General features: G+C 40.1%; 1 protein-coding gene across 5 annotated transcripts; it reads right to left on the bottom strand.

Annotated features, from left to right (window-relative positions):
* Positions 1–5,298: 5,298 nt before the first annotated feature.
* RBM33 (RNA binding motif protein 33) lies at positions 5,299–110,256 on the bottom strand. Of its 5 annotated transcripts, none has more exons than XM_076331925.1 (19): positions 110,043–110,256; positions 100,070–100,148; positions 94,858–94,906; positions 92,983–93,059; positions 90,762–91,062; positions 88,388–88,498; positions 81,792–81,963; positions 74,421–74,629; positions 72,319–72,475; positions 66,953–67,011; positions 49,573–49,732; positions 48,369–48,700; positions 47,268–47,540; positions 46,167–46,454; positions 37,901–38,551; positions 23,626–23,835; positions 22,013–22,201; positions 9,551–9,639; positions 5,299–9,354 (listed from the first exon to the last, which is right to left on the bottom strand). In XM_076331925.1, exons 1-19 carry the CDS (start codon positions 110,068–110,070, stop codon positions 9,306–9,308), a joined length of 3,483 nt encoding a protein of 1,160 aa, XP_076188040.1. In that variant the 5' UTR covers positions 110,071–110,256; the 3' UTR covers positions 5,299–9,305. The 5 variants fall into 5 exon arrangements, with proteins under 5 accessions (XP_076188040.1, XP_076188039.1, XP_076188037.1 ...); XM_076331924.1 differs by having other exon boundaries at positions 23,626–23,832; positions 72,319–72,628; XM_076331922.1 differs by having other exon boundaries at positions 72,319–72,628.
* Between the last annotated feature and the right edge of the window lie 33,923 nt (positions 110,257–144,179).

The raw sequence follows: 144,179 nt of genomic DNA on the forward strand, positions 1-144,179 counted from the left end.
TACAGGAATATCTAAGTTTTAGAAGACACAGCCTAATTTGTTAGTGACCCAAGAAAACAGGATTGGAAAAGGCTGCTGGGGCTATTTAGTCCATCCTCTCGCTGTTGTCTTAAAATCCTTCTCATGGGAGTAGAATCCTCTCATCAGTAACTCAGTGAAAAATGGTTGTTAATTAGCTAACAAGTAGTGGAATACGGGACTAGAATCAGAAGAAATGGAAATGCTCAGCTCCCAAGTCCTTTCCGAAGCATCCCTAATGCCGCCCGCATCTCCACAGAACGATTTTCCTGCGTCAGCATCTTTACTTTTTCACCAGTTGAAGGCGTTCCTTCCCCTGGGACTTTTTCAAAACATCACGGATGGGTGAAAATATTTAATGTATATTCAGCAGTTACCAGAATTGACATTTGAAACCAAGGAGCAGTGGCACCGTGTGACCAGTCAATTCTCATTGAACCCATCTAAGGATGTTTTCTGTTGCTTAAGCCCTGGTCTTTGAAAGGCTGAACGCGTAGAGCAAAAGCAGAGAAAATCTTTGACAGCTGAACCATTCAAAAAACCTCCCTAAAATAAATATTCAGAAAGGGGTTTCTACTTAGGGCAGTAGGGAGGTGGTTGATTAGGTTGCTACTTTGAAGTCCAGCGCTAAATCTTCATACTACACGTACACATACTACTAGTTCAATTCTGGAAGTGCCTGACTCATCCATCCTAAAAAGGCAGTCATCTTTTTTCTCATAGTTCACCACATCTGTAGATCAGCTATCTGCAATTAATTCACTGCTCTTCCTCTTTTCCCAGTGACTCTTACAGCAAAAATCCTTATTTATTAATACCAGAGTGCATGCTCTTGCACTTTGCAAGATTAAATTTAATCTCACCTCTATTATTCTCTGTATTAGCTCATCCAATTCCTCTAAGATGCTCCGATCCTCCTCCTCATCTGAGCCCTCCCTCAAGCGTCTCCCAACACGCTCGGTGAGCACACTCCAACTCTTCCTGCCCAGATCATTACAAATTAATTAAGGTCAATCAAGACCAATTTTTGAAGCACTCCACTAGGCATCTCAGAATTTGATTTTAAAGGTTTATTTGTACCTCCCTTGGTCACTCCCTTTCCATCCCTTCAATAACTAGTTTTGAGCCCCATTGATTTCCTCCATCACTTTGCAGTTGTCAGCCTTCCAATTCTCAAAAATCTCATTCTCTTAAACATTTTACCAGTTCATCAGCTGGAGATTTTAACTTCGAAAGACCACGTGGACTTTTATGCCCGATCCTAACCTGTGGTCTCAAAAAGGGAGATTGTTTTTCCCCCGTGCTGTGCGATGGGTTAACCTGTTCAGTTTATTGCAAGAGTGGATGTTGTGCTCAGTAGCGCATCAACTTCGCTAAAACACAACTCGTGCCCCAAGACTGCAGATCAACAGAGGCAGGGAAAGAAGGTACAAAGAAGCAAGGAGTCATCAAACCATCAGGTTTGGGTTTTGAAGGTTTTTGGTGAGGTGTACTTTTGTTTGGAGCTTTTTGTGAAGGAGGAGATGTGGAAGAGGTGACGCTGCAGTCAGATGGATATTTACAGCATGCTCCTTTTGTTAACTCAAAACAAAATCACAAATTGAAAACTAAGTTGGAACTTTGTCAGCAAAGATGGTTATTCTTACATTGCTCACTATAAAAATTGCTGTATCAGAGGCATTTTTTTTACCTCAGTGAGCTTTCTAAGGTCACTGTGTTGCTGGTCGCTAGTATGTCCTCTATCAGGGTACAAGCAGAAATGGACAACTTGGAGTATCATCAGTCTGCCCCAAGGTAACAATGTTCTCTTGAGATCTACCCCCAGTAATGATCTGACATGCTACTAATGCTTCACTGAAGATGTACGTGCTGGATCACAGGTAGCCACTTCAAGTGATACCAGGGCAAAAGTGGGATTTTTTACATTTAACTTTGTGAATAATTTTAACAAACTATTAAAAAACCCTACAAAGTGCAAGGCAGCCAATTCTGACCTTTTTTCTTGATACATAATATGCCAGTGGAATTAGCCTTCGTTTGTGTTGATATAATTGTGTTCAGAATATAATTGATGGTGACCATACTGAGCTTGCTGAGAGCTCCCCTTTATGCCATAAATTAAGACAGGCAATATTTGAAAGTAGAGATCTTTTATTAGACATGTCAGTACGGCTGAAAAGAAGCAGAAAAGCTTTTACACTTACAAGTTTTCCTCCTATATCTATGTTAGGAGATCCTTGTTAGCCTCCAGACCCTTTGAACCAGCCACACAAGCACAAGCCCCTTTTACCATCACCTATCCTCAGTCACTTCTTTTTCCATCTGGGGCACCTTTGCACAGCTCAAAGAACCCCATCTACGATGCCGATGTAAAAGTAGGGGCCTAGAGATGCTACCATAATAAAAATGGTAAAATAATACGGTATGTGAAGCTTTTTCTGACAAGTTTGATGTTCAAGTTGCACATCAAGCAACAACAGAGGAAGCATGATGAAGATCAAGTTTTATTGACATATTTTAGGTACAATAAATATATTTACATGTTGACATTTTTAAACATGGAATTACATGTAAAAAACTTGTACATGAGATCATCTTTGTGTTTCCATTTTTACATTCACTTAAATAGGTACGACAGAAAGATCTCTTATGCAAGCGGAGGATTTGGTATAGTTCAGTTTTACATTCAAGAAACTAGTAGCAAACACCTTGTGTAGATGATGCTGTAGAAAACATGAGGCAGACGAACTCCCAGTGGAGTCAGTATGATACAGTCGGCTGTTGAATTTATATCCTGAACTGCTAATAAACAAACTCTGTAATCCAGATTAGAGCAATACATTTGAAGTGATTCTCAAAACACCCAAACATATACAGTGTTTAAGACTTTACAGGTTAGGAAGGATCACATTCAGTAATAGTAATAGGAGGTAGAATCGTGTCGACAGTGTTCGTATTTCTACGTGGCAATAAAAAAAAGTGCTATTACTATCACTGAATTCAAGAACAGAACTCCTGAAAAAGTGAAAAGGATAAAGGAGTTGTTAATCCCGTTTCGCCTGGCTTGCCACAAATGCTAGAGCATGTAAACAAAATGTTTTAATTCTCCAACATGGGTAAAACTGCAAAGCAAAACTGTTAAGTGATGCTTCTCCAGTGCCTTGGGATGGGCAGCATCTCCTAAGGTGTGATACCTGTAAAAGCAACCTCAACTTTATGTACCAAAGTCTGCAAAGACAAGTACAGTACGATGTGCTTTCAGGGTGGGAGATCTAGGGTTCAGGTATCCTCAAAAGAGCTGTAAGAACAGAAAATAGAGCAAAAGACTGAATGCAATGCACTCAGATAGGGAAAAGTCCGGAGAGATGAAGAGAGAGTAAAAAGAGCAGGAACGTAACAAGGATACAAAAATCCTTGTGGGAATAGAAAAATGGGGGCAAATGAGATGGAAATGAGGTAAAGCGTAGGGCAGAGGCAAAGGGCACCACAGGAAAAAAGGAAGGTGACTTATTCTAAGGGCACTTTCTATCAATAAAAATTGTATGCAATGGTACGGAAGATAAGCTGTGAATAAATGAGAGTTAGCACCTTGGTTTTGCTGTATCTGTAAGTGAAAATGTGTACTAATTAGAAGTTAAACCGTTGAAAGATGTTTCCCCATCTGAAAAAGAAATCCTGCAAAAAAATGGTTTTGTTACTATATAAATAGAAATAAAACTGTAAGGTTCCAAAGTCAGCCTGACAGACACTAGGAAAAAAATACAGTGCATATTAAAAACCATTAGATGCATACAAAGAAAATCCTGAACCACTGAACGAACATAACATTAATACAGCAGTTTTACATTGTGATCTTCCAAGTGACTACACCCAACATTGCAATACAGCTACATTTAACTGTACACAGGTTCCTTCACAAAAATAGTCTTAATCTGTAATACCATTTAAAATTATTTAGATGGTAAAAATCGCTTAACCTGAGTGCTGTTACATTAAAGAAAAGCAGTGTAACCTGTTGAAAAACAGTGTCTATATAAAGCCCCTATAAAGCCCATTTCCAGTTAGTTAGAAAAATCAGTGCATCCAACCAAGAAATGAGAAAGCAACACAGGCACCTAAAAGACTCAGTGAGATTAACTTCCCCCTTGAGGTTTTCTTTAGTGCAATAAGGACGATACTTTCCACCAAAATAAGCACAGAAGTAGAAAACAGAGGTGTGTTTGGTTTTTTTTTTTTAATAAAAAACCCCCAACCCTGCAAAAAGCAGCGTTATAAAGAACAAAATGATCCTTCCCAACCATATTATACCAGAAGATGGTATACGTAAGGATCCAATATGAATCAGTGTTTTTGTACACAAGACCCTGTGCTCATGTGTATAATAAGTCATTTCCAAGATTAAAAATCAGGTTACAAAAAAACCTTACATAAAATCCTTAGGATTTGATACTAATTGAAGATAAAATACTTTCAAGTATTACGTTTATGAATTAATTGGAGGTTAAGGCATGATTTAAGGTAACATTGAAACAAAAGCCCTATGTTACCCTAAATGACCTTTATAATATAGCTAACTTTCTGCAACCTGTTCAGTGTTTGTTTTCCTTCACGTTTAATTTCTCATCCAACATGCTGCTAAAAAAAATAAAAGCACAAAAAATAATTAAAAAAAAAGGTTTGTGTCTCTCTGAACAAAAATGCCTTTTTGACAATGAACAGGTGAAGCCAGATTTCTACCTTCGAGTATCATCACTCACGTAACAAACACTACGTGAAGGACAGGAACACAATACTACGCCAGAGAACAAATCCAGGATATCTCCCGAGTTAGACAAAAAAACAGGCAAAAAAACCCCCCAAAACCCCAAGAAATGAAACCCCACACCCTCCGCCCACCCTCTCACCCCAGCTAGAAGGGCAACGCACCCACACACACATACAGACACGCAGTTACTGTGTGTAACGGTAGGAAGCGCCTACAGCAGCTTCCAGGAAAATTGCACAATTTCAAGCTAAACAGATAAAAGATACTATGTTTGAAAAAATATAAAAAATTCAGCACGAAGTAGAAGTTTTTTTCTTATTCCAAGTAGCTAGATAATGTTAAGAAAAAACGATGAAGACCCTCAAGGTTTTTCTGAAATAATCTACAGTTTTCTTAAAAAAAAATCTCTCATCTATATCCTTGCAGTGGAAACCTAACATCAAAGAACTAAAATGCTCAGTCTGCTTGGCATTTTAATGGCTAGAAGGACTTTTTTTTTTTTTTTTACACAGAAATTTGGAAATCTGAAGTGAATCTTCAGATTTAAACTGGGGAATACACTAGGTATCGGAAGATACTTTACAGAGGGGGTGCCAGTATTTACTCTTCTTTCCCAAAGTCATACTGGAGACGTATGTGGGCCAAGAACAATATCCCTGTCTAAATTTATTCTCTACCACTACTTAGAGATAAACATTTGCATGGCAGCTCCTCCAGCTACGAAGATGCTACGGACCTGTCCTCCTCCTGCCTAGCACCAATTATACCGAGCTTTTTGAACACTGCACATCGTTGCATCATACAGTATATGTGCCACATCAGTTGCTAACATTGTGATGAACCAACGTGTTACACGACCAACTTGAATTACGTGTAAAACCAAAATATCCCAAACTTTTGAGAACAATATTACACGACAGACCTAATTTGTACTGGTACAGCACAATGGAACAAACCTAGAAACCCCATGCCTTGGTCTGACAGTGCACTGTATTTCCCCTCAAAAGTTAAAGGACAGAGGTTTTTTTTTTTTTTAATAAAAAAAAAGTAGAACATTCTACTAAAATACCACAGATCATATGGCCAATCCAATCTTTTAGTCAAGGCAAAATATGATTAGTTATAAAGTGAATTCTCCAGTGCTACAAGATGAAAACAAAATAATTTGGGGGAAAAAAGTTGGCTCCATATAATCACCTACTGGAGTTGCCTATTAAAATCATTATAAAATTATGGTAATAAAAACTGTGAACAAATAATACACAGATCAGGATATATGTATTGACTTACTAGCATCTTTATAAAAATTTGAAGATATACACAAAAACACATCAACATTTATGGAACTGTATCCATTAAACTTAGATAAGACAACACAAAAAACTAACAAGTAGCTAAGATGTGGTTGACTGTAAGCATTTTGAGTAACATTTTAATTTTAAAAGGTCAATATTTACATATTACATTAAATGCCTTTTTTTTTTTTGCATTTTGCATCGTATTTTGAATGCATGATAAAGAAAGAACAAGATAATGGTTGCAACAGATCTTCCAAGAAAGTTAACTTAAGATGCTCAGATTTAACTATGTGCTGAAAGAGAACATGGCAAGAACACGTCCGTCTAGCTTTACCTCTACTTCCTTTGGGTTTTTTTGGGAGGAGACAACAAATGGATCTAGAAGAGCTGTATCATCCAAACTGATCATTGCCAAGAGATCCACTTTTAAGTTAGGATTTGAGAACTAACAAAACACAAACATTTTAACAAACGGCTCACCTAATTGCTACTTTTGCTACTGAGTTTAAGATATTAGAGAGATATGGTGACAACAAAGGGTGTGAGTATGTATGTATGTGTATAATAAAATGCATATAGACATACATACATATAGTAAGTTTACATATAGTCAGATACCCAGGTACTGCAATAAGCAGCTAAAATCACCACCAGCGATCCGCCCGTACTCTGTCTATGCACAAGCAATAATCTACTGCAACTGCCATTAAAGAGGATGCATCTAGTCATTAAACAGGCATTGCTTACATTGCCTCCTACATTTAAACAGATCTGAGGCGATTTCATGTCTTTATTCCAAAGCCACACGTTTGTCTCAAAAATTTTTTTTAAAAAACCCAACTGAATAAAAATTGTTAAAACTTAAGTTGGCTGAACCTCAGCCTCTTTGGGATGGATTCAAAACCCAAAGCAGGAGCGTTTCTACAAACTTCTTTGACTTTTGAATCAAACCCATATTCTTAGGCTCCAAGAAACCCTCTAACCCCAATAACGTTTGCTTCTGACAGGACAGCTGATCAACTGCAGATGTTCCTACTGCTGAACTCAGCTGCTGGCCTGTCTGGCATTTGCATCTAACCCAGATTTCCAGACACGCACTATTATCGCTCCACGCCGAGATGCCTTCCCATCCTTCTCATTGCGGAGAAGCTGCTCCCTAACAGTGGGATGAATAACTGTTTAATGACTTGTGTTAAAGGTAAGCGTTTATTTCTTAAAAATAAAAATTACATAACCTGAGGAGGCAGCGTAGGGGTCCTACTGCTCACGGTGTGAGGAGTTAAACAGCACGTGGCAGAGCCAGTCACTGCGATCAGCTCGCAAGAGTCTTCGGGGTCGGCTCCCACTGGGCACTTCCTACCTGCGGCTCATTCTCTGTCCTGCGCTTGGGTCTTACCCTGAAGCACTAATAGCGCTTTATGTATAGTAATTGTGCTGGATATTATTAAGTATTATGCATAAATGGGGAACTAACACAGAAGGGTGTAAAACTCACTTCCATGCAAAAATTCTCATGATGTTACTGTGTCTCGTCACTAAGTTGTAAATGGGCTTAGAGTATTCTTTACATTTTTTCCCAGTGCAATATTTCCAAAGTACCACATTATTCTCTATTATTTCAATGAACAAAGAGCTGTTCTATCTAGAAGACTTTTGACAGTATTTATTATTCAACCATTATTTTTGGTAACTTCTACTTAATTGAAAATCTGGACCAAAACTGTTAAGAAAGCCAGTTAAGTCTTTGACTTGGTTACCAGTAAATCTTCAAAAAAAAAAAAATCTGTGCTACTATAAACTTGCTTAGTTCATCCTTCCACGCTTGGCATGCCTATTTTGGACCCCATTCACAGCTGCTGCATTACATACCAATAGTGTTCTTCTGCGGTCACTCAGGTAACAAACCTATACGGTTTCTGTAAGTCCACCCATTCAAATTGTAGGTGGAGTGCTTAAGAGTACTCCTAAAATAAAGGATGAAGCAAAAGCTCACAGTCTAAAAACTAAGGAAGTGTTCATAAAAACTGGAGTCCAATATAAAGATGACATTTTAATAAGTTTATTCATAAGTAACTGAAAAAATTGTTCCTTTGGCAACACCATCTAGATGGTTCTAACCAAAAGGAAACATTATGGATTTTACTTTGAATAACATATAAGGTCCTTAATGTTTGCACGTTATTTTTGGGAACTGCCACGTTCACCAGCAGATTCACAATGTCCTAATAGACCTGTATTTATCGGGAACAACACATCAAACCAAGTCCTTTCAGTTATGGGTTTCTGATGGTTCAGCATTAATCACAAAATAAATCTCAAAGAAAAAAAACTAATCAAAATAAAGCATAAGGCAATCATGAAACGCTAGCCCAAAAGAACTATTAGGAATGCGTCACTCTTCCTGTGTAACATTTTCGAAGTGAGCCACTAAATATTTCTTTTTCCTTGTATCTGGCAACGTCATTTAAAACAACCTAGTTACAACTTGGAGTTCACTACCCCACGATGCTACTGAAGGGCAAAGATCCTTGTTTTTAAAAACCAAGGGAAAATACAGCAATGTTATTCCTACACAGGGTTTTATGGAATAAGTGGAGTTGGAAGGAGAAGATGGAAGTCTGTGTCGGAATAGAAAAACGCAAAGACAGACTTAACATATTTACAAAGATCAAAACTACAATTTTCCAGTGTCACCTCCAAAGCTTCTCAGCATACCGCTATTCAGTGAAGTAGACCACGTTTAAATCTATGCAAGAATACCTTCTGTGCTTTCAGATATACAACATAACTAATGTGTTTTGTTTAGAAAAGTGAGTTTTCATTCAAATACCTCGCACTGAAGATAAGAGCAACCATTATCAAATATTCTTTGCTATGAAGAAAGTTTTTAAATCTTTCAATGTAAACGTTCTCCCTCAAGTCACTGTGGTCACACAGTAGGATCTTGAAGAACAGTGTCTACATGCATTGAAAGCATTTTGAAAAAAAAAAAAATCTGTAGTTCCACGTGGTTACAACAGAACGTGAACAAACCGAACAGAAATTCCACCTTTGCAGAGCCTCTCAAGTTCAGCTCTTCCGGAGGACATCTTGCTGCTTTCTGTAGTTCAACATAGCAATTAAAGACTAAGCTGAAAGGTTTCACGACCCGATGGTTTTGCCACTGTGTCTTGTGTAGCTCCACAGTACGCTTCTGTTAGTGTCAGGGTTTCTCTCAGCAGACATCACTCAACTATCAGTGCCACGTTTATGTGGGACAGATCTATCATGTGCCTGTTAAAAGTTAAAAGAAATTTAAACCTGGTACTCAAAGTGATTCTAGGGGTGGAAAACAGACAAAGAGGTTCTATGAAGGTCACTAATAGACAGACGCTTGATTGGCTTAAGAGAAACACTGAGCAGAGGAGACTGATTTAATCTTTTGAAGGGAGGGAAGGAACCGAGGCGGCAGCAGCGCTTAATTATTTACCTGTGGAATTTCTGTTGAAATGCTAAAGCATGTGCTGGCTCCTTAAATTTTGCTATGGCTTTCCGTTGTTGAGGAAGCATCTGTAAACTCTGCAGAGACAAAAAGCCAAAATACATTTTTAGTATTCACTTAAAGATCCCTTTAAAGTAATTTTGCATCAAACCCATTGAAATCTTGTCATATTTCTTTTCTCAGAAACACTTATTGGTGTCCAGGGAATGGAAAGAGACTTCTGAGACTGCAGTCAAGGACCCAGCTGAAGGCGTTTGAGCTGGTGCATTAAGCAACTGTATTAAACAGGAAAACCCAGACCATCACTGGTTAAGCAAAGGCAACAGCTCTTCAATTCAATCCATGCAGATGAACCAATCCCTGCAGCCAAACTCCCACCAACTGAATGAGAAACATTCAACTGGGCAGAGCTCAACTTCACACACAAGCGCCTGGGAGTCATTCACCTGATGTACATTAAAGGATCAGGGCTTTCCACAGGTTAAACAGGACAGAAACAGGAAAAAAGTGTTAGGTTTTGATTGCTAGACTGGATATCCTCACACTATTTTAACAAAAACAAGTGGCTAACTTTTGACAGACACCAACAACCACATGACCCTGGTGAGGCGGCTTAGGTTACCACTTCCAAGTCCTCCTAGTAATGGTAAACCTTGCAACACACATCTACCCAGACAAGTCCGTAGGATATGTGCTTCCCATATCATGAGAGCAACATTTCACAATGCTGTAACTATCAAAAAAACCCTGTGTAGTATTGAGGTCTCCAAAACTATAGCATGCCTCAGCCAGGGCTTTGGAGAACTCATGTCCTTGCTCCCTGTTGCAGCAGAAAAAGTCCAGGCAACGCCAAGATGATCCCAGAGAGCTGTCCTGTGATTCCAGTATCTCACAGCAGGTTTTGGATGTTTAATGGCCTATGCTGCAGCACATTAAAGACAGAATTGTTCTGATTCAGCATCCAGTTTCCAGTTGTTCTTATGGCTTTGGATGCAAAATTAAAGAATTCCTAATGTCCCTCTTCTCTGTGCGTAAGTTTCTACATAAAGCAAATCCAATTTCATACTGAGCTTTATTTTTTTTTATATATATATATATATATGTACACACACACACATATATATAGGAACCTTAAAACTTTTCTAGATTTCATTATAACCTTCTGGTGGTTACGTATAAACGTAATTCTCTGCTCCTGCACCTCGCCTGGAACTCAGCAGCATCCCCCCACGTTTGGATGATTCCAGCACTGATGGTCAGTCTCCAGGATTTTAAATTTCACCTGCAAAAACTCTGTATCATCGTCTAGACTATTAAAAAAAGGCACTACATATCTTTACACAAACAACTATTCCTTGGGAAACTACGTACAACCCCACTCATTGACACATTTTAAGGGTGACATACTTTGAGATCTCTCAGTGAAAGAATTTTTAATTCAACTAATGTGTTCCCTGTTCATTCAATCTAATGCATTTTAAGCAAGATGTCAAATGCCTAGATGAAATTTGCTATTAAAATTGCCTACTTATATCTTTTGAACAGGTAAGACTCTCATTGATAAGATGCTTATTTAACAAGAGCCATGGCACCTTATAGTCATATTTCTTCATTTCTAAGCCTGACAATTCAGCTTGAGGCTCTTCCTGTAACTTACTTATCTGTGATTTTCAAGTCATTAATTTTGGCAGTAGCTACCTTGCACCTTCTTGTAATTGACAGGAACTTCCCTCTTGCCAGGAAAACCACAGAAGTTTAATATTTCCGTCACTCCTGTGATTTCAAAGTGAAAGCTGAGGAAAAGTTAAAGGATTCAGCAAACTTGATAAACTTCAGTGGGTTATTTGCACTGTATAGTTTTTGGAAAGCTGCTACAAGGGAAAGGTTTAGCTAAGTCACTTAGTTTCTGACCTGGTAGGAATGGGATTTACCTTTAAAAAAACAAAACACTTGGCACATGATTTTTGTTGGTTGTTTTTTTTTTTTAATCGGGTTAAAGCACATTTTACCAACAAGAATACAGTCACACTGCACAAAGTACCAATAAAAGACCTTGAACAAAGCTCAGTTCTCCTGGAGGTTATCTGCTGGAGTGGGTGAAGGAGGTGCTGAAGTTTGTGTTCTCCTCCCTGACTGATGTCTCTTTATTATGATTTATACAACTGTATCTAATACACATTCTTTTGACACCACTTTTCTGGCTAGAAAAGGACTAAAGACTAAGTAAGTCCTAGTACTAAGGACTAAGTTTTGAAGACTAAGAATTAATCACAGCCATTAAATAATGAGATTCAGAAACAGGAGACTTGTAAGAGTTAAAAAAAAATCTCTGAATTGCAATTAAAAAAAAAGAAATCAAGAGAAGTAAATCTGGCTCTTTTGTTCCTTTCAAAGAACTTGAAACTTTTAATATGAGAAAAACCTGTTTGAATCACTGGAAGGACAAATATTTCAGAGAACAGTGGGACAAGAGGAGTGGGAAAAGAACCCCAGAGACACATCCCTTCGGCTGTACCCTGCACGTCCTGCTGTCACCTGCTTCTCTCCCCTCTCCTGAACCATTTCCAGCCCTCCTGCAGACAACTGATCCTCACAACAACGTCAGGTCTCGCTCAACTACCGCAGGAGCTTCTCCCAATGCTTTATGCTCCAGACCCCTGTTGTGATCAATTGGAGAAGCTGCATTTAGTGACTTTTTCCACAATAATTGAGCTATTATTGTATTAATATTCTTGAGATGCACAAAAGGAAAATGTGGTTTTGCGGTTTATACACCAATAGTGATAAATTATTAAGAAGCTGCTCGGTAATTAGCATATACAAAAATTGACTAAAGGAAGACATTCTGGTATAGTGCAGACTTATTAGCGAAATTAGGCAAAGTATCTAAATCTTACAGACAACTTATTTATACTTTCATATGAATTAATAAAGTTAATTGACTGACTAGTTTGGATATTATGTCACAGCCTGTTCTTACCGCCTTATTTTCCAAAACAAAAAAAATGCAATCAAAACACTAAATATATTTTAATTTTAATACTCAATTGCTTTGGCAACACAAGGCATCAATTCTTGGGTAAGTCCATTAAAAAAAAATCTTTACCAGATTTAATTTCACTTGTCAATACAGACAACAGTGGAAACAAAAAGCCAATCCATCTGATCCTTCACTGAACTGCCTAAACATCACCCATTACACAGCCCAGGAGCAAGGCAGTAACTTCTAGCATCAGGGTCTTCTCAACTTCTCAGCAGTTACACATGCCCATGCTTTAACAAGAGAGAGAATTAAGGACTGCAAAACAAAAGGATAAACTAATGCTACACAAACGATACTTCTCCAGTTGGAAACTGTCCAAAAAATTTTAATTCAAATGGTTTTAATACAAATTCTCAGCCTCCACTTGTAACAAGAAGAAAAAGACAATTACTAAACTAAGTTTGACAATATGACCACCATGGCCTGATATACCACCGCAAATATCTTTGCTGACAAAGACTTTTAATATCTCAACATAAATCGTGATCTACATTGTGTTTTCAAACAAATCCTCGTCTATCATGCCTTGCAAGTATGAACATTATTCATCCTGCTAACAAAGATCTCTTGAAAATTTATGTTCTGATTTTGGGACAGTATCTACTTACTTGCATTACTATTTAAACCCCAAGTTTTATGCTTAACAACATTGATTGCCAGGCACAGAACAAGTAGGTACGATTTTGCCAGAGTGTGTAGGTCCTGAGCTGCTGCTATCCCCCCCTGAGCAGACGGGTGATCGGCCGGGCATACAAACTAGTGTTCCACGTCAGTGGAAACCTGAAGTTAAATAACTGCATACTCATCCTACTGGATTATTTCTGTCCCCTTGAATTCGGGACCATATGCAGTTTAGAGCTGATCCTGCATTTAGATGATGTTAACAGTGACAGTCTGAAGAAAACATTTTTTTGTGTAACCTGTGGAATTTTATTAGCTCAAAATGTTGTTCAAGGTATTATCTTAAAGACTTACTTCACCAGCTTCTGCTTTTGTTGATTCCAAATACACGTGCTAGGAAAATATATACAAAATTAATTGATTTTGCATATCTTAATCATGCTACCTTGCTAGTTTAACACACTTAAATTTTTTCACCTTTTTTGAATAATTTGGCAGCCATTTTTTTCAGTGATAACATTCAGTATTTCTAGCATCCATAACATTCTCCGATAGTTTGAGTGCTCGCACATTCACTACAAGGTGATCTTGAAAGAACCTCCTAGAAAGCTATTATTTTTAATCATGCTCTTTCACCAATCAGACTATCCACTGTATTAGTCAGCTTACTTGTAAAGAATACTTTAGTAAGTTTCCAGAATTATTGGTACCACTGTCTAATGTATTTCATTAATGTAAAAACCCATACATGTGCAAGCATTCACCTTTCATTTTTGAAGTAAAACCTCAAGTACTGCATTAGCTATCGTAGAGCTTGCACAAAAATAGATGCTCATCTATAATGTTTTCAGTATTATTTTTGTTTCCCCACAATATATCTACCTTGTATTTCCAACACAATACTGTACATCAGGATAGATTTAAACTTTCGTGATTTCTTTCCATACTGCTTAACTACTTCTGGAGAAGATGTTATAACAAGTTAAACAAAAGTTTCACTGAACAAAAGCTCTTCTTGCATGATTCTCTATATAACTAAATCAACTAATGTAGTATTTGTACATTTTTGTCTATTGACCTTGTTTACTTTTGAAGTTAATGACATTTATTTGAAATTACTACATGTTCAGAGATGAGGCTTTTTTTAGTTAATACTTAATATCATGAAGAGACACTACATGATTTTAAAGGAAGCAGTTAAGTCTTATTTTTGGACTACCGACCTCAATGGCTGCTAAAACTTCCATGTGAAGCATGAAATTATAGATGTCTCTCCTACAAATCACCATATGAGAAGCCTTGAAGCAAGAGCCGACTATAACAGCAAGAAGCTGGGAAGATCATTGCCAAAGTAAGGTGAGAAAAAACACAGATCGGGGGGGGATCCTCAGTGTGTGACAATTAGTAGGAAGCACAACAATTTTTAACCCTGATGAAAATACTTCTGCTCGACAATCTTTAATATGGGCAAGATTTACAAAATTCTAGTTTGCTCAGAAAAGGTTTTGCCCATCATTTGAACCAACGAAGACAAATGGACCTACAGCAAGTCTCTGCAAAAATATCAGTCCCTCATGACAAGTGCTAACCCTCCTGGAACACCGCATTTCCAAAAATGCCACAAGGATTGCTATAGGCGACCGTGCCAGTGACTGGTTCCAGGTTCAAGTCCTTAACAGCTAGCGCTATGGCTGACAACTGAGTACCATAACACAAATGTCTTGCATACTGTTGGTGGTAAGTTGTTTTTTTTTCCTTACAAAATCCTTCTGGTTTATACTTTAAGGCTTGAGTAATACCCTACTAAATGCATAACTATATGTTAGACACAGACACATTCGAATCTATGTTAAATCCTTTCAATAATGGTCAGATACAGTAAGTACCACAGATTAACAGCGTTTCTGAAAAAGTAATTCTGTGTGTTGGTTTTAGACCTGAGGTAGTATCAAAAATAAGCTAAGAGCATTGGACAGGTCTTCATATAGTACTAATGACAGCTGTCCTCTCATTTTCAAAGAACACGTAATACTAAAGTAATCCTTAGTCTTACAATCTCCGTTAGAATGATAAACATGTGAGTCTATCTTTCCCAAAGTACCATGCCTCATAAGGAATTTGATCTGAATTTAGTATTATCCAGTTACCTACTGATTTTGAAAGGCTGGTCAGGGGAGGCAGGGAATGGCCAGCCATGCAGCACTGCCTCTGGAGACGAGCTGGTTCTACCAAGCATCACTTGACTTCCCATTTAACGGGAGGACAGTCACGTTTCCTCCGCAGGAGGTTTCCCTGTTGCCACACTGTGCCCCACTAGAATCTCCTTCTATCGTGAATTCCTAAACTGAAATATCACAATCCTTCCAAATGCCACAGCTCTGAGAAAACAACTTCATTCACATCTTCTCTTAAAGTTGACCAAGTCAGACGCTCACCAGAGGATGAAAACCCCTTCCTGGATCTGCTCAGGTGTAAAGGATTGACAATACACACAATAGCTTCCAGGGGATTTCAAATGACTGCTTACTTTATGGATTCGGGCGTACAGATCTACCGTACAGCACTTCCCGAGATCAACCTGAGATCAGATATTCTGGGCATGTTCCCATTTGACTCTGGAGAAGAGAGATTACCTTCTGACACATTCCCAGCATTAAAAATAAAAAAAATGGTTTAGGCTGAGCAGCAGTATTTTATATGGAAAGGATTTAGGTAGCATAGAGCTCATACTGATCTTGATTATCTCCTTTTTCTGCCTCCTTAGGCACTGCTGTGAGAAGATGTAGATCTTGTGTTGAATGAAATATGCAATAAAACCAATATTTCATGATCACTCATGCTTTTGATTGAGAGTTCGCTTACAACTGTTTTAAAACACCCTATTTAATTCACCAACTTAAAAAAAATCAGCAGCTCTGGCTTTTTCTGCAACTGAACTACTACCAGTGACTAAAGCACGAATATCATAAAAGGACCATTCCCTCTGCAGACGTTTCTTTAAGCCTGCAGACCTACACTGCCCTCAAATTTCTCCTTTACACATGGTCTGTAATTAAATCTACACTTTTACAGTATCAGTGAAAATAATATTGAAATAGCCTGTATGATAATAATAGCACAATAATCTCTAGCTAAACTTCACTGCAAAACAAAGAGCCTTGAGACAAGCAGCAGGACATCCATGAGTAGAAAGCAAGAGATCTCTGGCAGAAAGCAAACATCTTTGACACCAAAACTCTCAGAGGTTACACAGAGAGGAAGAAGTTAAAAGGGAGGTAACAGAGCATTGGGAGATGAAACCAAGCAGGCAAGAGTGAGACTGGAGCAAGCACTCATTTCAATTATAGGAGACACACGGGAAATAAAGGTTTCCTCCTTTACTTAATTTCTTTCACTGAAGCAAATGGATTACCTAGTAGACTGTACATTCAGTTCATCAGTGAGTTTGGGACTAGGAGTGGCAATCCATACGAAACTGCTAAAAAAGGGTCTAGGCAAAAAGAAAGTGTAAACTTTCCTAACCAACATCATCTCCAGTGTGTGATCCAACCTGCTCTGCAACAAGTCAAATAGCAGCACAGCAGGCACTTTCTAAAAAGAAAGATCGGATTCTATTTATTCTTCCCTCCCATCAATAAATGCAGACAGATTTTTATTATCGTCACAGTCTCCTGACACCTGAAGCATCTTTCCTGGGAGCAGCACTTCCTAGCCATTACCAACAGGAATAGAGGCTGGGACAGAACGTATTTATTTCATCCTCAGCTGTTGCAACTGATCTCTTCCACCTTCTGTCCCTCCTTCCTGCTCTTCTGCCACCTTTGACTTCCTACTATCCGCCTTTACAAGTGCTCAGCTTTCCATCTCCATATGCAAGATGAGAAGAAGGGATCTTCTCCTATCATTGAGATGGGCGTCTCTAGCTCACATACTGCTCCACAGCAGGGCTGAACTGGACAGGCTCATTACAGAGCTGCTCTTCTCTTCCCCCAGCCCCAAGGATGGAGCCGGACTGCCCATGTCTTCTCCCACAGTCGATGGAGCTGGCAAAAACTCTTGGCTGAAAATGTTTTTACAGGTAGGAAGACTACACAGGTCACCACACCAGCCCTGCGCGCTTTGTCTGCCATGTCACACGGAGAACCGCCCTGTTGATCCTGGAGGAGCACTCATGTTCTGGGCACGCTCATCATTGCCACTGATAAGCCTTTAAACTAAAAATAAATGTCGATTTTGAATACAGTGTCAGTGCAGATAGCTGCCTTTACCCTAACTGAGCACTAGGTAGCACTGTCACACTAAGAAAGTGAAGAGAAGCACATCAACATGAAAATTATATTTCCCTTCTGAGACCAGAAAAGAAAGGACTGCGTTATCAGAGTAAAATGCGTATTTGTAGAACTACTCAAAATACACCTACAATCGCAGCACTCATCACCTCTGATACACAACAGTGGAGTTTTTTTGAGATTTTCTTCCCCACCCCCCCTTTTTTTTTTTAACATCAGAATTTATGATCTTAAGTCTTCACAAAGCAATACTGAGATTTTGCACTGATGTTTTATGTTTGCAACCATTTGATGTAAGAAAATACGATTAAAGATGATGATGGAACACCACCACAGAACGATCACTCAGTGGTCAAGTTATCTGGAGATCTAGCAAATGATCCCCTCTACCTGCCACCACCCTAAAAAAAAAAAATATCTGAAGGTGGCAATAACTAGCTGAACATAAATCTCTTTAGACAGTATAGACATTAAACCCGGATTCAAGAGCACCAAAAAAACCACACTGGGTTTTTCATGACCTTTGCAACTTATTAGTAATCTACTTTAGTAAGTGGTTCTGGATGGATGTGTACGGATTGTCACTGCTCCAGCACGGTCCCCAGGAGGCTCTATTTTGGTGGTGTGCTCAGAAATCCTCTGCACTTTCCAACACTTCGAAATGCATAATTTTATTTATAGTATGTAATTATTTTAGATTCAGCACTCAGATTTTATTGCAGCTATATTATTTGTACCTGAAAGCTTATCCACTCCAGAAAGAGTCTGACAGCAAACCGTATGTTGAAAGGAAGTACTTTTCCTGCTAATTTAAATGTGTTTGAGTTGTAAAATGCAGCTATGACTAAGGGGCTGTTTCTGGAGCCCCATAGATTTTCTTCTATTCAGTATCTTGAGAATCTTAATGGTATTTTTTTTCCTCCTACGTTAATAACAGAACAGCTTTAATGAAGCAAGGATGAGAATTGAAGAGTCTTCAGTGATTAGGCAACAGAGGGTATTTCAAAGCTCATACACGGGAAAAGATAATTTTCTCCATTTCTAGTGTACGGAAGGGAAAAAATGGTAAGTTTCCAACTTCAACCGTAAAAGTCTCCCTCACCTTCTCTTATGCATGTCCAGCTATTCCCAAACCCTGACTCACAGAACCATCACCTCAATGCAAGCTGATGGTAAAGCTAGGAGCATTGGATATCAAATTGAGGGAAATTTTCAACTTCCCTTCCCAAGGTTCGTGCAAGGTAGTTGTACCTTGATAGTGATACTGATATAAAAAAACTAAAAATAAAAATCCAACCCTTTTGTACCCAGAAAAACAAAGTAATCTTTTCCTCCCCAATTCACCCTGTTGATAAACTATAGACTTTTTCCATAAATACGCTAAAACTTTCTGTTATGCCAGCGAAGATCCTCTGTCCAAGACTGAGAAAACACATGCAGGATATGCATACTGCAACAAAATCAGGAGCTAAACTATATATTTGAAAACAGGAGCTGGTGTGGGATCAATTGCTCTACAGATGCACCAGTATGGAAGGTGCAGATTAAGCAGAGTTCCTGTACCAGGTGGGACAAATGCTCGTGACCTATTCTTGTCAAAGAGCAGAGAGATCATTGGGAAGTATTTCTTCTGAGCTATGCCTCAGTGCTGTCATTCCCAAGTTCATGTCTTGACTGCAGCAGAGATTGATTCACAAGAGGCAATATTCAGATTTATCAGCTGCGTTTGCACATCCCTTTGAAGCAAGATGCTTGCTTACCATTAGAGGCCTATGTCCTACAGTTTGGGAATCTTTACCTTAAACCAGGGATTTGGTGTTGGATAATCAGCATGTATCATTTCGAGACATCATCCAGGCAGGGAAATAACTTCTTAAGTTCTGATTCAGATTTGAAAGGTCTTTTACAATAGCGAAAAATAAGCATGAGTTTGACACACATCCTCTACCCCCCGCGATAAATACAATTCAAGAAACTAACGTCTCAGAGTTCAGCTCATTAAGGAAAGTTTTGCTGAATATACTCAACAGCTAAAGACAGGATATACCACATCTTAAAGATGGAGTCAGCTACAACTGACTCACCTTCCCTTCCTCTCACTGTCTCTTGAACTCCATCTGAATCACCTAAAAATCTAGGCATCTTGCTTAATTTCTAAAAAAGCAGCTAGAATTTCTCACCTTGCTGTTTGCTCACAACAGGCATCTCCCCAAATCCCTCCTATTTCAGTTCATCAAGCTGCAACACTTCATCTTAGAAGATCAGAGCTCTGCACTACCCGAGATCTCTTTGCTCTGGTCATGGCCATTACCTGGCCTTGCTTCTCCGTTATTGTCCCCATGCGTGAAATCCCCAAAGCCCACCTGGCAAGGAACCCTTCCATTCACTGCTTGGCTCTCTTCAGTGGCTCACTTCTGCACTTCTCATTGCAAGTCACTTATACGAAATGCATTTTCAAGGAAGAATGAGGAAATAACCAAGTAGAGTACCCCTTCTCTGTCACAGCCTCCCGACCACTTCCAGTTGCAGGGGAATTTGTACAGCACTGAGCACAAACACTAGTGAAAACATTAACTTACAGCCACAAGAAAATCCACTCGTGCACTCCAGGATTTTGACCTCTTTCAAAATCCAGCACCATCTGTATAGAAGTGATTACTGTGAACAGGGACAACACAGATTTTCAAACATTTTGTTTTCAGTTCTTGCCTCACAAGGCACTTAAAATTGCTGCTGCCTCTTCCTCATTTGGTGTGTGGTACCACACTTCTGTGGTACATCACTTCTGTGGTACATCACGGTACCATGAAAAAAAAACCCCAAACCAAAGAGAGATAAATATCGCATACGGTGGTCCCAGTCTCATATTCTTCCTACAAAAGGATCACTTCTCCCCTGCATATCTCGCTATCCACACTTGTGAAACATCAGTCTCAAAGAAGCCAGGAAACTTCTAGCCTTCTACAAGTCAGATTTGAAATTCAAGTGCAGAATTACCACAAAAACCTTCTGCATCGTTAGCTAAATTCAAGCATCTCTTTCAAGTACGACTTCTAGATCTCTGATCAGGTGAAAATAGACGATGATTTAGAAACCGTAATTTCCAAAGGTACAGCTGATGCTGCTGCAAGAATGCAAGTTCTGTAGGGCACAGGGATGTATCAAATCCCACTGGAAAATTAGTTATCAATTTTTTCCTATAAGCACACCCTTCTAAATTGGTCTGTGATATTGAATTAAGAGACCAGAGTTTGGAGTTTGCTATGAAACAGCAAGGACTGAATAAATTTTTTAGCACATTCTCAATAACTTCTCTCAACTGTGAGTATTTCCTAGCAGGGTTTCTATTAATCTTCTAATATTCTCATGCAAGATTTAGCAAGTAAACACTGAATAAATGTGCTTTGGAACTGTATGAATAATTTCCTAGAGTACTACAGAACATGAAGGGACAAAGTATTTTGTGAGAGTATTTTTGCTTTCACAAACAAATTAAACCTCTCTGAATTGATGATGTAAATAATTCAGCATTATTCCATTTACTAAACTGGGAAGAACTGAGGCAGAGTGTACATCTTTAGGAGAGCAGTGTGTTTTGCAACAGAGAGATGATCCCAAAGAATTCTCACAGAATAGTTCCAATTCATGCATTGCATCTGTCAGAAAACATTGATCCTGTCAAAAGGAGCACCCAAAGCTGAAAAAAATGAAGGAAAAAATTCTCCTAATCAGTATGTTTCATTATTCATTGACTGGTATTTTCAAAGGTACTAACTGTAAGTCAGACAGGGCCTCCTAAGCCCTTCAGTGCTTTGAAAACCTCCTGTTTTCCTAAAGTCAGTTTAACTGATACATCAGTTCCAGGAGGCAGTTTACAACAGAAGCTTCAGTGTGTGCATGTTAGTTATAACCTTGCTCACAGGCCCCTCCTAAAGAGAACTTTCTAAAAAAAAAAAAAAAAAAAAAAAAAGATAAAGAAAATCCTTCAAAAGGAGACTGTTTTCATCTGAAAAGGTAAATGGTGCTACATGGCACAAAATCTCCACTGAGTAGTGGTCATTAAGTGCTCTTACCCCAGGACTGCAATGACAGGAATAGGTAAAGGTCAAAAAAAGAGGGTAGGTGCAAATCAACAATAAAACCAAGGACAGCAGCCAAAAATATATTTGCTTTGATATGATCATTTGGCTTAAACAACCTCACAGAATGGACATGCTTGTGTGGTCTAAGAAAATAGCACAGATAGTACAAGAACTCCAAAATGAAGGAGACACTTTTGCAGCAGGAACGTGATGGTTAGCAAAATCCTACCATACCTCCCATGCCGCAATATCATCACGTGCTTGTGTCTGCTACCAGGTGTAGCGTGCGTGGGTGGGGGTGCCTTCAAACATAAATTACCAATAAACATACATTGTATTTAGTGTCAGGGAATTAATTGAGCTTTCTGGAATGAAAGCCTTTTGGCACAAAAATGATAAACTGAGGTTGACCTACCTGAATGGGTCCCACTGACATCAGCAGGTTTTTCAGTTGGACATCAGTAGTTGATGAAGAAAGCCCTTCAACTGACACAATACAGGGCTGAGGTTTGCACTCCACCACTCGCAGGTTCTGTTTATTTGGCATCAAGCGTCCTCGGCCCATCTGGCCTGCTACTCCTCTGCCTCTGCCGTGCATAATGACCTGCCAACAACAAAAGTAACAGTATTTTGATTTACTTACCTAGTGCTTCTGCTCATTGCATTTGACAGATGATACAAAAGTTGGAGATTTACTTAAAGACTTGATTAAAGTACGCATTGATTTAAAACAGCTTGCTGCTGTTTGCTGATTTGAAAGGCCACTTATTAACATATTCATCCACTGCATACACAAACCTCTTTTAGAAGGATAGCAAGTTATATATTGAGTTATAGATACTGCACTGAGGCTAAAAGCCTCAGCTTTAGCACGGATCGACCAAACAGTGGAGGGTCTCAGACCAAAATCTCTAACCTAGTTTTCAACACTGATCACATTAGCAGCATGCATTCAGCTCCTGTATTTTGAGTCTGGCCAAAAACCAACCAGTGATCCCTCTCCTTTTTCTCTTCTCAACCCACAGGTAAATTTAATGTACCCACAAGACCAGCGAACTGCTTCAGCTGCCTCCAGTATCTACTGCTACCAACTCTTGGGCTGTTATCAGGATGGAGTACTCGCATATGGTAAATAAAGCAATTTTTTTCAGTTTCTTTCCCCCAAATCCTGTAGGATCTGGCACCACAGTATCCTCTGGAGCAGGAAATGTGTGGATTTAATTCTTGTAAATTAAAGGTTGAACAGTTGGAGAGAGGAAAAATAACAATGAAACAGAGTAACAAACATTAAACAGAGTTAACACTTAACATTGAGTTAACACTCAACAGGGTTTCTTGATTCCTACTTGGAAAGCCTATGGAAGGTAACAACTTTTCACACACACCCCCATCAGCAAGGAAACTTTATCCTTGCATGAAGCAGGAAGATTATAGCCAACAGTTCAAAACCAAGAAATAACTTAAAAGCCAAAATACCAGCTATTTTCAGGGAGCGTGCCAGTTTGCAAATGCAGAGAAGGCACACACCAGTGCCACCCGAATCCTCTCCCTGCCTCCTCCCAGTGCACGATCAGTACGAACATTCAGTTACAAGATCACCAACTATATTGAGCAATACCAACTTTGAGGATCGACCGAAGAGCATCCTGAAACAGTCACTGTGTGCTCCTACATATTCAGGAAACTGCTGGAATAAAAGCTTAAGCACAACTTCAGAACAACTCTTGGTTTTAAAGCCAGAAAGCACGTTGGATACCATCTCCTACAGTAGCTATTTTGGGACGCACGCATTTCCCCCGGGGAGTACTGTGCTGGCCAGAAAGTCAGCAGATGAAACCACCTGGAGGCATCTCCAGTCTGTGCTGGGTACAAACAGGCCTCTCTAGATTAAAAGCTATATATGCAATTATGCATCTCCTGGGTCATGCAGCCCTGTGCTAGCAATTGACAAACAGAATGCTGGTTATTAATAGAGCAACACAGCTAGACAGTAAAACTTCTAGCAGCAATATGCATCTAAAAAATCACCTTTTTAGGTTGATGGATTCCCTGGATGTTTTTGACTCCTTGAGGAGCTGGTGAATGGATCTGTGCCTGCTGCTGTTGTTGGTGCTGCTGCTGTTGCATTCCCTTTGTCAATGTGACCTTCCGCACTGGCTGCTGTTTCGGCTCCAGGGGTTGTTGAGGCCGCTGGGGCTGGCCCTCTGGGTGAAAAAAGCCAGCATCCTCTCCCCCCTGCTGAAATCAACAACACAACAGGCGGCTCAATGTCCAGGCACTGCAAACCCTCGCCCTGAGCAACCTCCTGCCACATCCAGCTCGCTCAGCGCACAGAAAATGCCCATCGGTTTGCCTGCTAAAGCAAACCAGCAGCCGTGGCAAGCATGTGCAAGGGCTCAGCCTGGAAATTGTGCTTCAGCCTAAAATAAATCCATGGTATCTGAAGAACAGTTTATTTTGTTCAGGCTTTATTATAATTACAGTGTTCAATAATGTCTTTTCATATACAAAGCAGCAAGGCGTTTTCACTTCTCTTTCCAAATCACTCTTCCTTCCAGGGTTACATGTGAACTATGGTGTGTGTTATTTTTTCATGACTATATATATTTTTTTTTTTAAAAGAGAGACATACACATTGCAGAAGAAGGAGCAAAGAACTGTGAAGGCTGGAAGAACCACGCAAATACTCTGCTCATCTTTAAAACTCCAATCTCTCTTTAGTTAAAAACTGGTATTTATTTTGAAGCGCCTACTTATTCTGCCAACTTCTATACCAGCAGCCTTTGAGGAAGGAGACTGCTTAAAACACTGTCCATACTTGGAACAGTTCTTACCCAAAGTTTTTGTTTGTTTGTTATATAAAGCTCTTATTATAGATATTTATAATCACAATGACAATGAAACACCACCTTAGTGCCTCTCTCATCTGATGTAGCTCTTTCCACATCTCACAGTGCAATCAAGCACAATAAAAGCATAAGCTGAAATCAGTAAGAGACAAATTATTCCCTTCCACTGCCTCTACCCAAACAGTTCAGATTTTTCTACAGACAGGTGATTCTTGATTTTGTGTCCTGCTGTCCAGATCAGATCAATCACTGAAAAACATCCCATGGAGCAAGAGACAGCAGAGCCCGACAAAAGATCAGGTACTTTTGCATCTATAAAGCACATCATATTATTGCATGGTTTCAACTGCAGTATCTATACCTTGACTGGACTCCAACCTTAGAACTCAAATACTAGTGAACATTGTATCTGCAGGGGGAAGCCTTCATCTAAGTCCCTAACCAACCTCAGGTAACCCTGCAAAAGCTCTCAAACAGGAAGCATGTCTAAAGGAAAAAAAAAAAATTATGAAAGCATCTTTATTTACATAGAGTTTTTTCACCTTTCCTTAAATATTCACAAGTCAAAACTCCTTTTGCATCTGTAACATATGTCACAAACCAGAGGGTTTCATACTAACTGGCACGTTTCTTGCAGATAAGGAGACAAAATACAAGGTTGCAGAAGGAATAGCTTTATAGTCTAAGAGCAAGATTATCTTGATTGAGAATAAAAATCATTACCTCTCTACCAGGATTAAAAAAAAGCAAAAGAAACAGCTACTGAGGACTGGTTACTAAGTCTCTTCGCTATCATTTGAAGAGAAATAGTCCGGTACAGGTGATATGTAGGACAGTCTCATGTTTGCAAGTTCACTAGTTCACAGTTCACACCCCTAAATCAAGTCCTCTGTATTATCGAGTATATGCAGGCAACAACTTCAAGACCTCAACTACTTAAATCCCAGACAAATCAGCTTCATCACCCCCTTGCACCGTCTATACTTCAAAAGCACAATCTGTCATAGGGAAAGTCTTGAAGCTCTTCCCACTTGAGGGCTTTCATCCACAGTGTCCAAAGCGAGAAAGCAATAGAAAACTGCATCTAGTTTTTCCACTTCTAATCACATACCTTTTTTTCTCTGCTAAACTGAATGGCTCTATGGCTTCACAGAAAATTTTCTATATAAACCTTTGAGAGCAGGAACTAGTGAGAAATTAAAAAGCTTTCCCTTCCGAGTCTCTCTCTTCAATTACTGCTCAAAAATATAAAAGCAACAGCTCCCCTCCTCTTCTGAAAAACCCAAATATATGCACACAAACAAAACCTTACCAGGAAACCAGCATTAAATCCTCCTTATTTTAGTATTAGTTCCAATATCAGCATCACCATAAGCCCTATGCCCTGATCAGATAATTTCTTTTATTCAACCCTACAGCAGCTGGAAGATGATGAAACTAAAAGGAACAAAAAAATTCTAGGAGGAATTTAAACGTAATAATTGGGAGTTAAAATCTAATCTCTGCTAACTGCCTGCTGTGAAAAACAACCATAAATATTTGCAACCATTTCTTTCCAAACCAAAAAGCGATCCCAGCACATAGGAAGAGCATCTGAGAGTGAAGCCCTCAGGTACAAAACACATCGAACATGCTCATTACTGAAACTTCAAAAGCAAACAATCATTTCCCATAAAAGGCTAGGATGGCCAACAACCACCTAATATTTAACTACCAAGCCCAATTATCACCAAATAAAACTGTATAAACTAAACACACAACTCTAAGAGTCAAAGGCATAGGCACACAACATTGGTTCACACTGATGAAAAATTTGACCAGGTTTGTTCCCTGCTGGGGTCTCAAATGCCACCTTTGGGCTTCACTGCTAGCATGATGCTCCTGCAAAAATCGAAAAGGTAGAAACATCTCCGGACTTTTTAATTAATTAATACATTTCAGAAATAAGAAAACCTATACAAAACAATAAAGAAAGTCCATAGGGTAAGAAAAGGGAATGGAGCAAGGCCTACTTGTTCCTGCAACAAGAAGGAAGAAAGAGCAACTGGACCAAACCCTTTCTCTATCCTACTGCTCAATACAGGCTGGGGGATGAAGGGATTGAGAGCAGCCCTGCCGAGAAGGACTTGGGGGTACTGGTGGATGAAAAGCTGGACATGAGCCAGCAATGTGCGCTCGCAGCCCAGAAGGCCAATCGTATCCTGGGGCTGCATCAAAAGCAGCATGGCCAGCAGGTGGAGGGAGGGGATTCTGCCCCTCTACTCTGCTCTGGGGAGACCCCACCTGGAGTCCTGCGTCCAGCTCTGGAGCCCTCAGCATAAGAAAGACGCGGACCTGTTGGAGCAGGTCCAGAAGAGGGCCAGGAAAGTGATCAGGGGGATGGAACACCTCTCCTCTGAAGAAAGGCTGAGAGAGTTGGGGTTGTCCAGCCTAGAGAAGAGAAGGCTTTGTGGAGACCTTATTGCAGCCTATCAGTACTTCAAGGGGGCTTCTGAAAAAGATGGCGGCAAACTTTTTAGCAGGGCCTGTTGTGACAGGACAAGGGGGAATGGCTTTAAACTAACAGGGGGGGAGATTTAGATTAGATCTAAGGAAGAAATTTTTTACACTGAGGGTGGTGAGACACTGGCACAGGTTGCCCAGAGAGGTGGTGGATGCCCCATCCCTGGAAACATTCCAGGTCAGGTTGGACGGGTCTCTGAGGAACCTAATGTAGTTGAAGATGTCCCTGCCCACGGCAGGGGGGTTGGACTAGATGACCTTTAAAGGCCCCTTCCAACCCAAACTATTCCATGATTCTATGAACATCTACTGCTTTTTGAGATGACTTGAAGAGGGGAAGCAGAGATGAACCTGCAGCACCACTTCTCAACAGAGGTCCGTAAGCGAGCGACTTGGTGCTCAAGGACTAACAGTGCTCCCTGCAATCCAGCAATACATTGTTTCCCATTACAGGTAGCCCTGGCTTCAACTGCAGACAAAATTTGGTGGTTTTCTTAAAAAAATGAAAACCAAATTTGACTCCTAGGTCACTATGTCCCTAGCAAGCAAACCAACACAGCCTCAGATAACAAATTTTAGCACCAATTCTTTTTTCACTGGTTAAAGACATGACAGTGCAAGGACAAGCACTGTCTGAGCCAAAATGAACAACCTATGTAGTAGTACTTAGTGGCAAATTAGACTCACCACCGCCATCATCCTTTAGACTTCTTCTATGCAAGACAATTAGTGGCTTCTTCAGGCACATCAATAAAGAACTAAGTCAAGCAAAACACTCACAAAGTGCTTTTAACATCTGGACTTAAAGCTATAAAACCTCAGAATGTTACTTACACACTCATATGAGAACATTAACATCTGGAGGAAAAGACGTATATTGTAAAGATAACTGTACATATGTTGACTTCTGATTTTCACTCATGAGGTATACAATAAGCTGGCACCCAGAAGGTAAATCAAAACACACAGCAAAGCTACAGGCAAGCAGGTAAGCGAACTGAAGCTGTATTGCAGAAGCTACCTAAAATGACATCTAAATCATAGAAGCTAAATTGCTAGCATCTCTTCTACTTAAAATGTCTCAGTTCTAGCTCATTTCAAATCAACTTTTGCTTTTCCTAAAGACCATTTCTGTATTGCTAATTTTTCATTAGCTTACATCACTGCCCTCCCCAAATTTAAACATGTAGCAACAGAAGGAGGTATTAAAATTTTAAGTCTTCTCTTGTCAAAATACATTTTTACCTGATTTTTTTCTTTAGCGTTTTGGGATATACAGGGCAACACTAAATTTTTCAGAGATGCATCTATTCATCGTCGTGGCCTCATAAAATCTGAGGCATGAAGTGCTGAAACCAGGCAGAATACTTCTCAGTCCACCACAGAGACCAGAGATTGATAGATACAAGCTCTGACTTTATACTGCAAATTCCCTCTAAAGTCCTCTGCAGAAAAGTGAATTTCCATTCTTTGTCTGCAAACCAATAAAGGAAGAATTGTTTTCTGTTATTGTCTACTGCTTCATTTCTATATTACAAATCATTCTGACCTTCAAGCTCTGAATTTCCAAGTTTTGTAAAAGGTCTGCCTTCCTAACAGTTCTCTTGAATGAAACTTTACCGTTATTCAGTTAATTCTGGAGTAATGAAAATGCCTTTTTTTAAGTGGCAGGAGTTCTGTTCGGGGAAAGTATAAAAACTATCTTTCAAATTTCAAGTACCACAAGATTGTTAGTGGTGCCAAAACGACAAGTTCATTTCAAATAATGTCTGCAATTAAACAAGAGATCGAGGCAAAAGGATTTGATCTACATAGTGAATGGTTTTCAAACTTCTACTGTGGAAGAGTCTGCACAGTTTGATCCGAAACTGGACTAACAAAAAAGAGAAATTATGCCATTCAACGGCCATGAATTTTAGAATTGATTCCCTGATACTTATCAAGGCTGTTTTTCAATAGTGAGACTCTCTCACTATACATATATAAATATAGTCAGCGTGGTGTTTTGAGAAACATAAAGACCATTCTATCTAATATGAGATCACAAATTCTAAAAGCAGAATTTTATGAGGCACTGCTTGAGTTTTGCAAGCTGAAGCTCTCTGCTCTATCATAATCATTATGACAGTTTTAAAATGAAGATAAAGTTTATTTGCCACCAACATTAGCAGGACAAATTTATTTATAACAAATGCTTTAAAATGTACTGATAAAAATGCCTATTGATACTGTCAGAGCTGCTTGCAATTTGACAGATCAAATCTTATTTTCATTCTTAAACCCCATGAAGGAATGGTATCACCAACTTGCATTCTGTAGTGAGCAAATTGATTAATCCCCCTCTATAGAAATCTCAACTCTTGATTACACCTATCAGACGTTAAGCAGCATTATTCTAGAGTGACAACACTTGACAAATTCCCAAACCATTTTTCTCGGCCTTTGTGGCCCTGCTAGCTTGTATTAACCCTGATGAAAAATTAATTTTCCTTATCTTCTGCTAAACCCTAAAATCCAAATCCGCCAAACTGGCAACTCTTTCTGTAAAGGTATTATGAAAACCTCTAAAAGATTAATTGCATGTCTTCAGGTGACATTAAATTAATTTCTGTACTCGTGACAGACATTTGATACTCCGTACTGAGAGGACAGATAACATTGTCAGGATACACAGAAGGACAGTGGTGCAGTGTCCCAGGGCAGCCTCTTATGAATTCTCCTTTCGATAAGGCCATACTTCACTGTCATTGGCACTGTTAGTGATCTTGCAGCCCATAGACCCCACTGCACAGGTTTCTATTAACTACGACAATGCTGTGTCTATCCATGTAATCTTTATAAAGCTAATTCAAAATCACCCAATAGTAAAGGGATGCGCATGCCGGATAAAGCACTTAAAGGAAATAAACTCTGGTTGATTTGTGTAAAAATAACAGAGAGAAGCAAAACGTTTTCATCTTTTCTTAGATACACTGTAACTCAAATTCTCTGTAGCATGATGAAGGCTTAAATCTTGCACGGAAATCTCAATCCAAAAATGTCTTGTAATTGATTTCCTTTAAGAAAGGAGAAACCCCTCATCTGTTACCAGTTTAAGTCAATATTTCTAGAAATGAGTACCTCTACAGTATCACAGTAGTTAAGAGGGAGAAAAAAACCCATCATTTAGGTTATTAAATTCATCTTCACTTCAAGGACAAGAGAAATTACTGTTCATCAGCTATATAGGTTTTCATATGTAAACTTGTATTTTACTGATACTGCGACTGACTATAGTAAAAAAGACAGACATCTACACAGACAACTGTGATCCCCATGTAACAAAGAGAAAAACAGTAAAGCAAAAACCATGTACAGCAAGAAAGACTATCATCTAATATACGAGTATTTTCTCACTACAATTATCAGAAACATACATTAAAGGCAAACCCCTAATAATTAGCTATTACTCTTCAGCTGGTGCTCCAAATGCTTTAACCACATTGATACGGCCAGTTGACAGACTGGGGACCTGGGAATAGGAAGCCTGATCACTTGCCAAATATCCAAAACCAAGTGACATGACCAGGCACTGTTTCTGAACACTTGAAGATCTGTTTTGAATCTGTCAAATGCCAATGAGAAACACCTGGAGACCTTTTTTTAAAGGCCTTCTAAGACCTTTAAAAGTCTTTTTTTAAATTCAAGAATAGCAGTACTTAAAAAGACTCCTGCTCTCCAGTCAGGCTAGAATACACTATTCTATCAATAGACAATTCATCATTAACAACTGGTTTAAGACATACTAATGGTCTACTTTGGAATCAGAGTACACACAGAAATAAGCTACACCAGACTACAGAAGTGGTAGAACAACCAAAGCATCCCCATTCACACCAGACAAAAGACACTTCTGGTGCTGGCCAGTGAATTATGGGTTATTTTTCCCAGCCTAAAACTTTTGCATGGGGCAAACTTACCTCAAACAAGAGCACCCAGACTAAGCAATAAATAAATAAAATGCAGAAACAGTTCCCTTCCTGTGATAAAAAGACACTGCTAAGCTGCTTCAGTGAGCCATGATGTGATGACTACCTTGTCTTCTGTGCCTAATGGTGTATGAAGTCAGAACAGCAAAAAGAAGGTGTCTTGTAAAGAAAAAAAAGCAGCTAATTCCATTTAATCCCATGTACTAACAGAATTCTTACCTTAAGTATCTCCTCATCTGCCTGAGAGGAGAACTAAGGCATGGAGAAGGACTGGCCAAAGAGATGTTAGAGAATCCTAGCCATTCCCGTGCTACACTAAAGTTTCACCAGGAGTGACAGAAACACAGTTGATCAGATGTCGAATCACGACTACATGTTTTTCTAGTACAACCACCCACTAGTTCATTATGAAAAATATATAAATTCTGTGCCAAAGCTACAGCAAAATCAAGGTTCTGGACTGGATGTGTGTAATACTCTCAGAAGTACCTTCATTTCTACGTTGCTGTCTGCAAAATACATAATGTAGATGTCAATAAACATGTTTTTGAGCAAAGTTTCCCAGTTCCCTTTTCAGTTGCCAGCCTCTGAGTTAACTTTTTGTACAGAGAATTTTAGTGAAGACTGGACACGCAGAGAAATCACCAAGAGAAAAGGCTCCTGTTGGAAAATATCAGCAATTCAAAACTTCTGAGAGCCCAAAGCTCCTGAAGGAGCACTTCTCAGCCAGACACCAGCTATGGCGCAGAAAGCCAGTACTGGATATCAGAAACCAGTACAACTGGAGCTTCCCTTCTTGTGTCATGGCTAGTTTTTCTAGTTCATGTTCCTTGAAGCTTAAAACTAATGGCAAGTTGAATCCCTCTGGTGTGTTCCCCTAAGCTCCTTGTACAATCTTGACATGGACAACCCACATTACCTCCCTCCCCAGCCATTTACAGTGTCAGGATTCTCCCGACTCAGAGCCACAATTCTGTACTAAAGGTCTATTCCAAGTGGTCAAACCTGAAATACCACTTAACAAAGGCATCTGTGACTTCTCAAAATATTGAATTTAAATTGGACAAATCTGCATGCTTCTCTCCTAAGTTCAGAGATTGCAATCAACTAATTTTCATTTGAAAACTAGCTCTCTCTCTTTGTAATGTACTTAAACAGTGTTACAGTTGCCTTCAGTCATTTCCCATCAGGAAACTGGGCTACTAGACACTCTGCAACACCAACATTGTATCGGTATGAATATTGCACTATAACATGACAGCAGAAAAACTCTCTTTTGAGACTTAACAAGAGCGACAAGCAATACCAAACGCCTTGCTTTCAGGATGTTGAGGAGGAAGCAGCACTCTTCTTCAACACACAATTTAAAAGTCTCCCGAGGAAAAGGAGAAACCTGTTCTGCAGTCTACAACAGGAAATACTTTATTGCACTTTAGTTCCAAGTTACCCACAGCAAAGTTAAATTCAATTTAGGTAGATATCTCTTCCCCCTTTCGAGGATTTTATTACAAACCCATAAAAAGTACTATCTGCGTCTGGTTTGGTTGTCACCCTAAGTCCCTCTAGTTGCTAAGTGTGTCCACACATGCCCTTGTATTTCATTTTCCCAGTAACCAAATATGCCCCAAACAGTACAGCATAGTCCACCTCATCACCCCCAAGCCATGAAATATTCTATAGGGACCATCCTCACTGGAGGTCTGGGAAGACAGCGTTTAATGCTCATTTTCAAATATTTCATGAAAATACTATGCCTTTTTCATAACCAGAATACCACAGGGCTTCCTGACTTCCTTTTTTGGTCTGTTTTTTTTGGGGGGGTTGTTTTTTTTTTGAGGTGGAAGAAAGAAATTCATGTCCATTTGTGAAATATTTCCAGAGTGATATCTTGCAGGGTGTGGCAGGCAGAGTCCTTTTTCAACAGCATTTACATCAGTATGGCTTCAAAGGTCTTGCCCATTTTGATACCCTTTAAATTACAAACATGGTATCTGGGCATTCAGATACCACGGTTTCTGCAGCTCCTTCAGTCCGCTCCTGATAGAATACAGACATTATCCATACCTCCTTCAAATAGCGGGATACAAAGAAACTGCAATGCCATTCAGCCTCTTAAAAAGTAATAATATGGTATGCAGCGAGAGTTCCTGTGTTGTTTCTTGCAGCTGGTAGCGCTGCAGAGCTGGGTGAAGGGCTCCCTCAAGAACTTGTCATGCAAATGCCAAAAATCTTAGTGTTTGTAATTCCTGACATATTTAGATGAAAGGCGCTACAGAGCTTTCAAGTCAAATATTTTAATTAAACTTGAACATACATATGCAAGCAGAAACAAGTACAAACATTAAGCAAAGTTGGTTGATAAGGTTACATTATCAAACAAGAATCATCTCAATCAGTATCTTTTTCCGTATTTAGAACTCCATATTTGTCTCTTGCAATTCTCAGTTACTCTAAATATGTATAAAGTTGTCTATCTTCCATTCCAATTCTCTTTCTTTTTACAATCCGAGGACATTTTTTGTGACAGGCTTTTCAAACAAAAAGAACTTGCCAAATCTTCAAGCTTTTCAGATGAAGCTTCATCTCAGGTTTTCAGGAATTATGATCACTAATAAGATACTGCTTCTAATCCAACAGGGAACACTGAGATTTTTATGTATTTTAATATATATGTATTTATGAAAAAAGCTCATTGTGCAGCTTTCCACAGAGACAAAGATTGGTGTGTTCTTGGTGTAGCATAAGAGCCAGCATTTTCAGGCCTTTGGGACAGACACACATCTCTTTGAGCATGGCAGACCGTTTTCTGGCTAGAGAGAAATCACCCAACAACAATATAAGATGACTCAATGATACAGAGATTTTAAGATATTACCATTTCCCACAGAACCTCCAACTAAATGAAAAAAACATGTTCAGCACATATTTCATATGATCTTAAGATATTTAAGGTTGTAGCTGGCAGAAATCTGTTCTTCCAGGACTAAAGACACTTCTAATATATTGGCTTAAGGAATTCAATTGCACTTGGTACTGGAACTATTTACCCACAGACTGATCAAAGAGCCCAAATGAGACCACCACAAACAGCCAAGGTGTTACAAAACATGCCCCATCAAGAGGGAGTGAAGGACGCGAGTGCTCAGAAACAGCTAAGAGAGCTTTAAACAGAGACAGCGACAAAGAGGGATATAAATTCTTTCCTATGTCTCTTGAAGTATAATACAATTAGTCATAGATTCAAAATTGCAGCAAGAAAATGTGGTTTGGTCACTAAGAAAATTCTCCTAAATGTACAGGTTAAGACACCAGAATAGATGGCCAAAGAAATCTCCAATAATGAGACTGCAGAAAAAGGTTGGTCAAATCTGTCAGGAATGCTACAGAGTTCATCCTCCCTTCAAGACCGAATAAATTATTTCTACGGCCCTTTCACCCCTATTTTCTACAATTTTCTGATCATGTTTTAAAGTGATTTATTAGGGTGTTTCTTCCCAACAAACAACACTCTACAATCTCACTGAGTTTATTCTTACGTGTCTTTAGAATTAAATTCAGGCTCCTCACCACTCCAGGCAAATCTCAGATGTTTTCTTAGTAAAATATACAAGTATGAATACTCAGCAAATATGCTAAACTCCTATATCTGGAAAGGACAGCTCTGAAGAAATGCCACACAAACCATAAAGCACACTGGATCCATCAGAAGATATTTGGGCCTCCATGAAAAAACACACCCAAAAATCAAAGTTCATTTGCTAAGCACTAAGCAGTGTCTCATTTTCCAGGAATATAACATTTAAAGGAGTAATTAAAATGGAAACTATTTACTGTACTGCCATTCCTGCATAAATTACACGAGTATCAGAAAGGGATGGGCATACCAGTATTAGGGGAGAAGGCAGGTGGCGGATTTGTTTAAAAAAAGCAGCAACAGACAAAATCATTAATGACAGTACCTAACACGTGTCACGTTGATATGCAGGCTTAGTCTGACATACAGGAAATGCTGAATCATTTTCTACTTCCCTTTTCTTTAAGTATAAGAAGCCATAAATTAAGGCATCTTATGCATCAGATAAAGTGGACAAATTAAAATATTTGTTGGAATTTAAGTAGTAAGTCTTACAATTCCATAAAAATACTTGAAAAGCAAGATCCTCTCAAGACAGAATATTGTGGAAACACATGAAAGGCCATTTTACCTTCTTAAGTAACAAGGGATAGTTCTACCTGGAGGTCAGAGATCCTCGGTAGTACTGCAGTGCCCAGCAACACAAATAAACACAGTTAGAAGCTTAGACTGGGAAAGATACTGCCCTCAAGGGAAGAAATAATTTTCTTCTGACAGTATTTGTATACCATAAATCTCACCAATACACCAAGTACATCCCCTTAACTGTTAAACAAAAAAACATCACCAGCAATGCAACAACATTTAACCCTGTTCTACAGATGGTCCTACTAAATCTAGAACAGTCCTTGCTACCAGCTCCTGTTTTAGTAGCTCAATTTGCTCTAGACAGAGTTAGTACGGGTCTGGCCTCAATCAGCTTCTTCAACTGACAGCTCTACTATCGTGCTGTACCATGGCTAGCAGGCTGAAAGAGAAGGGACTTTCCATGTCTTTACCAACATGACTCAAGAGAGTTTCAAAAAGGCATGTGCATTGTGTTTAACTGCAAGCCATCTCACTCGTACCCGGGTATTCAAAACACCTCTGCGCAAAAGAGCTCTAGAAAGGAAAAAGGGTACAAGTGATCAGGCTGAGAGAAATGGCAGGGCTGCTTAACTGCAGGATCAAGTCAGAGCACATAGATAAGAGATACCAGCCATCCCGTTGGCCAAAGTCAGGGAATTAGAGGAAGCACTATTACATGCTAAGGAGAATGGCTAGGAAAAATGAGATTTGGCTTTTGCTTTATATTTAGGGTTGAGGCAAAAGTTGTGAAAATAAATAAAGCATGTGGCAGGACTAAACACTAGAAATGAAAACTAAATGTGATTTGTGATCTTTATAGTATTCAGAGTCTACACAGCTTTTAATCCTTCTTTAAAATCCTGTCAAAATAGACAAGACTGGCCACCCTGCTGCTCAATTTTTTCTTTTTCCTTGTGTGGTCAAAGAAACAAAGTCATAGATTCAGCTTGTCACTAACTGATTAAAAATTAATCAACTATCTTGATCAGTGTTAAACAGCTAATTGCAACGGTTACTTTTATTCTTCCACAGTTGGAAGGAAAACTTAAAATCTCCATGGCAATATGAAAAAAGTAACAAAGACTACATGGAGAGAACCTGCTCCTTGCTAAAACCTTGGTATCTGAAAGTTAAGACAGACAGAGCAAATCTGCTTCTGTATACAATGAAAGAGGGGTTACACATGCATTTAATGAAGCTAATTGCTCCTCCTTACCATGAGACTTATCTGAAACAAATAATTTATGATTTTCTGAAATAGAGCATTATGATAAAAACTATTTCATTAAGAATTCTAGTTTGGGCACTGATAACCATTTGTTATGAAGAGCTGTATACAGTGGTGACTGGCACTGTTTTGTTTCACCATGTAATAAAATGTTGTGCATGACTGCTTTATTCAATTATTCATGAATAACAAACCTGTCATACCTCTTGCAGGCCACTGGGATTCCTGCAGACTTATTTATAAATAAATATTTTTAGCCCAACAGAAGCAATTTCTTTCAACTTCTTGTACTTTATTCTTCTGTACTGAAGTTACCATATCTGAGGAATTAAGACATCCTCCAAAGTCAGGTTGTTGTCAGCTCTATTTAGTCAATAACATCCTTTATGTTAATATTGTGAAAGACCACATGGTCATTATGCAATTCACAATTTTAAGTGTATTTAAGTTTTATGAGCTGTAGAAAAACATTCACAAAAAGTAGTTAAGACTTCGGCTTTTCGACTTCCTCTCCATTTCTACAGAGTAAAGCCTAGCCTCCAAGGCCTTGTTCAGTCCCTGTTACCACACTGTTCACTTCATTACAGATTACAGCAGTTCTGCAAGTTTCCCTAATTAACGCTCTGAATAATTTAAGAAGCATTTTTCCAAAAAAACCACCTCCAGTGTACCACAGCATTAAACCACATCACATCCTTCTTTCCTCCTCAGCATAAACCCAAGGACAGATTTCACACTGACAACACCATCTTGCTATGTCCCCTCATCTCAGTTTCTTCAGAGCCCTAACAAATTAACTTGTCTTTTCACTAAGACAGAAGAAATTTGGTCAAGATACTTTCTAACCAAAGCCCCAGATCTTAAATATGCACACTGCCATCAAGACCAGCATTGTGTGTCCCCCACAACACCGGTGCTCAAGGGACGCTCTGCAGATAATAGACCCCTCATCAAAAGATAAGGAAATCTCATTTAGATGCAGAAGTGAAATGGTAACGTTTGAAACCCAGTCTCTAACAGAAAACATCCCCCTCCAATATACTGCTTAAGTTAGTTTCACAACACACTTCCCAAGAAAAAAAAAAACAATCTTCCCTTGAGCACAGAAACCACACTAACACCACCACCTGCACACAACTAAATTAGGTGGCTTCAATTACCAAATAAGCAGAGCCTAGCTTCTTAACCGACCCTTAAAAGCAGCCATCCAAGTCCTTTTCTCTAATTATTGGAACTATTAACTGTAAGCAAAAGGAGCTCAGTTGAGGAGTCTTTCAGACTCAAGTTACAAAGAACTTAAAAGAAAGGAGTATTATTTCCATGTGATTTCAGTGGTAACTGCCTGGCAGTAAAGCACTGCAGCAAATACCGATTTCTGAATAACTGCTAATAACTTACAGTTCTGAAAATATAAAATACGCATTATTAGGTCTGCTAAACCTGCTACTTCCCTCGTCAGCTTAGGCCCATTTTTTATTTTGGAATTACACAGAATGAAACACACAAAAACAAACCATGACGACACACACACACAAGATGAGCCTTGGAAACTTACCCCTCCTGACAACTTAATCACCCTGACTTTGCTGCCGACATGGGGCCCATCTCCACTACCACTGTTTGTCCGCTGCATGACAGTCCTTTTCATGCCAGGTTTCAGTTCCTGGGGCCTTGCTTGTGCCGAAGCCACTCGAGCAGTCTGTGTCGTGGGCAGCGATGCTGCAGCAGGTTTTGTCTGTAATACTTTCTGCGGTGCCTGAGGCTGACTCGAAGGTACTGTCCTAGTCTGCCTCAGCTGCTTCACTGGCTTCATCTGCTGTCCTTGATACTGCATATTCGCCCCGACCTGTGGGAAATCTGTGGGTTTGGGTTGGATATTTGGAACTACCATATCTTGCTTTCTAACAAGGAGTCTGTTTTTCACATTTTGCCTGGTCTGTAAGCCAGAGTGGGGTATGTAGGGGCTGCCATTGGTGGGGAACTCAGAGGAGTCGTCTTCCTGCTGCATGTAGGACTGTTGCGTAGAAGGTTGTTGCTGCTGCTGCTGCTGCTGCTGCTGCGCAAGTCTTTCGAGTAATTCTCTCTTTCTAGCACCAGCCTGCTGTTGCCGTCTCAGCTCCTTTTGTTTCAGAATTTCTTCTCTTAGACGCTTCTGCTCTTCTATCTTCAAACGATACAATCTAGTTTCTTCATCTTCGTCTGGATACTACAAAGGAAAACACAAATGAATTTATAGAATTCTCAACAAATGCCCAGCTTGGTCAAAACAACATTAAATTGTTGGTTCAGACGTCATAAAGCTCTGAAGAGCTTTTTAAATTATCCCTGATACCAAACTAAGGCTATTAGTGGAGTATATCTGCTGGTAAGGTTTATTTGCTATTCATTACAGACAAACAGCTCAAATCTGGTTTAGGACTTAGATATACTACTTCCTAGCCGGGGGTGGGGGGGGAAGAGCTTTAATACCAGTTGAGAAATCTTACCAGAATACTAAAAATACAAAAAATAAAGTTTTACAAATTGGAACTCATTTAGAAGTTTCTAAAACCAATTAAACTATTAATATAATTCAAGATATCAAAATATGTTTCAAGTGGAAAGTAACAATACAGAGGCAACCCACTGTCACACAGGTTTTATCTTGCTCTTTTCTGACAAAGTAACAAAAGGTAGGGTGGTAAATGACCTGAAAGGGCCCTGATTAGAACTATTGATTTTTCTCACAGAATTTTCAGCCTGATCTCAAACTCATTTGTCACACAATAATTGGTTATAATGAACAGCACAAGTCAATCTCTCTGACCTTGAACTCGTGCACTCTCTTCAGAATCAAAATGTTGCCAAATGCAGTGTTGGAATATTAATGGTACATAGAGAATGCCTTTAATATTCCAGCCCTGGGCCCCTCTGAAAGTATTACACACCATCAAATAACCTTTCTAAAGATTCTTCAACTTTGGCACAATGGGTTCTTATGAAAGGCTGTATGAAATGGGCAAAAGTCAAGGAAATGCAGATTCTCATCATCCTAGAAAAGGAATCAAATTGCTCTTGTGATACAATCACATGCATTTTTCAAAATTACAAAGCATACTATTTCATTATATTATTTTTTATTTTCCAACTGTTTGAAATACGAAGTTAAAGACCTGTAGAGACTGCTTACAGATGGTAATGAGCATAATATTCTACTCAAGATGTATTAACCACCCCTAACAAAAACAGGCTCTCAAAGTAACAATACTTTGCATTTTGGTAAATTACAGCATAAAGAATGCTAAAACATTTCTCAAATACTGGGAATCCATGATGAAGTTGTTTACCTTGCAATAACTGGGTGTAAGCTTTTGTCAACACAAATGCCATTTTTGCACACACAGGACCCAAACATGCAACATTTTTTTTTTTTTTTTTTTTAATTCAAGTGCTTTTATTCCTGGTACATCCCAGAATCCTCCCCAACCCAAGGAAAAAACCAGCAGAACAGATCCAACCGTAAAGTTGGTTCACGGATATAAAAGCCCAGTAGAGTAGTATTTGTACTCATAGAATCCAGATGCACAAATCCTGAATGCTTGTTTCCTTCAGATATAACTGCACCTACTGATAGGGATTATTCCCACAGTGACTAAGAAATAGCTGCATGTCTCACACTCCAATTCCAGCCTAAACAATGGCTAAAATAAGACTTCAACAAAACTGGATTTTTTTTTTTTTTTTAAATATAGGATATAGTTCTGAGATGAGGTCTAACACTGTCCTTTTTAGGCAAATGCTTCATATAGCAAAGGGTTCTGATCTTCCTCTATACTTTTCAGACTACGATGGTGGTGATTAATGGCTAATCACTATAACAACTAGATTACAGGTCTTCATTGATAGATGGTAACAGGAACGTATTTCTACAAATTAAAATGGGCAGTAGTAGGAAACTCAAATATTTCATGTTAAATTGAAAACTGGAGATGCTGGATTGTAGTAAAAGAAAAAAGAATAAGGCCCTTACAAAATACAGTAAAAGGGTAAGATCCTTAAATATAGTTTGCATAGGATGACAAAAAAGATAAGCTCCAGATAGGAGGAAGATGTGTTGTTATGCAGATCCTGATGCAACGAATAAAATTTTCAGTTACTTTCAGAGACAGTAAATATCTCAATTACTGAATTTGTCCAAACACAAAACCTCTTCCACTGAACTTAACAGATTAGTTTATTCACTGTGCTTTAGATCAGAATATTCTACATTTTATCTAAACAGGTTTGATTGATGCCAGTGAGCCAGTACAAAATTTACCTTTGGAGGTAGCACTGTATTTTTTTTTCTTCTTTATGTTCAATTGATAGTGTCAATACCAGCAAGAATCTGCATGACACCAGTTCTTCTATCAGCTATCATTTATTATTAGGGACCTGTCCGCTCATATTATCACCTAACCAGTTCTGAAGGCCTTGGAAGATGTAGATCCCGACCCAGTAAGTACAAAACACTAAGTCAAAAGACTACATATAGCAGCACAGAAATGTGTACTTTGTGGCATGCTTAAATGAGTCTTGCCAGCAGGCAAGGAATGAACATCCTGAGGGACTCTGACCAATACGTCTGTGCAGCACGGACAGATACACCGATTTCAACTACACTAGCTTTAAACACAGAAGACAGCTGACAAACTACCAAGACATATGAAGTTAGAAGCATGCTTAGTAGAATCTTCAGGCAACTTGATCTCAAATATAATCTGAAATTTTCTTTTCAGGAACTCAACTCAATACTTAGGAAATCAGTACGGATCCTATGAAGTCAATTCCTTCTTAAAGGGTAAGCTTTGAAATCAAGGTCCAAGAGCTCTGAGGCTATATGACAACTGCAGATCAGCCCACTGACAGGCTACAGGTAGACCTAAATCCTTCATCTTCATAAGTAACTGCTACTACTGTTAAGTTCTCAGTAAAATACCCTTGCAGCTAGAGTTAGACCAAACAATATAATGACACTGTGATCATTAACAAAATATTTGAATTAGGAGTCAGGTTTAATTGGAATTAGTTGTGCAATGACCCAACAGTACGGATTCAGAATGGGCAACAAACTCCTCACTAGGCTGAAAACAAGGGCAGTTAAATCCTCTGCTGCTTAGCTTTAAGAGCATGTTGTATATACTACACTATACTGTGTGTCTGTGTGTGTATATATATATATGACCTATAGTACATATAAATGACCTGTACTATGTAATAAGCAGCTTTATCATACAGAACAGGCAAGACAGTACATCGGGTCAAGATGGAAACAGCACGCAATGCCTATTGCTAATGATTTTCATCCCATTAGTTTAATAAGCCCAGTACAGATTTCTCCAACAAGCAGTAGGACTGCCAAAAACAACAAACCAAAACAAACACACACCCAAAAAACCCAAAAAACAAACAACCCCAAAAAAAGCTACTGGGAGAAAGTAGACATCCTTCAAAGATCTCACAAAGTTCACAGCTTGTGTTTGGAAGTTTCCTGCCAAAAGCAACATTATCTGTGGGTGAAGAAGCAGAAGAACTTGAAGCAGCTTTTTTCCTAGATAAACTCTTGACACTTCACCTTTTTCTGCAGAAAACACCACAACATGAAGAAACTATATTGTATACAGCTCCTCCTTTTACAGGAGGCTACCGAGTACAAGGCCGCAAATACAAAGCAATTCCCTTGGTTTTGTGGAAGGGTTTTTTTGTTGGGTTTGGGGGTGTGGGGGGTTGTTTTTGTTTGGTGGTGGTTGTTTTTTTAGGTTTGATGGGTTTTTTTGGTTTTTTTGAAGCGGTGATTCTCATCTGTCTTTGAACAGATCTTGAACACACCGTGTTTCATTGTAGTTTGAAAGGAAGACCAAGCCTTAGCTCTAGGTTTTCTTCTCCCTTAAGGTCCAAAGAGGCTTTCACGGAAAGTGCCGAAAGAAAATGTTCAGGCTGCTTTTCCAAGTCTAACTGAAGAGCAGCAGTAAGAGAAGCAGCAGTCCTACATCATTCTCCAGGAGAACTTGGAATGACACTGTTGATCGAGGAAAAGGCAGCAAAGACATGCTCTAAAACATGCTCCAAAATTACAGTTTTCTACTGTAATTTAAGTCCTAGTATCAGTAGCTTGCTTCTCATACAGTGAATTAAAAAAACCCAACAAAAACAAACCCAACCCTTTTTAGAGGTCTGCAGGGTGTATTACTAGTTAATAGAATTAAATGCAGAGTCATAAGAATCAGATACTATAAGTGTTCTGGTTTGCTGTCAAGGAACAAAAAAGGAATCATGCAACCAGGCTCACTTGTGTCCCTCACTAGAATGGGTGCGAAGACAGAGCAATCAAAATGGTTTGATATGTGGCATACACATAAATCTATTCAGCAGGTTTATCTTTATTTTTTCAGCTGTAACATTAGAAGCAAAAGAGGCTAGAATCATTTGTCGAAAAATTCATGACAAGTCTTCATAAAAAGTAAGGCCAGATCCAAATTACATCATTTGGCTGCTTGTGTTCAAAACCACAAAGTATCTTAAATAAAGACACCTATATACACATCACACATTTCACATTACTGATGACACCAGCTCCTGAACCCCAGGAAAGTATGAGTCACCCTACAAAACACAGGTGCCGTGCATCTTGGACAAACAGGAAGAGAATTAAGAACAAGGTTACAAGTTACTTTGGGAAGCACACTGCCCTCTTGCAATCTTCCAACTGGAAAAAGACTGTGATAAGAAGAATTTTCTAAGCACAAGACAGGAGGCACCATTATCAAAATTTGGAAATCAAACCTATTTATACTAGAGAAAACTCAAATTTAGACATGTACAATTTTTCAGGTGGTTAATTTCCAAAAATATGAAAAGTATTTAGATACATTTGCTCCAACAGCAATGTAGCAACTATTTTCCATATTGCAAGTCTTTTTTAAAAAAGACAGCAACATAAAACCCAACCACCCAACTTCAAAATCTACTGGATTTGGGAGAATGGAACGTGAAGGTTTTCTTTCAGTACAGCAGGGACATTAACTGCAATGTAAGTAGTAATATCAGTACACCTATGATTATGCAGCACTCTAGTAATTTCTCTCCTGTTCTGAGCTCCAGTATGCATTTCTTCTAAAGAGATTCACATCACTTTTCTACATTCCCCCCCTTCTTTAAACTCAGAAATGCTTAATATTGCCTTAATTCCTCTTATCCTAAACTGACCTCAAGATGAGCACAATTAGGCCCACAGACATCACCCATACTTTCCAATTTCACTGACAAAATGATTTTTCAGACTGAGGATATGCAAGTTTAAATCCTGGAGAGTAACAGCTATTCTAAATGGACAAAGGCATTTAAAGTCAGTATCTTGCAGCCTCACAGGAATAGGAACACAAGCATACCATTAGTAAAGTAGAAATACAGTTTTTATCTTCTAGTCACTCAGGTTGCAAACCTTTCAAATATCTATTTTGAAGGTGAGCAAAACCTTTAATAGCCAATATTGTTATTTTCTTGATGCTTCCTGAATGATAGGGCATTCATAAATATGGCCACTGACTCTTCGGGAAGAAGGATGCAAAGAAAAAGTCTTAATAATTTTCCAGTTGAAGACACTTGCAAAATAACCTGCCCAATTCAGTTATGAGCAATACAGCTAGAAGAGATGACAGAACTTAACTCTTTCTCATCTTCATAGAAACCAAAAGAACAGGACAAAGTTAGCTAATTACAAGAAAAACACACAAAAAAGACTGGAAAACATTACAATCTGCTTAAGCAGAGAAATGTAATAATCTACATTACAACAATAGTGAAGAATATGATTAAATGCTTGGAAATGAACATTACTAGTGCAGCAATGCTGTTTGCAGAAGTGACAATAAATGGCACAGCTGAAAAGGGACAACTGCTACTACACCATTGTTTGCAGCACAAGGATCTATTTCAAGTCTGCTTTGAAAGGAGAAGGGTTCTGTGCATGCACACATTCACACACTTTTCTAGTACTTGCTAAGTGTATCTACAAAGGCTTTACTTTTATGGTTAATAATAGGAAACACTAGGAGACATCATTTTTTCCAAGGCAACTTTTTTTTTTATCCTGTTTTGCAAAAACTCACATGAAACAGATATCAAACTGTTTTCAAAGATAGCTTTGACACAGAAATAAGAAGAAAGCTTTATTTGTAAAACCAAGAACTCACACGAGTAAGATCAGTTAGTCTTATAACTACAGGTTTGTTAGGATACATTTAAAACTTAAAATAGAGAGAACAAGATGACTACTTTTTTTGGGGTTTGGGTTGGTTTTTTTTTTTTTTAATTAATTCATTTGATTAAGAGGAGTGAAAAATCTTCATTCATTTTTCTAAACACTGCCAGAGATACTTCAGAAGTAATGCCTTAATTTTCATATGACTAAACCATGAAAGAACTTTAAGATGTTTTAGATGGGGAGGCCTGTAGCTGATTTGCTTCAAAACTTACCTTACTAATGTCCTGAAAAGCAGAGGCTTCTCTAAGAGGCACTGCATTTTCTGTGATTTGGATTATTCCAAGAGACTGAATTGAAGGGGATTACTTAAGTCATTTTTTCAAAAAAGATCAAAATTAAAAGCTGAAAAGCTGAAATAAGGATTTTTTTTTTTTTTAATATTACCATTGAAAAGCAAGTGCACAGGAGGTCAAACACTGCTAGCTATGGGTTTCTTTTGTGCCTCATTTGTGAAAATTAGTTATGACCATCCCTAATTCAAGAACAAGATGAAAAAGCTAATCATGAGCAGCTTAAAGGGAAGACAGTATTATCACAATTGAAGCTTTCAACAGTTGTTGAAGAAAACCTGGTCTTTCAGACAAGATTCATGGTCAACTAAACTATATAGACTTACAGTTCTGCTCAGAATAACCTGACACTCAGAAATTATACAGGGTGCATTTAGCCATCATGTTCCTCTGGTATCTCCTGATGTTCAGGATTAACAGCACCATCAGTACAATCCTACACACTCTCTCAAACTAACAGTGCTCATGGAGAGTCTTCTCTAGCTTCCAGGAGGATCTGTGCAGGGAAACAGTCATCTGTTCACACTGCACGATCCAATGGAGCCCAAAACACTGGCATCTCATTTTTTGATTGCGCAGAGTACTAGCAGAGCTAACAGCATCATTTTCTCCAAAATGGAAAGCTTGCGAGCATCTCCTATTTTCCCTCCCGTCAAAAGGTTTCATAAAAGAGATGTTTTCCTCTTCAAGAGCAAGAAGCTCCATGGACGATGCAGCTGCAACCTCCTGCATGAGTGCTCAAGACCCTAGAGGAGACTGGGCAGCCTAAAGGAAAACAGCACGAGGAAGGCGGCTCTCTTAAATAGCCCTTTTTTTTTGAGCCGTAAAGCATCATGGGAAATGGAAGAGAAGAGGTTTGCTGACTCAGAAAGAAGTGATTACCTGAAGAAAAACCCCTGATCATAATCCTGGAAGACAAAAGTAGGCACAATAGGTATTTCAGAGGCTTGTATCACTGATGACCTTTACACAACCTCTGTGTTTTCATAGTAGGAATGACGACTCCTCCTGCAAAACAGACTCACCACAGCCCTGCCAACCTTCCAGACTTCTTTTTTTATCAATGGAGACTGGTTTTGCTATCACATTAAAGAGGAAAGTGCAACTCAGAAGGGAGGCCTCTAGTGGCACCAAAAATATTGGGTGAATAATACATTAAGTGTGCTTACAGTTCACAAGTCAGACTAGGAAAGTTTTGAAAAGGTGGGAGATTTTTTTTTGTTTGATTTAAAAAAAAAAAAAAGCCTTACCTCTGGTTCAGATTTTACTTCTGATTTTGCTTGGCCCACTGGTGTGATTGCTTTAGCTTTCATCTCAGGCCTTCCCTGTGAGTTTCCAACACCAGCTACAGACTTGGTGGCAGACATCGTGCTGGTAATGGGTTTGACCTGAGCAGCTGGGGTAGAGGTTCGCCTGTTGTTGCTCATTTCCATAGCATGTGATGGTGCTATTGGCAACTCACGCAAGTTACTATTTCTTGGAGCAGTTGACTGTAGCTGCTGATTTGGACGCTTGACAATATTTTGTGACGGTGTATTCTGAAAAGCAGAAAATTAAAAAACTGCAGACTTTCACTACAAAACAGACTAAAGCATTTCCTGTTTCACATTTTCATGATTTAGTTAAGTTGGGGGAAAAAAAGCTTTTCGAAGAGGCACAATATTTTCAATGTGAAAAGAAAAATTACAGAAATGAGAACATTTTAACAATGGTTTTATTTTTTCTTTAATTAAAAGCAAAACTATCTCATTTGTTTAACATCTTTCTCAGAAATTTGCTTCGCTGTGTGATTTATTTTCCTAATCAAAGCAATTATTTTCAACTACAGTCACATTGTCTTGAGCACTGCTTCAGACTGTTGTGCTACCCCAACCTACCGAGCAATAGAATATGCTGCACTGGAGCAAACTCACAAGACATGAGTGGCACTATCTGAACCAGAAAGCTTATTAGCAGTGGTACAGAGAGGCCTTCAAATTGAAAGACAGTGTCAGAGAACTGGGCTCCCACACAATCACAGGCTACCAACAGTTTTAAAATCTTACTAAGCAAACCTATCCTCTAAAAACCCTTTACTGCCAGTTCTTGGTCAACTGCATCATCTCTTATTGGACTTAGATCAAGAAAAACACTGAAGACTGGAGGAGAAAAGGGAAAGATACATGTGCTATTTTTGTATGCAGATTATAAAATGATCAAGGCAGAAAAGGAGCAAGAAATGGTGAAAGAAGGTGACAGAGCAGGATGGAATGAATGGGGCTGAAAAACCACACTGGTGAGTTTTGAAACTTGTGCTTACATGCCTGTTACCCATGCAGAAGTATGCAAGGCAACACTGATGTGGTACTTACATGTCTTGGCTTCATTGGACCCTGTCGCGGCTGACACTGCATCCTGTTGTTATTTGGCTGCTGCTGCGTGGCCTGCATATGAGGCCTGAACTGTGGTTGGTTCATGGGCATCAAGGGCTGTGGTGGCCCTTGGAGATGATGATGGTGTTGCTGCTGCTGCTGCTGGTGATGGTGCTGCTGCTGCTGCTGGTGATGGTGCTGCTGCTGCTGCTGGTGATGGTGCTGCTGAGGCTGAGGTTGTGGCTGAGGCTGTAATGGAGGATGCAAGGGACCCTTCACACAAAGAGAAAGATTATTTGGTTTTAGTTTCAAGGTAATAAACTCCTGAAAAGTAGTTCCAGCCTCCCAAGTCCTCAAAACATCTGTAAGCAGCTACGGACCAGGCTAAACCAAAAATACACTGAGTAAAAAACCAGACTAACAAACTGTGCAAGGTAGTTCTGCACTTAAACCTGTGTAAGTCAACAGCTGAAGTGGAAAAAGACAAATGCAAGGGTTCCTGCCCTCTGCCCCCTTTTCTAATGGCTTTTAAACTGTTTGGGTTTCGGTAGGTTTTTTTTCCCCTTTTGTTTTCCCCCCCAGCATCACCAGACTTCAGGATTTCCCCACGTTCAAAACACAGACACCATGAAAAGATCCCGCACAAAGCCCAGCGAACATGCAGGGCCTTCCCTCTGCATCGCCCTGCACGTCCCCGAAACATTTACCCACTGCAAGCAGCAACTCGGCTTCCTCCCGCTTTGCGGGAGGGCCTCCGGCTCCCCGCCGGGCTCCGCAGCTGAGCGGCAGAGGGCGCTCCCGCCCCGCCGCTGACTGACGGGGCCGGGGCCGCTGACTGACGGGGCCGGGGCCGCTCTCCCTACCTCTGCGGAGCTAAAGGAACCTAAGGAGGCAGGGCCGGGCTGCAGGCTCGCTATCGGAAATACGTTAGTGCTGGCAACCGGGGAGAAAATCAATCACTTTTTGAGGCACAACAATAAAGGGTTACAGGTCCATCTGCCTCATCCCTGTAATCTCAAATAATTCCACTTTAGTTAAGTTAGCCCTCTAAGTCTACAAGGCAGCACCGGGCCACTTCACACATTCCTTGTAGGCCCGTACCTGCATGCTGGGCTGGGTGTGTGCGGCGAGGAAGGGCTGTCCCGGAGCCTGCAGGAACTGCTGCCTCGGAGGCATGAACGGCCGTGGATTTGCTGAACCCGGCTGGTTGAAGTGGAGAATTCCCACAGGACCTTGAGGCTGCATGTTTGGCCGTACCGGCCGCTCTCTGGGAAACACCGGTTGTTGTCCCTGCTGATTAAACGCTGTCCCGGGCTGGCTGAACGGCATCGGATTTTGGGTAGGGACAGGATGCGCGCTATTGAGAAGCGGTGGAGGTGGCGGTGGTGGGGGGCTTCGCTGCTCAAACAAGTGATGGCTTGGAAACCTTGGATCTGTGGGAATCGGGAAAGTACTTAAATGATAACCTCCTTGGGACACAAACACACTTGCAAAACACAAAGCTCTATTTTGATTTGGAAAAGTAACCTGAAATTTGTAGAAAGCAAAATCGTATGAGATGTTTTAATTTTAAGAGCTACCCTCAAGGTTACATTTCTCTTGCTTCTGCCACCTGTGTATAAAAGGAATTGATGCTTGAAAGATCAGCACAACTGGTAATTTGCTGGAATCAGGAATACCTTTTAAAAATTCTACTCTAATGAAATCAATGAAGGATTCCAGGGATTAGAGTTTAAAACATGCACGAACTCACAAAATTTTGATGCCATTTGCTGAACAGATATTTAGCAAGTTTTAATGTACATTTTACACACGCACGAAATATATAATATATATGCACATTACATATGTATATGTATCTACATATATACACACACAACCTATTTTGTTTGCTATGCTGTATCATTTTAGCTAACCTTAACAGATTTCTTACCATACACATACAGTCCAGATGGTTTAAAGAGTTACTAGTGGAAGCCGAAGTGTATGCAGAGTACTAGTTATCCAAAATGCAACAAATCACAACAATTTTATTGCAACAATCACTTAGATACTAATTTTATTTTTTATCTACAAAAATACATAGATTGATGGTAGTTACAGATGGAGACATGAGATTACATCAAGGAAGGAAAAAGATACCAGACCACTGGAATTTTTGGCATGTATAGTCTGGCTACATCAAACAGGATCTTCTGGTCGTCAGGCTCTTTCAAACACTTCATGTTATGAGATACACACTTATGCTGCATACCCACTTTACAAAAAGTGGATTTGGTATGTTAATGGCAATGCAAATGCTTACCTGCTAAGAAGAAAGGATCTCTTTCCTGAGGAGGCGGAGGAGGGAGTGGTGGTGGCGGTGGCGGTGGCCCTCTCCACTGGTCCTGGATTGGCAGCCTTGGGGCTTGGGAGAAGTTGGTAGGAACTGGTCCAGGTGTGTGCTGCTGAAAGTCTGGAGGGCCCTATTTAATAAGACAGAACTGAGATTAAGACTACCATCCAGGAATTTATCTATTGTCTGCTATAACTTTTTTCTCCTAAAAACACAATTGCTTTATGAGTTATCTCCCATCATCTGTACAAATTGGCAGCCCTTACTGAGTCATTCTTTCACAAGGGAAGAGATATTAAACGCCAGTACAGTATCTTGAAATGAATTCACAATGTTTTAATAATCACTAGCACCACAGGAATCCCATTTCTTCTCAAGCTTATTGAAATCCATGCAATTATTGACCTTCTTTCCCGTTAATCCAAAAAAATCGGAATGTCTACTTCAGAAGACATTCCTGACATTTATCTTCTTAAACCATGCTATTCTTCACCATCAATTTAGTACAATGTAAGCTACAGAAGTGAAGCAGCTTTACTTAAAAAAAAAGGGGGGGGAAGGACAATTTATGGCATCCAGAAAATTAAAGAAATCATTTTTCAAAAGAAACAACAGGAGAGTAACACTTCTGCCTATTCACAACTTAGCATCTGAAGCATTATATGCAAGAGTGCAAAATTATCTTTCCTCCAGTACGTTTTTTTTTAAATGTAAAGTGAGCCTTTACATATTGCAGAAAGCAGGATGTTAATCCAAAAGCAGAACACTGCAGAAGCCACTTAATTGAGTAATTCACACTATCACAATTTTTCATTTTATATCAAAAGTTGACAAAATATGTTGGCAACCTCTGACAACTGGAAGAAGCTATGCCTCACATAAATCATTAACAAACATTTCCTTATTACGTGTGAGTAAATCAAATAAGTAATGAAAATAATCTAAGAACATCCTTGTTTTCCTCTTTACACATATTCTGAAATCAGTGGTGACATCTGTTCTGTCTACATTTGATGCTCACCTTAAAGCTTGCCATTGCTGAAGACAAGCTTCCCAAAACAGATTTCGGAGCAAACACTCCCTGCTAGACTGAAATATGGTCATCAGCAAAGGACCAAACAACCAAGTTGCAGTGGCTTATCATTTATCTGTTGAGCTGCCCTCACCAACAGTATGCGCAGTCTCGCTCTATCCTATTTGTACTGCAAAAATATTAGCATTTTAGGAAAAGAATTTCTCACACAGCAAACATGGGTATTTGCCCTGGAAACTGAAGTCTACTACCGAAGTAGCACAAGACAAAGCTGCTTCACACCCTTCTACCAGCACAATACAACTGGGATTGGCAAGGCCCAAACAAGTAGATGAGAGAGGCACTAAGGATCACAGCCATTATTAAATCTGTGGCCTTCTTGAAAACACCTGAACGGGGATATGTGATATACTAAGACCTCTCATTTGGAAGCAAGACTGTGACTACTTATTTTATGCCATTGTGCAGCCATCAACTGTAAATACTTTTTGTTCCCAGAGATTAAAGCATCTATATCCCATTGCCAGTGCTCCTAGTCAGCCAGTCTCCTGTGGGTATTTCATTTAGTGGAAAGACATTATATTATACTCAAGCATGACAGTCCTCATAACATACATACTGTTTGTAGGAGGAGCTGCTATGCTTCTGCAAGTGAACAGTTACCAATGCAAAATATTCTTGCCACCTCAGAGGAGACTAACACCTTTGAATTTCACAGGCTGTCTGCAAACAGCAGCTAGAGGAAGAGGGAGCTATTTGGGATGGAGAAAGTGACGTTTATTTGTCCCATCCAAATCGGTTCAGGTTTAGCTGAACGAGGCTGTTCAACTGCATTGCCCTTCCCCTGTGTTGAGCAGGACAGCGCTGGCTGCCTGCCAAAAGAGCAACTGAACACAAACCTTGAGGATCCTGACCCTTCGCTCCCAAAATGCACCTCTACCATCACTGCACATAGGAGCTGCCAGAGGTACTTTCAAACTAAGATTAAATGCATTCCCTCATCTTGGAAGCCTTGGTGATAAAAGCTATTTCTCAAAGCACTGCTCTTACAGCCATCCTAGGGAACACACAGCGCTTCCGCAAGCCGCACGGCCTTGAGGGAAGCACCCAGCAAACCAACTGATGTTTAGCTATCTAGTTATTAGTTTATCACTGCATAACTCATAAGGTCATTGCAACAGAGGCAGGGGAGAAACCAGTTCATCAGGGCAGTTTTCACACAAGATGGTTTTTATCTTGCATCTTATTTACTGCACGTAGTCACATGAACATATTGTACCTGGGGAGAGAAAGCCGTCTCGACAGACAGCCTGCTTTTTCCTGTTTTCTGAGAGCTTGACTTAGAAGCTCTGAAATTCTCCCTGTATTTTTCTCTAGACACAATATATGCCTACATATATCTTAGTTATTTCTAAAATAGCCAGCAGAAAACAAATTATGTGGAAACTTACTGAAACCTGGGCTAATAAAGCATAAGCATCGCATATTTGCCACCCGAGCTGAAGAACTGGCAGCAGGAATGATCTGGCTGGGCTTGTTTCCAAGCACCAAACAGCACTGCAGTGACCACAGTCTCCTCTACCTGCTTCTTCCAAACTCGATGTATTCTGCCCTGGTCAAGGTAACAGATCCTTATCAGTCTCTCCCCTCACTCCCAAACATCAGTTTTAGTGCTAGGCTACAAAATACAGGCTTAGGCCAAAAAATAAGCAGGCATCTCCACTTCTATGACCAAATTTGTAACCCAGTCTCAAGCATCTTCCCCAATACTAATTCTTTGTCCAATTAGCTTTACTGTTCTCCTGCTTGCTCTTCAGATACATTCTCTCATCCCCATCACGTCTTTCACTCTGCCCGCTGGTTCCTAATCCCACCATGGACCCAGCTTCGCAGCTCCCTGACTCCAAGCTGGTGGTCTGGTCTTGTGGCAGCCAGTCAGGAGCTCCTATTTGCCCCACCCAGACCCTGCCTTTCTTGCCTGTACACTTAGTCCAGGCAATTTCCCCTCCTTTTCCTGACAGGGAAGGAGAAGTAGAGGATCTTTTTCAACCTGTGCTCATTTACTTGTATTTTAAATAAATGGTTCTTCGTACCAGCTTTCCCTCTCCTGCCAACCCGTACCCTTGTTATGCCCAGATCTACCTCATCCCAAAGCAGCCCTGAATTGCCAATGCATGGAAAGTCCTGTTGAATTTCATACAGCTTTTATGTACTGAAACATCCTCAGTGCAGCCAAACTCAATTTTCTTCCTTGAAAAATTGAGCAATAATAAAACATTTCTAAATAACTCTCTTGGGCATTACAGTATTTTTCCACCGTTTCAATCTCGGAATGAAAGTATTCAGAAAATTTCAACAAAAATGATTCAAAATGAGGCAGGCTACCAGCACATCATCTTGGTTCAAACCACAGAAGTCTGGTAGTACTACACAACGCTGAGAGCAGCTTTATATTTCCCATCATAAGGAAACTTTAAACCCTTATGAAATAAGCTTTAGTTAAGTTTTAGAACTGAGTAATACAAGGTTATTTTAGATCTAAGAAAGAGACTATAGATTATTTACAGAAAAGTTACAGAAACCAATAACCAGCAAGATATTTTAGTGTTAAAAATATAAGCAATACTGATTTCAAGCTCCCTTCAGTACCAAAGGTGTCCATCCGGCTTAATTTAAGAAGCAAATATTTACTGTCCTCTAAATACTTTCACTGATTTTAAGACAAACTAACAGTTATCCAATTGTTATCCAAAAGCCGGTATCCAAAAATCCCAACAAATGCCCACCAAGATACATCGAGAAAATATTTTTTTGCTCTAGTTTTATTAGTGGTATATTTCATAAAAGTATATCCCACAAAACAAGTTTGGGTCAAAATCACTCCAAAACACTCCAACAAAATCAGAGCGAGAAGGACGTATTTGAAGTTTGGAACTTTTCCTATTGGCGCCTCTCTTCTCACAGTTAAGAATTCTGGGTTTTTTTCACTTTTTAAGTAAGATTCCAGTTAAACTTTGCGGCTGAGAAGTTTTTAAAGATAACAAATACTTTCCAATCCTAAAGCCAACCCTCCTTCTCCATTTTGTATCTAAAGTAACACGAAGATCCTTTTTATGTCATGCAATGAACATGAGTTGTCCCTCAATGTCAGGATTCATTAGTGCTGAAACAATGACCCTTCCCTGCCAGAGCACTTACTCCATGCACAATGGAACAGAGGGTTGGGCTTTTTGAAACCTAAGTGTTTCAAAAATGGCAAAACTACAGAAGTACGGCTGACATAAATCACACCACAGTAAAGCTGCATGCTATACAGATAATTATCACTAAGAAATATCTACTTATTTGATCACTGAACAGATTTTAACTTTACGTATATGACATTTTGAAGAAGTACTAAAATATGACTGATCACATTTCTTGGCTGATAACCAAAGGCCAATCATGCAAAATTAATTGCAAAGACATTTGTTATTTGCCAAAAAATGAATTACCAATATTTGCTTCTTAAAAAAAAAAAAAAAAAAAAAGAAATTAGTTTGATTCTCTTCCTTCTAACATCCGTGAAAAAGACCGACCTTCACTTTTTTCCTAAACTAGCTTTGCTTCTACTATCCCCAAAGAGTGAAACAAAATTCTGCCCTAAAATTACAGTAACACGGCTGGGGAGAAGCTTGTATTTTCAGATTTTACATTGCTGAGATTTTTAGTCTGAAAAAGCTTTCAAGACAATTCTAACAGGAATTTGATTGTGTGGCAGATTAATTTCACACACTACATGTGAAACTAAAACCCTAAGGTTCAACCAGAGCTACTACTTCCAGACACTAATGAACTTTTTTTTTAAAAAGAAAATATGTAAACTATGGTGGATATTTTTCTAAATTATGAGGTGCTTGTCTATTATTCTGAAATATCATTACAATTTTTTTTCAATTTAATAGGAATACACTAATACCACAACTTTTACGTATGCCAAATTCTAATTATCCTAAAAATAGTACAAAGTAATGTAACAGTTCTCCATCACTTACAAGTTTTTGAGAGTGGTTTGTTTTTTTTTTTTACTTAACAGTAGTTAAACTATAATTCTAGGAGTGGATTATTTTACCATTAGTGTTAAACTTTACATTCCGCAAGTATTTGCTGCTAATAACTCCCAAGTGGCCTCTGATATTTTGTAGAAAAGACCACACAGAGCTATTTAACTTCAAAAATTAATGAAGAGCAGGTGCAAAAGCCAGTTTTCATAATGGTCTATTTTTGATAAAATAAGCATACTGTAACATAGATGCATAATAAATCTTTATATGCACAGTAGTTACTCCCATTTTTCATGGTTTTGCTATCCGGACAGTTTCAAATTACAACCAACTATTCAGTACACACATCAACTAAGACTCCCTACAAAAAAAAAAAATTTAACTATTCACCATTATTATACCTTTTAGGAAACTTCCCTACTTAATAAATCTCACAGTCTTCAAAATACCTATTTTCAAGTTAACAGGTTTCAATCAAACAAAAGGGAGAATTGTAAATTCATATGATCAGCCAAGGCTGCAAGGTTCTACATTTCAGTCCAAGATTGGGGCCAACTGTGACCCTGGGGGAAAGGACAAAATATTTACATGCCTTTCCAGTGAGACCCCACAAGGCTGGATCACATTCATACAGGCAATGGTTTCAAAGACTGAGTTACCAAACGTCCGTATGAGAAGGACTCAGCAGAGTGTATACGGTAACTTTTTGGAAGAGTCTTCTCCCCTTCTCATTGTCATCAGATTGATTATTTTGTATCATTATTGATTTAGTATCATTATTGTTGATTATTTAGTATAATTACCAGACTGATTATTTAGTAAAAGTGCACCAAATTGCAAGGAAAGACTCCTGAACTGGAGCTTTTAGCTGGATTTAAAGCTAGTCACAAAAAGAGCACAGAATCAGAAAACAGCACAAGACCTGAAGCAGATGTACCCACCACGTCACAGTCTGTCCTAGAAGTCCTTAACTAACTGACGCATACCCCTTCACAAAACTGCAACCACTTCAGCACTGCAGTTCCTTCTAAACCACTACCTGCAGCCCTGGCGTTAATGAGAGAAATCGTAATTTTTGAAAGCTGGAGGGCTCTTGAACGGTCTTCTCAGTAAGGCTTTGTGGGCTGCGAGGGGGAACAGCTCTGGCCATTCTTTCTTATCTTCTGTGAAAGCCAAAACATACCAATGCCTGAACACTGAGAGCAAGGTACTAAACATCAAGACTTTTTTTAAACTACCAAAGAAAGTAATTTTTGCTCTGTACTTCTTCCTGTTTTTAAGGAATGTGATGAACTCTCATTTAATTTATCCTCTTAGAATTTTACTTTGAAAATCCTGAAGTATCTTTTTTTTTTTTAATACAAGAACTGAGGTCTAGAAGGAAATTACATTGGAAATGGGGTTCTGTGTGGATTTCCAAAGAGACCACAATCACAGAAGTTTTAGAAATACTTAAAAGGAGAAGATAACTGCACATTGAAGTGCTACTGACAGGTATTTTATTGTCTTAAATCTTTAATTTTGTGAAGTTTACTCTGACCAAAAAAAAAAAACCACCCCACCAACCCCTACCCACTCTTCCTCCCCACACACAATAATTTACAGCACCTCAGATTTGACATTTTTACACAATTTTTGCATGCCTGCAGGTTGCACAATTTCCCCTTTTACTAACTTCCATTATTCAATATAGCTAAGGCATAACTTACACCTTATCATTCACTTTTGGAAAAAAAAAAATGCAATGCAAACTTGTTTCTACAATTCATTAGAGTTGTGAATAGCTCATTGAACATGACTTTCACACACTCAGGCAATCCCACCTTCTGAAAGAACACGAGATAAGGTTACTTTAATCCTTTCAAAGAACTGCACTATTTTGCCTTCCTTTTATCCCTTTAAATATCCTTCCTAGTTAAGAAATTAACATTCTCTCTCATACAATTCTTACACAAATTGTACTTTTACTTTTCTGCATCTCTTGTTAATTACATGATGTTATCACCAGTAATCTATTCATGAAGCACAGATAACTTTGGTTACCAATAAAAGGGAAAACTTAGCATAAATTGCTTAGCACAAAGTTAATCTTATAAAGCAAGGAATAAAGAGGATCTAACAGCTATTATATGACTTATCAGCTTCTCTAAAAGGGTCACTCTACTTTTTTTCATGAGACTAATTAAATACCTTAACAATATCATTGAAACTTCATGAATCTTTCAATAAATTACACCCTGCCTCTACAACATGTTTTCATTTATTAATCTCACTTAAAATGCAAAGAGCTAGGAGAATCCCATTGACAGTTAAGCAGGGCCACTCAGTTAATTCTTCTTATATGGTTTAAATGCAAAGAATAATGACCACTATAACCTATGACAATTAAAACTATGGCCATCTGTCACAAGATGTTAATCCTCTTATTTCAGCAGCTACTAGATTTTTTGAAAAGCTTTCCTAAAACGCCTACCTTCCGGTGCAAGGAACTGACTTTCCATCCTCTTGTGCAAGAAGCCCTGCTACATATATCTTGGGTATGGTTAAAAAATTTTCAAATAGAAATGTATACATCCCACAAACCATGGCTCTTCACATTCAAGTTTCATAGCATTCTCGTTTACTGCACACAGCATACAGAAATGGAATGATTCACTGAAATTTTATAATAAAACATATTTTGGTATTTCCTTAAATATAGTTTAAATGACTCATTAGTGTCCCTGTGATGTCTATGACAATCATGTAATTCCATCAAGGTGAACTAAAACCCAGCAAGCACCATGATTTTCCCAATGGATTTAGTATTATAAGAAGACCGTATATAAAAATTCATGCCTTAAATACATTACAATCAAGAAGGACAAAAATTAAAGTTCAGAGTGATCATAAAACTCAAGACAATGAATGTATGCTACCCATACATGAGTCCTTTCAAAGTTTCTGGAATCTATTTTCTGAGGGGAAAATGCAACGAGATAGCAAGTGCTGGTTCAAGTATGTGGACAGCCCAGACCCTAGTATTACAGACAGATTGAGTCTGAGAGAGAATGGGTTGATATTTTCCTCAACTGAGCCAAAAGTAATTTTTAATATTAAAATGTTCCATATAACTTGGACAAGCTTCTCTTTGATACTACACAATTCCGATAGATAAGAAAGTGTGTTGGGACGTTTAGGTACAAGTCCAGGTCACCTGTAAGAGAAATCACCAATGCCTGATTTCACTGTTTAAGGTCCCAAAATGGAATTCAGCCATCATGGAAAATCAGTACAAGAAAGGAGAGAAAGGCATGGAATCCCTTGTTATTTAAGCCAACTCATGATAAAGTAGCTAAAATAAGGACACGGGTGATACAGAACAAGAAGGATACTCCCAGCACACTAAGACAATCCCAAACAGTTCAGAAGACTAAAGCTAAAAATGAGATCCACTTCATATTAAAAGTATCCCTTTTCAGCAAGTTTCAGGGCATCCTCCCCAATACATCAAGCAGGGACATACTCATGTTGCAAATGAAGACAAAAATAGTCACAACTTCAGTGTGTTTCTGTAAGAGAAGCAACAAAGCAGAATGGCCCACAAGCAACCAGCACTACACAGAAGGATTGCTTCACAGATAGGTTTCTTGGACCTCCATCTGCCCTACCATCGAGGTACATATGTTAGAAAAGGAAAATCTGCAGGACAAGTGGTCCCATTCAAGAACAATTCTCAGAAAACACTCAGCAGGCATAGGAAAGATACTGTTAACTAAATCCCAACTCTAGCTTTAAATTCCTAACACTTCTGATGCACAGAAAAACCATTCTCCCATCTGTTTTCTATGGATGAAGGAAGAGTGCCTCCAGCAGGAAAGACAGGCCATAGTAAGAAATAGCATGATGGACAAGTTGTAGCAGCTTGCACTGCCTGAAGGAAGAGTAAACCCAAACCTCTCAGATTAGAGCACTAACCTAAGTGATTTCTTAAACAGGTGTTTTAAACTAACTCATTTGGAAGACTCAGTTTCACTTTCGTTTGTAATCCTCTTCAGGGGTGCGGTGTGGAAGAGTGTGTGATTATTTTTGTTTGGTGCCCTCTAACTTTTTAAGATTAAGTACAATATAGAAATATCATAAATAAAAATTGGAGATAAAGCATAAGAGACATTAGTGTCATTCAGAACGATGAACTCTCCCTTGAAAGAAGAGAATTTCATAATCATTTTATTTAAAGACAATAAAATCCTCCTGCATATTTTTGTGCTGAAAGCTAACAGTTTTAGGGACGTGTAAAAAATTAGGGACCCAAGTTTTGGACCTCCTCTGCTTTCAGAACTATTGAGATAAAACATCTAACAAAATTCATACCTTATCCTTAAACTTACCAGAGACCACTCTATGGAAATATTATTACAGTGTTTATTGACTAGTGTATCTTGGTGACCTGCAAGTCACTGATGATTAGAAACAACTCTGAGGTCAGAACTAAACTGGATCATGAATATCAAATTCAGGATTTCTACAGTAAACTCCAAGCTTGAAGGTGCAGTTATAGTTAATTTAAAAACAATCTGAGAACCTCAAAGATAAAATATATATGACTTGGGGATGATGCTTCTCCCTTCAACGAAAAATGCTCAGATTGCTACAAAAAAAAGTCAAGAAGCAGCCAGCTTTATAGAAGACAAATATTAGAATTGCTGCCAACCTGGACTTTGATCTGTATTAGAAAATGCCATTTCAGATCTGACTATTCAGTAGTTAAATTACCTGATTCCTGATTTTTAATTCTGTAAGGAAATCTCATTTTGGAGATGTTTTACAGATCTCCGACCTTGCAAACACTTTGATGCAAAAACTTTGCATACCCAGAGCTCCCAATGGGCCTGCAAGTACTACTCACGTGTTGCGTATGAAGGACTGAACATTTTTTCCTTTTTGGGTATCCTACCGTCAACCCATAATATTCCTCTAAAGGAACTCATTTTACTGTAAACAGTAGTATGACTTACCTTTTATAATGAATGAAGCATTTTGTCCTTTCACATTCTAAAAGAAATGGCAAGAACTGAAGGTGCAGAAGATGAATAAATACCAGATTATAGTTTGGGGTTTTTTTTGTATTGGGATGACACGAATGTACTGAATTATCTTTTAAAAGGACATTTTCTCAGCTCAGTGAAAATACCTTAAGAGAACTATACTGTCATCTAGGACTCTATAATGTTATACCAAATATATTTTAGTTCTCCATTCAGTGTTTAAGCACTAGATTAGCCTTACTGCACTGTAGTAACAAGTCAATTGTATGTTTTAATTAGATTTCTTTATAAGTCTTGACTTCTGCAAAATATCTCTTTAATAGTGTCTAATTAACAGCTATATAGCTATATGCATAATACTTTTTCATCTTTGCCTCGATAAAAGTTTGTGCTTTGCTCACAGAGATTAAAAAAGTTCAAACTTCATTCATACATCAAAATCACAGTATATAGTTTTATATATATATAAAAAATATATATCTATATCAAAACTTTTTTACTGTGAGGGTGACTGAGCACTGGCACAGGTTGCCCAGCGAGGTTGTGGAGTCTCCATCCTTGGAGATACTCAAAAGCTGTCTGGACACAGTCCTGGGCAAACAGCTCTAGGTGGCCCTGCTTGAGCACGGGATGGGACAAGATGACCAAGTTGGCCCCTGCCAACCTCAACCATTCTGTGATTCTGTATTTAGCAGGTACTAAATAAAGCTGAGACTGAAGAAAATCTAGCATCATTAATACAGGAAAAAAAAAATTTTTTAAAAAATCTACAACTCTGGTTTCCTTGGCAGTGCTACGTAGCAATTACTTAACAGAAAGGTAAATGACAATAACTATGAAATATAAATGCACAAGTTTTCTGTTTGATTTTAATATCTACAGAGCACGTGTACACTGGAGCTAGCATAACAAGTTAAAGGGTTACTGCATTTAGAAACCATCTATTTCTTTCTTATTTAATAGCTGTTACCATCATCTTTAGCTGCTGCTGCTCCTCCTGCAGATGGGAATTCATTGATATGATTAAATTTGATGGTATGATAATGTATGGTAATCGTGATTAATCAGAAGCCCACTAGCAAATGGAGGATGTTGGGTATTATGTCACCTGCATTTTAAACTGCATTCCCTCTATGCCAGCCTGACAATATTTGACAGCTGGAGGGATCTCATGCTGCATCTGCTTGCTACTACTTATAGATCTGAAAAGAGAAAGTGCCCATCATTCCTTCACTATCTTAAGTGTTGTAATTATAGGGCTTTGCAGTGAAGTTGTGAAAACAGTAAGTGTTAAAAACAAAAGCTTTTTGCTAGCTGCTGAACAAGCTCTGTCTCACATCTGCAAGGGCTATAATCTGAAAGAAATGTAATTTGATGCAGCAGTCTCATTCAAACATGATTTGCATGAAATGCTGTATAAAGCACTATCCAAGAAATGTCAATCAACACCACCTGATACCATGTATCCTGCTAAATGAAAACAAAATGCTTTCTACACTACCTGTGATCTGCCACTGCTACACAGTAATAGAGTGAAAATTTCATTTACTGTTACTCATTATAGTAAAGCCATAGCTAAAGCAGAATAATTGTGAGGAAGCAGGAGAATCATTTTCACAGGTGGCTTTTTATTTCCATTAACAGTTTGTATCCTACATACATACTGTTGCAAACATGTACTAGTTACTAAATACCATTACTTACTAAATATCAGTTTAAAACAACTACCTGTACTCAGATGCAGGACTGTTTAAATTGTCCTTACTGTGAGTACTGGAGAATGAGCTGTGAACTTAGTAACAGTTGCTAAAACCCTTATTCACTTGTAACAACTCACGACCAAATTTGAAATAATGGGAAAAAAAATTTTACTCTCTATTTGTATTTCCCACAACAAACAGCAAACACTATTGCAAGGAGTTTTGTTTTGAAAAGCACCACAAATTTCTGCTTCTACATACTGCAAGAGGTGTTTACATAAAGGCACACCCACAGACCCAGGTACATTGTAATATCCATTAAACTGACCCAAGTTTGCTAAAATGGTGTTGTAGGCTGATCCAAGTCAGTCTAAGGGTCACTTTGGGGAAAAAGCAGTAAATAGTATTCTAATGTACCTTTTATAATTAATTTGTATAGCACTAATACATTGTTTGTCTAAAAGAAATGTTTCAAGCAAGTGGCAATGAAGGACAGTGACCTCCGTTCTGAGCAACAGCTGGGCACCTGTTTAAAAACCTCTCACAGATTAAAGCATGAAGAAGTTTAAAAGCAGTGTATGAATTTCAAACAACACCTGAAAGCTCAGAATTCATCAAACTAGAGCTTTCAGTATGGTGAGAAAAACTGAATCAAGACTAATCAACTGCCTTTCACAGCATCCATTTAAGACAACACCTGATGTCCTGGAGATCAAGTGGAAGAATGTTGAATGGGAATATAAAGAAAGTTTACTGAGGTTTTTGCAGGTTAAAGGAAAAAAAAAAATCAAGTATTTTTTTAGGATAAAGATGATTTTGAAAGGAAATTGTAAGGTAAGTTCCAAAACCAAATCACGTCAAAACCCCCTGGGAACTGAAAAGACATGCGATGTAGAATATTCACAAGGGCCTGAGGCCAAGTTGCTCTATTAAAGTCTTATTTTTATACTGGATAAAACATAATTTATGTTACACAATTCAACTTTTTCAGACTTCAATTCAACAGTTACCTGAAAGGTATCCAGTGCACTAAGATGTCCTATCAGACGAGAAAAGCTTTGTGCATTAAAAAGTATCACAGCCTTCCTGGCATAAATTAGTCAGGCGGACACTAGTGCCAGTTCATCTTGTGCTTTGTGCCACTTCAGACTATTCCTAACTGCAACTCTGAAACTCAAGTTGACTAAAGTTAATAAAATGTGTCTGTGGGATGGATGCCTGCCCAGCTCGCACCACACCCAGGGTGTCAGGTTAAGCAGAGAGGCTAAAGCAGAATTTATCCCAATTTCCTGAAAATTCTCCTGGATAAAGATGCACAGCTGTGTTAACAGGCTCTGCTCTCTCTACAGCAGTTTCAGGGGAGGATCCAGGGCAGAGACAGAGAGGGAATGGCCTCAGATCTGAGGAATTCCTCTCTTCTGCCTTGAGCAGTGTGAAGCAGGTTCTCCCCAACTTCCTCTTCACTCCAAATGCCCCACTCCAGCCCCAAATTTGGATGCTAGGGATACCTCACAATTTCTGGCTGAAGAACACTGACAGTGAAAACACCTTCCATCTGCCATGCTCTATCCCAAAGTAGGCACGACGACACTTGTTACACTTTGATATGTCCTTAAAAATCTGCACATGTGCCACACACGAGTATTACTTCAGCATTCATTAAGTGAAATAAATGATGTTTTAAGTAAAAAGTTTTTATAAATTTTTCTTCAGGCAAACACTGAAATATTTCAGACACAGACTGTGCTGGTGGATTCACATAAGGGATGAAAAGATCTGGACCATCAACTTAGCTCCTAGTTTTGTATTAAGTAATGATGTGGCCTCTATAATAGCAGCAGCCTACATATAAAGTGTTTAGAAACACCTCTTCCATTTTCTGTTTAATTTCTTTTTCCCTTGTTTTACCCCATCCTTCTTCACAGAACACAGGAGTTGAAAGAGAAATTGGCCCAGATAACAAACACCAGAGGACAGGAACCACAGTGGTCCCTCTTGTGTAACAAGAAAAAACACAGGCTCCATACCTGCACTGGGGCACCCACAAGAATTAGTAATTTGGTCAGAAAACATGTGAAAAGTTCAGAAGACCCATACAACTAGTTTATGAATAAAGTCTTCTGTCACCTTCCTTCAGCCCCCGAAGTAGACTGTTATTTGTCAAATACCAACTGTGACACTGAGACAGGAACTCAGAAAAAAGCATCTTAACCACTTTGAAGCAAAGGCAGATGATAAAGCAAGACCTTCAGAAGGACTCTGCCAAAGAGGTTAGCTTAATCTGTTCTTTAAAACAGTTTAAAGAAAACACGCAGTTAGCACTTGCACAGTTCCAGGTTAATTCAAATACCTGGAAAAATACTAGCATCGACTATGCTTGAAGATTGGATTACTATCAACTACAGCCACCTGAAGAGTACAATTTAGACAAGCATAGGAGCCTTCGCAGAGCTCAGGTCTTTAACTCCCAGTTACTGCAAGTTCACCGTGTTTCTCAGCTGTAACATGCCTCAGATCCACCATTTATTCAGTCCTAATCAGTTGAATATAGCTCTCAAACATCATTCACACTAAGTCACCTCGAACGCTTACAGAATAAGAGATAGACAACTTCCTTGCTTGATTTAAGATTACTGTAAATGTTAAAATAACTCTAAGTAGGGAACACGGATTCATTCCATTATGTCCTTTCTAGTACTTTCTCTCTAAACATTTCAGGAGTTAAGCTTTAAGAAAGAAATAATTGAACAATGAGCCCTATCCTGAAATATTTAGATTCACGGTTAAGTGAATTTAATCAGTCCCAACTCCAAGCAGGTTCAATCCCGATCAACATTACCCTGATTTAGTGCTACAGTATTTCTTATAATTTAGAACTCACACCAATATGCTAATGTGCTCATTACAACTTTGTTCAACTCTTCAAGTACATCCTTCTGCAAAAGGCTCTAAGAATTAACCATTACATGGTTACAAGTCACTTCATTAGCCCTAAATTAATAACACCTGGTTTCCAATGGATCTACGACTTGCAATTGATTAGCTCTTATTGAAGCTCTTCCCACATTCGGAGCACACACAGACTCTCTGTGCTGAGAGGTTTCTCTCCCAGATAAGATAGGAACTCGGAGGCAATTTTTCCTTCAGTTAGGGCACTAGTCACTTCTAGGTCTCTCCCTTGCAAGAATTTCATTACCATTAATGTTTCCACCTCTGCCACATTCAATCAAAATAAACCATCCAGTTCAAACTTAAAGGGGAAAGCAGGCTACAAATATTTAATTCTAACCCCACAGTTTTTTTAGAAACAAAGCAATCGGAAAAATCAGTTGACCATTATCCTTTGATTAGGCAATCCTAAAAGCAAGAGCAAATTCAAGTTATTACATATCCAGAGATTCTTTCTACAATGAGGAAAAGGATGAATGAACTACAGTGTGGAATACTTCTTTGATCTTTTTCAAATGGCTTGTCAAAGTTGTCTAACCATTGCTATATTGCTCTAAGTCAACATTTATACATAAACAAGTGAATTATAATGGCACAAAGGCATTTGACATGTAACAGAGCAAAAAAGGTAGTTCTGCAAGATAAAATGTTCAAGTCAAAGTAAATTTGTCTTCAGCACAAGAGCTAACATACTACACCTAATAAAACAAACATGAGGTATGTACACAGTGACACTTAATTCCTAATCCTAACATGACTGATAACCTATGCAAAATTTATAAAGTACTTCATAAGGGAAGTCCATATTATACCCATTTTATAACTCAGTGAGTCATGGAAAGATTAAGTAACTTTCTCAGGGTCATACAGCAGGTTACTAGCTGAAGTAGAAAAAAAAAAACCCAAACACTCAGGGCAACCAAATCACAGTACTGGATCCTCTTAGTTAAGCTAGCCCCCCTCCTCTTTATGAAAAACGAATTATACTGACTCTTTGCTAGCGCATTGCTTACATAAAAAGGCAGCAAGCAGTAAAGTATTTTCCTTCAGGCAAAAGGAACAAGAGTCCTACCAAAAATGTTCAACCTATTTTATTCCCTTTTAAAAACTGTTGCATGCAAGATTAGCTAGGTTTGCAGTACTTCTCAACTTGTAAAACCAAAAGTGAACAGAATTAAAATTTAATTTCACAATTTAAAAAAAATTAATTTCAATTTTTTCTACACTGATGTAAACACACTTCAAAGATGTCAGTTACAATGCCTTTACAGATATTCCTTGTCCTCCCAATTTCTTTTCCATCCCAAATTGTGTTTGTTGGCAAAGCAACTTAGTGTCAAAGGAAAACAAATGCAAGATACTGGTTTTCATAAAAAATTAGAATTACTTTTAAAATGTTAATAAGGTCTCCACGTAATACTAAAGGCTGCTGAAGAAAACTATTTCCTCTGAAAACTGCAGTATTTTTAACAGAAAAATATCTCCAGTTATAGTGTTGATGATGAAATTCTGTAACATGAGTTTACTTAATGAAACTGTGATTTTACTGCTTAACCTTTTCATACTTCACAGAAGAAACATGGCAATTTAAAAACTCAGTTACTGTACAAAATACGGACATCACAATTCCTCAGCTAGATGTCCTGTACAAAAAATATTCTGCGTCAAAACCAACCAGGTATGCACATGGTAGTCAAAAGTCACAGAAGGTTTCTGAAACCTGCTTCTTTCAAATACATCTGATCTCTATGCAAGTAATTCACTGTGTGATGCTACACAGATGTTCACAAACATCTACTATCCTCCTTCAACACTGCACACATTAACAGAGGATAATTTTTGTGTGTTTTATATAATTGGGAAACATAATATATGGGTCTTTATTTGAAAATATTTACGGCAATATTGCACAAATTATTTATTCTTTTGTTTATTTTGATACTCTGCAAACCATTTGAACTAAAAATTTATGAAAACAAAACTGAAATGATGAGAAAAGGTCTAGAAGTATGCACTCTCTCCATTCACAGAACTAAAAAAAAAATTATCAAGTGCAATCAGCCTAGTGGAGCAGCTAGGTGCCTTGTTTGTTTTGGAAGTTAGAAACATATGAGAAGGCAAGGCCATGCAATGCCATTCCCATTTTTTATATAAAAACATGAAGGCATTTAAATGCCTGAATTAATGATAAAAATGAGATTTTGCTGATTTTTACAATAAAAATATATATACTGCTTTTTAAGCTTAGGGATTATTTCAAATAGCCTTTTATTATATCAAATAAAATAAGGATTCTATTTATACAGAAAGAGTCAAGTAATAAAATGAAGCCCATACTCCTTAAGACAAGATGCATTCACGCCTCTCCCACTGGAGAGACTGGTTCAACAATTTTACAGTTAAACAGAATTAATTCTACTCTCAAAAATCCATTGACCTTAAGCTTTTAACAAACATTTTCAACTGCAGAGTGTACTGTCAATATTTACAAATCCTTAAAATTATATTTCCCTAGAACAGCTTTTATTTGCTATATTAATATTTCCTTGCAAATGTATGCTTATCCATATCAGAGAAGAAGAAACAGCTGCTACTCACAGGAAATCTCTGGGGTCCTACAGCAGGTCTTGGCTGGGCTGGAACTGGCAGCAAGGGCACTGAAACAAGAAGCACCTTTTAACACCGTTTGTTTTACCTAACAGTTGTTGCTGTTATTTCCAAAAGCAGTTGCAGTAAGAAGCCATGATTAAAATCTGCTACATTTACCCTCACACGTCACAGTTCCTACAATTAACTTTAAGCAACCATTCCCTCCCCCGCAACATGCAACAGGGCAATTAGGATTCTCCTAGTTAATTTACATAATTTAATTCTGCATTTTCCAGAATTAAATTGCTCCTTGTTGCAGGAAGGAAAACTAGAATACTTATTCAGCCAAAGACGTCTCCTAGACAAAGCTGACAGAGACTCGTAACGTAATTTCATGTTTCAAATAGAAGGATACATGATTAATTTGCCTTCTCAACTTCATGCCCCTCAAGATCTCCTAGGTTATCTCCCAGTCTCACCACCAACCTCCCACAAGCATGGGCATGGGAGGCTCTATCTGGTATAAATCACTGTTCATAGGAGGGTAAAATGAGGCAGACAGTGGCAATTAACAGCAAGCAAAAACTACTTAACCTGGCCTTGCCACAGTAATGGTATATGCAACTGTGATCACTGTGCTGAAAGAAAGACTGCTATTTCACAGAGACACCAAGAAGAAATAGGAGACACTCCTCCTGAAAAATAACCTCCAAAATTAGGATTTCAGGGGCATTAACCTGGATGACTTGTCCACATAACTGCATTTCAAAAGATTAGTCACAAAAAAAAAATCCCGAAACATTCACTTAGTATTATGGCATAACGCACAAAGTATCTACTGCTGATCACCTTGGGGACTGAATCTTTATTTGAATCCCCAGTACAAAGTGCAATGACACATTTCTCATTTTCCAGTGCAGTTTTTTTCCTCGTTGAGTTCTCTAAGTGTTAGAAGTACAAATGTTCAATGTTAAACAGAAGGCCTAGAGAAGTTTAAAGCACTTCAATCAAACAGCACTGAACGTGTTTGCTCATTTACTAAAAACTTTTAGTAAATTTATTTTTCTTCAATGTTTTTAGCATTTCTGAAAGTGACAGGGTTAAATATCAACTTTGTAGACAACTACTGTATTACACTTCAGAGCAGGAAAGATGTTAAGAAACACACCCAACTCCTCCCTTAAATTAGCTGCATTTCCCAACATCGAGTTTGATAAGACGCCTCAAAATTCCCTTTTTCCTTGGTAACTGAGGCACAAGAACTAATGCGTTAGTAATTATTCTTAGTTCATGTCCATGTCTGGCTTCTATCCACTTTTCTTAAGTACTTGTGGTTTACTAGTTCAGGGACTGACAGGGTAAACTAATTGAACCAGTCTTTCAGCAAGGAAGGACTGCGTGCAAATTTTGTATCAGGTTACACGAGAAAACTAGTTGGATAGTCTTATCTTGGCTTCTAATGAACATCTGTCAATATCAAACAGCCATGGCCACCTGGAAAAAATTGACAGGGTGCTCTTGACAGACCTAGGACTAAAATAGCTCAGGTATTAGAGGTCAGAGAAGCACTGAGAAAAATTGCATAAGGTGGGAAATGTAGAGAAATGTCAACTGAACAGGGCACTTGTGTCTATTTCGGTATCCTGCCTCTGGCAGTAGCATATAGAGTTATATATATTTATATATTTTAAGCAAATGAATTTAATACTCATGAAAGACAGTAGTTCAAACTCTGTGCCCTTTCAATCCTTGGACACTTGCTGAAGCAGCAAAGAAGTCTCAAATAAGCATTCATTTTCCTGATGTCAAATCTTCTGTAGGTTTGATAAGTATGTTTCAAAAATAATACACAGCATGTTGTTAGACACTATTTTAAGAAGATTAAATTGCTTTTGGCCGTAAATTCCAATGCTATACCTGAAAAGATGAAGAAACAATTCCCATATTGATTATTTAGTAGAATTATAACATCATTTTTCCTAAGACACCAAACAGTTTTTAAAAGGTAAATGGCATACTAATCTACCGAGCTGCCATAAACTGCTTGTTAGTTCATATCAATTTTGGCAGCACCACAGTATCCTTGAAATAGTTATTTGTGGTATAAACATTAAAAGGAAAAAACTCAATACCTATTATCACAGGTTGAATTAGTATTTCATAGTACATCTATGTACAGTCCTCCAGCATTTGTAAATTGATCATACTCAAATTTGGACATGCATTCAGCTAAAAATTACTACTTACAACTCAAAACTGCTTTACAGAATAGGACACAAAGAAAAGAGAAAACTATAATGACAAGCAAGCAACTAAAAGACATGGGATTCAAATGCCACAAAAGGCACAACTGAACGCCAACTGAACAGTATCTGCAGCAGGTATGCGCAGAGGTTCACATAACTGTTTTAGGGGTTTTGATAGACTGAGTCCTTCTTAATCATTTATGAAGCTTCAAAGACTAAAAATAGTAGAAATTTGTTTGAAACAAAACTGACTTGAAAGTAACTATTTTTTTGAACCAAGATTCAAGGCTGGGCAGGGAGATGGTGGCCACTGTAAGAGATTTGCCTTTGAGACATCAAAGGAATAAGCCAATGATAGGATTCTTCAATAGTGCTTCAACTCACTTTCAGGCTGAAGTAGCTGGCTACTAGAGCTCTTATACGTGCTATTTTATTCACATGAAAATTTCATAACCATTTACAGGAGGTCTGAGTCTATTTTAGAAAATACTGATATACTCGACGCATTTCAAGACTAACTCAAACCAAAAAGATGTTGAGAAAGTATATTTCTATGATTTGCAGTTAGAAAAAGTGTCCCTGGTGCTGACAATTAAAAGTATGTGAGCTTAATCCTGCCATAAAATTAGAGAGAAAAAAAAAGCCAGTCTACACTAAAACATGACAGCACACCATTAAATTACCAGAACTTAAGTGTGCATATCATGCACTTCCAGACATGGCATTTTTAGCTTCCAGGCATCACATTTTCAACAACAGAATCCCCATAAACTTTGCACCTGTCTGACTGTACTCTCCAATGTGTAAAACCCCTCATATATCTGGAAATATATTCAGCCAAGAAGGGGCAGGACATCATCAAGAACATGAAGTCAATCTGATCTTTCATACTTCCTGTTACCCTGAACTAAATGATGCTGCATGTGAAACATCCTAATTTTGTCAACTACCAGTCTCTGCTTACTGGGGCCTCAAGCAGACGGATTAAACTGAGGAGGACTTTTTAAGAGGAAGTTTAGAACAGCTCTCCCTACACTAGAATTTCTGTCTACCATTTGCCTGCAGTGACTGCTTAAAAATTCATCTCAATATGCAAATGCCATTGAGGATTTTAGAATTATGCTCATCTTCCCTGAAAAAGACTACTGATTTCCTGCACATTTTCCTTAGGTGTGCAAATTTGTACTTTCATGTAACAAATTGTACTGCTGCAGACTAAGAGACTGAGATGGCCACTACTCAGCCACTGCAGAAGACTCAGCTCTAATCAAGAAAATTAAAATTCTACAGTGATTTAAAAGATTGCATTTAATAGTACGCTGCACACCTATTAGCAGAAATATTCAGTAGTCTTGCCGAGGATTCCTTCAGTAAAATGGACAGCACAAAGGTATTTCATATGAATCAGCCGCCATCAAAACACATAGCAAAGATTTTCCTCACTGAAATACAGGTCTTACACCATTCAAAAATAGCCCCATTCTCCGGGGCTGCTCATTCTGAGAAGACAACTAGACTTTTACCCGTCAAGAAATGAATGTGCACACTAAGTCAGCAGGTGTAAGATCTACAAAAAAGACTACAAATCCAATATTGAAGATCTCCTAACATGCAAGAGGTACACAACTTTGTTAAAATCAGGATCTGCAAGTAAAGACAGAAAAAAAAGACTACACTCAAGAAAAAGCAAGGCCCCTGGGATACCCACAGTACCACAGATGCAGTGGTAAGGCTGAGACAAGCCTGAAGCCACCTGATAACGTGAAAAACCTCAGACAAAAGAAAGAAGATACACTGGTATACTTTTGACGTTAGGCAAAACCCAAAATCCTCAGTAGCCATTGCTGGCATTAGGAGGAAACTTGTTCAACCTAGATGCAGACGATTTGTTGACTGTTTCATGGGGGGAGAGAGGAGAGACATCTAGAATAGTCTAAAACCAATTTTTTCTTTTCACAAAACAAGAACTGTTGCTTCGGACATGTTAGGAAAATGCACAGAAGGCATAAATCCAAGACTAAAGGACCTTTTGGACTGTTCCAGATAATCTGTCCTGATGCATAATTTGGTGGGAAGCACTTATTTTATTAGACAGGAAAAAGTGAAATAATCTCTACAATGCAGCTACTATGAAGCCATCTGTGAGAAGCCTAATAGATCTCTATCAATTGGCAATATCCTACCCTGCCAAATTCCTACCTTTCATTGGTCAAATAAATGAAGCAAAGATAGCTTTGAGTTCTGCTGATTTGAAGGGGGGAAAAATACAGACAACCTAATGCTAAATATGTATAAATATATATGTATATATACAAATATATATAAATGAATATATAAATATATACATATATATAAATGAATATATAAATATATACATATATATAAATAAATATGTATAAATATATATGTATTTCTTTACTTTGTCTAGTCCCAACAGAATCACAAATCAGAGCTATATAGGTGTCTTTTTTTTTTTTTGTCCTCTTAGGGATTAAACACTTTCCAAATAAGTAGTAACGTTAACAGCTCATTCTGAGAGCTGCCCTAAAAAGTGTAGCCCAAGGAGTGCTTGTGTTAAGTTACGGAAAAAGTGTACTTGCAGGCCGCAAATCAAACAATCACAAATGTGGCACTGAAAGGAGAACTGAGGGCATGTATCTTGTCAAGTAAGGACAGCAGCTGGTACCTTTCACAGAGCAATTACAGCGCAAGGAGTGCCTCAGTGTACTCTCACTGAAATAGGTGGGTGGTCATCCTGTGAATGCTTGGCTGAAGCTGGAATGATGTGGGAAATTATAAACTGCAGTACTTACCTAGTTTTGAAAACTGACATTTGCTACTTTTAAAAAGCACATTCTCTTTTCAGTTTCCATTTTTACTGCTCTTCGCAGGCTTTACAGTAGAGTAACAAAGACGATAAAGAAGTTGAAAAGGCTTTAGTATTTCAGCTGGCCACAGTCCGACATTATGTCTTACTTTAGGCAAAACATTTCTTTCAAGCTTAAGGAAAAAAAAAAATCAGCCTGAAGCACATTTCCATGAAGTGATAAACAAACAAATTATTGCATCCCTGGCAAAGAGTAAGATGAGTCATGCTCGCATGACTAGGAAGGTGTTCAGAAAGCTCACCTTGTACAGGTGTCACTACTGTCCCCTTGAAATGCGGATTTATGTGTATGTTCTTCGGTTGCTGAGGTGTCACTGGAGGTGGAGTCATCATTATTCTAGGCGTTTCTATCTGAGGGGGCATATGTAGCCCTGGAGGAGGAGAAGAATGATGCTGATGCTGTAAAGGAAGCAGAGATTGTAACTGTTGCTGCTGCTGCTGTTGTTGCTGCTGCTGTTGCTGCTGCTGTTGCTGCTGCTGCTGTTGTTGTTGTTGCTGGAACAGACTCCTAACAGGTTGCTGGTGTGTTGGAATTAACCTCTGTGAATGAGTCTAAAGTCAGACAAAAGAATAAAGTCAATAGGCTTTAAAGTTAAAATATCCTGACATAAACCAGCACAAAACCAAGACACCTTTGGAGAACAATTAAGGCCAAACATGAACAGAAAAACTTCTTTCCATATCATCAACTGGAACTGGTAAGAACCAGCAGGACAGGAAAGCAAAGGAACAATTGAAGACATTCATATGAAGGAGAGGATGGCAAAGAGCAAGGAAGCACACAGGGAATTCAGACATTCATTCACTTTTTAACAGTGGAACTGTCTAATTTCATATGTAGGGTTCTGCATATGTCACTGGAAATTGTCATCAACTGCAATAAGGTATATGTGACAATCACTAGAAATCTGAGTCCTAGTATCAAAACAAATCCATTAACTCTTGTCTCACGTCTAGAAGAGCCTCTCTGAGAAAACAGACCTAACAGTAGCAACAAAAGTCAAGAATCTACCTTAATTTGTATTTTAAGATATCATTGCAGCCCACCTATCCATACTGCTTGAAGAAAAAACTACTTTAAAGATACCTTTCAAAGGTACCTTTCATAACACAGAAGAAAGTCTCTTGCTGCTCACTCTCAAACACAAATGGCCAAAATCGGTTATAATTAAAGAAAAATTAGTGTCATGTTTCTCTTCAGAGACATTCTTCTGCTTCTGAACTCACTGATACTAGTTATCAGTCCTAGGCCAGTAACTTCCAAATGGCAGTGCAAGAAGAGTCCCAAACAGGCAACTCTTTAGTAACAAAGATGTGACACATGATTTTTTTCAGCAGCCATATCCATAAAGCAAAGCAGCTACAAAGTATGCACAAGAAGATACTGTGATGAGCACAATATGTTTACAACATTTAAGATCAAAATAACTAGCAAAGACTGCAGCAATACAGCAAAAAAATTATTCCACCTCCACTGTTTTAAAAGCACGAAATATTCTACTGCAAGGCTCTCAACCGCTGAGATATCCACTGACTCCTGCTAGTGATCAGCACCTAGGGTTACTGCTGTTGGAAAAAATCCCTTTTGTTTAATACAGATGACCTTGTCCTGCAGAGACATACACAGGCTTTGCTCTACAATCTCAGCTTCCAGTACATTTTAGGGCAGTTAACAAAAGTAAGTGTGGGCTACCTCATGATCACACATTTGCTGGTTTTTTGGGTTTTTTTGACGGAAAAAGTAACGTCTTACAGTTTGTGATACAAAGCACGGGAGGAAAAAAGAGTAACAAAGGTAAATTTGATCTGAAATCCCAAGATACTGATTTATCTAGTGGTGATTACCTTTCAAGGGTTTTATTTGCCTCCATAGTAGCATGGTAGGTATACAAACAGATTTTTTTAGAAGTATCAGCAAAAATATTAGTTTGACAAAAAACAAGAAATATTTTACAGACTCGTATTTTTTTTAACTAAATTACAACTGATAATGTGGGACTGAACATGTTTCCATGTTGCATATAGAGAACTTCTCAGAGGAATTAACTTTCTCTGCCATCCTTATGCAAACCAGTAAGTAAGCCTGATGGCATTGTATGAGTCGAAATCCACTTTTCATTTGGAGGCCTTGAGATTCCTCAAGTTGAAGCTGGTAACAGGACTAAGCACATACTTTCACAATCACCACGTTACGCAAAGCCCATCTTGCCTAACAGTGCCCTGAAAGAGCAAAAAGTGTACATTGGAATAAATACTCCACCTTCATAAAGATTCACCATTTAGAGTGTATTTCTCCATAATTTCCTGAAAGTACGTTCAAAGAATACTAAGGATTAAAAGGTACCATTGTCGATGGCTGGTTTGGCAGCAGCGCAGGCCTGTGATCCTTCATTCTTCCCCTATCATTATTGTCTCTCCTTTGTTCTCCCATTCCGTGGCACATAACTGAGCCTCCTCTTCGCCCACCTCTCCTTGAGCCGTACCGTCCCTGTTTAAGCTGCCTTTCCCTCTCTTCAAATTCAAGTAATGCTGCTTTGGCTTCTGCAGAAAGTTCTGTTAAGAGAGAGAGACGACATGGGGAAAAAAGTATTTTAGCTTCGTGCTGAAAAGATGGAAAATATCGAGAAAAAAAACATTGCTAGAACTATAGAAGCATCCCTGCAACTAACATAAAATTTGCAGGCACTTTGATCTCCTTTAGGTGGCATGTTAACATTTCATTAAAGACATCTTTAAAAGGAAAGAGCACACAGATACTTGTATCTCTTGCACAGTCAAAAAGCAGCTGGTAAATGAAACAAACATGAACAAAAAGGTTTGTTTTTTTTGTTTTTGGGTTGTTTTTTTTTTGTGTTGTTTTTTTTTTTTATAAATGCTACTGAAGTTTGCCTTATGCTGTAAGAGGGGGCTGTGGCTCCTCTCACATTTGTGTTATCCTAAACAACATCTCACTTATCTGCAGAAATGTCAGGCAGCACAATGAAACCCCCAGTAAACTTTACTGTAAAGGATATGTTGAGTCTTCCATATAAACAGATTTTATCTGCCAGACTCTTTTGCACAATAGCCTGTTCCAATCCAAAGGAGGATTTTCTGGTCGCTGAAGTGTTTTTGCAGTATGTAATTACTTAATATTTTATCTATTGTATGTGGTTGAAGAACCAACTGTACTTTACAAATGATAATTCCACTTAGAGCACACTTCAAAATCTGTGCTCAGCTCAAGTCAAATACATGGCCACTGATAACACCCACTCAACTCACATCACAGGTAAACACCAAAGAACAGATGGTACTCAATGAAGACTGCCAGATTTGCTTGAAACCTGGGACAATGCTGATAACAATAAGAGAAAACCATGCAGTAACAGGCCCAGGTAATCAAATTAACTGGAAGTATAGAGAAAGTCTACAACAAACTTCTGGAAACACACTGTGGCAGTATGAGCAGTGCCACTCACCAGGCTTCAGTTACTTAAAGGGGATAAACTTTAACCCAAACACGCTGCTGAGGATTTTGCCATGTGCCAGTCAGATCCCTTGTTACCTCTAAAATTCACTTCTGCCTCTAACAGGGCAAAATTAAAGTACTCTACAAGAAACACATTCCTGACAAACAAAAACGTATTTTGAATTCATATAAATGGCAATTAGTGCAAGAATTCCATTTTTCCATTTAAAAAGTCTGCTCTTAATGTTAAAGAGGATGGGGTATAGGGACCACTTTTCAGGACAAAGTGGTTTTACTTGCTAATACTACACATAATGGCTATAATATCTGAAGATCAGAATAAAAATAGTTTGTATCTGGCAGCTGAGACACTACTACAACGTCTCCACATCACTACATATCCTCCATCAAGAATACACAACTAAAGCAATTAGAAAACTATTAACATTTCTTGTGAGTCTAATAAGCTACCTAAACCACCATCTTAAACATCTTCATAAGTAATCTCAATTAGTCTTTGAAGCTGAGGATTGACAGAAGGGCAGAAAAGGGTGAGTGCCGCGCATTCCCACTGCAACAGTTGTTCTTACTTGGCTACGAAAACTACCTGCACGACTGAGCTGCAAAGACTGTAAATTCGCATGTCCCAGTTTTCAGAGGTATTCAGCACCTCCAGAAAGCAGGGTTTTTTGGATTTAAAAAAAAAGTTTAGAACTTGCTGACTGTCTAAGAACACAGCAAAGATGACAGACTCCTACAAGCTCAGGATCTGCCATATAGTTTCCTATTTCATTTCTGCATTTGGTGATGAGACAAGTTTCTCTACCTCTTTTTCTCTCCCCTCTCCGACACCGCAATTAAATGGCATAAAGCTTTAATTTACAATCACACCAGATATTCTTATGAAATGCTACCTTTGCCCTAGCACCTGCCTCAAGAGATTGGCAGAGACCAAGACAATCAGGCTTTATCAGGAAAATCTCATAGCGTGCTTAGAAAGGGGCAAGGAATCACACTCCCTCAAGTCTTAGTATGGTATTAAATGTGCACACTATGGATTTCTGAGGAAAATTAAGACAAATGTACTCTTGTCCAAAGCAATCGAAAGCATTAGATGTGACAAAAACAACCACCTTATCCATCTTTAACCGTCAAGGATGAAAAAAGCTGGTTTAACAGGAAAAATAGAGCTCTGATTTCAAGCCTCCTTCCTGTCGACACTTGAAGCAAGTTCAGTTTCTTCACAGGCTTGCAAGTGTGAAAGGGCTAACATGGGCTTTTAGCTGGTCTGCAGGAAAGAAAGACCACTAGCTCCCATATACTTATGGGAAGAAACGGTGCCATTACATTGTAAAGCAACAGCTCTCCTCCCTTTAACCACAGAGGATCCAAATCCTGCAGGGCATCCTGGGCATGCTGCTTGTTGGAAAGTTTTCTTTTTTTTCCAAGAATAGGACAGGCAGGGCAATTTTTCTGCCATCTTCCACACTACAACCCTGAACTCAGCAAGGTAGTTCAGAAAGCAAAGTTCAGTCATTGCAACAAGTACCTACCGCTAATACTCATTCAAGATGATAAAAAGCTATTTCCTATTAAAGAGATTAGAAGTCACATGTGAGGAAAGCAATTCTTAATGAACCGGGGAATAGAGCTAGGCTTCCTACAAGGCAAGATTGTGTCTGAGTCTCTCAGTCTCTTGAGCACATATCGAAGGACACTGAATAGAAAACTTTAGAAGAAAGAATGGGCTGCTCCAAACAAAATGACTTCAGAGGGTTGCGCTGATTAAGCTTGGGGAAGGGATGACAGCATTCAGGGCAAAGTCAGTCCTGATGATCTTCGATGTGCAGGTACTTTTCACTCTCTTTAATATGAAAACTAATAGGCTGTTTTCCTACTCACTTTACACACAAGTTCTCAAACTTTAAAGGCTGTGTCTTTAAACACACAGTCCACATATTCAGTTTTTCAGACAGAAAAGTGAAACTGTGTGTAACACTGACCTTGGAAAAAAATATCCCAACCAAAACCCCCAGGAATTCACTGCAGCAAGCATCATTACATTCATACCACATCTGTGACCACAGAAGTACAATATAACCATTAAAAAAAAAAAGTAAGATTACATTAACATCAAGCATACTTCCCCCAAAACATGCCACTGAAGGCAACAGTGTCCTACCTGTGAAGAATTTTGCTTACACACAAAACTGCAGGTTTAGAGCCTCAGAGACAGACTGCAAAAGTGAAGACTCATGCAGTGAACTAAACTGATGAATACCTCAAGTGCTTTATATTGGTATCAGTCACCACGCAGCAAAATACAGAGTCAGCTCAATTATTAGGTGGGCTGCTTATCAAATTTGAGAGCATTGTGCCACAGAGATCAAGGAGAGGAGATAGTGTGGAAGACAGTTTTGCACGGAGGGGAGCAAGGAAAATAGTCCCTGTCTTCCCTGAAAGCAAGATCAGACTGCTAACTAGAAAAGAGGCGACGAGCAGAGGAAGAAGAGATCCTCTTTCCCTTCCTAGACTCTTCCAAAGCACAGCCAGGTATTCACATGAACAGGCCCACTGCTTCTCCCTGGATAAGAGCTTGTGTGTGTTGTGACCAAAACACACTGAGCCAGGCTGGATGCTGCCATGCCCCCTGGACAGTGTGTGCAGGCTGCTGCAGCACACAGCCACCGGCTCCTGCCTACACCAACCCCGAGCACAGGTCTCTGCGGCTACATCTGCCTTGGGTGGCTCCCTGAGAGCAACAGCATTTCAAATCCCCAGGTTTGAAATCCCAGAATCCCTATTATCCTGGATAATGCAGAAATTTACAGCATAAATCACATTCCAGAACAGCTATAAAAAAAATATATATATACATATGCATTTACATATATATGCAATCTAAATTGAGAGAGGTAGCAAATGTTCTCCTTTAACTTTTTTTCTCCCCATCATCCAGACTTGCAACCTGATTACACCATGGGCTTCTGCACAGTGCAACAGGACAACAGTGAAACCATTCATTTTAATTTCCTAGTCTTGCCCAAAATCTCAGCCGCTAGTTATCAGAGTGAACATAAGCCAACTAAGCAGGACATAACAAAGAGTACTACCACATCCAATAACTTTTGTTATCACTTTGCAAATGGCTCTGCATAAGTGTAGGGGTTTGTTTTGTTTTTTAAATTAGGTACAGAGAGAATACTTTTGTTTGGTGGTGCCAAAGTCATTTTTCTTCACATTCCTTAACGGGTAACTAAATCCAGACCACAATGACAACTCCAACTCTGGGAAGACTTCAACTACATGCACTGAAAGAAGTCAAATATTTCTCAAAGATGATAAACTCAGTATCTCTAGAAATCAATTGCATAGTTGTCCTACAACACCTCTCCTTTAAACTTTTCAAAACCACTACTTACATTATCTTGGATAAAGAAATGTTTACGAAAGATCTCAGCTACATTCATGAGAATATTCTCTATTTTTACATATTTTTACCAGCACACACACATTCTCATCTTGACTGTACAGTTCTCACACACTCAGTTAACGCAGTGAATCGGCAATTATTCTTCTAGTGTCTCTAAGTGTCAAGATTAATTTCACTATCACTGGTAATAAAATGGTTTCAAATGACATCTTTAATCAGCAAGTAAGAATGCACTCCTCCAATAGAGACAAGCTGTCACAAAAGGTCACCAAAATGTGACAGGATAGAAATTACGTTTGTAACTTCAACTGAAATGTTAATTCCTCTTTAAGTGTTTTCTCAACTATGTTCAGATTTTAAAATAAGGAGATGTAGATCTGCAATGAAGTTTCATTTTTAAACCAGTAGCATCTGTAAAAGTTTGCTCTATAATCTCAAAAGCAAGCAGATATTTACAGGCAAACAACAAGTATTTTTTGCTGTTTAACTTTCCACCACATGGTCAATCATTCGGTCTCTTTATCAACAAATTAACATGAAAAACTAGTATGAATAGAAACAATTTCATAACAACAAGATTGTATTTTTGCCAGAAATTAGTTTCAAAATAAGCTCTTCAGTTTATAATTCATCCACATTTGCATCATCTTTTCCTTGTATCTCAGAGCTACATCCCAAATCACTTAAAATTACACTTAAAAATGTCTAATTTGAATCACTGTTCCTTTAACAGTCAAGCTCCACTATAGGTTCTCTCCTCATTGGCTGGTCTTGTCTTTACATTAAACTATAGAGTAAATCCACAGATATGTGAAAATGCATGGAATTGTCATCTACCTTGCAATTATGTGCAGAGAATTAGCTATTCCAGTGCACTCTTATTCTTAAAATGTTCTGTTTTGTAAAGCCACCAGCACCTTTTGTATAAATAAGATATGGTCTGTATGTGGTATGTAGAAATATGGTCTTACAGTTGAAAACACGTTTGGAATGCACCTCAGCTAAAATACCCCTTGCCCATATAGACCACTCCGTGCCTCTAGAGGGTTCCCCTCAGTCTAATCAGAATCAATTCCTGATTATTAAAACAATGCTGAATAAAGGCCCTTAATACACACTTTGCCTGAAATTGCAAGTAAGAAGAGCTATTTGCTAAATACGAACAACAGATCAGAAAGATCTTGATTCAAAATCATGCACTGATGTCTCACTCACAGCACAACATGGCCTACATGAATACCACTGTGAAGTCTGGTTCAGCCTTTGCAGCTCACTCCTTGCTGCTCATGAACAAGTCCTCTTAGCCACAACACCTCCGTTATAGAATTAAGGCTTCCCAATATTTGCAGGCATAGTAAAAGCCCAAATTCCTTGCAACTGAATTAAAGAATTAGGAGGCTATGCAACTCAAGAGAAAAATCCTTAGAACTAACATCCGTTGCAAACCAAGTCTTTTAAGGCAAGAGGAAAACTTCATCAGGACAAGTCGGGCAATCTAGGTATGCGCTCTGAGAACATAATTCCAAAATGCCCTGTTGTCCCAAAGACTCTGACTCATCTGAAAAGAAAGCAGAAGCACCCAGCTACCAAGCTCACGCTGTGTGGCACCCATCTTAAAGCAATCCTGTGTAAAGAATTCATCCCTACAGTCTGGCAAAACTTGAAGTATCATCAAAAAATACATCTTCCCCCAGTGGTATCTGACAATTAGCCAACAGTACCTGACAATTTGCCTTCATTACCAGTTCACCTTTCTTGCATATCTTGATTCTCTTCAAAAGATCAGGGCTTTTTCTCCATAGTTTGAATTGGTATTTTGGTTCAGTAGTAAAACTATGAGAATGGTACATCTTTCTGAAGGCAAAACTTAATTTCTGCCCATCTCCCTAATATCACCTTTTAATTTGAATTTTTATTATGATTATTTATTATTACTACCACCACCATAAGGCCAACATGAAGAGGCAATATAGTTATCCCCAGTGGGACAGGTACAACACCAGTATCAGATACTTGAGTACCCAGGGCACATGAGGGGTCTTGAAGTTAACTCTCAAAACCATAAACCAATGTGATTTTATTTATAGACTAAAACAGAGCGGCTGCAAGAAAGTTGCAAGTCTACTGCTTCTTCTGAACTAGCAGTGGCAAATTCATTAGCTACATGGAGCAGTATTCCTAGAAACAACCACACTCGTGTTATACTACTCAAATACAAAGAAAATATACCCTTTTAGACACTGCCTAAAGAATCAAGGTGGTATAAGAGATCCAGATTGTTCCATGTTAGAAAAGCTGAACCCAGGAAACAGACGTTTCTGTGTTTTTCTAACACACTCCCCAGCAAGTTACAATTTCTCTAGGACAATCCAACAGTAGGAACGCAACAGGTTCACAGCACGCTTATGTTCCTAGGGGAAAACAGCAAACATGAAGGTATTTCACAGCAGAACACAAGTAACAAGATTTGTGTTATCAACTGAAAATGTTCCAAAAGGAATTCCTTAAAATGTATTCCACCACAATATGTAGTGAAGCACAGATCAGACAGCTGCTGCTTGAAAACAGGAAAGCTTTTAAAGACACCACAAAAGTCTCAATGAACAAACGTTGCACTGGTTTTCAAAACATGATATGCTTAAACATTACTCCCAAGGAGAGAGACACTACACATACTACAACAGACTACATATGACTTTGGACAACTTGGATATAGGCCAGTCAATGTTAGAAGGCGACTGTTCTATCTTTTACCATTGAACTCTTCTAGAAGTTTTGGCAAGCCTGCCTTTTACTTTCTTTTGTTATAGTCCACTGCGACAAAACCTCACCCAAAGTTTCTGGAATGTTTCTCCTTTCTCTTGTCACATCTGAGAGCCTAATTATCGTTCCTTCTTTCCGTTCAGTTTTGAAACGTAATCGTCCAGACTCTTCGTCATCGTCCTCCTCTTCATCAGATTCTTCTTTTGTTTCTTCTTGAAGTTCCAGAGATTCAATACCTGCCTGAATCACAAAATACAAAGGACATGCAAACTGAAAAATCTACTTTTTTATGATCAGCGAGTATCAGAAGACAAAGTTTTCTTTAACGGTCCCATTGTACAAATTTTGCCGGCATTATACATTATTCTCATGCATAGTGAACATTTAAGAGTTTGGTGATTTTTTTTAAAATATGAAGATATGAATTCTATAATAAATTATATAGCAAAATCTACTGAGAAAACCCATTTTGCTGCAATATTTAAGGGAATATGTAAACTCCAGTTAGAACCACCATCTGATTAGTAGCTACTTTTGCACAGAGTGACATTTTATCACTGAATTGACCAAGATGCAAACCAGGGATACTACCAGATTCAAGTAATACAAACATTAAATCATTAATTTTTTTTTTTCACTTGTTAACAACTGTCAGTAGCATGTTGTTAAAAAAAACCCAACAAAAACCAGATAACCTTACATCTCAATTTTATTCCTCTAGGTATGTGTAACTGTACTTGTCTTTACTTTTTCTACTCCTTCAGTACTTCCCACATTTAATTCAGCAATTGACGAAAAGAATGGAGAACAGGATTGGATAAAATTTGAATATACTAAATTTGTATATTGGAATGCTACTCCCTTGTCCTCATTTACTTGCCAGTTCTCTCTAACAGAGAACATTCATTTAGATGAAACAATGTCCCAAATGAAAATGGATCACACTCCTTCAATTAAAAAAAAAAAGGGAAAAAAAATCAATTTCATTTTCCTGTGCTGGCATGATAAAATTAATGTTCAGAATGTTACACAAGTTATATTTGATTTCTAGGGTTGAAAATTAGAAATTTTCTAATATAGTACAATTTTCCATAAAATATTTGGTTACTGTGTATTTGGTTATTTCTTGTACAGGCCTACTTGCTCATTTCTTAGAGTCTGCACATGTATTTTAATTCTTTGCAAAGCCACTAAATACATCATAACTTTTATGTTGCTTGAGGACAGTTAAAAAATGAGTGAAATATAACATGCAAAAAAATGGTTTAATCTTCTAATTAACCAGATTGGTGCAGTAATTTATAGGAAAAAGGCCCAGCAAGTGTGTCAGTCAGGTAGACAGATACTAAGTCACAAATCAAGGAAAAGAATTACTGGCAGAATGGTGCAAGAGATTGCAAATTTCCTTATCCAGCAGCCCAACTTCATCCAAAACCAAAAAGAAACATGGGAAGCAAGATCAGAGACAGGATCTGGCAAGGCAGTTTCTACTTTAAAAGACAGCACACCATATGAACTCAAGCTCAAAGCTTCTCCAACTTTGGTCTGGTGAGTAAGTGATCTGTATACTTAGTTACTGGGCTTTAATGGGCTACTGATCCCAAGTTATTTTCATTTTATTATCTCCTTATCTCAGAATGTGTTTTATCCATTCCAGGCAAACATTCAAACACTACATTTCCTGACCTCACAAAAATGCTCTGATATAGCTAAGAGAATAGCCAAAGTTTACAAAAAGCTTTATGGCACATATTTTAAAAATATATTTACTTTTATATAACAACTTTACCGTATCAAAAAATGCGGCTAAAAACAACAGACAGGATAGCAGGCAAAAAAAAAAATCCTCCAAGACTGAAAGAAATCCAAACCTCAAAAGCAAACCCAAATTGAGCACAACTGGTCTGATTAACATAACAATGTATAATCAAAGCACCTCTGAGGACAGGCAGTTGAGACTCATGGAACAGAGGAGGGATGTTAGCAAGGAAAGAGATACTAAGGTGGTTTAATAAAAACAAACAAAAATAAGGGAGAAAGACAGGGTTAGCATTTTACTTTCAAAAGAGGGACTCCCAAAAGAGAAAGGAGTAGCGATATCTCTATCAAATCTATGTTATTTAAATATCATAAACCCCATAATTTTACTGTCCCAACGTTCCCTTCAGGATCAGGATCTGGAGTGCCTATTTTGCGAGACATGCTCTCTCACTACACTGAGCCTCCTGTTTTACTTTAGAGCATGAACCCCAGACACATCCACTCTTTATGTCCATGCCCCTTAAAAGCTACGTTGGAATTCCAGTTTTTATTCATTGAAGACTGGTCTCAGTCACGTAATCTCATCTGTGAGTGCAAAACTTATTCATGCAAGGCTCTACGTGTGGCTCAGACTGCAGAATCAGGACTAGAATGGTTAATGCAGTCTGCATTGTCCTGAAAAATTTTGCAATGCTTTAATGCAATGCTACAGAAAACACCTGTGGAAACTTTGTTGCCTTTTGATAATTACTAATTCTGGGGAAAAAAAAAATCCATTCTAAAAAAAAAAGCAAGCTGTAACAGACTACAAGGCAACTACTTTCCTATGCAACAATAAAAAACATTTCTAGACCAGCACTATTCTATTCTTAGCCACTTATACCAATTCTCTAGTCTTCTGGGTCTAACTCACTTTATTCATCAGTATAATGCTCATGCCACCTATTAACAAACAACAGCTGTACAAGCGTTAAATATCAAAGACAAAAAAAAAAAAATCAAAGGAGCTAATGAAAAAGCAGGCACCAAGGAAAGGCAGTGCTCGAGAATGCTAACTGACCCATGTCCAAGTCTGATTACACGTATTATTGAGGGATTTGTATTAGTTGCGATGGAGACACAAACATGTCTGACAGCCAACCATATGTTCTCTACATATAGCTCCAGGAAAGGTTATCTGAGCTGTGTAGGAGCATACACCCTTACCCCGCAATTTGTTCAATAGTTGTAGCATGCAAGACTTCTTTAGCTCATCTTTTCCAACTTCCAGCCTAACAGGACAAGTTGTTTTGCCAAGATTAGAGTATATGAACGGATTCTATGTTTCAAAATAAATTTATATAGGAAAAGACACAAGTGCAGACATAGAATTAATACATACTAGTACTTATAGAATTCTATTTAATACCTGAATACTATTTAACACATTAATATCTCTGAATATACATAAACAGTCCTTGAACAGCCACTTGAGGTCACCTGACTGGACTAGCCAGCCAAGGCTTCTTAGCAGCTCTCCTCAAAGGGAGCTTAACATTTCCCATTATGACACCTTGCACAAAGCTACCGAAGAGCTTTGCTGACTCTGCCTTATGAAGAAAAATAATGACCTTGCTTCTATCACAAGGTCAGAGTTTTCTGCCATCCTCATTAAATAATTACGCCATAAATCCCAGTCACTGACCAGAACTCCCCACACTGGGTTATGATCTACTATGGAGCAAGAGTGAGTGCTCCTGCTCCAAACAGCTTGCCACGCAGTTGCAGGACTGATAACAGACATAGCCCAAGGAAAGCAGGAGAAAACACTAGTCAGCATGATAAACACTGATCTTAGCACAGGATCCTCCTGAACATGGGACTGTCAAGTGCTCTGGAGAGCTTCATGCCAGAGTGCTAAGATGTGCAGAAGAGGTAAGCATTGTAAAGGCTAAACCAGATCCCTTCCATGTGAAACATTATGAAGGCAAAACAAATAACTTTATTAACTAGCTAGAAAATAAGCAGTGGAGGCTTCTACCAGAGGTTAATACTGAAGCAGCAGCAATTGCTCAATCCTAAGGGATCAAGAAATAACAGAGGATAATAAATAAGAGGATGTTACACCTATTCCAAGGGCACCTCCACTTCACAGATGAAAAATGGGAATAAAAAACAAACTTAACAGCTTCTAAATATGTTTAAAACTTGGCTGTTTTGATTTGCACTCTTTTCATCATTTTACTCCAGGCTGACAGGTAGTGTCTTCAAACTCGAACAAAAGAACTAAAATGCCTAAGTTTTGGCTAAATACAGATGAAACAATTCAACAGACAGACGCATTGGCCTTTTTTTCCCTAAGTCTGTATTCTATCAAAAGAAAAGCAGAAAAGCAGTACGCAGCATTTCTTCGTGAAATGTCTTCTTGATTAAAGTCCTCATCATTTCTTATCAGCATAACCCAAGACATGGTTTAAATTTATGCAATGAGAAACCCCTTATCATAGACTTCACAGGAGATTAGTTCTAATATAAAACAAAGAAATTATGAATTCTAATTTTAGGAGGTTACATTTTTATGAACATTTTATAGAAATAATCAGTGATATTATTACTCTAAAAATATTTAGGACATGGTAACTCATGTAACTGACAGTTTTACCACACCTATTTGCTGCTGAAACTTCTGGGTATTGGGTTTTGCTTTGTACCTTAGGAAGGCAAAAATACTTTCTGGAGCATTGCTACATTTTTCAAGGAAGCTCAAAAAAGAGTGTTATTTATTCAAAATCCAAGTTCTAAGCACTTCTTCAAATTAAATATCAAGTGAAAAAGCATGCCTTGAACCTGATCTGGCCAAGGACACAAACTTTTCCTGCCTCTTCCCTACATGTCCCACCCGAGTGCTATTCTTAACAGGTCTCTTACTTCCAGTTTCCCCCCCCATCATATTCCAATTCTCCAGCCAGTCAGCTTTTCTCTTGGTTTACAAAATTTCTTCATGCAATATAATAAGAGGCTTTATTTGGTTTTAATGTGGAAACTGCTTAAAATACAACACTAGCAAACACTTATCTCTATCAGTTCGCTCTCAGTTATTCAGATGCCAACTTTCAATCAAGAAATAATAATACTATTTATTTGTACCGCATCTATTACAGCTCCATTCTTGTGTTGCATTTTCTACAGGAGAATGCCAACAATTACCCTTGTTTACAAGCAGTGAATGTTATGAGATTTAAATATAATACTCAAAGAACAAAACTATTCAGAGCTGGAGGCATGCATCTAACCATGTAATAAACAGAGGTGCATACTCTACAAAGGTTATCTCTCTTGGTGGTATTCTCATTTGGAGAGTGCAATTGTGAGCCTACAGACAAATGTAAATAAGCTACATATGAAATAATAAAGGAATAAAAAGATGGCACTATCTATCTTGGAAACAAGAAACCTGTGGCAATCTGCAAGCCATCAGAATAAAGCCAGAATGTAGATTAACTGAATAAAAATGTGGCCAAAATGTTGACATTACATGATGAACAAATTCTCTAAAAGCTCTATTAACAAAATCAATTAAAAACTTGCATTAATGGTATCTTTTGAATGAAAGGAATTTAATTCTGAATTGGACAAATTTAGACAACATGATTATTACAGAATTCTCACTAGTTCATACTCTAAAAGTGAAGCTGTGCTTTTTTAAAGCAGTAAGTTTGACAGAATCCCAGCTTAATTTTGTACTTAATTTTACATGATGTGCAGTGCTTTCACCATCCATACAGACTGTGGCTGCAGATAGCACAAATGCATCAGGCTGCTTTTAGAACACCAGAAGAAAAGTGTATGTAATCCAGTGAATGAACAAAAAGTGTTGAAGTGTTTCACAGTTCTTTGGAAGGGTAGATTTAATACTTAGGAAATAGGAAATTAACCACATTTAAGGTATATTTGGTGTAAGATGTCATGCTTGCAACAGTGAAGACTGAACAACGCAGGTGACCCCTTTCAATGCATCTCTCTTCACCCACCAAAGAATGTTGTTTTATTATAATAAGTTTGATACAACTACAGAATATCACAGCACACCCATTTGTTAGAACTTCACAGAAGAACACTGCTGTGTCTTTGAGGAATTAATTTCCTGATGAGTTAAAGCTCCGAAGAGGGAACACACTCTGACTACACTTCTCAGCAGGTAATCCATTCAATCCTATTTAATTAAGAACCGGAATAAAAGTAATATTAAAGCAGATTACTGGTGAGGAAAGAAAAAAAATCCCACATCAAAAACTTGCTGCAAATTAATAACAGGTATGATACCACTGTTCCAGGCTATAACCAGTGAACATATACTTGACAGTTTTTAGCATAACCCTTCTTCTTGCAAATGAAGCAACTCAACCTTTTTCCTAATTGAAGAATTAAGATAAGTTTCACCGAAATTTCAGTCCCAATACAACTTCTTTCAAACAACAATCTGACCTTTCCCTTTCTAATATACAGAACCTCACGCTCCTCCTCAAAGTGGGATACCCAAGAACTGTATCTACACTCCCAACAGCAGCACATTATCCATCTGGAAAGTGAGGCACCATAGCTATTAGAGATTTAACAGACAGCATGCAGTATTACTATCATTCTTCTACTCAAAAGGGTCCCTGAAGTTTCTAACATTGAAGCTAAGATGAAATATGGACATTTTGAGCTCTCCCTTATGATTTTCATCCCAAGGGGAAGAGGGGATCTGATGTATCTGACAATATAGATGCTATCACAATTCGTCTTATACAAAGAGTAATACCACCAATAATTCAACATTGGCAAAGTTGCATCAGTTCTTACCCAGCAATATGGACAATTCTACAAATTCAAATTCTGAAACAACTAGTTATTTTAAGTTCCAATTAAATTCACAACATACCTCTTCTGATTCATTTGTTATTGTCTGGGATTCTTCCAGGTCCTCATCAGCTGTATATTCTTCTTGTTCTTCCATTGCTTGCTCGTTATATGATTGCATGTAATCTTCATCCTAAGGCAATAACACAAGAAGGTGAAAAGATATAGGCCAACTTTACAGAATCACAAACCCGTTAAGAGATGGGGTATGTATATATTGTTACTGTTTCCAGAACTGGAAGAGAAGTATTGTGTCTATCACAACTGTCAATTATAACTGACATATCATATAAGGTTGTATTGGGCTTGCGTGGCCGAGTTTTGGTAGCGGGGGGGGGCTACAGGGGTGGCTTCTATGAGAAGCTGTTAGAAGGTTCCCCTATGTCCAATAGAGCCAATGCCAGCCGGCTCCAAGACGGACCCGCCGCTGGCCAAGGCCGAGCCCATCAGCAACGGTGGTAGCGCCTCTGGGATAACATATTTAAGAAGGGGAAAAAAAACTGTGCAACTGCAGCCAGAGAGAGGAGTGAGATTATGTGAGAGAAACGACTCTGTGGACACCAAGGTCAGTAAAGAAGGAGGGGGAAGGAGGTGCTCCAGGTGCCAGAGCAGAGATGCCCCTGCAGCCCGTGGTGAAGACCATGGTGAGGCAGGTTGTCCCCCTGCAGCCCATGGAGGTCCACGGTGGAACAGATATCCACCTGCAGCACCTGGAGGACCCCACACTGGAGCAGGTGGATGTGCCTGAAGGAGGCTGTGACCCCGTGGGAAGCCCGCACTGGAGCAGGTTCCTGGCAGGACCTGTGGAGAGACAAGCCCACACTGGAGCAGGCCTGCTGGCAGGACTTGTGACCCCAGGGGGGACCCATGCTGGAGCAGTCTGTTCCTGAAGGACCGCACCCCATGGAAGGGACCCACACTGGAGCAGTTCATGAAGAACTGCAGCCCGTGGGAAGGACTCACGTTGGAGAAGTTCATGAACTGTCTCCCATGGGAGGGACCCCACGCTGGAGCAGGGGAAGAGTGTGAGGAGTCCTCCCCCTGAGGAGGAAGGAGTGGCAGAGACAACGTGTGATGAACTGACCGCAACCCCCACTCCCCGTCCTCCTGCGCCACTTAGGGGGAAAAGGTAGAGAAAATCGGGAGTAGAGTTAAGCCCGGGAAGAAGGGAGGGGCGGGGGAAGGTGGTTTTTTAAGATTTGTTTTTATTTCTCATCATCCTACTCTGATTTGATTGGTAATAAATTAAACTATTTTCCCCTAGTCGAGTCTGTTTTGCCCGTGATGGTAATTGGTGAGTGATCTCTCCCTGTCCTTATCTCGACCCATGAGCCTTTTGTTGTATTTTTCTCTCCCCTGTCCAGCTGAGGAGGAGGAGTGGCTTTGGTGGGCACCTGGCATCCAGCCAGGGTCAACCCACCACAAAGGTATAATTAGCAGGGCTTTTAACTAGACAATAATTTCAATGTTATCAAAACCATAACCAAAACAGTTTTCATTCAGATCCCAGCAATGTCATCATAAAGATCCCATCTACTACTGTTTGCCCCATCTGCTTCTGTACTTCTACATCCTTTGACTACAAATTCATGAAGCAAACACTGCAGTACTTTCTTACCAAAGGAAACATGCACCTATAGCACATATACATCAACATCAGATTTTACCCCATCAAAAATACATTCTTAAAATATTCTGCAAGTGCTTACATATGAATGGGTGTGATTCTGAACAATTATGAACAAGAAATGAGAGCAAAACCTTTCCTAAGTAAGTCTGCTTGTATTTTAAAACATCTCATTGATCACATACAGTTTTAATTAAGATTAAATCATTTCACTAGCAATTAAAGCCAGTGCATGTTCTCTAATACACTGCTTAAATTATATTGAATTATGCAGGTGACATTTTCTGAACTAACCTCCAATCTCTATTCAGGTTTAGACAGTTCTCAGTTACAAAAAGGATGAACGAGCAGGACATCAATCACTTTGGGATATTAGCACCTTAAAGATGTCTTTAGCAGGTCAATAATCTTTTCACCTTCGAAGGACTTTATCAGATCTTGTCTAAAGCCTGGATAAAAGCTTTTGCATTAAGTACTTCTAACAATTGGCAGTGTATCTCCACCACACAAAGCTGTTTTCTTCCTTAAGGATACAATCCTCAAGGTCATGATTCTCAGCTGCCTTCCAGCATGACAAAGGAGCATTACCTACCGCCAAACAAGCTGTCAACACAAACTTTGTCACAGCCTAGATAAAGAAACTGGCAGACAGTGATAATAGGTCTAATTTCCCCTCCTCCCTAGGGAGGTAAACAGATTTCAAATCAGTCTAAAACCCTATGCACGTGAAGCAATGTTATCTTTGAAGATACAATAGAAAGAAACTCACTGGAAATTCATCTAGGGGTTCATTGATTTCAAGGTCTAGCACTTCATCTTCTTCTCCAGGCTCTTCCCCATATTCTATTTGGTCTTCTGTCAGTTCAGGATCATTGCCTTCATAATGTCCTTCCTCTGCATACTCTGAAGCATATACTTCAGGTGCTTCAGATTTGTCATAAACAATTTCATCCTCCCCTTGGTCATACTCAGACTCATGTTCTATCGATTGGTCGTTGATGGTCTCAGAGAGCTCGTATGATGTAAGTATGCCAGATGTAGCACTGAGGCTAACTGTGACACCTTGAGAACTATGGTATGGGGGGAAAAAAAAAAAATCAGAGGTTGAAGCGTAACAGTCAACTACTCACAAAGATTTAGCAAAACGAAGCCAACGAATACAAATTCTCTAAGTTGATGGACAAAATTATACCTCACACACTATTTGATTTCATGCCATATTCTCATAATGCATACTGTACTGCAGCTTATCACCAGCTGCAGGCTATTTGACCAGGGGAATCAAACCAACCAGATGGTTTAGCAGGTCAAACTGGCAAAAGTCCTGCTTGGTAACCAAAGCAGACTGGATTCAATTTTAATTCACAGACTAATAAAAAATACACAAAATTACTATAACTGCATCTGTTTTCCCAATCTTTCAGAATAAGACAGTAAATTATTTTTTATTAAACGTATTAATATTGTTCCTTCTTGATTATCTTGAATTCAAACTTACATTTTTATGACAGATTTAATGTTCTACTTAGAATAATGTAAAATATGTAGTCAAGAACTGTCATTTAAATGCCTAAGATTTATTCTAACTTAGTAACAGCACTGGCATAGACACTGAAAAAAACCCAATCAATACAAAAACAAGTTTATAATCTGAAGGATAAGCAAAACTCAGAATTTACTATTTTCATAAGTTCGGGGGAACAAGATTCAGGAAGCTTTGTGCTATCTGCTCAAAGACGGAGAAGATTTAACACAAAAACAAAGACATTATGCAGGATTATCATTATCCTCCCAACTACAGAAGCATAAATGAGTTTGAATGGAAATAGAGGAATAGGGGAAAGGAACGGAGCAACGCTCTTACTCCCTAGCAATAAAACTGCTAAAAACGCAAGATTTGTCTACAGAAACCTGCTTCCACTGAGCAATATTATCACACTTTAGATACTTTCTCATCACTCGTGCAGTCACATAGCCATCCCTGCTGCCCAGGGCTCACAAGGAGGAAATCCAAAGAAACAGCAAGGACTGTAACTGGGATTCCCCATTTTGAAGGGAACAGTCCAATTTTACTCCTGCAGGGAGTAAAGCAGCAGCCAATGGAGAGATTGATGGTCTGAGGTATTTCACCACACCCTCATCAATCCAACACAGGGACAGGACTCCTTATCCTAATTCCAGCCAAGGACAGAACAGAGATCTCAGAGCAACATATGTATATATGTTACACACATATATATATTCATACCCCTTCAGATGACATGCCTGCATAGCATGCAACAAGTAAAGGAAAAGCTGGCGAAACACACAGGCCATTAAAAGCAGCAGTGGTACTGTACCACTTCTGCATCACAAGCGCATCTTCCTTCCCCCTTCAGTTCAGCTTGAGAAGTAAAAATCTCAAGACACTCATTTTGACTTGTAATGCCCATAATTCAGTTGTGGAGCTGTATCACCACAGGGTATTCGCAGGGCAGGATCCTCAGTAAACTCCCATGGAAGTACCTGCTCAACCCTATAAACTCTGTACCAAATTTTCTGCTGTGTGATTGTATACAAATACTTAATCCACAAATCAAGCCTTACAAACTATGAAGCTCCCCTCCTCAGGGTCTTAGGAGTTAAGATATATTTTTAAAAGAAAGATGGCAGAAAAGGACTTCACAGGAGAAGGAAGCCTACAACGATACCAACAAGGCACAGAACAAGAGCTCTGTAAGGCACAGGAGACGACACAGTTTCTTCTTTATAAGCTTTTTTTATAGATTTGAGTTAAATTTATTAGATTCAAATAAAAAAAAAATTTTACTGAAATGCTAACAATGCTACTGAACACATTATATATCTATCATTAAGTAGCTGGCTAGGTAAAAAGCAAAACTATTTTAGGTATATACCAATAACTTCAGTTCAGTAGTTACTAGTCATCAGTAGTAGCAGTCATTAATAGCTTAGCATTATTCAAAACACAAGACTTAGAAAAGAGATACCGAAATTCTTGTTCCTCTTCATTGTCACTTTGCAGAAGATCATCATTCAGCTCTTCATCTGACAAGTCTGACTGATTCTAGGTTTCAGAAAAAGGCAATCATGAACATAAAAAAGGATATAAACTTTTAACTAACTAGGTACTGAAACTGTCAAAACTTCTGCGCACTAAGTATTTTTAATGAAGAATGCATCCCAGACTAAGACCGTATCTTCAATGAAATTACCTAATTTGATGAGAAAAAAAATACACAAGACAACAAATCTGAAAATAAATGTTTGACAGTCTTACGGAAATTTACAAAACTCAATTTTGCCTAGCTATCAATGCTTTTCACTGATGCATTCCCAAATATAGCCAAAGATGACAACTCACTTAAGAAATACCAGGAAGAAAGAAAGGTTAGCTTTAGTGCTCTTAACTGCCTTGTGACCTTGACGCATTAGGCAAGTCAAGAAAAACTACTAAGTCACTGCAGTTTCTAGAAAGCAGAGATACTTAGGAAACTGGAGGAAAGGATATGATGATATGAAGAAAATTGAAAAACCATAATTAGCTTGTAGGTGAAGAAAAAAATAGAACAAAATATTATGCCTTTTCTGAACTCCTCCTAATTGTCTATCATACTTCCAGTTGTTTCATCTTTTTTTTTTTTTTAAATAATTACCCACTAGCAATTGATAACTGCAGTTTTCCTCAGAAACATTATTTCCATCCTCTAAAGTAATAGGGGCAGAAAGGTTATACAAGGGTAGATTTATCTAAAAGTACTGGGATGAGATTAAGTAGAAGCAAGTTCAGCCTACATAGCTCAGGGAAAACTTCGTGAGAAATCTATTATTACTCCACCATATGAGTCCATACCCACAGATACTGCTCGGAGCCCTGTAACAAGGCAAACTGAAAACAAGAATAGAAAAAGCACAAGAACACATAATACATTGGAGAAATCTAGTATTGGTTAGTATTCATACAGAGAATTTTTTTTTTTTTTTTTTTTTTTTAAGATAAGTAAGTAGCTTTATCAACTCACATTTCAACTACAAAGATATATGCAATGTTAACTGCTTATGTTTTTGATAATTGCCTAACACACATCTGCAATCCCTATCCTGGAAATTTTATTTTTTAAACCAGTACATGAGACAAAGGAATTTCCTGCCTTTAATAGGGATTACTTACAGAATAATTTCAAGAAGCTAACTTCCAACATTCAGAGTGTGATTATAAAAAAATTACATCAATTAAAACTCAACTTTTACCAGATCTGGGTTTCTTAACAAACCTATTCATCTCCAACTAAAACTTTAAAAACTCACCATAGAAGAGGAAATTCTCTGCCTACTCATTAGACAAAGTAGTAGTAGATTGTGTGCAGTGAGTGGATCTTTAATAGACACCACTGATGGCTTTTTTATTTACTCTGGTAAATACTGATGGTATTTTGATGAGTAACTTTTAATAGCCAGGAAATCGGCAGTTGAAGTGAATTCTCCAGAATGCTAATCAGCATTCAGGAGGCATAATCGGGTTTTTTTGTTTTGTTTTTTTAATTGTTAAGTCAATATGAACAACAGTGAAACCGATTTTGAGAACCATCTCCTTTTTGAACGATGTGTTGAGAAGAAATACTATCTCAGAAAAAAAAAAAATTTCTAGAAGTTTTATTTTAAAAAGCCACACTTGGAGGTACTTCACAAAAGGAAACAGAGCTCTGAGTGCAGAGCGCTCTGGCAACAAGGCAGATCTCAGGTACCTGTGGCTGTCAGGTAACGGCAAAATACATAAAGGGCCATACCAAACAACTGAAGTGGGTAAGTTGAACAAGATTCACATTTAATTTCTGTAACAATTCACTTCAATGCACATCTCTTACCTTTTTGCCAGTTAGCAAATCCTCTCCAAGCAAGTCATCATCAAGTTCACTGGAAAATATTAACAAATTTAAGAAGTTGAACCTTAGAAAACAGAGAGAAGCACCATATAGGGTATACACCTTAAAAAACTAACTTGAGGAGAATTGTCGCCGAGTCTGCACAAAGCTTTCCTTTTAGCAAAGCATTCAGTAAGTTGAAAAAGGAGATATATATTTTAAATGAAACAATAGATCACACATATTAAATAAGACTACTGTTGTGCAGTCATTTCATTTCCATCCGCTCTCCTTTCCATATCCCTACAACTATAACACAGCACATAAACCCAAAGTGCAGGCATTTAAAACACGGTTAGCTAGGTCCCCACTCTAGATTCTTCAGTTCATGGCTGTTTGGGCATATTGTCCAAACTGCTGTTTCCCACCTCTCAAGAGAAGAAGCAAGTGAGACCATAATGTCCTGTGGGCAAGACTCAGTCTACAGACCACCATGTGGCCCAAACTGCACTTCAGCAAGAAGGCGCTGGGAGGCCAGCTAACTTGGGAGACACTTAGGCCTAGGTGTTTCATAAATACTTTATTCCCTCCTCCTCCTCCTCAAGTTGAGGGTAAGATCAAACAGACATTTGTAGGATGACAGAAGTCAAATGCATGTTTCACCATCTTTCTAAGTGCCATCACATAGCATCTGTCCCATAAATAGGATGCAACACAAAGAACTACAGTCCGAATCAGTTAAACTTTAGGACAACTGCTTAATCTCATTCTTTCTTCAGTGAAAGAATTATCTAGTGACAGGAATAAACAGATTCCCGCTTCTATAATAAACACTTATTACTGACAAATGCCTGTATTGGAACATGCATGTCTTAATACTAAAATGAGATGCCAGTGATTTGAAATATGAGCTGTTATTCAAGAATGAGACTATTTCTACCTGCACACCTTAAAAAAACAATAAGAAAAGTTCCAAAAACCATGCCTTAGATATTACATAAAAACTAAATACCCCAAAGTGAGAATGGACTATATGCACAGAATAGGAATATGTGTAAGAAATTTAGACTAGATATAAGGAAGAAATTTTTTACGCTGAGGGTGGTGAAACACTGGAAGAGGTTGCCCAGAGAGGTGGTGGATGCCCCATCCCTGGAAACATTCCAGGTCAGGTTGGACAGGGCTCTGAGTAACCTGCTCTAGTGGAATATGTCCCTGCCCACAGCAGGGGAGTTGGACTAGATGACCTTTAGAGGTCCCTTCCAACCCAAACTATTCTATGATTCTAAGAATTCCTTAGGACTACATAGGAAATACTTGAAAATGGGGAGGCAATCCCAAGACATAAATCAGTGCTAAGAGTTGGTTTTGCAGCTGGATACATCTCTTCCAGAGCTGGTCACTGTACAGATAATGCAGGGGGGGAATAAAAATCTTGTGGGCTAGAAGAGACCAGATGATACTCCAAATCAGCCCTAAATAGGACATTATCATCAGTACACAGTATTTGTCCATAGTTACTGATCTCAAACAGTTCCAGGAATGACTGAACATTAACAAACAGCAATTGTTTTGTGCTCACTGCAATATTAAACAAAAACTGGGACATAAGACATATCATACATTCCAAAGAGCAAACTGACTAGAATTTAAGCCCTTTATTTCAGAGACAGAAAACTCTACATAACAAATGGGTGCAGAAAAATTTAGAGCCAAAACTGAAGTAGGAAAAAGTCACTAATCTCTTCAGCTGCCAGTAACCTGACAAATGCACCAAAAGGTTTAAAAATATTTCCCAGCACTATGGTCCACCGCTGACAGCTTTTAATAAAACTGCACTAGAGAAATTCCAGAAGATGGCAAGAGCGTGTGCTATAGCAGCATTCAAAGACAAAAAGCAAGTTCAGGTAGTAAGAAATTCAGATCAAAAAGGAATGGAAAAGAAAGTGAAAGATTAAATGAATTATCTAAACACAGTTAGGGCTATTCAACACATTACTAAAAAACATCTTCAATGTGATTTAAAAAAAAAAAAAGATTAAACACTTGGTCAATAGAAGTAATTGCATATGTAGTCTAATTTTTAAAAGCTTTGGCTTATTACTTGACAGTCAAAAGAATTAGCACTAGCACATAAATGAAACTCATAACAGAAACAAAAGCGTTTCACAGAATGCCCCTCAAAACCTATTAAAATATTCAATGTCATTCAGTATTTTCATTGATAAATTAAAAGAAGAAAAATCACCGTTGGTAACTTTTTGAATAAACAAAGTAACAGTGGAAAGCCTGCACAGTAAAGCAGACCTATCTCAAGCTTCTGTTAAAATAGCCAAATCTGAAGTTATCTATCGGAAAGAAGAGGGACCAGAATTACCAGATCTGACTATTAAAAGAAAAAAAAAGAAAAACAAAAAACAAAACCAGATACTAAAAGATCTTAGGCTTGCTGAGAAAAACAGAGAAAAATGAATGGTTGCAATCTGATACCACACAAAGCCACATAAAATAACTTAAACTGGAACAAAAGTACACATTTGTGATAGTTCCAACGGCAACTCACCCTCACTATCATCAAGACAAAGGTCTTTCCAAAACAACAATTCTAGGAATTTAGGGCTAAGATAATCTAAGAGTTCACTGCTCTCACAAGAGACAGACCCATTTCCTCCCCTTCCTCAACTCCCAATACTCAACATTCCCCTCACTGAACAAATTCAGCTCACCAAATGAGGAAGAGAAAATAACAATAAAACAGACAGACAACAAAAGTGGAAAGTTTTCTGCCAGTGTAGAGAAATTAATAATCTCAGAGAAGGGTCAGAACAAGCGAATTTCAGCAAAAGTCAACTACTAAATCAGCCCTGTCATCTCAAAGGATAGCACCAGAACTGCATGTTTTTCCCAAACCCAAGCTTTGGGCTACTTAGAGATAAGTGTATAAATTAACAGCCCGTGATAAAGACGTCAGACTGGCCCTTTCTGCCTCCAATTTCATGAGCATGCCTCATTAAACATGAGCAGTAGCAAGGACAGAAGTGTTTCAGGAAATGAATTTGTAAAAAAAAAAAAGTAATGGGAAAATTCTTCAAGAACAGTGTTACATTTGTACTCCCAAATAACAGGGGCCTTCCAACTCTCAGTTACCACCCTCCAGTGTTTGAGAAAGGAAAGAGATCTGGAAATTCAAAATTATTTAAATGACTGGGGGATGGGATTCATTTAAGTAGCAACACAGTAAGAACTGATGGCTGATCAAGACCTATGACTAACAGCACAACCCCTTCACCCTTCCCCACAAAAAAAAAAGTGATTTAGGTTGCAAAGCAAAGCATGAAGGATAAAAAACCCAAGTCTACTGTGTTCATTCAGCCTTTTTTCCATCTTCAAGAAACTGTGTCTTGTACTGAATTAGGCCAGTAGTTAAAAAAATTCAAGCCATTACATTAGGCAACAACATATCCATGTACAGCATTTGTAATTGCCCAGACAACCACAGAACTTAACACTTCCAAAGATAGCTTCGCAATGTAAAAAGAATTAATAAAAACATAAAATTCCAACACATGCAAATAAAATAATATTCTATTACAGTTGTAAAAAAACATTTTCTGAAATGATCAGCAAGATGAAACTCTGGAATCTCCAGCACTGCACCTGAAAACACTTCCCTTACAATTTCACTAAAGAATAAACAATATTTTTTTTATCATCTATCTTAAATTATATGCAGCTAGTTACAAACACAGACAAAACCTTTTTTCTAAAACTGAATCCTTGTGTGCTTCGAAGTCTCAGCTTAGTGAAAATACTCCATAACCTTTCTCAAGTCCTGTAAAAATAACTTTGCCACAGGGAGTTTACCATTGCCAATAAGATTACAACTTCCAATACAATGGCTGTTTGGCTCTTCCAAATTTTGTGAAGTGGCAAGAGTAGGACAGCTAAAAACAAATGCGACCAGCCAGCATCTAACAGCCCACCTATTCATATCATGAAGTCAGCAAAGGCAAAAAGTTCAGAAAATATTCTAATACAAAGCATTTTGCCTGTAATATTGGCTTCAGTATTCCTGAATACCCAGAGCTGGGGCTGGGAAGCAGCATGGTACAGTGACCCAGCCTGAACAAGTTGTTTTAATTACACTCTCAAACTAGATCAGTTCCTTGATGCAGTTCACCATCCAACCCACAAACAGCTGTGCTGGCATGACAGAGAGCAGACACCCCTCACCAGCATACAGCAGAACGCCCTGTATAGTGAAGCTATTGTTCAAATTCCTTATTCACTCTTACTCACCTCCCAGAGCAATGAAAACTACCCACTTAACCTAGCAGAAAAGCACGGAGCATGGAAGAGGAAACTAATCCCTCTGGAATGACGATGAATGTGGAGTAGCTGATTCACTCCAAGGGCTCAGCTCAGTGGAAAACTACTTAGGGTAAAATTTGTTTACTACAGTCACTGAATAATTATTAGAAAAGACAAAAATCTCTTTGGAATGTTTTTTTCCCCTTTTTACAGTGAAAACCACTGGCAGAGTCTGAACAAGCGTCTCCGTTATTAAAAAGGAATACTAAAAAAAAGTATCCCCACAAAAAAGTGAAAAATTTTCTCCCAGAAAGAACAGACAAGTCTAGCCAGCAGCTTGATTCAAGTCTTTCCCAGCTAGAGTGCCTTTGTGTAAAAGAACATGCTCTTATTCTCCCCCAAAATAACTAAATTCATACATATTTCTAAATCTTTACAACAGTCATATTTTTTCAACAGAAGCCCATACCTAAGCTCCATTATTCTGCTCCAACGTAAAACTGAAGCAGGACTTTGAGGATAAGAATTTAAACATCTAGTTAAAAAAAAAAAATTAGGTAGGGCAAATTCAAGTACTAGCAAAATCTAACTATTTAAACCATTGACATCTACTAAATATTTAAAAGGAAAACCAGGACATTAATTGCAAAGTTAATTACACAACACAAATACTTTGTATTTATCCAATTTTAAATGGTATCTCTTCATAGCACACTCTATATTCCTCAAGGCAAGTATATGTTTGGCACAATCTAGCATCAGCTGACACATGCATAACCACCACCATCTTCATTAATATCTAAATGTGCGCTACTCTAAATGTTAGAATATAAAATGCCAGAATGGGAAAACAGAGCAATGTAATTCAGCATACAGAAACTGAACACGAAGATATTGTACCTACCTGTCCCAGTCGTCATCTCCAGCTCGTCTTCTCCAAGACCTTTCTGCACCAGGCTTATCAAATTGATCAAAGTCATCATCTGTAAAGAAGGTGACTACATTAAATAATTCTTACTGAAATGAAAGGTTTCTGAAGCAACCACTTAGGTGGGATGGGGGGGTGTTGTTTTTTAGAAGATGCAAAAATAGCTTTTTATACTTTCCATTTTAACATGAGGAAAACAGATAAATACCAACATGCTTCAATAATAAAGAAAACATGATGTACTATATAGCTTTCCCTCTTCTCACTATTGAGGCGAGGATGACCCGAGGAAAACAGATAGAGCATGAGATAAATCACTGGAAAATGTTGTCAATGAAGGTCATCCCAGGGACAGGAGCTCCCCAGAAATGCATGAAACCGAGGGGCAACGGAGGTGAAGGGAACTACATCTGCCAGATCTCTGCTTGCCTTGGGGGCCACAAGCTCATCTATCCACACTGAGCCTGCAAAGGCACTTTGAAAATAGGAGTAAACCTCAGGTCAGCACAAGGCATGATGGTACCAGCAACCCGAAACAGAAGAAAGAAGTCAGGTGTAATACACCATCAATTACCTCAACAGGGGCATTAAAAACACTAGAAGTCACTGAAGCAGGTTACGCTGTGTACCTAAGCATGCACATGCCTTCCAAGATAAACTGGTGCTCCATATATTTCTCTCAACAAGTACCATCACTTTAGCCTATCAAATCACAAATTACTCTTGCATAGCTTATTTTGCAAATGACAATTTTGCTACTTAAAAATACTAGAACTTCCATTTATCTGCAAAAGACATGCAAAGCTCATCTGCTCTGTTCAGACATCCAGACATCTCGTCATCTGTAAACTGAAAGCGCATACCTTCAGAAACACTCAACCCTCACTCTCCCATCCTGTGGCTACAGCCCAGAGAACGCACACCTGGAATTAGTGTCTTTTCACACATTTTAATGACTTTTGTAAGAGTAAAACAAGTGGGCAAATAAAAGTTACGCTCAACACATGTGGAAACTGGCTGCAGTTTAATCGTCTGCAAAATACAGGAGCTTAAGCAATCCAGTCCTTCCAGTCTGAACTGGTGAACACTAAGATGCCACAAATCCAGTCATTCTCCTGACTCTATTTGTACGCAACTCTTTGACCAAGTACAATGCCAACGATCAACTGGGTTTTTGTGTTTGTTTTTTTTAATGAACCTTCAAAATCAAATTTGTCTTCAGCTCTTTAAACTCCACCCAGTATCCTTTAGTGAATATTCCCTCCATGCAATGACAAATCTATTCAATTCTTACTTCATATAATCAAAATACAGGTGTTAGTGACCGGTAGAAGTTTAAAAGGAGGTAAAAACATTAAAAAGAGAAAATTCAGTCCTTGCCATGTCACTAAATTAAGAGCTTTCCAAACCAGAAATTTCAGTCATAAATAGCTATGAAAATAAGACTGCTCAGTATGAATTACGATGCAACACAAGTCAAGTGTGGCAGCTCTTTTGTTTTGAAACAGTAGGTAAAAACAATTCCCCTTGATCAGGTTCCCCCCTTTACTCCCTACAGATACTTTTATATTTTAATTAATCTTCTATATTTAAACTAATTTACATGGGCTAACACTATTGAAACAAACAGTTGTTTTACATTTCTCTGCTCAAACATCTACATATTGCAACCTCCTTCAATTCCAATTCCTATTTCACCCACAGGGGAAAGCCAGACAGATATCCAAGCATTTACTATCTTCCTCTTGAACACTAAATTATCTGATTTTGTGGTCTCTGAAAAAAAGCCACCTTGCTCTCTTTATGGTCATTCAAAACCATGCTGCAGTAATTATCTTAGTGCACTGACATTTTAAGGGCACAAATATCCTGCACTGTCATTGTTCTTACAGCTGGATTGCAGTAATCCACTGACTTGATGTAACCACCTCCAAAGATTTTTTTTTTTTTAAGGTAATGCAACTGGTTTTGCAGCAACCCAAATTACAAGTGACACTTACTGTGTTTTTGCATCTTCCAAAAAACAACACCCACACATTGACTAACATAGTTCAAGACAACGACCACCATCAGGAAGACAGTAACTTCTTTTTAAGCTATGCCTGCTTGCTTACAAGATATCATGTTTTTTCATGCCAGGCACCACTTTTAGAACTACAGAGAGCTGTACTATAAACCAACACCACTTGAAGACACGATCTTAGCTCTTCAGCACACAATTCTTACACAGATGGACCTTCACATCAGCCAGGTATAAATCTAGACAACACAAGGTTACTTGCCAAACCCTTTTTCTCTGTTGAGATCTCTCTCCGGCAAAAAGAAACACTCTTCAGTATAATTCATAGTACTTTTCCAGGCCAGATAGGTAAGTTTCACGGCCATAAAAGTGCTTCAACCTAGTATTACTGCTAGCAAAGAAACAATACCAAAAGAGGGTCCAAGTTCCCGCCAAGTTTCTAGCATAGACCTGGACTCCCACTCAGCCAACATCACGAACCTCCACCCTCCAGCTCTTCCAGCCCCTCCAAATTTCTCACATCCTATTCCTTATTTATGATCAACTCCTACCAAAATCCAGAGCTGAATTAAATCCATGCAAAGCCCTTTTCACAAGTCTCCTCTAGCAGGATGCATAGAAAAGCCTCAAAAATGACTGGTCAATCTGTGTGTGGTGACCACAGCTTATTAGAACTGTTCCACATTTATCCCCACCACCTCCTTGTTGTCATCTCTTCTCTCCCTGTCTCATCACACACATGATATAAAGATCTTTGGGACAGAGGGAGCCAGCTTTTCTTTTTTATGCTTATTTGTTCTGTGACAGCTGACACCAACAATGAGCATTACAAATTACGTCATTTTGACATTAAGTCTTATCAGAGCCCAAAGCAGATTGTAGCTCTCCTTTAGAAAAGGAGGTCACAACAGTCACGCATCTACAAATAGCATTCATTGCCAGCTTTATTGTTTGCGAGATAGCAAGCATTGAAATGGACACAGGCCTTACACCTGCAGTGCGATGTGATACCTAGCAAACCTCAGTGAGGCATCATCTTTTTTCCATTCCTGAAACTATACATATTTTCATTTTTCTTCTACCTGTCTAGGCAACATTGGAAAATACCAGTAAACAACAATCAGCATAACATTTATGGATGTTTCTCCTTGAGAAACTCTTGTAAGTCAATGTTTGTGTCAAGCTTGGTTAAGTGCCTGTAAAACATTAACTTGTACAGAAAGAGGAACACTCAGCATCAGCAGAGCACAAAACCACTGAGAGCAACAGGCAAAGTTTTGGGTTTTTTTATAAATTTCAGTACTACTGTGTGGGAGGTGCAGAGAGAAGAAAAAAAGGGAGGGGTCGGAATCCATGAACATAAGCTTTTTAAGCAGGGAAATGTCCATTGTAGGAGTTGGAAGAGGTTTTGTATTTCTTCCAGCGGTATCAGTGCAGCCTAGAAAGGTAATCGTACATAGCAACTGCTGCTAAGACATGCAATGCAATGGCTACGGCTCCTCGTTTCAATTCAAGGCTCTCATGGCAAAGCTCACCAAGACGTGTGCACGTTAGCTGGGTATCAACTGGAAGATCCTGAAAGGTGATCACTAAACACACTAAGCCCCCTCTCTAACCTCCAGGCAGCACTAGAAGGAAAAAAAAAAAAAAACCACAACAAAAAAACCCAAGAGTTATCACATACCAAAAAAGCACTAACTAAAAAAGTAAGCAGGACAGACCAGTTATACAGGAAAACAAAATAATCCACCTCTTGGCTCTTCCTACTGCAGCTCTAAGAAAATCGCCATTATCAAAGTGACAGAGAAGTTGCAGGATGCTGCAGAGACTGACTAATGCTGGCTGTTTTGTTAGACCAGCCTGCCTCACAAGGCCCTGGCCAGCTATGAACCAGAATAAGCACAAAGACAGCCAAACATACTTGGCTGCCCACACTAAAAGGTTCCTATTTGCTTTATACTTACCCTGGTGTAAGCACCGGCAGTGCTACAAGCTGTTCTATGCAGCTTATTTTTTAGTTTTATGATACATGCCCAGAACTGCTACCTTCTTTCCTGCTTAATAAGGACAGATCATCCACACTAGAAACCCACAAAATACAAGCCTCATTTCCTCTCTGGCTATGCTGATGGTAGTTTCTAACTCTCTGGACACCCTTTCAATAAAACCTTCACTAATCGTTTTTCTATGTAAAATGGAAGTCCTAAGCTACACAGTCAAGTCTCGCAAGCGTAGAAGGTGAATCATCAGGAACACTGCAGAGCTCTTAACGTCTTAAAATGGAACCAACATAGCCTAAAAGGGTAGTCCTACATAGCAACTGTTGCTAAGATGAAGTATTTTACTGCGATGAGATGGCCAACACTTCTAGACTAGGAAAAACATTTGATGACTGCATCATTCGTCTTCCTAGAAATACACCTGCACGCTTTCTGGAACACTAACCCCATGCTGTCTCATAAACCTTCTTAACAGTTCAAAATTTTGTATTTTGGTTCCCTTCAATATTACACTGTCATGAATATCAAACATACTATTAGTTTTAGGCATTGAAAAAGCATCGAAGATTTCTCCTTATCCAAAACAAGATCGAGATGCCACAATGATCCAATAGTTCAATGGATAAAAAAGTATTAGGCACTGTTTACCCAACAGGTCTTTTAATAAAGTAACTAAGCTGCACTCCTTTTGCACAGAACAGGTAAGCGAGCTATTAAAAAAATGAAAAAGAAAAGAAAACTAGAGGAAAAAAGTCATTCACCACATCAAAAAACGTCACTTCTCTATGCTTAGATTTAATGCTGAACATAACAAGTCCGTCTTGATCTATCCCATTCCCCAGTATCATATTTAAAACACTCAACATGACAACTTGACAGCATTTCAAGCACAAGTCTCCAGATTAAAAACAGCTTACCAGCTTATCTTTATGTATTAGTTTATATCTACAGAATATTTTTCTTCATATTTCACTGCAAAAGGTTACACAACACATAGGTATTGTAAAGCCTTGATTTTCAGGAACTGAGTATACCATTTAAAAACAGACCTATGTTTCTGCCCAATAGTGAACTGCATTTCGGTATCTCTTGCTATGCGATACAGAAGAATAACACATTTCATGAGGAACAGCCGTGTCTAAAACACAGGCTGGCAATGTAACTGTACTATTAACACCAGTTGAATGAAAACTTTTGGCAACAAAGCGCAACAACATCTAGCAGTAAAAGCACAAGGTCAACAGGAACTCCTGAACCTGAGTCTGTGATATACACCTAACACTTTATGAAGCACACTATGAATCCAGTCTCATTTATTACAGATAATCAAGCTCTCTACCCCATCACAAAAATCCCATTCACTCCTACTATTGCATTATGCACAAGAACACACATGCACAAATACACCACACACAAACAGTTTAGTTTATCTTTTCAGGGATAGACATCATGTAGCCTTTATATTGGTAAACAATTACTCATAGAAGCATTAAGTATTCAGTGACTAAGTATTTATAACCATGTAACAACTGCATAACATGTCCCTCAACTAGTGTATTTTGTGTTTTCTTTCCAAATTACTCCTATAGGAGTGTTTAGCTTCCTCAAAGAAATAAAGTAGAAAAAATTAATTTCTACAGGAGATAAGTTCTTTTTATCTTCTCAAAAATATCTTTTTTTAGAGAGTTTCTCATGATGCAAAGCAAGCCACTAGCAAGAACAGAATTATGATATGCTGCCAAGAACTGAAGTTCTCTTTCTAATCACTGCTTGAAAGAAATAGTACCTTTTTTATTCATTTTATATTTACAAAAAAACCAAACAAAAACAAACAAAAAAACCCCACCCTACATCTACACCCCAGACCACCAAGCCACAAAAAAACATTTCCAAAGTCTGCTTGGATTTGAAAATGTATTTGCTTTGGAAAAACATTTTAGAAGTGTCATAGTCCTTGCCTCACAAACACACTGAACAGTCAATGAAGGCCAAGAGTTTAAATGAAATCCACATGAACTCAGCTCCCAAACAGCTTTGGACACTGATGAGAAACTGCAACTCTCCAGAAACTCTCCAGCATCTTCCACAGCCACCAAAAGTTATAGTTGAAACTGAGGCTACATTACAGCAGAATATAACACAGGACCAATCACATTACTTGGAGGTTTTTTGGTCGTCAGCGACAACCATCATCTTAAATTATTCTGGACAAGTTCTATGTGACCTAAAATCTGAGGTTTAGTATTTGATGTAATAAAGTATGGTTTGGCTTTTGTAAAAACAAGTGATACTAAGGCTGTATTTAATTTAGATGACCTGAAATGAGAGAACATTCAGAAGAACGTGACTTTTAGTGAATGCTTGTCAAAGCAGCATAAAGATATTAAAATTGCTATGCTTTAAAGCAAATCTGCCTGCCACAAGCTCATTCAAGTAGTAATGTTTTCTGGCACTAGTCCTTAGCTGGTACAATAGCCCATGATCATATACTCGTATTTCATGGATTGTAAACTCTATAGGCCTTTGACACTTCTAGAGGAGTTCTAGTGTGTGCATATTCTAATATAACTCTAAGTTATAGTGACCAGTTGCATCAGTCCACTTAATGAAGTAGGATGCGGTACCCACAGAGACCAAAACACAGCCAGCACTCCATCCACTTTCATCTAGGCACAAATGCAGAATCTATTTCCAGCCCCTGTATGCTGCTGTCAAATAGCCTGAAGCACGACAAATTCAACTGAATTTGTCAGACTGGAGAATTTTTACCACATCCTTGAATTGGATAGTGACCTACAACACAGAGAAAGGTGCTTGCTCTGCTAGCAGGATAAGCTTTTTTCCAATTTTTATCAACAGCTTCACAAGAGGTTTTTAAAGCCACTACATTGCTGAGGGCTCTCAGATTAGTTAAAATGAAATTAAACTGATGACAGCCTAAATTCAAGCTGGAGGAATAACATAATAGGCTCCGAGGTAGAGAAACACCCATTCAGCTACTCTTGGTACAGGACTTCCAGCAGGAATATGGGGTAGACATGTATAGACGGGGCCCTCTTCAGCTCCTCCTCCACCCCATCCCCTGTCATGATTCACACCCCAAGGATATCTACACTCAAAGTCTTCTAGACCACTGAAGTTCATCAGAAGTGAATTAATCTGAAAGGAAGAAAATTTACAATAGTTTTCCCTTCAATCAAGGTAAGAAGTGTTCCTTGATTTGTTTTAGTGATGGTTTGTTGTTTACCCTGTAACCGTCTCTCCCTAAATGAGGTTACTGGTATCAATTCACAGCTAGATTTTAAATACCAAGTAAAAATTTCAGCATCTATACAACACAGTTGTTACGTTACGCTATAAGCAGATGATCACTAAATCATAGAACAGCCCAGGTTGGAAGGGATCTCGAAAGAGCAAAGGAATTTGTGAAGTAATACAAAGCTGTGAATCATTCCCAGAGACCTCAAAGACCACCACTTGAAAACTTTACAGTTTTATTTTTGTGAAACCTATCACCAAGAGAGCCTTTACTTTCACCCTTAGAAAGCTTAGCTGCACCAACACAAGTATCTGTCACAAAGGTACATATGAATACTTTATTCTTATGAAACAAGCCAGTATTTTTCAAGAGCCTAAAAAATTATAAATGACCAATGAGTCCACACATGCTGTCCAACAGACAAATCACCTTCCTTCCATCCCATTGAATATATTTAAATGTTCAGCTGACATAGCCACTTCACATTTCATTTTTCAGCCCTGCATCATATCCTTACAGAATATTTAAACTTTAATCTGCATCTTCAAAGCCAAAACTATCTCACTTTGTCAACTGCTACCCTGCAATGTCATCGAATTAACACTCCATTTATTTTTCCAAGACCTATTTCGTACTACTTTACCAATCATTAGGTTGTTTTTTTTAAGAAAACACTGGGGTGCTGTTATCTCCATATTTTAAAGTCTTTCCCTCCTCCCAAAAAATCCAAAAACTAAATCCAGAACATTAGTTTAACATTCAGTTAAAACTAACTGACCAAAAACATTTAAGCCAAATAAGGACTTAGTCCTGGGCTTTTTAGCCTGTATGCCTTCTTTCCCATTTGTTACCACTATTGACTTCGGATAGTAGCCCCTTTCCAAAAAGAGTTGTATATACAATTCCTGTAAGTTCTAGGCTTTTTTACTGCGTTTTAAAAGTGTATTTAACAACTTCAACCAGGAATTTTCCTTGATTAGTCATATGGACATAAGTGTGTGACACCTCTGGGTGTCTTCATTCAGGCAAGTGTTGCACAGTGATCATCTAGACTAAACAAACATTGTTTATATGGGGCAAGGATCATATTTAATTGGCCACCATTTATTGATGAGGACAGTTAACGCTGAACAAACAAGTGCTTGTGCCCATTTACTACAAACGGATCTTAATTCATGGTTAGACAAAAATGGTACTCCACAACAAAAAAACTAGTCTTGAAACTAAAATTTCACCACTTAGTAGAAGGTTGTCTGTTGCATACACCTTTGTACATGAAGGCATGCTCATTCAACTTGCAGCAGAGTTTTAAACACAAGAACTAAAATGCTTCAAAAGTGACACTTTCTTTAAATTACTGTCTTCGTAATACTAGGAAAAAAACTTCCAGAGATAGAACATGGATGCAAAGTTTACTTCCACATCACAAATAACTGATGTGAACCACAGATACTACCACAAAGATTTTTGTAAAATAACTTAAACATGGCAATATATTTAACACCATTAAAACAATGTCCAAAATATTCAAATATTTACTGTTTTACCAAGCAGTGCTGTCCTTCCTAGCCTTCTTCCCAAACTCTTCAACTCCTAGATTTGGGAATTTCTTTGAAGCATTTACCTTTAGTACGAAATTTAATTGTGTTTATGTACTTTGTTACCAATTAAGCTAACAATGGCCAACAGTCTGACCACTTAGGTGAGTGATCACCAGGACAAGCCACACTCTTCTCCGTGACTCCTACTTACAGAAAAGACAGGCTAAAATAATCACAAACTTTTGTAGAGACAAGGACAAGCGGGTCAACTGACAACTCTGACCAGTCTTTATGAAAACTGTTATTCCTAATGAAAGCAAGGCCCACAGCACCAGAAACAGATACGTTCTCTTAACTGTATCTCTTTTGAACACCCCAGTGTGACCCCTGCAAGTCTTTCTTTTAATCACTCAAGCAAATGTTGTCATTTTAAAATTTGCTTAATACACCAATCAGAACCACAGAGGGGTTTGAGTTGTTATTTAAAATGCTGTGAAAAGAAGTGTCCTTAGTCAAGACGAAGAGCAGTGGCGGGCCCGAGAGTCCTGGGGTCAAGCTCTGACTTCATTTTACACTTTCCAAGTGAGACCTTCTGCTTCTGGGCAGCCTGTAAAATAAATTATAACTACTCCCCAGATGAGAAATAAGACATTCAAACAGGTCACATACCGTAGCTGTAAAAACTACGGGAATGAACGTCTCTAAAATAAACACATCCATCCCACCCGGATGTCCCGTACCTGCGGCGAGCGATGAAGCTGTTGCCCCCCCCCGGCCCTGCCCCGGCCAAGGGGAGACCACAGTTCCCATCACTGCACGACGCCGACTCCCATGAGCGAGAGAGGAGCCCCTGGGGCCTTGCGGTGCCAGGGGAGCTCCTACCTGCACCCCCGAGCACGCAAAACTCGCCGCCCCCGCCCAGGCGGGAGGCAGAGAGGCAACGGGGGGCGGCGGCGCCACCGCCCCAAGAAGGCCCCACAGCCCACGGCTCCTCTCAGCCCCGCCGGCCGCTCCGCCCCCGGCCAGGCCCGCGCCGCGGCTGCAGACGGCCCCGCTCCCCCAAGCGAGGCCCCGGAGCCGAGCCCCCCGCCCACCCCCAGACGAAGCCCTTAGGTGCCGCGGCACCCACCTGCGCCTCCTCCCAGGGCGGCAGCCATGGCTCTTCGCCTTGCCCAGGCGGCGGCGGCTCCCGGCAGCGACCCCGTGCCGCCCTCAGGAGCGGCGGGGAGCGCGGGAACGGGGAAGGGCTCGGATTCAGCGCCCGGCGGCTCCCCCTCCCGCCGCCCCTCCGCACGCACCCACCGCAGGAGAACAACAAACTACCACAACATGGCGGCCGCCACCACCACCGTCGCTGTCGCCGCCGCCCCCGCGCTGCATCATGGGATGGCGGAGGACCGGACCCTCCCTTGCGGGGAGGGCGGCCAGCGGCCTCCGCTGGTTGGTTAGCCGGGGCCCAGGCGCTCCGCGCGCCGGCCACCGTCAGCGCCCTCTGCGCATGCGCCGAGCGGCCTCCTCCCGGCGGCGCCGGCCGGGCGGGCTGGGCAGGAGGGCGCATGTGCCACGGGGCGGCAGGAGCCCCAGCGGAGGGGCGGGGGTGCGCGTGCGCGCGGGGCAGGGGGGCCGGCGGGCCGCGCGGGCGGAATGGCGGCCGGGCCGGCGGGGCTGCGGGTTACGACGCGGCTCTGGGGAAGGGCCGCGGAGCCGCGCCCGAGCGCTTCCGCACCCTGCCCGGGGTCCCTGCGGGCAGTCCCCGGTGCCTGGGCCTAGCCTTCCCCTCACAGGGGAGCAGGCCCGCCGGCCTCCGGCCCTGAGGGAGGCTGCTGCCCGCAGCCTGGCTGTGTGCGGAGGCGGCCGAGCCGGCTGCGGTGCCTTTACCTGACCGGGACAAACAGCGGGGAGTGGGAACGGGAGAAAGAGGCGCTGCTGTTCGGCGGTCCCGCGCCTCCCTGGCAGGGATGTGTAGATGTCTTTTGCCAAAGTGGGCGGCTACTCACACCACCTCCGAAATGCCCAGCTCGCATCGGGCTGCATCGAGGTTTCAGTAGGTTGTAGGTCCAGCCGGACCCCCCAGGTTCACCTGCCTCTTGTGTGGAAACCTTCCCCCCCCCCCCCCCCCCCCCGCGAGTTAATAGGATTAAAATACGGCATGAAAGGGACGGTGTGGGCTATCTGTGGTCCTCCATCTGTTAAGGCGTGAGCGTGCAGGGGAGTTAATGCTTGCATAAACTAAGCTAAAATAGTTCAGGCCATGTAGTTCTTCTCTACTAAGCCTCACCTGGGTACATACTGTACAGGCTCAGTGTCATAACGTGCTAAATCCAGTTTCACTGCAAGCTAAACATCCTTTTCGGCTAGCCCTTTTTCTAAGCGCTTCCCTCCTGGCTGCTTAGCTACGTGCTCCCCCTCTCCTTTTCAAAGGACCTAGTGATCGTGTGGCTGCAGAGTGGAGCAGTCTGGATCACTGATCCCACAGAAAAGTAATTCACCAAAAAGAGTTTTCCTTTTGAGTTTCCTTCCCGCCTTTTCCTAGTTCTCATTTTAACGGGGGAGTCGGGACTTGTGGCATTCTGCACAGACCGGGTTAAACACAGTATAAAATTGCGCCTTGATATAAAACAAGCTTTTAGGTTGCACTACTTGTGAAGAAGCCCAATCTGATCTAAAACAGTTTAATGGAGCCTACTATAACAAGACTAGTTCAAGTAAACGGCAACACTTTCCCAGGTGGACAAGTCCTCATGGAAATAATTAACAATGTTAGTATTTAAATTATCGGCGTTATCTGATTAAACCCTCGCTATGAGAATAGGGAAGTTCTCATGTCACTTTGTTCCAGGCTCCCTGCAGACTTATCTCTGCATTGCATTTGGTCTCATTTTTTAGGTTTTCTTCATAACTGTACAGCTAGAGATTTTTTCTTTACATATTCCTACAAACTCACAGCCAAATTCTGACTTTAATTTAGGAAATAGACCATCAGTAGGCGATGCTTGCTGATAATTTAATACATAGTCCATCAGTCCAGCTCTGATTGCCTGATGTGGAGGCGGTGAAATGTGAACACTACTACTATCAATGGTAAAAAGCATGGTGATTTCAGTGGGGCCAGGATTTCAGCCATTGCTCCTTGGTATGATCTTTCTTTTGGGTAGCTGGTTTGCAACACAAAAGGATTTCCTGGCAAGGGAGGGAGTTTTCTGGACCCTTTAAAGGCTGGACGGAGGAGAAGTGTGTGGGGCAAGACTGGGCTAGTCTCAGCAGCAGCTTGTTACAATTCACAGCTCTGTTGTCATAATTCTCTGTATCTCTTCTGTTTGAGGCTGGGAAGTGAAGTGTTAAACATAAGCAGTATACACAATGAGCATCTTTGTGGCATTCAGATATGTAAAAGAGTGTATTTTATAGGTATTTTATGCTCTATACTTTTGCTCATTTTAATAGCTGATTTGATTTCTATGACTGACAGTCCCAACACAAATCAAGTTACCATTTCCTTAACACACCAATCCAATATTAAAGAGGAATAACAGGATAGTTCACTGTTACCCTGTTCGTTAAGGTACAGACCCTTCAGCCATTTTGCACAGCTCTGGTACAAAAAAGCGGCCATTCCCAGATGTCTGAACTTCGGCAGGTTTGGAACAGGGACCTAAACTACGATGACAGATGGAAGTGTGGTGGCTCTACTTGCCTTCACTCAAGACTTTCCATGAGTTTTCAAATGCCAGGAACTATAGTTGCTCTGCATAAAAGATTCCAACTTCTTCTCGATACTATCTCACCTGTGCTATAAAATGCAAGTGTGCTCGTGTCTTTTCTGTAAATGGGTGTTAACATACTTGCTGCTTCTGGAATCCATGAATTAAAATGACTTTATATGAACTAATCATCATCAATTTATTTAAATACTTTAAATACTTTAAATACTTTTGGAAGTTCTGCATAAATAATGTATTTGCCTGTGTGTCCTCCAAAGCAAATCCGGCTGCAGTTGGGAATGCAACAGATTATCTTGCAAGGAGATTAAGTAAATAACTGAGCCAGAACTCAAGAAACCTGTAATCCTGGTTCTGCACTCGCTTGCTGCATTACTGGGGCTGGTTTGCCTTGCATCTGCTGCCTCAGACTTCCCTCTCTAAGCTGGGGAGAATAATGCTGAACTTTTTTCTGATTATTTGAAACCTTTTGGTAAAAACTTGTGTCCTAACTTCTCCGCATTGAGCTGTTTCCACTGCAATAGTCACTGCCAGTTTTATTTACATTATTTACACTAGTTTACATTATTTACACTAGTTTTGGATTTTAACATTTTCTTCCAAAATACTTAGTAGCTTATTTTTTGAGCAGACACATTCATTTTTAATCTGGGTTTTTTTAATTTATTTAAATTATTATTTTTTTTTACACACACACTCAAATGGTTAAAAATCGCCAGTCAGAAATCCAGTAAAGCAGACTTCCAAATTTAATTCCATTAAACACTTAAAATTAATACAAGGGCAGTAAGAACAGTGTTATCAACAGCAAATGGCTCCTAATTCCCTACAGAAAATGTGCTTCTGGCTTATTTTTTAACCACAGTTACCTCTTCGTGAGCTTTCATTCTAGTCCCACTCAGTCTGGCGTTAAACCAGACTGAGTTTTCATAGCATGGCAGGCTGGCCGAGATGGGTGGTCCAGTTGTGGGCTTGGCTCATAACCTCCTTGTGATGAACCTCTCAAAGTGACATCTAACTCCGAGGCACCATCTTCCATTCACAGTTAAGCCTGCCTTTGGACGAGTTCCTCCAAATCGGACACTAAACAGGTCTTGGGTTATTTCAGCAACATCCTGTGATGCAGCAAATGTTCTGTCACACCTGACAGGAAATTCTAGATTTAAAGTTTACAAATGAGGGGTGCGAAAGCAAATTCACCCTCTTGTAGGCACCACTGGGCCTGATCTATGACCTATTGACAGTGGCAGCAATCTTGGGAGGCAGCAGTACCTCTTAAAAGATATACACAGATGAAAGGTGCTTTCTCTTTGAGTGTATTCCCTAGAATGGCAAAGGCAGAGTAGGAAATGGGAAGGACTTTAAAAACTAGTAAATATCTTACTTAAGGAAAGAGGACAGTGTGAGGATTGAAACAATTAAAATATACGAGAAACACTGGTGTGATAAACTTTCTACAGAAAACATTCTGAGCGTGTTACAGCCTCCGCACTAACCGTAGTTTCAGAGCTGCGGGCAGTGTTCATGTGTATCAGCTTTTATCGCTGTAATTTTTCTTTCCATTTCCTCCCCCATTCTTGTTACTTATTTATCCACTTGTTGCAGCTTACCTGCCTTGTTGTCTGCAATCCACTTGATGCATCTTATTTCAGCTGTAATTTCTTCTGAGCAACATGACCTAAGGACCCCTGAAACAGCTGCTAGGGTGGAGAATAGGAGAGCTTGTGTGCTGAGAAATGGTCTAAACAAGGAATGTGTCTGTCAAGTGTGTTATTAATGTGTCACGTGTGGAGTCCCTAGAAAGCTGGTCACCCAGCAAAGATCAAAACCTCAACAGAACGCATATTGTTGAAGTATAATGTAAAATATATAAATTATTACCAACTCCAGCTGGCTGCAGGGAGGTTTGGGCTGTAGCTTTGGGTTCTGAACTGAGAGCAGCACGCAGAAGCCTGGGTGTTGCACTGGACCCCAGTGTTTGCAATATATTTTAGGTATCTAGAGAAAAGAAATCAAGAAACACCAGAGGAATCCAAGCGTTAAACATATTACAGCATTTTATTTGTAATTATTTTTTTTTTAGTCTGGATGCTGGGAGTCTTACTGACTAAGCTTTGCTTTGTTTCACCAGGAAGCCCATCTGGTGTCAGGGGCAGCAGGGGAATTGGGGCGAAGCTGACAAATGTAAGGTAGTCCTTCCTTTCAAGAATGACTCAGAATAAAGTGGAAAATTTCTAAAATGCCCCATTCTTAGGCAAAGGGAGTGGTAGCCCATGATAAACATATCAGAATAAGTAAAGGCTGAGTGTTTCCCAAGGTTTGCTGACAAGGAGCCAATGTACGACATCGTTGCCCTTGCCCAGATGCTGAGGTTTGGGATGGGCTTGCTTTCTCTGGACACAGGCCAGGCTGGCCCCTTCCACTCTGTAAAGAGCAGAAAGACATGTGATGGCTCTAGGCAAACCTCAGAGCATCACAAGCAATTTCTGTGGCCCAGATTCTTGTGGCCCACACCTGTGAGCAAAGCCCTGTGCTGTGTGGAGCACCACTGAATGTAGAGACATTCACAGGTACCAAATGTCAGCTATCGTACATGAACTTCCAGATCAGAGCTTACGTTCCTAAGAACTCCTCGTACCAGGCTGTAATCCTGTTAAAAGCCTCTGGGAACTACTGCAATGCAAATAATAGTAGCAATAATTAGCTCTGCTTTAATTGATACTGTGTATTCCTCAAATGTCAGTGAAAATTTACTTCGCTAAGCCAACAACTTCTCCCCTGGAACTCTGCTGGCTTTACCAGAATTACACGAGGGGTGAATTTGGATCATTGTAGGTTCCTGGCATAAATTATCAGCTGTTGATTCCTTGCCCTTTAAAACTTGGCAAGCATACAGGAAGAGTTTGCCAGACATGCGAGAACTAGGTCTATGCATTTATGGGGAAATCCTTCGGCACTATGCACAGAAAGGAGTACAATTTGCTAGAAGTACCCAGCTGTGAAATCCAAGAACTCCTGCACACAGCTCTAGCAACTTAGAGTGTATTTAGCCTGGCCTTGATACCAGTGGTTCCTGGAAGCAGTTTTTTGTGCCCTCAGCTTTATGAAAGCATGAATGTGATTGTAACAAACCCTGTAAATGTGTGGAGATGCTAAGTTTACAGAATAACCCTAACAGGGATGGTTTTGGTTGGCATAATCTAGAGTCATTTTATGGTTACTCCTGTTTATCCCGGTGGTCAGGAGTTGTCTCTGCTTAACATTGACAGTGTAGTTCTGAGCATATAATTGGCATAAGTAAGTAGAGATAACACACTTCAAAGCAATCACCATCTTCAGTATCAACAAGATCCGCATCTGGACCTCTTGTCTTACTGGGCACCCAAGAATTTTGATGCCCCATCCTTCATGGACAAACATCTGTGTCATAGCACTGCTACAGCTGCCTGCTCAGACACTCCTCAGGGATTCTTTCTAAGGGAAGAGTAAGTGTTCTCTAGCTCTAGTTGGCTAAAAGTTAGATGCCTAGTCTAAGCTCGTTGTGTGAACCTCCTCCATTTAGTTGCATTAGATGGGCTGAATGGCGGCTCTTAGCTGTGGGAGACCTGTCTTGATAAAAGTGAAGGGAAATAAATCCCAACCACAGAGTGTCTATTTTGATAGTGCTGAGCAAGATTAGAGCCAGTAGCAGACCTCAAGTCTAAAATTTTCCACATTTACCAGGAAAAGGCTCCTGGCTTGTAGAGCTTCAGTGAATATTGCAGGATCTAGCCATTTCTGTGTTTGCTGGGCCTAATGGATAATGGAGGCTATAATGGAGTCCTTCAGAGACCTAGAGATATAATGCACCTGATTTTATGGATTATCATATGTACAAAAGTTTTGTTGCCAAACTCAGGAACAGATCACTCTAGCACGTTACCAATAAGCCAATTAGTGAAATGAAGCATTGCAGTTATTAGACTTCTTTACGCAAATATGTTTGTGCAGAAAAGACAATCATTTGGACTGGGTTTAGTATTCAGGAAGACCTTGCCACTATGATATCTGGTGCTAGTTGCTATAGCTATTATTGACCAGTTTCTTTTTTTCACCCTGATCATAGAATCATAGGATCATAGAATCATTGAGGTTGGAAGAGACCTCTAAGATCATCAAGTCCAACCGTTAACCTACCACCACTAAACCATGTCCCTGAGCACCACATCTACACGTCTTTTAAATACCTCCAGGGATGGGGACTCAGCCACTTCCCTGGGCAGCCTGTTCCGATGTTTAACCACTCCTTCAGTAAAGAATTTTTTCCTCATGTCCAATCTAAACCTCCCCTGGCACGACTTGAGGCCATTTCCTCTCGTCCTATCGCTTGTTACTTGGGAGAAGAGACCGACACCCACCTCGCTACAACCTCCTTTCAAGGAGTTGTAGAGAGCGATGAGGTCTCCCCTCAGCCTCCTTTTCTCCAGGCTAAACAACCCCAGTTCCCTCAGCCGCTCCTCATAAGACTTGTTCTCCAGACCCCTCACCAGCCTCGTTGCCCTTCTCTGGACACGCTCCAGCACCTCAACGTCCTTCTTGTAGTGAGGGGCCCAAAACTGAACACAGTATTCGAGGTGCGGCCTCACCAGTGCCGAGTACAGGGGCACGATCACTTCCCTACTCCTGCTGGCCACACTATTGCTGATACAGGCCAGGATGCCATTGGCCTTCTTGGCCGCCTGGGCACACTGCCGGCTCATGTTCAGCCGGCTGTCAACCAGCACCCCCAGGTCCTTTTCCGCCAGGCAGCTTTCCAGCCACTCTTCCCCAAGCCTGTAGCGCTGCATGGGGTTGTTGTGACCCAAGTGCAGGACCCAGCACTTGACCTTGTTGAATCTCACACAATTGGCCTGGGCCCATCGATCCAGCCTGTCCAGGTCCCTCTGCAGAGCCTTCCTACCCTCGAGCAGATCAACACTCCTGCCCAACTTGGTGTCGTCTGCAGACTTGCTGAGGGTGCACTCGATCCCCTCATCCAGATCATTGATAAAGATACTGAACAGAACTGGTCCCACTACCGAGCCCCTGGGAACACCGCTTGTGACTGGCTGCCAACTGAATTTAACTCCATTCACCACAACTCTTTGGACCCGGCTGTCCAGCCAGTTTGATATGTGTGGATGTTAATGCATTGAGTGAGTAAAAGTATGGTCAGGATTTAGACTTTATCATGTGTTTTTTTCAGTAGCTGCATTTGTTCCATGGGTTTCACAACATCTTCTAATAGTAACTTTGGTTATACTATTTTTCTGTTACAGCGATTGGCAGCATCAGTATTTTATTTGGGACTGTCACGGTTTAACCTCAGTTGGCAACTGAGTACCACAAATCCACAAATCTTTCACATTCAACTAATTTCCTTACAAGGAAGACTGACAGAATTAGGCCCTACATATCAAATCAGTTTCATCCGGGGATCTTAGTTTATCTAGTCAATCCAACAGATTTATTTATCACAGCCTGTCCACATTAAGCTGGGCACCTTTTCTATAATGAGTTCCTTGCAGCCCAGGAGCAGGTTATGGAACATGACCCATTACAGCGTGCTGTGGTACAGGGAACCAATAGAGATGCATTATCCAATGCAGCCACAGCTCGAAGTGCTATCTTGTATAACAAATTATTGACTTCATTGTACATAGTACTAGGATTTAATTAAGCGATAAGGCCCATCATAGTGGTCCTTTATCTAGCAGATAAGGATTTACCAAGCTTACCCAAGAGGTCTTTATCTGAAAGATAAGAAAAAGGTACATAAGGTGCCTTCCCCTGTTTTTAAATCGTTAATTGAAAAGACCTTATTTTTTAAGTTCTAGGTTGTTGTCTTTTCTTCATGGCTTAGTAGTAAAGATTCAGATGGACTTTTATAAGGGAGGTTGTAACAGGGAAGAATGTTACCAGTGGCCTTCACTGGGTGAAATTAATAGGATTTATATAGTTTTATTCACAACGCACCAGTTTGCAGCTCAAGTGGAAATTCAGCCTCCGATCTGCAGGAGATTTTCCAGTGACTCCATGATGCCATGGCCATAAAAGAGATCCATTTATTGCTGATTTCAGAGGGCTACAGTTCTGATTATGTTGTAAAGTTTAGAAAAAATTTGGATTACACAATAGAAGAAAATGGGGGATACAGATAATTTCAAGACAGTTCTTTTAATGATTTTGTTGTCAGCTAAGCTAAATGATGCCAAAATCTCTAGTCCTTTACCTGTGTGATGTAAGACATATGTGCAGAAAACATATGAAGAAATTAAGGCTAATACAAATAACTGGCACTTAAAATAAGATGAACACACTGGAAAACACAAAATAATACTACTGCTAATGCTCAGTGGAGAAGAACACAGAGGAAATTCTGGAGAAAGGAGAGAAGATCATATGGTTTTTTGTGAGAAAGGCACATAAGGGCTACTGTGTGGTTGAAAACAGGACAGGATCTTTTCACTTAGCAGATGTAATTCCTAATGTTACAGACATTTTTTTAATAGAATCCTTTCATAAAGGTTCAAGCATTTTTTAGAAGTAGCTAGGCTGTTGCCTGCCCCTCCCTTAGAGGCAGGCTGTTGTGCAACTTCCTTATACTAATAGTTACCTAAGATATTCCAGTTCACAGTGTGACTGTATCCCTGGCCAATCCATACTTGTTTGTTCTTATGTGCTGACATTATCTTTTAGCATAAGTGGCATTTCTTCCTTGCCAGTGCATTTTCTTCCCATCCCCATGTAAGCCCAGACAGCAGTCAGCCTTTACTATGCTACGTAAACTGAGCCCCCCTTGGACCGTTCCACCCTTGCAGGTCCAGAAGTGACAACCACGAATTGACTCTGCACCACTTCGGGGACCAGGGGCATATCAGACTCACTGTTCATTCCACCTCAAGTTGCTTTGTGTGGGCTCTGTGAAATTCTCCTGAATTTCCAGGCATCCAAGAACCTAAGCTGCCAGATACTGGAAATCCAGTAGGTTACTGCCCAAAGCAGTTGTCTACCACATAAATTGATAGCGTTGGCAGCTCTGCTTGTGAAAGACTCCCTGTTCCCCAGATTGTATTAATCATCCTGCTCTGCACCTGTTCCAGCTTGAATTCTTCATGCTTGAACAGGGGCAGTAAAGCGGGGTCTGAAGGGATCAGATTGTATTAGAAGTGCTTGGAGCAATTCAAGCCAGGACCGAGTAGCAATTATAATGAAAGATACTCTCCAGGTTACACGAGAGGCAAATTGCCTCGGCGGTGAGCGGAAGTTTGTAGTGCTGCTCCGAGCCTGTTTTTTCAGTAACCAGGGGATTTCATTTCCATTGTTGACAATCTGACACCTTTTATGGGCAATTGATTCACTTTTTTAAAAAGTATCTGGCACGGAAGCAATAAGTGAGTGGAAAGGTGTGAATTAAAATGTGTACACAGCTAAAGACGATTACTCAGATATTTGCTTAGACCTGAAATCCCAGCTGTGAAGCTGGGATTATTCTCTCTTGCTCCAACTACCCTTTGGTAATTGCCTCGTGAGCAATTTGTCTGCTGTGTCTTTTTACTTATTTATTTGCAACTTTGAAAACTGATTGAGCTTTCTGCCTCTCAGAAAGCTATAAGCATGATCCCTCACCTTAATATACCCCATATAGACTTCCCTCACCTTGGTGTAGCTCTCATGCCTGCAAGCCTTTGAAACAGGTCTCTGATGGCTCATACTCCAGAGAAGCCAACAGAGCTTCATCCACTGGCTTCAGCAGAATAACTTTCCCACCAAATACTTCATGCTTGTTTCACTCAGAAAAGGATTTTATCTGAGTGTTGCTAGCAGGCACTCTGCTGTCCTCTTCTTCCCTGACAACTAGGGAACAAAATCGACCCCCTTCACTTACATGTATTTCAACACGAAATTATTTTGCTTCATGCATCTGAATGGTATCTTATAAAAAGGGATTTTTCTTCCTTCACACTCCGGTGGGGCTGCCCCAATCAGCAATGTTTGGTCTCTCGCTCTCTCTGTGTAGTTGTTCCATTAAAGTAGTGTGAAAGCTACAACTGTGTGTCCACTGTCATTCTGTATTAGAAGTCAGGGGTAAGGTAATGATATGCAAGCTTGATCCTTCTGTAATACTTTCCTTGGAAGTACAGTTCTGCCGTTTCTGCTGTCAGCCTGCATTTAGAGTGCGGAGAGTGCTGCATGACTTGAAAGCAGCAGTAGGCAATTCCCAGTCTAAGCCTTAGACATTTACATATTTATGCTCACTTCAGCGGAGTAAATATGCTATGAATAAATCCTATTATGTTTGAGACTGTACTTACAGTATAATAAAAACACACAGTACAGTGGTGCAATCTCAGGTTTTCTTTCAGTGTCAATATGGGCACATATTTACTAAATTATGTATTGTTAACATGGTATTCAGCTTCCAGCAGCTGTTAGAATACCTTGTATAATATGAGAAATTAATGAAGGAGAAGTCCTTTAGTCTTTAAACAAGAATTGAAGAAAAAACACTGACTGCAGGTAAAACAGTTCTGTGGGAAATGGCCAGTCCATAAGGGCTGACACTACAGCTGTTACTTTTGTTATTATTGCTTTTGAAGTTGTGTGCATCTGAATGTGGCATCTAATGCAAGTGAATTTTTCAAAGGACATTGTCAGGTATTGCTGATACAATGCCGCGATGTTGCACATGTCACAACCATATGTCAGTGCTGTGGTCTGGGGAAGAAATCATTTGACACCATAGTAGGTACCTGCCAGAATTTCTAGGAGTTTCCTGACTGGAAAAGGTGGCTGGCTGATGCTTGGGTTTACATGGTCCCCTCAGCTGTTACTTCAGCATTGTGCTAAGATGAGGGATACCTATGGGAAGAGAGACAATGTTTTCTTGTTACAAAAGCCCCAGCCAGAACACCTGGTTTCTGTTCTGAGTCTTGCTACCAACCTTTGCTGTGACCTTCCTCAAGACACGACGCCTTACTCTGCTTCCATTTCCTTCCCATCCTTCTCCATGTGTATGTTGTGAACCCTTCATGATATTATTATCAAAAGGAATTTTAAATGCTTTTGTTATTTCAAAGCAATGATTTTTTCTGTGTGCAAATCTTTAGCACCAGCCATACAGCATACCACCCAGAGGAGTCCCACAGAAACCATGGGCTGTTCACTGTAGGAGGCTCTGTATTAGGCTCCACATCACTGTGGATATCTCTTTGCTTTTACAGCTTGACCCTAAGTCCGCTGAAGTAGAAGAGTTTTACATTACCTCAGCAAAGACAAGCCCCTAATGTTTGCAAAGAGCCTTTCAGTAAAGCCAAAGATCGTCTTACTCCATCTGCTAGATGGTATATGAAGACTACCCATCTTAATTGGAATAGTTGTAGGATATTCCATGGAGTATCTTACAGCATCCATCTAGGCTCAAGCTTTCACTTCTTCAGAGATGACCTATACTGCAGAGGGAACTTCCAGGCTGAGAAGCAGATTCAGAGGAGCTGACAGTGTAACAGTTTTGTGTATGTCCTCCCTCTACAGGGTATGGAGAGTCTGTTATGGAGAACCTAAACAAAGGAAAAGATGCTTACAAGGCTTGTGGAGTAAGGAGAGTTGAAAAATAAAAAAAAGGTAAAGAACTATGAAAACTGTAAAAAGAAGACAGAGCTCCAGCTAAGCACAACAGAATTCAAACTGTAAATAGTCATGTCAGGTTGTTGATAATAATTGAGGCTTTGCTGGACACAGGGATTTGGGCTGAATCCAGTAACGTCTACTTGACAGAGAAAAGATAAAAATATCAATTAAATGCTTTGATATTTGCCATTGAGACCAAAATGTTCTTCTTAACTTCGAGGGAAGAATGAAAAAAAAAAACCCTCCAAAAGGTGTTTGATGCTCATTTTTTCAGACAAAATATTATCTGTGCAATTTCCAGATGGAATACTTTTTAAGAAAGACCAATTTTAATAAGCAGTTGCAGGAAGAAGTTTGTGCTAATGCAGTCTGCAGCCTTGAACATGCCAAGGACTGTGCATTGAGTGTGTGATGGGTAGAAGAAGAGTTGCTGTGACCTGTGCTTATCTCAGAAGAACACCTTTACACAATGCTGAAGTGGCTGTGCTTACTTTAGGACATAAAATATGCAACTTGCTTGATGTGGAGTTGGCATGCTGTGACAGTGGCCATTTCACTTCTCGTAATTGCCCCTCTGTTCCTTTATGATCCTCAGGACTGTTTTTTAAATATATTGGTTGTCTTGCTTTGTACGTTTACTTTGTGAGGTCTTTGAGGTTACTTTGTGAGGTCTTTGAGGTAGGGACAGTCACAAAAGCTAGGAAAAGGCAGATCCCATTCTCAATAAGAGTCTCCAGGTATAATGAAACACAAAGACCTCATAACAGCATCACTTTGGTCAACGCTTGAAGATTAAGAATCAGTATGCAGTTAGACTCTGAGCACCTACTGGAAAAAGTAGCTCAATAAACAGAAGAAATACCTTGTTTATTGCCTTTCATTGAAGTCTGGATCAAATTTGCTTATATTTCATTGCAGTTTTGGTTTAGGGAAAATAGAGATTTCCTTCTGTTAGGCATCAATACTGTCAGGAAGCGTTGAGGTTGTGGTACATTCACAGGCCATTTATTCAGTCAGCACAATCTCACTTCACACCGTTTACCATCAGATCATTGAAAAGCAAACGAGTCCCAGAATGAAGAGAGTGACTACACCTGTATCAGTAAAGAGAAGACATCAGAGATTACTCTCTGGCCCTGGGCATGAGTGGCCCAGCTCACTGAACTCTGTTACCCCCAAAACAGGGTGGCCAGACTCACCTCACCAGTCAGCACTATCATCCCCATTTTAAAATGAAGAATAAAATGATGTAGGAGAACTAATGGTCTATAGAGATATTTGAGCTACCTCAGCTGTTGCTAGAAGTCTAGTGCCACAGGAATCAATGTTGGCTGATTTTCCAGTCTTCTCAGGTCTATGACTACAGATACACCCTCAGGGTTACGATGCAGATCAGTGTAAAGATACCAGCATGAACTCATTTGGACCTGGCCCAGGACCCAGAAATAGGCCAGCTGCAACAGCATGAGGCTCCAGATACACCAATTCATTACAGTCAGACTGCTTCCCAGACAGTGCAGTGTAGACCTTCACAAGGGTGTTGTCCAAGATCACAAAAGAAGTTTGACCTTATGGCAAAATTGAATTCCTCTCCCCTAAATCTCAGCCTTATACAGGACTGTTGACTCGTTCCTTTCTTTAGGAGATTAGATTTCCTTTCTGTGGCAAATCAAACACAAGTCTCCTGAAGACCATTGTTCCACAGAAGACAGACTGCTGGCAGTTGTTCCCAGACTTGAAGGCCCATAAAATAAATTACGTGGTTACCTATTGAGGGGACAGCAAGATACTTTTAAATCTGTAACAAATGTATTTCTAGACTGAGTCTGTTAAGATTGTAGTTGGTAGGAATTTTGCCACTGTTGTCAGTGAGTATAGCCCTGAGAAATTTGAAAGCACGGAGACCTCGAGTGAGTTTTCATTTTAGAAAACATGAGAAATGGTATGTGGAGAAAACTTTTGTACAAACTACAATAACTTGACAGATCTTCTGCTGAGGATAGAGTGCACCAGAGCAAACCAATATGTCTTAATTAATAATCCTGTCTACTCAGTACAACTGCAGTAATACTAATCATTGCCTGAGAAGCTGTGGAAGAGTCTTGGCTGAATACAAAGGCTTTTTAGACTTCTGTTTGATTTGCTCTTTCAGAACTGTAGTGTTTTGAAGATAGATAAAAACTGCTAATGAATATGTATATGTTTCCTGATGTAGAGTATGTCAGTGAATATTCTAGGATGGTTTTGTAGTCTGCAATGAACACACTCCTTTGAAGTTTTTACTGATTTAAAAATGCAGTCATTATGTTTGGGTCGCACATCAATTTACTGATTTAGTTAGACAAAGAAACTAAGCTTAGACAAAATATTTCAAAACAAGAACACTTTTCAACCTCAAACAGCAAAATACCTTGAAAATTCTTTTTAATAGCTGCAAGACAGTTAAAAATTCTTTTAACAATATGGAACAAGCTTGATTTTTACCTGTTAGAAAAAACAACAAAACCCACCATTTTCTCATCTGCTTAAACAAGAAAAGTGAATGAGTTAAGAGGCACTGGAGGACTAGAGATGTCCATATGAAGGTCGTATGGAGACTATACTGTGCAGCATCTGCTGTCCAACATGCTGACTTCATGCCCTGCCGTCCAAGGATAGCAGTGGCCGCTGGGGTCTAGCAGGGCAAGCACCCATGCTCCGCACCCCTGGGCAATCCCAGGGACAAGAGCAGAACTGGCTGCATGGCCATTTGCTTGGTGGCTGTTCGTGTGGTTTGATTTCAGAATCGCAGCTGCAGGAATATCCTTTGACTCGACTTCGATGGGAAGCCAAGGTGGGTGAAATGAAGTCTTCACTTTTACTTTAAAAGTAGGGGCAAAATGAAGCACTCAGTACTTAACATGAGATTTCCATTTTATCTTTGTGATTTTTAACATTCCTGTGTCAATCAAAAGATTTTAGTGAGAGCATCATCCTGTTGCATAAGGTACTACACAAGCTCAGGATAAGGTAGTTCCTGTCCCGACAAAATGACAGTCTAAAAGATAAAACAGAGAAGATGGGAAAAGGAATAAGGGCTTGAAAAGGCAAAGTTGCTTACACCAGATTATAAGAAGTGAAGAATGTGATGTCCCCTCCACTCTAATTCACAGAGTGGCAATAGATTTGTGGGCAGCAGCCTCACAGAATAACAGAATGGTTGAGGTTGGTAGAGACCTCTGGAGAGGTCATTTGGTCCAACTCCCTTGCTCAAGCAGGGTCACCCAGAGCCAGTTACCCTAGACCGTGTCCAGACAGCTTTTGAATATCTCCAAGGATGGAGACTTCACAACCTCCCTTGGCAACCTGCTCCAGTGCTCAGTTACCCTCACAGTAGAAAAAGTGTTTCCTGATGATGATGGAGCCTCCTGTATTTCTAGTTTGTGCCCATTGCCTCTGGTCCTGTCACTGGGCACCACTGAAAAGAGCCTGGTCCTCTTTGAACCCTCCCTGCAGGTGATATACATGGATAAGATCCCCCCTGAGCCTTCTGTCCTCCAAGCTAAGCAGTCCCAGCTCTCTCAGCCTTTCGTTATAGGGGAGATGCTCCAGTCCCTTCATCATCTTTGTGAGATGATGTCCTTCATTGGACTTTCTCCAGTATGTCCATTTCACCGTGGAATGCCTGGAGGTGGTTTGTTCTGAGCCAGTAGGGCTCTTCCATTTTGTACCAAACTGATACCTAAAATTGGATGACAGGGAAGGTATCTTACAGCCTGAAATCAGCATTCCCCTGGTATCAAAAGGGGAAGCATGTCCTACCAATGTGTACTTGAGATTTGAGCCATGTCCTGTTGAGATATGCTCTTGGAGTCCTGAAGAGTGGCTTGCTAGCACAGGTCATAGTGCTGAGAAATATGGTAACTGGCTTCCTTTGCAAAGACCATTCTGCAAACAGTGTGTGGAGCTCCAGAGTCTCTTGCTCTGTCCCTCGCCTTGATGAGCTGCAGCTCTGCAACGTGCTACTGGGCAAGGTAGCCATGGGGGGATGTAAGTACATGAGTAAAGCAGCAGCTCTAGAGAGCGATGTGGATGAGCTGAGGGAGGAGCAAGTGGTAAAAGTGCCTTGGAGTGGATACTATGAGAATTTGTGGGAAAACTTGAAGGTGCCCTAGGCATAGTATGGCCACGTTTGCAGATACTCTGAGGGTGCTTTAAGGATCTGCTGTGTGGATCTAAATGAGTAGTCCTCATGAATAGGCTAACAGAGTAGGGTAAACATGGACAATGTGAACCCCAACGTTAACAGAGGTCCCAACCTAGTTGCATGAGCTCAAGATTTTCTAGAAGCCAAAATGCATAATATTTTCCCAACTGAATCCACCTTGCTAGATTAAGCTTTATTTTATCAACTAAAGGCTATAGTTAGTGCAATCCATCCAATTTGGTCATTGAAATTAACTGTATAGAATAGATAGCATGGCATGCCCACTTAGGTACTACATCCAGCCTCTCCCCAGTACAACCAAATGGTTTCAGGTATTGTAAACACCATGCCAAAGTTACAGAGATGTTCATTTGAACTTTTGATAGTCTGGGATAAACAAAGCTGAGCTGTTTAGATCTTTTAGGTGACACTTTCATCATCATTTTAGCTTCCTTAATTGGTTGCTTGGCCTTCTCTCCAAACCTGGGTGAGTCTGTAAAAATAGAGCATAGCTCATCTTCTGTATGTGAGCGCTCATCTAACCTTCCCATAGATGCTCGTGATTTACTTTTCAAGTAAAAATGACTTTGATGTCTTAGTGTATCTCGTGGATCTTGTTCTTGGTACCAGGAACAAGATTCCTAGATAATCTAGATTACTAGATTATATCTAGTAAATTAGATAGATAAAACCTTTCCTTGCTCCTCTGTACCTCTCCAAATTGTTCTGGGCAACATAGCTCATTTGAATTGAGTTATTTTTTTCGTGATAGGAGAAATTCTGCATCCACCTTTGGAGAAAAAGGGATGGCATTGGTCCTAGGAGCACTGCTGACAGCTGTGTGCCAAACAGACCACTCAGATCAATCTGCAGTCATTAACAAATGGGATCCCACTTCCTCACTCCACCCATTACTCAATGAGCAAGATCAGAAGTGGGCTTTTCAATTCCATATATTATTTCAGTTTACTACAGAAGCTTATCTCACAATTCCTTCCTGGATTGGACCTTCTTGGGTCATTCCTGTTGGAAAATCTGTAAATGCTATAATCTCTAAAAGAAATGTGTGCACGCATAAATGTACATATGTGCTTATACCTAAAAATGTGGTGGCTTCCTCACAAGTAGAAGTCTTTAAATCAGGAGTAGAATGTTTACTTAACAATCATAGAATAGAATCATAGAATCATAGAATCATTGAGGTTGGAAAAGACCTCTCAGATCATCGAGTCCAACCGTCGACCCAACACCACCATGTCCACTAAACCATGTCCCTAAGCGCCTCATCTACACGTCTTTTAAATACTTCCAGGGATGGGGACTCCACCACTTCCCTGGGCAGCCTGTTCCAATGTTTAACCACTCTTTCAGTAAAGAAATTTTTCCTTACATCCAATCTAAACCTCCCCTGGCACAACTTGAGGCCATTTCCTCTCGTCCTAAATATTTCTTAGCTTAGCCAGAAATAATAGACTCAGAAGACGGCTTGATGAAACTGTGTTGCCTGTTCAGTGCAGGAGATGAGACAAAATAATTGCCACTGTCCCTTCCAATCCTGGAGACCTATGGAAAGAGAAGCTGAGAAATAACCAACGTAAGGGAGGGGAGACAAGAAAAATTAAAGCAGATAAATGCCACTAAGTGTCATATAGATCTTTTAAGCAAAAACTTACACTTGATTTGAGTGAAATCAGAACAATTTTCCTGGATACGTAAATGCCCTGGGACTGCCTGCAGATGTGGGAGCAGCTGACTCCACGTTTTTGTAGAGCTTCAACCCTTGGTCCTGTGCAAGTGTGGTGCCTCTTAATTGCAAAGCTGTGTGCTTTAGGAGAGCTGCAGGACTGCCTGAGACCAGGAGTCAGCACAACCAGATTCCAAGAAGTGTGCCTGCCTTGGAATCAAGGTATGTTTAAACACAATGAGGAGATTGGAGGAAGTCAAATTATGAACAGGATTGATGCGGGGTAAGGTTATGGAAGGGACATCATTCAGTCACCAAACATCTTGGTGCAGCTGTTGGTACAATAGCAAAAATGCCAACCTTAGCTACACCTTGAGGTGCATCAATGAATCTTGAAGTGGAGGCAGGGAATTCCAATAGTTGTCTATGTCAGGAAATGCCATATACATCCCTTCACACACACGCACACACATACATACATATAACACTTTCCAAACCTGCCGTCCTAGCAGACTAGCCATGTCCAACCATTTGGGTTACATTTAAGTTTATTTGGGAAGCAGCATTCACCTCTGCCGTGGGATGAGGGGACACTGCTTAATATGAGAGCATTTATAAGACTTAAAGCACGGACAGCTGACTTCAGCCACCAATGCTGAAGCCATTGCAAGCTGCAGCCCAAACCTCCTTACAACCCTGAAATCCACACTCTGGATCTCTCTGGAGCAGACGCTGCTCTGTGTGTGTGTGATACTCCTGTGATACAACCAACTGGGGATTAGTGAAACCCTATTTTTGCTGATGACTTAAAGCAGGATTCCCCCTCCCAGTCCCTGAGGGGGAGGGGACCGCTCCTGCAACCAGCAATGCTCGGTATCTGACATAAGCACAGCACTGCAGTCCTGTAAGAAAATTAGCATTGCAATCAGCTTTACCGCATGCCCCAGAAATCCTTTAAGGAGGAAGTCTCCAGTGAGGTCATTTCATGCCAGGTAGTTTGCCATAGTAACTCCAATTCCAGCCTCACACTGGTGCTACCTGGCTGGAGCTTTGTGCAGGCAAGGCAGGACGCTCTGCTCCTGGGGCTCTCCAGTTCTCCATTCATTTCAGTCCCTGGTGTCACTTCCCAGGGTGGTGGCAGTAGCAGAGAGCCCTTGGAGCAGACCCATGACATACAGGCAAGCGCTCTTTCTCTCCAACATAGGCACCAGATTGCAGATGCCAATGGGAAGAAGGACACTTATCGATCGGCATCGGGCTCTGAATGGGGCCAGGCTGAGCTCAGGTGTGGCTGCCTGCTCCCAAGCAGAGCCAGAGGGTTTAGGAAAGTTTTCAATTCCAGCTGATGAAGCTGACAGGTGTCAGGCTGCAGCTGCAGAGCAACGGCTGCTCTTTGATGGGAGCTGCTGACCTCACTAATCTGGAGGAGAGCTGTGGCCGAATGCACTCTGCTTTTAGAGATTTGCAGGGAAAACTGCAGCATCTTTCGCCTGCTTGATGTTTTGTCTACATCAGGTTTGACAGCCACTTAGAGAAAAGATTAATTTTGTTGGTGTTTTTCTTGACAAGCATTTTGTGTTTAGTTATTCAGAAGCCAGGGGTTAACAGTCACATTCCTCTCTTTCCAGCAGGAGCTATGCCAAAATGCACATTTACTTGCAGTCAGGAACCAACGCTGCCTGCTCCGGTACCGACAGCGCTGACTTTGCAGTGTACCTCCCAGAACCTGCTCAATTTACATTGTCAATGTGAATCAACTCAAGAGCAAATGTCTTAGTGATTGCACAAGTACCAGCTCGTGTTCAGTCCTTAAATTTACACAGCAGCTGTGGAGTTGTGTTAAACACGTTATTTCAGAAAGTGCTTTCAGACCATGCCAGGTATCCCGTAAACAGAAGAGGTTAGCAGTGCTGGTTAGTGCCCAAGTTTAGCAAAAGGGATCTTCTGCAGCAAGGTAAGGGAGCGCTGTTATGAACCGTTTCTGGCTTGAAAGCCAGGCTTTGTTGGACTGAACATCCTGCCTACCAATTTGATCTTGTTCCAGCACTTATTCCGAAGAGCTGACGTATATCTAGTTTGTTACCATTCTGACTGTAGGAAAAGAGCAATCTCCGAAACACATTGGACCAATTCTGCAAATGCATATAGGGTGGATGTCTCCGCGAGTTTTGGGTGTGGAAGCTCTGGCCGATAGAGATCAAGAAGAATGTCAATGCCAGGTTTTGTCTTGTGCCTCCCAGGAGGCTCAACACAAGACAAGGGAGGAAAACGGCTTCATGATGTCTTTGCATTTCTGGGCCTCGGGACTGATCCAAGGGCTGGCACAGCTGCCAGCTATCACCCCAAGCGTTGCTATAGCTTTTAGATGCTGCCCACAGTTGCCCACCAGCTGCTATGCAACCCAAAATAGCCTCAGCACAAAGCACTCCAGGAAGCCCCCTCTTCCTTTCCCTCCATGTCCCCTTCATCCGGCACTCTGATGTGGAGGGGTTAGACTGAAATGAAGAGGTTACCTCATGAATTGAATTGATTTAATTCATTTTTAATAAAGCCAAACCCCCCCCCCAGATTTTCTCTTGCAGATTTGAAATGAAACAGCATTTTTTTTCTAATCGTTCTTAGCATTTATTTTCACTTCTTAAGATAATTTTAATACTTGATTCATCTCTTTTTGCCTTGTAGGAAAAAACGAGATATTAGAGATTTTTCTTTTGCCTTTTCCATCTGCTTTTCCTCTTGCCTCTGTAGCTATTTAATACTTGTCTGGTTATTGCAAATGTTGCAGGGAAGAATGGTAAAAAAAAAAACTTTAAAAATGTTACTAGATTGATGGCATTTCTTTTTCTTTTCTATTTTTCCCTTTGAAACTCTTCCAAACCTGGGAAATTTAGAAGAGCTAGGGAGAAAAGGAGGCTGAGGGGACACCTCATCGCTCTCTACAACTCCCTGAAAGGAGGTTGTAGCGAGGTGGGGGTCGGTCTCTTCTCCCAAGGAACAAGCGACGGGACGAGAGGAAATGGCCTCAAGTTGTGCCAGGGGAGGTTTAGATTGGACGTGAGGAAAAATGTCTTTACTGAAAGAGTGGTTAAACATTGGACCAGGCTGCCCAGGGAAGTGGTGGAGTCCCCATCCCTGGAGGTATTTAAAAGACGTGTAGATGAGGCGCTTAGGGACATGGTTTAGTGGGCATGGTGGTGTTGGGTCGACGGTTGGACTCGATGATCTTAGAGGTCTTTTCCAACCTCAATGATTCTATGATTCTATGATTCTATGATTCTATGATTCTTTTCACTTGGTACAGGACCAAGGCTCAAAGACAAGGTTAGATCCTTTGCTCCTGTTGCAAAACTGAAGTCATGAACGACCACAAGTGACCGCTGAATTGGGAGGGGGGTGTTCCCCGAAATTTCAGGTCATGCACAGTGAAATATTTATAGACATTCTTGCTTTATAAATGCATTGTGGCCATTCAGCACAGACTAGCTGTAAAAGACCTGAGTACAGCCATGGTGTGGGATGAAAATATTTGTTAAATAGGCAATACTAGTCAAGGAGGTTGCTGGAATGCTTGGATGAGAAATTAATCTTATCAGAGCCAGTAGAAAATAGAGAGGATATATACTGAGAAAAATTGGAAATTAACTGAAAAATATGTTTAGAAATTTTCACTTAAGCCTCTTAAAAAATGGTGGAGAAAAGCAAGAGCCATTTGTTCCCTTGTTCTTTTTGTATTCCTCTTTCCCCTTGGTGTTGTATTTCTTCCTGAACAAAGTAATTTCTTTCTGAAATGTTTTACACAATTTTCCCCTTTATACAGAATTGCTGTATATTACAGCATAGCTTAAACATCCCATCTCAACATCGCTTACGTCCCACTGCGGAGGAGGTAGTCCCTGATCACCCACACACCAATATCTCATGAGTGTACCTGATGGGTGCTGCTCGGGTGCTTTGTTATGAGAAACTGTTACTGTTCAACTGGTCAATGTGAAAAATCCTACCAGGGTGCTGACGGGTGTGCTGAGAGGACAACAAGGTCCCCTGGCCTCCCAGCCTTGATTGCGTTACATTACGATCACGGAGATGCTCTGCTCACGGAGAGGGCTTCTCACTCTCCTTTGCCTGTTCAGCTTTTGACAGCTTTTCTTTCTCATTGAACAAGACATCCTGCATCCTACAAAAGAGGTGATTTTAGTGAGGTCTTTGAGGTGTGCAAATTGTAACCAGGGTTTGCTGCTTTGAGTTAGTATTTCATTCCCTGCCATCAAGACAAGCACAGGGCAGCTCCTGAGGGTTACCCTGCCATGCGTGCTGCTAACACACGTTTGCCACAGCTTTAAACTTACTTCTGAGATAGGAGATGAGCTGTCAGAGAGCCTGGATTTTTTCTTCTCCTCTTCCCTCAGGTGTATTGCTCTAGTTTGGTCATCCTCACCAGGACATTTATAGCTTTGCCGTGAAGCAAAGGTTTTGCTGTTGACCCTGTGAAGCCATGTGAGGTTTTCGCTCCTTGCTTTGGAGCGGAGGGCTGGGAAATGCAACATCATGGTTGTACTGTCCTAGTGAAAGAGGCTGTCAGGGAGAAGATGGGGAGGAAGAAGAATGATCCAAGGGAGCTTTCCAAGGTTATCTGGTCAGCTTTAAGGGAGAACAAAGCTGCCTTAACACTTGGGTTCGTTGCTGACTTTTAGGCTTGGAAAATTGCCCATTTGGCTGCTGAGGCAGCAACCTGAATTGTTGTGCAACTTGGCTGTGAAGAGAATGCAAACGGATTTCTTCCCCTTCAGTTTCACGCATCGCTAACCATGCCAGGCGTGTTGCTCTGTACTGTACACCCTGAATGAATAAACTGCTTCTAATAAACAACCGATGTTGCTAATATCTTTGTGTAATTTAAACCAAGGCTTTTTGAATTTAGCTCATTTGGGGAAGAAAAAAACCCCACTGCTGTTGCAAACGCTTACGCATTCGCCACTTAGCTTAATTTGCAGGATCAGGGCCTTAGCTATCAAGAGGCTACGTGGCATTACAGCCCTTCAATACATCTTCATTAGAGTATCTTTCTTACGAATTTGCTTTCATGCATGTTTTTACAACCTCAGTCATAAACTGGATTGTATCTGCCAGGAGCAGGGTTTAACTATGTCAGCTCCTCAGTGCCTGAGCTAATCCCTTGTCCTTTTGGACAGGAGTCAGGGGGAGCGTTGTTTCCTAAGGATCGATGCGCAAAAGTTGCCATGTTGCTGGTCATTTGCCTAAAAAATTGAGGCAATCATGAGGTTTTATTTGGGCCAGCATTTTTGCCCATTCAGGTTTTTTTGTTTGGATTTTTTTGCTATTTTCTGTGAGAGCATAATTGTTATTTCTCTCCAAACTTACTCATTTTCAGGATTGCAAGCAGGTGTTTTTTCCTGCTAAGCTTTCTCTTCCTTCTATTCCTCTCCTTTCCCTTCTGGCCTCCCTGCAGTTTTTACTCCTCCTTTTCTATTTTTTTCTTTCTAGTTCAGCTTCTCTTCCATTTCCTTTTTTTTTTTTTCAGTGACACAATGGAAAAATAGTTCCTCACAGCTTCCTCCGGCTGCTGTGGCTGCTGCATCTCCTATTTTCAGATTTTAAATCTGGCAACCATAGTGGGTGTTCATCTGGGGAATTATACAGGTGCAGAAAGGAGCAAGTATTTCTCCTCTCGAAGGTCTGCGTTGTTGCTGCCCTTCCTGGCATTGAAGGACAGGCTCCCTCAACTGGCAGCTCCCTCCAAGGTGCTATGACTCTTGGCTGCCCCCCACCCAAAGCACTGTGTGAAAAGCTTGACAGAGGCTGAGATATGAATGCGGATATTGAAACACAAAGAATTCATTTTTCTTAAGGGTTGCGCCTAATTCTTTGTCTCCTGGGGCCCTATTTTTTGGAGTCCAAATATTTGTTACAGGACTCGTAGAGGCAGATGTAGCACTGGCAACCTCCCAGTTGTAAGAGACAGGGAGGAAGATTTCGGCTACATGGGGCTCCACATCAGTGCTGATGAACTTGGTCTGTGGCTGAAGCATCCCCAAGCCAGGAGATCCTGCCAGCTGTCTCCTTGCCATGCCATCAGAGACGCAGGTGCAATATGTGGGCACTCAAAATAAATGCACGTGGGCAGTCCCTGCTGAGAGTTCATGGCAGGCAGAGCTCTGCTGGAGGTTGCTTTAGATACAGGGCTTTACATGCCTCAAAGACATATATGCATAATATATCTGTTTATTTGAAAATTGGTTTATGAGTTGTTGGGTTTTTTTCCATGGGCATGTGCAAACTTAAATTATGGCAGAAGTAGAGAAGATATTTGTAAATTAAGATATCCTTTCCGTTAGTCACAGTATTATATTAAAGTACTTTAACTTTTTTATTTGTTTACATCACTTGGTAAATTAAGCCCCAATCCTGTAGCGTGAGACAGGATGAAGGAGCCCAAAGTCCACACAGAGCACCAGTGAAATCTTTGCATAGAGCATCTGCCTTCTTGCTGCATGACATCAGTCAAAAGTTGCATTTAGTTATAAAAATCCAGGATGGGCAAGTGTTGGTCATTGGGTGCCTCAGAACCACTTGGTGGCACCTCCAGGTCCCCCACTGTCCCCAATGGTTTCTCGGGCTGCCACCTGGTCCCTCTGGAGCTGGGGCCACCTCACCTGCCTCTGCTGGTCCTTGGAGCCCGGCCAGAGTGGGCACGGGAAGCAGGAGCCTGCGGAGCTTTGCGGAGGTGAGGGGCTCAGTTGGGGGACTGTGTTCGCTGAGGCCAACCGGGCTTTTGTAAGAAGCGATGGGCACAAACATCTGCTGGTACCCCAAAATGCTGCCTCCCAAGGCAGCATCCCAGGTCTGAGCTTTGAAAGCAGGTTTGCAGGAGGGTTGAGCACCACCCATGGCTGGGAGCGGGGCTGGGGGCAGAGGGGGAAGATCTTTCTAACACTGGTGGAAAAAAATGTATTTTTTTGGTTTTGTTTTCAGACAGACTTTCTGGCATGCCCACCAGCCTCAGAAGTGCTTCCGCAACCCCAGGGAGCTGCTTTGCTGCTTCTGCTGCTGACTTGGATCTTCCTGGAGGACAGCAGCGCTGCTTGCACTGGGGAACACCGCTGGGTGCTGCCGCCGATGTGATGGGAGTAGTGCCAGGATAGCAGGGCGACCATTTGCTTTCCAGTGAAAGTAAATCTGATACCAGCTGATACCAGAATAGCTGCTTGGGTGAAATACCTGCCCCAAAGAGACCAGCGAGTGGAGGATGACGAGAATGATCTGGCTTTGCAGTCCCCTTCCTGTAAAACTTTCCTTCCTAATGAAATCCCCTTTCTGTAAAACTTCCCTTCCTAACTAATGTCCCCTTTCTGTAAAACTTCCAGTTTTCAATGAAACTTCCAGATACAGTCCCCTTTCTGTAAAACCTCCCTTTAAAACTTCCAACCCGCAGGCTCAGGAACAGACCCAGTCATGCTGGAAAAGTGTCAGCTCAATATTAAAAGGTGCGATAACCACCCCTGAAAAAAAGGAGCGTTATTGATGCTTAAGTCAATAGCTGCTTATAGCTGTTGGGGGACTTGCTACTCGCTACGTGTTTGCTTTTTGCCCTGCAGGACTTGGTCGGTCAGTCAGCAGAGCACAGTTTCCTTTGCAGTCTGGATTGCTGGAGACACGGTGTTTAGTTAAGTGCACACCAAGCCTTCATTGAGAGCTGTGGCATCTCCACAGAGGCAGCAGTTGAGGCTTCAGATTTTTTTCTGCGTCTGAGATTCACGGTGCTGTCACCAGATGGTGATTTGGGGCAAGCACCATCCACAGCCAGCCAACAGGAGGGTCAAATCTGCAACCGGGGCCACATGCCATGTTGCACGAAGCTGCACAAACTCCTCCTCGAGCTCCGCTGCTGGAGTCATCGTTCAGTGCCCTGCAAGCCAGAGGGATTTTGGGGACCTGACCTCGCCAGCGTAGGCTGGCTTTGTTCGTTAAGCTCGTCTGCATGCCGTGAGCCAAGGTGCTCAGGAAGACCCGTGCAGCACCCTTCTTCCCAGGCGCACTCGTCGTGGTGGTGATTCCACCTGGCTCCAGCTAAGAAGGCTTTGGCATATATTGACAGTAATGCACACAGGGGGAAAAACTCCCCATCTGTGGTCGTGTAGCAGAGAGACGAGTGGCTGCATTTCTGAACAGATGGCATAACAAACTACACGAAACGCGCGTCCCCCTGAGACATATAACCTGACATCAGATAGTTTCAACAACATATTGAAATAAGTCCTCCCTGATGAACGCCATGGCTTCAGATGCAGCCATACCTCTCTCCCCGAATCCCTTGACAAAGCTGTGGGTGATGGAGGCACAGCAGTTTTGAGGGGTCCCACCCTGCTGCCTCCACCGGCAGCAGGATTTGGGGCGGCAGGCTGAGCAGTGACTGAGACGGCCCCCAGATGCCGGAGACTGGAGAAGCGGGGAGCTGAGGCATTAGCACTTCTCCGTAGGTAGTAAGTCTTTTCAAGCTGAACAAGCTCTTTGTTCTGAGAAATGCTTACTTTAAACATCTGTGGTAGGAGTTTTAGCATTTTACTTTAGGGATAATAGACTTGGGCTCATCTAAATGGAAGGGGAGCAGAACCACCTTGAGGAACAAGCACGTTCAGAAGTTGCTTTTGCTGTTGGGAAGCTCTACATAGTTGAGCATTGCCCTAAAGCTGGGCAGTGGACAGGTCATCCTGGCCTTCATGATACTCTGGACGTGTGAAACAATGCTCAAATATGACCAAATTTGAGAATTTGGGAGCTGGAAATCATAGTGCTCAGCAGCCCAGATGGACCGATCAGCACCAGAGGTGCCTGGTGTAGCTGTAGGGGCCAGGGCAGGGCTCCCGTTCCATGTCTGCCCAGAGCTGGGGACGGTCTGTACCAGTACGGCAGCAATCCATGCCTCGACCGTGCCCTCGGTGATTGCAGCGAGCAAGGAAGAGATGGAAACAGCCCGCCTGACATGCAAATAGCATCAGCATCAGATGGAGCGGGAGCTAGTGGGGAAACAAACATTAAATTAATTTAGTTCACAACTCTCCTGTAGGGTATGGGATCTCCCTGTTTTCCCAGGAAGAAGTCTAGAGAGATTAATGTCAAAAAGATCCACTAATTTTGATGACCCAATTTGCATGCCTAATGACCTGATTTTTCTGAACACTTCACGTTCTTTAGCACTTTATGCGCTGGAAGGACAGTGCCCTTGTTTTCTTTCACAGCAACGAGTGCTCAGCAGTTTTGTGAATCAGAACTTGGGGCATTAATTTATGCGTTCAAAAAACAAAACCCCACACAATTACCGAGACAAAGCTTTCGATGTATGTTTTGGATGACTTGGCAGTATCTCAGAGAAACTCTTCAGCAGGGACAGAGATAGCAGCCAGTTCCCCAGGACACCATTCAGTTGCGTTCACCATGTCTCCTTCTTCCTCCTCAAATTTCCTGCCTCATTCACTGGGCAGCCTCCAGTTTCAGCAACAAATGAGAGGGGAATTCAATAGACACAGGGCTCTTTCCCAGCCAGCACTAATGCAGGCGTTTTCTGACTTCTGAGATCCTGATTTGCAACCTTAATACACTTGTGTAATTACTTCCGTATAGCACAGCATCTTTTTAGCTCTTTTATGGTTTGGTACATCAGATCCCATCTGTGAAGTGCTTATAGTCTCTTTTAACATATGGAGCATCTCTATAAGTTCCTTCTTGGTCTCTGCAGTTGTGTGTGTGATTTTGAACCCAAGGAGGTCCCCAAAGGCCACCACTGTGGTGCCACAAGGAGCGTTGCCATCAAAAGGGGAAGCTCTGCCCTTCCCACCTCCACCATGGTGCCACCATCACGGGTACGTGCTGCAGTCACGTGGGGGGCCAGACCAGAGGACTGACCCAGGCTAAGACCAAGGCTGAGACTTCATCCACAGAGCCGAAATATAAAATGCATTGCAATATGGACAGGCTGCTGAAAAGGAGAAATATTACTTCGCTTCAACCTCCCACTGTTGGCTGCACCCGTCGGGTGCAGGTCTGGCCCCACCATGGACCAGTGCAGGGGGACAAGTTGAACAAAACCTCTTCCCTGGTATTTGCGGGGGATTTGCTGTGTTGCTTACCCCAGCGTAACTTGTTCCTCAGTGTGAGGAAAGCCTGCCTTGTGTCAGCAGGTTTACATTCCCTGCACGTACTTATGTGCCGAATGCATACTGTGCTTCCTGCACAACGCTGTGCTGTACTATATAGAAATCCAGATCTTCGGGGAGAAATGTTTAAGTGGCTGATCTGTACCTAGGCTGATCTGTATGACCCACAGAGAAGCTAAAATGCAACAACCTTCAGGAGGAGTGGGGTAGTCTTTTGGCTGTGACATGTTACACACAGATTCGAGACACACGGTGAAGGAGAAACACCGTCGGTTCTCTTGAAATCAAATGTCAAATAAAATCAACACGATTTAATTAAAAAGAAAAAAATCTTTTCAAAAAATCTTTGAATTAGATTGAAGACTCTATCTCTTAAGAACATACTGCAAGCTTAATTTTTGATGTTACAGTTAAATAAAGACATACTTATCTGATTAGCTGTAATCCTCTCATGTTTATTCCTTGAGTCAGAGGCCTTATAAAAATGTATCTGAGATTTAAAAGTGGGACCCAAGGACAGCCTGCACCTGGTCTCTGCCTCTGATTGCAAGGAGATATTTCTGCGGCGTTACCAACAGAAAATTACTCAGCTGTTTTGATAATCTCTGTCGTGCTCAGAACCGAAAAATGTAAAACAAACATATTTCTCCATCTCCTTCCACAGTTACCAGTTCTCACCTGAGATTTTTGGACTTGCCCCCCTGCTTGTAACAGAACTGGAGCATAGACTTGACCAAAATCTAAAGACCCCACGTGAAGGGGGTTGAAGCTCTCCTCAACCATGAACAAGAACCTCCATCCCATGGCACTGATCCCCCAATTCAGGCTCCCTAAAGGGGAGTCCTACATAATGTCCTCGTTTCAACCACCATCATCCTTGCTGGCTGAGCCCAAGGGCTTTGTTTTCTGCGTGGCGTCTCCTTGCAGTCACGCCGGGGCAATCTCCACCACGTGTCTGAACCAGTCACCCCAGCTCCACATACAGGCAAGGCAGAAATCGGCAGTGAAATTGAGATCATGATTCATCCCATGCCTGACATAGGTCAGAGTGTCAATGGGAATCACACCCTGGGTCTCGTTCCCCTGGCTGTAACAAGGATGTAGCTCTAGAAGTCTACGTAGCAGATGTCTGAAGGTGAGATAAAACCCATCCAAGGAGACTAATATTCGGATTATTTTCTGTTAAAGTCATATTCTGACTGTGGAAACGATTCAAGAAAATCTAGCTGGTAACTGTATTTTTAGACATTTAAAAACCAAACACCAAAAACGGGGTGAAGAACATTTTGCAGAGTTTTTTCTGCTCTCTCTGCTCTGTTGGGAGTGACCGAGCTTTCCCTTGCTGCCGTTAGTGGGAGCCATAGCACAGGGCAGGGCAGGACCCTGCTCTGCTTGGGTTCTCGCTCCACTTCTGCACTGGTTGGGATTTTCTGCTGCAAGGATTACAGAAGCCAAAGTCTCAGAGAATGTCTCAAGTGATTTTTTCCTATCAATTAGTTCATTTGTCCGTAAAAAATGTCATTTCTGAGGACCAAAATTTCAAAAAATTGTTTGATTAAGAGTTTCACTGGTCCTCTGCCCACTCCATAGTAAGTCTTTAACATCTTTTGAATAAATTAGTTTGAATTTTCAGTTTAAAGTGGTCTTTTCAGCCAGAAAATTGTCAATGTCTGCCATTGACCATTATGTCCCTTTACACTTGTGTGCTCACAGCTCCTTTGCCGGTGAGCAAATGTTACATATGACTACTGAAAAATTGTTAGGTTTATAAATCATAAGAAATGGCATGTTGAATGGCTTTTCTCTGGACTTCAGTCTTTCCATCAGCTAGACATTTTCTCAAGTTTTATGTTTCTCTCATGGTAAAAATCCCATAATGTATTACATACATCAGACATCATACTCTCGCAGGATTGCGTTGATAGCGATCCTGTTTCTGAAGCACCCATGGTAGGAGTGGAAACTCAGTTTGCAGGCCACTGGAAAAATGTTTAAAGAACACAGAGCCAGAGGTCTTTCGATAATCTTTCCCATTTGCAATATAATGACATATACAAAGAAACTGCTCTTCTCTGTGGGGAAATGGGTCTGGCTGTGTTTCTTGCCCCTGCAAGCTGCTCCGCTGTGATGCAGAGATGCTGTTCCTCCTTGGGAAGACCTTGCCCTTTCCAGGGACTTGAGGAACAGTCCGACTTCCACTGATGTCAGTGACAGTGCCGTTGCTTTCGGAGGGGGTAGGATCAGGTCCTCCACACTTAGCAGAACTTCATTACGAAATCTCTGCCTGTGCTTTGTAAGCCATACAGATAAACAGTCAAAAAAAAGCTTTTCTAACTGATTTGAGAGCACAGCTGTGATAAAGGTGTGATAAAAGGACCGGCTCCAAAACCTGTGTGATCATGGTGGTCCTAGTGTGAGTTACAGCAACATTTCAGATATCTGTTTATTTTAGTTAAAAAAGAAAAGTTTCAGTTACTGTAGACTTAACAGATTTTTATCTCGTATGAAATATGCTTAGCAGAGGACACGCTTCAGTATGGTTTCATTGTTAGCAGACCTTCGGCAGTTCGTGTCAAATATCAGTATAATGGACTTACACACGTTATTGATTTAATGACAACTATCACTGCAAGGAATTGATCTAATGTTTTCATTAGACTTAAAAAATGTTTTAACAACAAGTTCATTCAGAACTGGATAATTGCAAAGCCCTACATGGCCAAAGATCACATTCCCTATAGAAGTGTAGTTTAGATGATCTTTCTAGAAGATAAGTAGATTAATAATAATGGAGGCACAGTTGAGGGAAATTAAAGCTAGTCTTCATGCCTTAAAAACAAATACATTGAATTATCACCCATTATATTGCTGGAGGGAATTTTCTGAACTTTTGAATAAATCTTAATGAATATGCAATGGTATTTTGCTTGCTCTGGTAGGCACAACATAACTGTTTTTGTTAGCCCTCTGCCTTTTTGTCCGTCCTTTTTGCTCCTCGCCCAGTGGACATTAGCAGAGATGGGTCTCTTCTGCTTGGGTTGGATATAAAGTTTTGTTCGTTTTTAGCAGCGATAGCATCTTTTGCTCTTGTCTGTGAACAGGCCAGGGAGGGGCATTTTGTGGGAGATTTCAGGAGATGCTGTCCTCATGGGTACGTCAGTGATGTTGGACAGTCCTCCAAGGAGAGCTCCACGTTACTGGCTGTGATTGAAGCTACGCTGGACTGATTAGTGGCTCTGCACGAGGGCATTGCCTAAATACGGGTGGAGAAAGAGGTTTCCCATTCTGACGTGGAAGCTGCAGACACGTTTCCCCTATGACTCCACGTGACTGGTTTTCTTGCCAAACCATCTTCAGCTTCTGCTCTGCCTTATACAAAGGCTCCTCCCTTCCAAGTACCATGGTCGATATTTCAGTTTTTTGCTGACGCTGGACCCAAAGGCCACACTGCATGTGCTCACTGCAATGGGTCACGGCTTGTGCGTGCCACTGGATCTTCCTTGGCATTGCGGATTGCTTGCTGCTTTTTGTAAGGGACTGCAGCGTTCAAGATGTTTCTTGAGAGCCTGTCCTGAGCCCGGTCAAATGGGCATTTTTAGTGTCTCTGTGCACCTTGTGCTCTGATTGCCTGCAGAGTCAGTGGTGCTCAGGTCTTTAAGGCAGATCTCAGATATCTTACAGTGATGTTTGAAAATAAGAGTAGACAATAATAGGGTCACTTCAAACATGATGGTCTCAGCCTTAACTGGGTCTTCTCTCTTCCCTCCCACCTATGGACAGACTTACTTGTCCGTAAATTACAGACATCTTTTCCTACCAGCTTTACTTTAGACCACATTCTGAAGGGTGCAATAATCCAGGAAAGTCTAGAATAAAGAGTATGCCAGGTTATCTAGACTGGCTATCAAATGGAACAATTCTGAACCAACATGCCTATATACTACCTCAGAAAAGTCTGAAGCTCCTCTTTCAAGGAAAATCCTGCCCTTTCAATATGTCATATGGCTTTACCGAACTCAGGGCTCTGGCTGACTGAATACATTTCCAGTATAACCATTAATATCTGATTGGGGCAAACGTTGGACCCACATGGAGTCCTACCACAGAACAAATCTGGAAAGTAATGTAGGCCCACAAAAAAATCCTAACCGTACCCAAACTACCAAACTATGAGATATATATTAGGTGTACTCTTATAGCATTATGTTTTGTAAGAAACACAATAGTGGATCATTCTGATGATCAGAAGATGCTCAAAGTGAGTAAGAACAATGGAATGAATCCACCCGATCTCTTGCAGCAAAAGTACAACCTACAGCTGCTACTCTCTTTCTGCCATCAAAAAGCTGCTTGCAGGCAAATGTGGTTAAACTACTGAGGAGCTCAGGCATCCCAGCACGGCCACGTGACTAAAACCTTTTGGCTGCAGAGCTGCAGTCTGTGCCGCTGTGGCAGGAGGAGAAGAGAAGTTCCTTCACAAAAGCACAGTGATCTGCAGTGCAGCAGATGAACCTCACATGCTGTGTGGAGCAGTGAGACCAGAGGCACATCGTGGGTGTCCACGGGATCGCCCTGGAACAAGGCTTGGGCTTCTGAACAACATGACATTTGCTTTAAATAACTTCCACAGAAATTCAGCCACTGTGGGAACTAAATGTCTCCATGTGTCCTTTGGGGCCAGGATTTTGTATGCTTCAAGGTATAATGAAGATTAAAGGCAAAATTCTTAAATGAACAGGGAGATGCTTATGCCAAAATATACATGAGTAATCTAGAGCATGATACAAAAATGCAAATGCAAGAATAGAAGGAAATCAGGACACTGTAATGCATATTGCTTTAATTTGAGGAGCAAAGGGATTTGAGTGGATTTCTAGGGTATAATGCAATACAGAATAATACAGTGTTTATGTCAGATATAGCTGATGAAAGCTCCCAACAGATCAATGCAGGAAAAAAGTATAAATCAGTAGTATTGGAAGATGTCACTTGAGAGCAAATCTATTCTCAAGCTAAGGTAATATTTTCTGATACTCCCTGTAGTTGAATACAGTTAATGTGAAACAACGTGGGAAAGAGAAAAAATAAATCCAAATGGCACTTGAGGGGAAAATGGAAGTTTAAAATATCATCTCAAGGATCCATCTACTGTGCAGAGGGATTTGGGTGAGAGAGAGCACCCATCCCGATAGCAATCACGAAGATAAGGTTACAATGGCCAACTTTGCAGCTGAGGCAGAGGAGAACTTCTGTTTGCCCAGGGCAGGGGACAGCGCCCTTCGCTGAAGCATTGCCTCAAGGTGTTGTCCAGCTCTTGGCTCTGTGGACAAACCTCTCCTCTAATGGAGAGGCAGACACAGCCCAGCTGAAATGGCAGGGCTCCCTGCAGGTGTGTAGGCAGGCGTTGTTTGTGAAAGGAGCAAAAGGTGTTGCCACACATTTCCTTCATTATCTCATTCGTTTTGACTGTGTTAAATCACTTTAAGTTAATGTGCTGTATACTAGTGTATGATGGTGTAAAACACCACTTACAAAGGTCTCTGAAACAGATCAGCTTTCCATGGAGCATAGACCTTACTGAGCAAAGAGAAAATGAATAAGCATAACTAAGAAAACTACTATTCCTGTCTCCAGTAATTGCTTCTCCTTCATCATCCGTTGAGTTTTAATATGTAAATGAGAGAGCCTTCTGGCTTTGCAGTCTCTGTGAGTGAATGTTCTTGATGACAAATACAATTTTGGAGAAAAAAGGAATTCACTGTATGGTAAGCCCAAGCTAGGACTTGTTTATACTGCTTTTAAATCACTGGACTTATTTCCGATCACCACTGGCATGAAATCAGACCAAGGGAGCACCGAC

The sequence above is a fragment of the Aptenodytes patagonicus genome, chromosome 2 (assembly GCF_965638725.1).
Source record: "Aptenodytes patagonicus chromosome 2, bAptPat1.pri.cur, whole genome shotgun sequence".
NCBI classification, from domain to species: Eukaryota; Metazoa; Chordata; class Aves; order Sphenisciformes; family Spheniscidae; genus Aptenodytes; species Aptenodytes patagonicus.

Excerpts from the sequence above, each read along its gene's own strand:
- RBM33 (XM_076331922.1), bottom strand. The coding sequence starts at position 110,070 with ATGGCTGCCGCCCTGGGAGGAGGCGCAG. Across the intron at positions 88,499-90,761 it reads AACCCCTAGATGAATTTCCA|GATGAAGATTACATGCAATC; the intron begins GTGAGTTTCTTT and ends TTATTGCCTTAG. Across the intron at positions 81,964-88,387 it reads TAACAAATGAATCAGAAGAG|GCAGGTATTGAATCTCTGGA; the intron begins GTATGTTGTGAA and ends TTTGTGATTCAG.